Source organism: Anoplopoma fimbria, chromosome 4, assembly GCF_027596085.1.
Source record: "Anoplopoma fimbria isolate UVic2021 breed Golden Eagle Sablefish chromosome 4, Afim_UVic_2022, whole genome shotgun sequence".
Classification (NCBI taxonomy): domain Eukaryota; kingdom Metazoa; phylum Chordata; class Actinopteri; order Perciformes; family Anoplopomatidae; genus Anoplopoma; species Anoplopoma fimbria.
The window spans coordinates 4,952,829-5,081,988 of NC_072452.1; the positions used below are offsets into that span (position 1 = coordinate 4,952,829).

The 129,160-nt window shown below is 41.1% G+C and overlaps 5 protein-coding genes and 1 pseudogene across 6 annotated transcripts in view; 3 read left to right on the forward strand and 3 right to left on the reverse strand.

The window, feature by feature from the left end:
• Nucleotides 1–37,106: 37,106 nt before the first annotated feature.
• Nucleotides 37,107–55,851, reverse strand: LOC129090330 (N-alpha-acetyltransferase 15, NatA auxiliary subunit-like). 2 transcript variants are annotated; one of them, XM_054597946.1, is made up of 20 exons: nucleotides 55,766–55,851; nucleotides 55,120–55,204; nucleotides 53,822–53,926; nucleotides 53,440–53,597; nucleotides 53,079–53,213; nucleotides 51,360–51,513; nucleotides 49,313–49,432; nucleotides 48,158–48,253; nucleotides 47,552–47,658; nucleotides 47,343–47,415; nucleotides 47,019–47,188; nucleotides 46,745–46,897; nucleotides 44,867–44,995; nucleotides 44,331–44,544; nucleotides 43,480–43,673; nucleotides 42,622–42,730; nucleotides 42,373–42,471; nucleotides 41,969–42,112; nucleotides 41,002–41,099; nucleotides 37,107–37,396 (listed from the first exon to the last, which is right to left on the reverse strand). In XM_054597946.1, exons 1-20 carry the CDS (start codon nucleotides 55,817–55,819, stop codon nucleotides 37,187–37,189), a joined length of 2,607 nt encoding a protein of 868 aa, XP_054453921.1. In that variant the 5' UTR covers nucleotides 55,820–55,851; the 3' UTR covers nucleotides 37,107–37,186. The 2 variants fall into 2 exon arrangements, with proteins under 2 accessions (XP_054453921.1, XP_054453922.1); XM_054597947.1 differs by lacking the exons at nucleotides 37,107–37,396; nucleotides 41,002–41,099; nucleotides 41,969–42,112; ... (7 more) ...; nucleotides 47,343–47,415; nucleotides 47,552–47,658 and adding an exon at nucleotides 47,825–47,914.
• A 145-nt stretch (nucleotides 55,852–55,996) lies between these two features.
• ndufc1 (NADH:ubiquinone oxidoreductase subunit C1) lies at nucleotides 55,997–58,553 on the forward strand. Its single transcript, XM_054597948.1, has 5 exons — nucleotides 55,997–56,081; nucleotides 56,222–56,332; nucleotides 56,873–56,976; nucleotides 58,182–58,253; nucleotides 58,444–58,553. Exons 2-4 carry the CDS (start codon nucleotides 56,287–56,289, stop codon nucleotides 58,239–58,241), a joined length of 210 nt encoding a protein of 69 aa, XP_054453923.1. The 5' UTR covers nucleotides 55,997–56,081; nucleotides 56,222–56,286; the 3' UTR covers nucleotides 58,242–58,253; nucleotides 58,444–58,553.
• A 3,323-nt stretch (nucleotides 58,554–61,876) lies between these two features.
• Nucleotides 61,877–78,817, forward strand: mgarpa (mitochondria localized glutamic acid rich protein a). The gene is given in 8 exon segments (XM_054597951.1): nucleotides 61,877–62,114; nucleotides 66,407–66,507; nucleotides 66,744–66,849; nucleotides 68,424–68,441; nucleotides 72,758–73,042; nucleotides 75,454–76,079; nucleotides 76,082–76,534; nucleotides 77,022–78,817. Coding segments are annotated over 8 exon segments (1,668 nt in total). The 5' UTR covers nucleotides 61,877–62,038; the 3' UTR covers nucleotides 77,025–78,817.
• Nucleotides 78,818–90,076: 11,259 nt separating this feature from the next.
• On the forward strand, nucleotides 90,077–99,218 carry LOC129089922 (ETS-related transcription factor Elf-2-like; annotated as a pseudogene).
• Nucleotides 99,219–110,309: 11,091 nt separating this feature from the next.
• Nucleotides 110,310–121,649, reverse strand: ugl (ureidoglycolate lyase). Its single transcript, XM_054597968.1, is given in 16 exon segments — nucleotides 110,310–111,384; nucleotides 114,116–114,240; nucleotides 115,163–115,230; nucleotides 115,334–115,406; nucleotides 115,680–115,772; nucleotides 115,861–115,939; nucleotides 116,434–116,632; nucleotides 117,316–117,472; nucleotides 118,018–118,077; nucleotides 118,415–118,525; nucleotides 119,088–119,164; nucleotides 119,344–119,434; nucleotides 120,463–120,573; nucleotides 120,575–120,682; nucleotides 120,773–120,901; nucleotides 121,620–121,649. Coding segments are annotated over 16 exon segments (1,659 nt in total). The 5' UTR covers nucleotides 121,626–121,649; the 3' UTR covers nucleotides 110,310–111,212.
• A 3,588-nt stretch (nucleotides 121,650–125,237) lies between these two features.
• LOC129090522 (plastin-3) overlaps nucleotides 125,238–129,160 on the reverse strand; it is a 7,854-nt gene continuing 3,931 nt past the window's right edge. Inside the window, 7 exon segments of the mRNA XM_054598169.1 lie at nucleotides 125,238–125,370; nucleotides 126,621–126,745; nucleotides 127,751–127,874; nucleotides 128,459–128,592; nucleotides 128,715–128,755; nucleotides 128,758–128,834; nucleotides 128,949–129,026. Coding sequence (XP_054454144.1) covers nucleotides 125,238–125,370; nucleotides 126,621–126,745; nucleotides 127,751–127,874; nucleotides 128,459–128,592; nucleotides 128,715–128,755; nucleotides 128,758–128,834; nucleotides 128,949–129,026 — 712 coding nt within the window.

The following is a 129,160-nucleotide window of genomic DNA, read 5'->3' on the forward strand; positions in this document are numbered from 1 at the left end:
CTCTCTCTGAAATCCTAATTAAAATGACTTTATTGGCATGACGTAACACTGTACATATTGGCAAAGCATATATAAATAAGGAAAATATTCAAATTATAAAATAAAATGCATAAAGTCCTACGGCTCAATCATTGGTTCGACCTATACCAACAGGAAACAAAGCTAAACTAACAAACAACCAACAACAATTACAAGGTGCAGGCGACTGTCACTGTCACTAACTGTACCCAAAGTACTATTGAACATGATATGGTTATTATTTTTGTACATGTCCCATTTTTCAGCTGTCCTTCCTGCAGAACAGGTTGGAGTTATATAGTTTGAGAAAAGACTTCCTGTTTCATTCTGTGGTGCACCTCCGTGGTCTCAGTCTGAGGCTGGAGGTGCTCTGATGTGACTTCAGCGTGACGTGCAGGGTTTAAGAGGCATTGTCCAGAATACTGAGTAGCTTCCTCAGCATCCTCCTCTCTTAAACCTCCACCACAGACTCCAGTTCCACTCCCAGGACAGAACCAGCTTTCCTGACGAGCTTATTGAGTCTATTGGCATCAGCTGCCTTCACCCTGCTGCCCCAGCGCACTACAGCGCAGAAGATGACGCTGGTCACCTCCGAGTGATAAAAACAACTGAGTCTCCTTAGAACATACAGGCGGCTCTGACCGACTGTATGTTTCTCTGTACAGAGCCTCAGTGTTTTAGGCCAGTCCATCTTATTTAATGTTTATGTGGACCCCCAGGTATTTGTCATCCTCTGCCATGTTCATATCTGTTCCCTGAATCCTACAGGTCACTCGTTGGATGGAACAATACCAACAGGAAACAAAGCAGAACTAACAAACATCCAACTGTCCCTCAGTAGATGCCAGCTCACAGCAACCTCCTCCAGTAGCACTGGTAATTTGTGATAGCTGTAGAAAACCTTTGATCCTTAATACTTTTTTAAAATAAATTCCTCTAATCTTTTCAGGCTCACTAATGGTGCAGTGAGAGCACAGCCGTTTTCTCTACATGGAGCCGGTTCTCTCTAATTGTAGATCAGTACCCATGCACAAATAATCTGCTATGGAGTACTGTTGATTTAGAGCCAGATAGCATTTAATTTCTCTCTGAGCTTTTGTTTGCGTTAGCCAATAGGTGATGTACTTTTGTTTGAACTGTGTCTAAGTTTTTGAGTGTAATTGGTGGTGTGTTCAGCACTGCAGGGCTCGCTAATGATGTCCAAAACTTAATTGCTCTTTTTTGTATTTGTATTATTAGTCGATATTGACCTAATTCTGCCCCGCATGCATTAATTGTAGTTTTTCTCTGGGCATTGAGGATAATCTTACAGAACTCTGCTAGCAGGGTCTCATTGGGATGATTATCCAATTAAATGAAATCTTGTTGTGGAAGTGGACCCGACACCTTACTGCCATAGAGTACAATTAGTTCATTACTAAATCCAACATCCTTGCGGTTCCCCGGACAAAGCTGGCAACCATGGGAGATCGTGCCTTCTCTTCACTGGGGCCACGCCTGTGGAATGAGCTCCCGGAGAAGATCAGGGCCTTAGACTCCCTCACCGCTTTTAAATCAAGTCTTAAAACTCACCTGTTCATCTCTGCCTTCCCCTAGGGTCTTGATAATTTGGATTGCTTGTGTTTGGGTGGTTGTTCGGTTTTAATAGATATTCTTAGATTTCATTATGATTAAATTAATTAATTAATTTAAATTTTTATTTTATTTTTTTTGTTTGTTTTTAGTGTTTTATTATTATATTTGATTATTGTGATTGTTCTACCCTGTGCAGCACCTTGAGATTTCTTTGTATTTTAAAGTGTGCTATATAAATAAAATCCATTATTATTATTATTATTATTACTATCCCTATTTTCATGGCTATAATTCTACTGTAATAATTGCTGCTGTTATTATAAGTAGTCTTATTATATGAATCATTTATGTCATATACATTGAATGTGTTGTATCTCTGTTATGCTGCTCATTCTGTACACATGACATCTATTGCATTCTGTCCATCCTGGGAGAAGGATCCCTCCTCTGTCGTTCTCCCAGAGGTTTCTTCCTTTTTTCTCCCTGTTAAAGGGGTTTTTTAGGGGAGTTTTTCCTGTGCCGATGTGAGGGAAGGACAGAGGATGTCGCATGTGCACAGATTGTAAAGCCCTCTGAGGCAAATTTGTAATTTGTGATTCTGGGCTATACAAAATAAACTGAATTGAATTGAATTGAACTAACGCACTTAATAAGTTTTAGCCAAATTCTAATTGGTATGACATTTTTTCTTATGGCATAGAAAACTGTGCATACTTTTTCTCTCAGCTCATGAACTACCTCATTAAAATGTCCAGTTGAACTTATTTTTAAACGTAGCTTATTTTGGTTAAAAGATATCATCTGCGTTGAAATTTAAGCTTACGTTATGCCTGCAGATGACATGCAGGCATATAAAGATGACAAGGGGTTATGTGTAGATAGAAACCAAGAGTGGTCCAAGGACTGATCTCTGGGGTACCTCACTGGTCATCTTTGCAGAGTGAAACCAAGCTTTCCAAACAGCTAAACTAAAAAAAAGTTTTGTAAATAGGAATAAAACCCTATTTAGTGGGAATAACACTTTAAAACTGAACCAGAGATGGCAAAATACATCTTGCAATAACACCACAATTACTTATTTCAAAAATTAAAGAGTCAATAAGACAGATTTAGAATTGTTGGAAGGCCAACTAGTCCTTCAAATTAAACAACAAAATATGTCACATGTTCATTCCCTTTGGATCAACATGTAGAAGTGTTTTCTGGTCTGAAGCCTTATCCCTTAAGGTTATACAACGATAGTGGTCATGGTTAACAGACCCCATAGTTGACTCATGGTTAGAAACGGGGAGACTGTTCTCACTGTACGTAGCTATACCTATGAAAAGTACTATGAAATAACTTTATTTATATATAACCCATCTTAAGAATTTGAATGATTTCCACGTAATCATGAGCCAGGACAGTTGACATAGTATAAGTGTGCACAGAGGGAGGAGGTCCGTATATGGGTCAAACAAACACAGGACTTTGATCCAGGAGACTGGTCTTCTGTCCCGTGTGAAACCAGGGGTGAGCGTTGACTTCCATACTTAAGTACTGCCACAACCATGGTAATTTATGCTCAAACTGCGATATTTTCCTAAACAATATAGCCATGTAGTTTATCTGACTTCATCTTCTGCTCCTTTCATAATTATCACCGCCAGAAGAGGGAGCTGTCACAAACTATCTCTTTTCGGGGCACATGCTGAAACGACTGATAACATAATTTGTCTTGGGACGACAGTCTCCCACAAGACCATAAATGTTGCAGAGTTCTGGCCCCAAGTGGCTAAAACCAACTTGATTTGATCATTACCAAAAGTAGCATATACATTGTATTACACCTTTAAAAAAACAACAAAAAAAACAACGTACAAACCCTTTTGCAGGATTCCCTACATTACCAGCAAATGGACATGGACTGCTCCATTTCTGATGAACTAACAATGACAGGACTGAAAAAGACATTCAGGCCAGTGTGATAGTCCGGTCTTCCTATTCATCTCCATATTTTCATTCATCATGCCCCTCCATATTATTTCTGTCTCTCTGACTGTCAATTCCGCTCCTCTGTTTACTCCTGTGTGCTCTAAAGTACAGTGTGTCTGTATCATATCTGTACCTAGTCCTCCTTCATCCTTCCTTTCTTCTTTACCTCCTACTCTCTCCTTATAAGTAGTCTCTCTCTCTGTGTCTCCCTCCCTCCCACTCACTCTTCCTCTGTTTATGTGTTTTTGTCTTCTTTAACATTGTCAGTTTCCATCAGGTGAAGATAGCCAACATTTCACAGTGAGATGTTTTGTTAATGAAGTTTGGTTTTACTTGTTTTTATATCTCTTAAGTCTTTGTTTTGCCTGGTACGCCATTTTCTTCTCTGTCTCTCTTTCCAAGTGTTAGTGTGTGTTTGTGTGTGTGTTTAGAATGAAGATGTTTCATTAAGTGGCATAGAGAGTGAAGCCTCTCTCTCCCTTTTTTTCTTGTCTTGCTGATAGTCGGCAGACCACAGCAATCTGTGTGTGTGTGTGTGTGTGTGTGTGTGTGTGTGTGTGTGTGTGTGTGTGTGTGTGTGTGTGTGTGTGTGTGTGTGTGTGTGTGTGTGTGTGTGTGTGTGTGTGTGTGTTGTGGGACTGGCTGGATGAGGAGAAAAGCCTCTGATGGCTCCAGTCACTCTCCCTTGAGCCTGCCGGATTAACTGGGACACAAACACAAACACACACACACACACGGATGGCACAAACACACACAAAGAAACAAAACCACACAAACACACTTACAGTGTGTGTGCACATTGCAAAAACTGCCAACTGTATGTGCATACATTCGCATGCATACACCCACACGCTGACATAATATTGGATGGGACAACACAAACACAAGAGGAAGATTTGCATGCTGTATTTCAAAACGCAGATTATATCAGGGCATAGGCACATACACAGTGTAGGTGTACGTACCTGCATCCATGCACACCACAGTAAAATAAAGAAGAAGGTGAAACACACACACACAAAGACATATCCAGAAAGACAAATATACCCTGTCCATGCATGGACACAAATAGACTAAATAAACAAACACATACTCCATCGACATCGGTCATAGTGAGTTTGATTCCAGGAAGTGTTGCCTTGGCTGTTTTTAGTCCCGGACATTAAATATTTAAAGGGACCAATCACACAGGTTTAATTGAATCTGAGGCCCCTCCCTCCAGGGGCGACGGGCTCCGATCACAGCCAATTAGAGGCAGATGAGGCTGACAGTAATGGGTGCTATCTGTTAGTCCCTGGAGAGAGAGAGAGAGAGAGAGAGAGAGGTTGTGTGTGTGTGTGTGTGTGTGTGTGTGTGTGTGTGTGTGTGTGTGTGTGTGTGTGTGTGTGTGTGTGTGTGTGTGTGTGTGTGTGTGTGTGTGTGTGTTTCAGAGAGAGAGATAAGGTGCAGGGTAGCTTCTGTGATGCATCAACACACTTACCGACCACCCATTCACACACACACATGCAGGCACGCACACACACAAACACCGACTTGAATTGTCCCTCCTTTAGCAATAATCATATTTACAAAGTGTGTGTCTGTGTGTACTCTCTTTGGGTGGTGTGCGTGTTGGTGTGTGTTTATGTGTGTGTTCCCAGAGAGAGAGACAGAGAGAGAGAGATGGGGGACATGCAAATCTACGTTAACCTAATTATTCTGTTGGTCCCCTGTGTTTTCTCATTAGAACTCACTGCCAGCAGGGACCAGAGAGAGAGAGAGATTTAATAAGGCGGATTGAGCCACAAATGAATAGAAAGCAGAGGAAAAGATGGAGTGATGCAGAGAGATGAGTGTTACGTAGAGACAGAAGACAGCTTGTTGAAAAGTGTATGAGCCATAAATTCCCAGAGAGATGTGTGACTGAGTTTTCTCCCAAACTTAGTACACACACACACACACACACACACACACACACACACACACACACACACACACACACACACACACACACACACACATATTTGTCATATCCAAATTTGAAATTGCTTTGATGTCATGCCAATAAAGGTTTACAGTTTAAAATGTATTGATTTATTTTAGATTTAGTAATTTAGATTAAAACAATTAATGACTTGGCTACTCAGTTGAAAAAAAAACAATACTTGCAGTATATCTGTCTTATTCACATGTCATAGTGTCATATTCAGAATGAATGAAAGCAGATGGACGCAGTGTAAGTTCAACCTCAGCATGACCAAAAGCTTAATGCCCAACTAGTGATGTTCAGAGAGAAATACTTTTATTACAACCCACAATGAGACTTTGTTGGATATTACAATTAGCAGAAACATTTATTTAGCTATTCTTACGGCCTAATAGACAGGAGCAGATCCCAATTAACACACTAAAGAGCCTTGAATTAAAAATGAGGGCCCAGTTCACTTTCTTGCAGAGGGTTACTGGGTTCATGTATATGAAGCCAGAAGCACAAGTCTGTCTGGCTCTATCCAAAGGTAACAAACTCCTCCCAATAGCACCTCTGAGGCTTACTAATTACATGTCATATCTTGTTGGTTTAATCCTTCCAAAGTGTTAAATGACAAATAGCTAGAAGTCAGTCAATCTCAGCACAAAAGCAAATAAGCATATGTGAAAGATATGAACTTTTCCTCTCAAATTTTCACTAGCCGTTTTCTCATATGAACTCTGGATAAAATCCGGAGAATCAGGTCCAGACATTGTCCGAGGTTTCCCTTTCACACATGTAGTAGAGAAAAGGATATTGTCCATGTGGACTTGTTCTCACATACTTGCAAGGGCGTAGGTTTACATATAGAGGATAGGGACATGTCCCATCCAAAATTTTAGCTAAATCACACACAAACACAGAGAGAGAGAGTGAGAGAGAGAGCAGCTGAGGAGCAGAATCCCTTCTGGTGTGAACAGCTCTATATCCCAGCAGTTCGATCCCGGTCCGTTTCCTCTGCTGCCTGCACTGCAGCACACATCATTATGTGACCATTGTCTGAAGGGGAAGAAAACTTATGAGCTATTAAACTCCAGGGGTTTTATAAATGAATTCAAATTAATTAATGTTTCATTGAGGGGAATAAGTGCCAAGTGCATATTAAAAGAGGTTATTTCCCCAACAAAAGACGCAAATCAGGACACGTACAGTATGTTGACTTAGCAGGGATGACATTAAATGAGAAACGATGCTCCTCAGGAGAATAAATATTTAAGAGCAATACAGACTGACTTCTTTACCTGTTTCCACCATACATTGATGCAGATGCAATTCACCATAATGCAGGAAATGAAAGTGTTTGACACTCAAAATGTACAGAACCCGGCGCAATATGTGTCTACACCACTGTCACAACAAAACCTACTAGGACTTCGTACAATGGAGCTGGCAGGGTAAACTCTGTTTAATGTCCAGTCCAGCCAATTGGGACATTTGCACAAACAGTTCCTCTCAGTAATATCTAAAGTTAGGGCTTGCAGTTCATGTATGAAAGGGGGCTGTCGTTTAAATATTTTGGGGATTGTTGGAAAGAAACTATTTCACAAACATTTGGGTGCAATCAGACAGTGGAAAAAGTTAAGAAAAACCCCAAGTGACAATGCAGACAAAGAGGACTGCACCAGCAGAAAACTCACATTGACTTCCACCACTGCTTGATACAAGAACATCATCTTTAATACATCTGCAATATGCCACATAGCGGAGGAATCCAGGGGGGGAACAGGCTGTTCGTACATGGTTCCATTGTTTTGATTCTGTTTCTGAATAAACAGTGACGATGGATCGTTGTTGCGCTTTTCAACTCTGAGGGTTAACTTCATGTCATCCAAGTATCCTTTCTAATCCCTTGGCAATTTTAGGCCTGTCTATGGATTCTCTGTGTTTTAATAATTCTTGATTAATCCAAACATCCATTCATAGAGACAAATCACAGGCAGATCGCCATCTCACAGTGGGTGACAGTTGATAAGTTCATTATCATTGGATATGTGCTGTATGTTTTTATCAGCGCTGTGATATAAAAGAACAAAATTAGACTACACACCATAACTATGGCTGCATATCCGCTCTGCAGCCTGAGTGAGCGCTTACTAAATGTAAAATGAGGCCACTCATTAATTTCCGGAAGCTAAAGAAAAGGCCCAAGAGCCCCTACTTAACTGCAATGGTGGAGGAAGTATTCAGATCAGTAGAAGTACTAATACCACACTGTAAAGTATGTAAACTTAATCAGGAAACTATACTGAGAGTATTACAAATATAGGAAAATGTCCCTGTCCCACTGTAAGTGTTGGGGGTTACGTGTTACAAAAGGAGCGCTTTCAAATTTTATTTTTTGTTAAAGTGGCTCCCTTATCTTTTCCACTTTTTCCCTCTCCTTTAGTGTGTTATATATATATTTGTACATGTAAAAGGTACGTAGAGTATAAAACCTGAAGTCCACGCCTAAAAGGAGTTACCCTCTCCCTCAGACACACTGCTCCTGAGTAGCCTGAAATGGCTCGAATGAATTCTCTCCTTCACTTTCATAACATTATTAGGTCACAATGTTACGGAAGGAACTTGCATAAACCTCCGGCTAGTTTGCCCCACCCTTAAACAAAGCTATAGAGAGACTGAGCTGGAGCTCCGGAGGAAGAGTTTGTTTAGCTGCCGTTATGTTAAGAAGACGCTGTGTTCTGCTCCGAGAAAGGAAATGTTCTTTGTATGAACCCCCAAAGGAAGATGACTTGAAGAATAAGTGGCTAAACTTAATTTTTTAATGCATTTTACAGACAACTTTCCAAACTGGACACAGTTCACGGCTGGATTTTCGGGACGCTTACTGCTGAAAGATGATGGCGGTTCAGGATCACCACCTGTAAGTAGATTTATTATTTGTGGATGATTAATGTTTAACAAAACAAAGGTAGCTAACGATACTAGAACGGGTTCAAATGTTAACATAGTGCTCAGCTCTAGCCTCGGCTAACGTTGGCAGCTAACGTTATTGTGTTCTAATGGCTCTGATAATCAGCAGTAGCCAAACTGCTAACACTGTGTAGAATATGAGGACTGGATATGTCCATCGTGAATATTGTTCAAGTGAGGAGGTAGGTTTGTTATTACAAGCTATAATGTTTCTCCCACTATCCACTTTGGTTTGGCTAACTTTGTAGCTATTTTCATGAATGTTCATGACTGTTTCTGCTCTGAGCCACTGGGCTCCTTCCATTAAACTGCCAATAGGTCAACTAGACACATCCCAGCATAAAATGAACAATGTAAATTTTACTCATAGCTAGACAGCCGGGCTGTATTTATGTCATAAAATAATATTTTAAGTCTTTGTGCATGTGTTTACCTGCATATTTGTTGTTTACTGATTTTTCACGGGACATGACTGTTTAGCTTGATAGATGTAGACTGTTTTCATCTGATGCAAATTAGTTTTAATGAATAAATTTGTCTCTGTCTTTTAGAGTACATCACAGAATGACCCGGTACCGACAACAGACCGTCCACAAACAGTCTCAGAGGACACACAGACTTCTCAAAGGATGGTATCTGTTGGCACTCAGCTGTCCAGGGTACTCTGAGGGATACTCACATGAGACGCTAAGGTGTGTTATACATTTAATGTGCTTTTGTGTTTCATTTTTAGATAAGATAAGATAAGATAAGATAATCCTTTATTAGTCCCGCAGCGGGGAAATTTGCAGGATATATAGATATAGATATAGTACTTGCTAACATTGTAGACATGTGAAATACTCTCTACAGTTTCATGAAAACTCCAGAATTTCATATTTCGGGCTGACATTCTTGTAAACCTTTGACTTTGTTATGATGGTAGCATTTTTTTATTGTAGGTTGTGCCTTTCAATTTATTATTATGAAAATGAGGACCGTGAGCAAGCAACAACATCTGCAGGAACATCTGTCTATAAGGTCTTGTTCCCATAGTCAAATAAGGGTGAATGCATAGCAAAGCCAGTTAAAACAGACCCTACATACAGTAGGTTGTAAAATAATATTATAACAAACATAATACAATGAACATAAGATGTGAAATACCTTTAAAATACAAATAAGGAAGGAAGCATACTTAGTTTAAAACAATAAAATGAATTCAATGTTTGAATGCTATGTTTTTGAACTGATGAGGCTCATGTTTGTCATCCCAGTGTGAGAGACCCTCAAAGGAGAAAGTGTTGCCTGCCATACGTCCCTCTTCTGTCAAGGAGCAGCCTGAAGCCAACATTCTGACCAGCCGGATCAGGATACGCGTTTCTGAAATACAACACATGACGGGATTGCGAGCCTCATGTGTCGTCCCAAATATCACCAGCTGACAAAGCCACAGTAGTCGAGAGGCCGTTATCACCTGTATGGAGAGGATCACACATCATTACCATTGCAGCTCAAAACTTTCTATACAGTATTACAATATTAACAAATGTTTCTTTCTTTTTCTTTTTTTATATTTGAAAAGAAATAGTCGTTTGGAAGAAAGTTCTTATGATCTTGTGTTATAATGAAACAATTGTGTTCAGAGGTAGTTTACACAGATTTCATTATATGTAATAACAACTTATTCCTCTTCTATACTACGCCTCAAACGTCCATAGTCAGCTCTGTATATGTTGTGGATAATCTGAAGGTTGTATGGATTCAAACAGTTCGGATCGAGGTCAGGATGGTGAACCGTGCATGTAGGAGGGACTGGAACCTGGTTCATTTGTTTCAAAACCTGATGAGAGAGGATGAGGAAAATAAGACACTGATTTACAAGAAATACTGTGTTATAATAAAGCAAATAATGACTCAGGAGGCAACATCACTGCATAGGACAAATATTAATCCAGGAAGCAAAAATTTTACTTAAAATAAAATGGTGTGATCATATTATTGTTTACAAACATAATAACAGCCAGGAGGCGATTGTTAAATGCAGCTACATTTTAGCAGAAAGGTTACAGTTAAGATGATTTTTTATAGTACTGTTGTTGTTACTGTGTAGTACTAGTGTTTTTTACTCTATACGTCCTGCTCCAGTCCTGGTTGTGACCGTTGTTTGGGTCGGCTTCTTCCTCCTGACTTTAATAACTTACTCGCTTTCATACTGGTAGGGCAGCACAGATTCTATCGCTAATCAAAGCTACGGCAGTGTTTTGGGGCTCAGGGAGCTGAATTCTGTTGGCGGTGGCAAAGGGGCGTGACATTTCCGACAGATGTGGTGCGCGGTTGACCAATCGCAACAGAGCGGGCTAGCTGACCAATCAGGGCAGACTTGGCTGTCTGGGGGAGGAGTAGCGCTCTAACAGATCGTTTCACAGAGAGGGTGAGAAGAGGTGCTGCTTGACAGCCAGGATGAGAAAAACAAGGCGGATTTTGAGCATTAACACATGTAAACATGTTGTAACTGTAACTTGAGATAAAAATATGCCCCTGAAAAAGAGCCTAATAGGGCCTGTTTAATACTTTTAGCAGTAGAAAAGTAATACAACATGTTACTAATAGGATTTTGGTCATATTATTACATTTACAATGTTAAATAGTGCGTTACCACCCGAAATTAAGTGTTGATATTTTTCATTTTTCTCATTTATCAACCCCGCGCCACTCCCTCCAGTGCGCCATCAGAGAAAAAAACATTATAAGAGAGTGAATTTGATAGACAGTGGTAGGCTTACCATTGCATGTGAATGCATGAATCGGCCTGGAACATGGCTCAACATTAGCTCTTGGTTAAGGAGTTGATATTTACCTTATGGTTGTCTTAGATGGATCGTGTCTTGCACCACATCCTCTGGTGTCGGGCTTTCAAGTTCATCCATACGAAGTATGAGGGCAAGCCTCCTCCAGTTAACAATTAAACAATATCAAGACAGTAGCCAAAAACTATTACAAAAAGCAAAGGGGCGATATTATTCTATCACACAACAGCAGTTAGGGTGGGGATATGTTTCAAGATATTGTTGTCATAGAAACAGCGCTTGGATGAAGCGCTTGGATGAAGCGCTCATCAGCGGCCTGCCAATGCTTCACTGCCAGAGAAATACGCAATGTAGACTAAAGCCCCTTTACAATATTGACCACCACTGGAATGATGAACTGCAATGTTGACTTTTCCTGCTTCTGCTTCCCCACTGTGGTTAGAAAGCCCAGTGGAGACACTGTTGGTTTGATCTCCGGTGCCGGAGTCGATAACGTCGCTGGCTCAGGAGTTAATCTCCCTTCACTCCATTGTTTCAGCTGTACCTACAGCACACAGCCCCCTTCCCCCAACTTGTCCCTAACAAATAACCAGGTGAGAAAAGAACTGAGGAAGATAAAGGTGAGAAAGGCCACGGGTCCGGACGGCATCAGCTCAAGGCTCCTCAGATCCTGCGCAGACCAGCTGTGCGGGATAGTGGAGCACGTCTTCAATTTGAGCTTGAAGCTGGGGAGGGTACCACAGCTATGGAAGACGTCCTGTGTGGTACCAGTCCCAAAGACCCCGGGGGCCAAGGACTTCAGCAGCTTCAGGCCGGTGGCATTAACATCCCACCTGATGAAGACCCTGGAGAGGCTGGTCCTTGGGCACCTCCGCCCCCTGGTGAGCTCATCTTTGGACCCACTTCAGTTCGCTTATCAATCTGGCATCGGGGTGGATGACGCTGTCATCTACCTGCTACAAAGATGCCTTTCTCACCTGGAAAAGGCTGGAAGCACTGTGAGAGTCATGTTCTTCGACTTCTCCAGTGCCTTCAACACCATCCAGCCTTTGCTTCTGAGGGACAAGCTGGAGCAGACCGGGGTGGACCACCACCTCGCTGCATGGATCCTGGATTACCTAACCAACCGTCCACAGTATGTGAGGATAGGGGAGTGTGAGTCAGACCTGGTGTCCTGCAGCACGGGGGCCCCACAAGGAACCGTTCTGGCTCCATTCCTCTTCTCCATCTACACATCGGACTTCACATACAACTCTGCAAACTGCCACCTGCAAAGGTTCTCTGATGACTCTGCAATAGTCGGCCTCATCTCCGCCGATGACGACAGGGAATACAGAGAACTGAACCAGGACTTCATAGGATGGTGCCGGCGGAACCGCCTCCAGATCAACTCTGGTAAAACCAAAGAGCTGGTGGTGGACTTCCGCCGGGGAAAACACTGTCCTCCGGAACCAGTGAACATCCAGGAAATGGACATTGAGATTGTGAAATCTTACAAGTACCTGGGTGTTCACTTGAACAATAAACTGGACTGGACTGATCATTCAAATGCACTTTATAAAAAGGGTCAGAGCAGACTCTATCTGCAGAGGAGACTGAGGTCCTTTGGAGTGCAGGGAGCACTCCTGAAGACCTTCTTTGACTCTGTGGTGGCATCAGCCATTTTTTATGCAGTGGTCTGCTGGAGCAGCAGCATCTCGACAGCCGACAGGAAGAGAATAAACAAACTTGTCAAGAAAGCCAGCAGTGTGCTGGGGTGTCCACTGGATACGGTGGAGGTGGTGGGAGACAGGAGGATGATGGCCAAGCTGTCATCCCTGATGAACAACACCTCCCCCCCATGCAGGACACCCTGGCAGCTCTGTGCAGCTCCTTCAGCCACCGGCTGCTTCACCCCCGGTGTGTGAAGGAGAGGTACTGCAGGTCCTTCCTTCCTGCTGCTGTCAGGCTGCACAACCAACTCTGCTCCCAGCAGACCATATGACAATAATACACTAATACACTAATACATCAATACACTGTGCAATACAACATTTATAATAATTTCTGTCTGTATATATATTTTTACTGTGGATCTCTACTGTTCTTACTGTTTTTTACTGTTTTTATTGCTCATTTGCTTATTTATAATACTTATTTTGATCGTGTGTTTTTTATTTTTTATTTTATTTACCATGTCTCTTGTTTGCACTATCCTCTTTGCTGCTGTAATCCTGTAAATTTCCCCGCTGCGGGACTAATAAAGGATTATCTTATCTTATCTTATCTTTTCAAAGCCACCAAGACTCCTTTGATTAAAAAAAAGTCACGTTATCTCGAAGAACACATGTTTGATGTTTCATTGGGTTAGTTTAAATTCACCAAAGTCACACAATACCACAAAAAAGTGATAGACCAGCAACTCCTGTTTTCTGCCAGGTTTTTGTCTTTTGTCTTTGATGAAAGCATAGATGGAAATACGGTATTCAGGTCCCCATCAGAAATGGTTGTCTGATGGCGAATTAAAGCAATGAAAATATAGCATACACTTAAACTGATATTGGTTTGTTTAGTTGACTGCTGCCCCCGTCCACATCAGTACATTGCTTTGCTTCTGTGCTCCAATACTCCAATCTCTTTTCCCGAACTGGGGGCGTGACGACCGCCATCTACTGTAGTTAATAAACTGAATATGGTTAAGAACCTCATACAATCAAACCTCAAAAGAATCTGTAATATACCTTTAATATATTAAATGCGCATGCATGTATCTGCACATACTTATTTAGAGGCGGAGAACTGATCCTGAAGCCGACCTTGTGTGTACTGAAGTCAATCCAGCAGAAGGCTCAGTCAACAACAAATATCTCCTCCTGTTTGTAGCATGATCCTCCTTTGACTGGGCTTCACTGATTGCATGCAAGCTGTACCTCAGCTTGCTGGAAAAACCTGCACTTTCAGGCTTGCTGCATCTATTTGATAAAGAACCTGCACGTCTCTAGACGCAGAATACAACCTCTGAAAGTAGCACAAACATTTATGTTCTCGGCCAAGAAAAGCAATGATAGGTAGATTCTCTTTGAAATAAAAATTCTAAACATTGTTGGGGGTGTGGCTCCCTCAACAGAACACTTACAAGTTGGGGATTTATGTCATGTAGTCACATGTAAACTGCGAAGGTTAGACTGTTATAAAATATTTTGAAACTTCCTTTAAATCAGCTGTTATCTGGGAGGATATGGGGGATGCTTAATAAAAAATGTAATTAATAATTTATGAATTAGTGAAGAAATAAAAAAACAAAGACAAGCTGCTGACAGCCAAAATAAAGGGAGCGTCCCGACAGTAACACAGTCATGTAATGTTCCAAACAGTGCAGAATTGTGAGTAGAAAAAATAACACCAACTGGTTACAACCCCCATAATCCATTGGGATTACAATTAATATCCATATAGGCCTATTGCCATATAGTTGTCCTCTTAACTCTCACAGACAGTCAGCGTATGTCAGCTCTGCATCATGTCTTCTGGAATGTGAAGGAGCTTTTTATATTGGAACACTGCAGCGCCAGGACTCCATAAAGCCATCACATTAGCATATGGCCCATAATGCAATACATGTCAGACAGTATGCTGGCTCTAGTCTGCAAAGTCTGAAAAAAAAATTGGAATTTGCCAAGTATCATTGAAAAGAGGAAAATGTTTGGTGAAATGAAGTGACTGGAACAAACATAGACACGGGTTGTCTGTCTCGTGGAGAAGCAGGGACTGGAAACAGAGAAATTTGGCGTGAGAGAGGAGTTGAGATTCGAGGCTCACATTCTCAGCGTGTCGTCCTGCTGGCACCTCGATGCTAACCGCTAACTGCTGTGGTTTGTGGTTGGAAGGCTTCTTGCCACTGTGTCACTGTCCATTCACTCACATGCACACGCACACACACACACACACACCCCCACACGCTCACAAACACATTCTCACAGAGAAGCGATGCCTTACTTATTATAGACTCACACAGACAAAAGAGCTTCTGTAATCCCACCCTTGAAAGCTGAGATAGTGGGCTCTGTGCTAACACTTAAGCATGCACTGTGCTTTCTGATAGCAGGCTGAATTTAATGACATTCAACTCTTTGCTCCGGGGCAACATAGCTCAACAAGCACCGGCCAGTTTGCTATGCAATTGGGTACGGATAGTCATGGAATCCAGCGGATGAATTCTAAGGATTGTTGTATCTCATTCAACTTTCCTCTTCGGCACAACCATCAGATTAAAGTTCCTCAACAACCTTTTCATGCTATATTATCTTTAAAAAACTACAAGATCTCTATGACATTCTCTGTAAATATTCAGGTTCCTCAGAGGATGAATCCTTATGTCTCTGGCCATCACCCTGACCTTTCCTCCAGTGTCAAAATTATGCCAAATATATATATAAAAAAATATATATATACAGTATATAAAAAACACAATATTTAATCGTAATGGTCAGATTTATGTAAAATTTACAGAACACATTCATGCTCCCCATAGGATGAACTCTCTCCGTTTTGGAGAGCTTTCCCATAGCACCATCCTCATGCCAAATGTCTTGAAGAAGAAATTCATAAAAAATGTTTATTCCATGTTATAGATCAGGGGTCTCCCACCTTTTTTCCCCCTGAGAGCTAATTTGAGAAAATGAAAGTGGTCGAGAGCAACTCGTAGCACCAAGTTGTAAATCGCCAATAGCAGACATAATTTCTGTCTTGCTTTATGGCCCTTTAATAATGTTTCAGCCACTGCAGCCATCGCCTCTATTTCAATCCGGCCATAGGTGAAGGACTTTGTGTCTTTTGTTGGGATGTGCGACACTAAACAAAGCCTGCATTGCTGCGTTGGCCTTCTTCGACAGTTTGGTAAACACGACTTTTAAGCTTTGTTTTTAGCTCCTTTACCGTCTCTGTTCCTGAACGTTTACCAGCCAGCAAGTCCATCAAAAGTTGCTGTGGACATAGGCAAAGTATTGCTCGATGATGCAACTTTTACCATCTGACAAGCTCACACTGCAAATGAGCCACACACATTTGCCATTCACAAAACTGTTTCCCCTTTCCCTCGTAAAAATAGTATTTTTTGCCTTTATCTTTGACACTTTCTGCGGCCATCTTCAAATCGGGTGTGAGCTTGCTAGTCTGCTTGTTAGCCTTATACTGCAGCGTCGCTGAAAACTTGAAAGCAGCGTAACTCGTTTAATTTTGTATAGAAGTTGTATAGAAGTCTATGAGAAAATGACCCTACTTCTCACTTGATTTATTCCCTCAGTAAACATTGTAAAAATGAGTTTATGGTCTCAATCTCTAGTTTCAAGTCAAATTATGGTCCATTTAGAGTCAAATATACCATAAAGCAGGATATGCTTTAGGGCGGGCTTACTGTGATTGACATGTCTCTACCAGAGCCGTATACGGCGTCTCTACGTCAATCCTCCGCATTTGAAATATGGTAACTTCCCTTCATTGATTGCGAAACAAATAACAGAAATCCAAGATGGCGACGGCCAAATTGCAGAACTCGAGGCTTCAAAACGGCAGTCTCCAAACCAATGGGTGACATCATGATGAACACGTCCACTTCTTCTTATATACAGTCTATGATTTCAGTAAAAAGGCTGTTAATGTTTAACATCTTCTCTAAGTTAAATCCTTAAGATTATGTCATCTATAGAATGGCATTATCTATCTCTATAATTACACCTCATATCTTTAACACACTTGGCAAGTACATTATATTATAATGTGCGTGTGTGTGTGTGTGTGTGTGTGTGTGTGTGTGTGTGTGTGTGTGTGTGTGTGTGTGTGCGTGCGTGCGTGCATAATGCCTGCCCTGTGGGACGCATAGTATGATTAATAGGCCTTTAAGTTTGCTGAAGTGACTTTTTCCATTCACTCATATAGAAGGTGTCATAGTGTGTGTGTGTGTGTGTGTGTGTGTGTGTGTGTGTGTGTGTGTGTGTGTGTGTGTGTGTGTGTGTGTGTGTGTGTGTGCGTGTGTGCGTGTGTCTGTGTGTGTGTGCGACCTATGACCTCTGACTATGACTAAAAGATCATAACTCACTGACACACATGTATAATGGCTCACATTCTCAAACATAGATTGATACTCCAGTGCATGTTTCTGTGGCTCATTCTCTCTCTCCCCCCAAACAGACACACACATATACACAACTGCATACACACATACACACACACATATACACTGGGGGTGTCAGTGGTAGGTGTCGCTGGGCAGATAATGGTGAGGCGGCAGGTCGAGAGTTAAGAGGTTCAGTGGGGGGACACCACTCTGGCTGATTGGTTATGGTCCCATGGGATGGGGGAGGCACCGAGAAATGACATCATACTGTCCTGTGAGGGAAAAGAGCAGGGGGAGAAAGGGAAGGTTGAAGGTCAGAGGGTCATAAAAAGGAGAGTTGGATGGTGACAACAACGCCATCTGCATGAGGTCAACTGCTCATTATCAACAAGCATCCTGGTGAAACTACGGTTGACACTCCAACTCGGTTTAGTCTCAGAGTAACCTTTTCTCCAGGGTAGAAACAATACATTGAGAAGGTAATCAACGAATTTAGAGGGCTACACTCTAACTTTAGTAACGCTGAGTTTCATATTGTTCTAAGATTATCTGGATATAGTTAAAATGGAAGTAGATTTGGGAAATGTTGTTAAATTTCCTTGCATATGAAATGTGTTCTCAGACTGGAAGCCACAGTGACTAACTATCGCCTCTCCAGGTAAAAGAGGTATGACAAGACAGGTCGCTAGCTGTTTAGCATGCTCATATCAGTAGATATCTCTGCAACTCAATACATAGAGGTCCCTCTAACGTCAACACTGTTACCAATTCACATTGATACACATTGCACTTTAATCGTACACTACACAGGAGTTGAACTTGGTGGTTTATGAGGCTGGATCCCAATATGAAAAGTGCTCTACACTGCACAAATAGAGCCTGTATTATCTGCTTGTCACATATACCTGTGAACCAACGTCGGCAGTGGTATCTCAATCATCACATTCAACAATGACATACTTCCAGTTATACAATAAAATCATATCTCCAAATAATGAATGATTAAATTAATTACAAAAAATTAAGTTTGATGACCGCTGTGCAAGCTGATGTGTAGACTGCAATAATGTCAGACAAACCTAAACTAACAACCTAAACTAACAATGACGAGATTTACATGCACAATATATTTCAGTTTTTGCCCTTATACCAAAAAGACAATATCCCCACTAAGCTGTTAATTGAAAATGAATATTCCACTTATATTCCTGTTTACATGCAACCAAGCATACTCTGATTAATGTTAAACTCCCCAATGATTTACGTCCTATGGCTACAGTCTTTAAATAACTTAAATTTTCCCTCCTTTTCCATTTGCAGTCATGTTGCTCCCGTAGTGTCACTTGTTGTAACCGTTGTAACTTTGTTCCTCAGTCTTTTCATGACTATGAATGGGAACAGACTCCCAACATTGTAAACATCCATCCATCCATCCATCTCCTTCCGCTTATCCGGGGCCGGGTCGCGGGGGCAGCAAGCTAAGGAGGGTCCTCCAGACGTCCTTCTCCCCAGCAACACTTTCCAGCTCCTCCTGGGGAACCCCGAGGTGTTCCCAGGCCAGACGAGATATATAATCTCTCCAGCGTGTTCTGGGTCTACCCCGGGGCCTCTTACCAGTTGGACGTGCCTGGAAAACCTCTAAAGGGAGGCGTCCAGGAGGCATCCTGATCAGATGCCCGAGCCACCTCAGCTGGCCCCTTTCGACACGAAGGAGCAGCGGCTCTACTCCGAGCTCCCTCCGGATGTCTGAGCTCCTCACCCTATCTCTAAGGCTGAGCCCAGCCACCCTACGAAGGAAGCTCATTTCGGCCGCTTGTATTCGCGATCTCATTCTTTCGGTCACTACCCAAAGCTCATGACCATAGGTGAGGGTTGGAACGTAGATGGACTGGTAAATCGAGAGCTTTGCCTTTCGGCTCAGCTCCTTCTTCACCAAAACGGTCCGGTACAACGCCCGCATCACTGCTGACGCTGCACCGAACCGCCTGTCCATCTCCCGCTCCATTTTACCCTCACTCGTAAATAAGATCCCGAGATACTTGAACTCCCTCGCTTGGGGCAGTGACTCACTCCCAACCCAGAGGGTGCAATCCACCGTTTTCTGGAAGAGAACCATGGCCTCAGACTTGGAGGTACTGACTCTCATCCCGACCGCTTCACACTCGGCTGCTGTGAACCGCCCCAGTGCGTGCTGAAGGTCACGTTCTGAAGAAGCCAACAGAACCACATCATCTGCAAAAAGCAGGGATGCGATTCTGAGGTCCCAAACCGGAAACTCTCCTCCCCCGGCTGCACCTTGAAATCCTGTCCATGAAAATCACAAACAGGATTGGTGACAATGGGCAGCCCTGGCGGAGGCCAACACGCACTGGGAACAAGCTCGACTTTGTGCCGAGTATCCGGACACAGCTCTCACTTTGGTCATACAAGGACCGAATGGCTCGTAGTAACGAACCAGGTACCCCATATTCCCGCAGTACCCCCACAGGACTCCCCGAGGGACACGGTCGAAGGCCTTCTCCAAGTCCACAAAACACATGTAGACTGGATGAGCAAACTCCCATGCACCCTCCAACAGACCTGCAAGGGTAAAGAGTTGGTCCGCTGTTCCACGTCCAGGACGGAATCCGCATTGCTCCTCCTGAATCTGAGGTTCGACAATCGGATGGAGCCTCCTTTCCAGCACCCTGGAGTAAACTTTCCCGGGGAGGCTGAGCAGTGTGATACCCCTATAATTGGAGCACACTCTCCGGTCCCCCTTTTGAAAATGGGAACCACCACCCCGGTCTGCCACTCCACAGGCACTGTACCCGACTTCCACGCGACAGTGAAGAGACGTGTCAACCAAGACAGCCCAACAATGTCCAGAGCCTTTAGCATCTCCGGTCGAATCTCATCCACTCCTGGCGCTTTGCCGCTGAAGAGCTTTTTAACTACCTCAACGACCTCTGCCAGGCATATGGACGAGACTTCCCTGAGTCTTCAGACTCTGCCTCTTCCACAGAGGACGTGTTGGTCGGGTTCAGGAGTTCCTCAAAGTGTTCTTTCCACCGCTCGACAATATCCCCAGTCCGGGTCTGCAGTTCTCCCCCCCTGCTGAGCACAGCCTGAGAAAAGCCCTGTTTCCCCTTTCTGAGTCGTCTCACGGTTTGCCAGAACTTCCTTGAGGCCATTCGAAAGTCCTTCTCCATGGCCTCGCCGAACTCCTCCCACACCCGGGTTTTTGCCTCAGCAACCGCCGCAGCTGCAGCCCTTCTGGCCAACCGGTACCTGCCTGCTGATTCAGGAGACCCCTCGCCCAACCAAGCCTGAAAGGCCTCCTTCTTCAGCTTGACGGCCTCCTTCACCGCTGGTGTCCACCAGCGGGTTCTTGGATTGCCGCCACGACAGGCACCGATCGCCTTCCGACCACAACTCCTAGCAGCAGCTTCCACAATGGAGGATTTGAACATGGCCCACTCGGATTCCATGTCCCCAGCCTCCCCGGGATGCACGAGAAATTGTTCCGGAGGTGGGAGTTGAAGACCTTGCGGACAGGATCCTCAGCCAGACGTTCCCAGTTCACCCTCACTACACATTTGGGTTTACCGGGTCTGTCCGGCAGCCTCCCCCGCCACCTGATCCAACTCACCACCAGGTGGTGATCAGTTGACAGCTCTGCTCCTCTCTTCACCTGAGTGTCCAAGACATACGGCCGCAGGTCTGATGACACAACTACAAAGTCAATCATAGACCTTTGGCCTAGGGTGTTCTGGTACCAAGTACACTTATGAACCTCCCTATGCTCAAACATGGTGTTTGTTATGGACAGTCCATGACTAGCACAGAAGTCCAACAACAAAGCACCACTCGGGTTCAGATCGGGCAGGCCGTTCCTCCCAATCACACTCCTCCAGGTTTCTCCATCATTACCCACGTGAGCGTTGAAGTCTCCCAGAACAACTATGGAGTCCCCAGTCGGCGCCCTTTCCAGAACACCACCCAAGGACTCCAAGAAGGCCGTGTACTCCGAACTGCCGTTTGGTACATAGGCACAAACAACAGTCAGAGACTTTCCTCCTGCGATTCCCAGTCGCAGAGAGGCAACCCTCTCGTTCTCCGGGGAGAACTCCAGAACAGCGGCGCTCAGCCGGGGGCTTGTGACTATCCCCACACCCGCCCGGCGCCTCTCACCTGGGCAACTCCGGAAAAGGAAAAAGTCCAGCCCCTCTCCAGGAGTTTGGTTCCAGAACCGGTGCTATGCGTGGAGGTGAGCCCAACTATATCTAGCTGGTAGCGTTCCACCTCCCGCACCAGCTCCGGTTCCTTCCCCGCCAGAGAGGTGACATTCCACGTCCCTAGAGCTAGTCTGTGATGCCGGGGGTCAGCACACCCAGGTTTCCGCCCCAGCCTGCCGCCCAGCTCACATTGCACCCGACCCCAATGCCTATCCCTGCGGGTGGTGGACCCACAGGGTGGCGGCACGATGTAGCTTTTTCGGGCTGGGCCCGGCCGGGCCCCATGTGCCAAGGCCCGGCCACCAGACGCTCGCCGGCGAGCTCCCCTACCAGGTCTGGCTCCAGGAGGGTGCCCCGGTTTCCCTATTCCGGGCGAGGTGCCACAACCTTGTATTGTCCGATTCATTGAGGTTTGGTAAACAGACAAAATAAAACCACATTATAAATGGAGGATGAATTTAGGAGTCTCACAGCAAGAGAAAAGAAGCTGTTTTGAAGTCGGGTGGTTCGCAAGCTGATACTTCCGTAACTCTTTCCAGACACCATCAGGTGGTGGCTGGGTATTGTCTATTAATATCCTTTGAAGAGCTCTTTGCAGGCACCTCTTGTCACCAATATCACTGATGCTAGGTAGATGGGTACCAATGATGTTTTGGGCGCTTTTAATAACCCGCTGCACAACCCATGCCGGTTTGTATTATTATTTTTTTAATTACGTACGTACGTGAACATGAATGTGTGCGAGCAGCAACGTCACTGCAACGTCTTGGCGAACTGATTTTACGGAGACGTAAGTTAGCGGTTAGACCTCAAAAATGGCAGCCTATTATAAAAAGAGAAAGATTGATACAGAGTGTAGAGTTTTTAAGAAAATATGGACTTCTAAGTATTTCTTTGCTGAAATCAAAGGTCAAGCCGTGTGCTTAGTTTGTGGAGAACAGGTCGCAGTACTAAAGGATTACAATTTGAATCGCCATTACGCGACGAAACACGCAGAAAAATACAAAGACTTCACTGATTCAGAGCGGGCTCGGACATCGGAGGATTTGCTAGCTAAGCTGCAAAAGCAACAAGGCCTGTTTACCAAAGTTTGCACATCCAGGGATGGTGCAACCAAGACCAGCTTTGTGATATCCCACAAAATTGCAAAAAACAGTAAGCCATTCTCTGATGGGGAGTTTATAAAAGAGTGTTTGTTTGCACTACTATGCCCCGAGAAAAAAGAAGCATTCGCGAATGTGTCCCTCTCCAGGCGCACCGTAACGAGGAGGATCGAGGACATCGCGGGAAAGCAAAGTGCTTAAAAGAGTATGGGACCTGAGAGCTGAGATTCAAGAGTTTTGTGAGAAGAAAGGCAAGGACATCTCAGAGCTCTCTGATGTAAACTGGATGACAGATCTTGCATTTTCTGTTGATGACTGCACTCATGAATGGTCTAAATACCAAACCGCAAGGCAAGGGCCTATTTGCACATGGCCTGTACAGCATGGTGAAGGCTTTCATGAGAAAGTTGCAGTTTCTTTCAAGCCAGATGGAGGGTAACATTCTCATTGACCTGCAGTCTGATACAGTACTGGCAGAGCACTGTCAGCATCACTACTGGATTTGTATTCTTCTCTCAAAGAGGAGAACTTTCCACACATGAGGAGGCATGCTCAGAAGATGTTGGTTCTCTTTGGATCTACCTACATATGTGAACAAACATTCTCCGTGATGAAGTTCAACAAATCAAGATACAGATCCTCTCACACTGACGAACACCTGTCAGCTGTCCTTCGCATATCCACCTCTGACATTCAACCTGACTTCAGTGCACTCGTTCAAGCCCAACAAAGACTAGATTTCTCGCACTGAACTGAAAAACAGAAAATGAGGGAATTGGACTACAAACAATATTGATAAAAGCACTAATTTTACAGAAACATGATCCCTGTTAGTGTTTTATTATTGTATAAGAATATTACATATGTATATTTGTTTGGATCATTACTCCTGCTGCATATGTTTAAGATGGAGCTAATTGTAACCCCTGTATACACTGTTGTTCAGTTTGGATAGTTAGGAATGGTTTGAAAATTTGTAATGTGCAAAGTAACTACTAACTAAAGCTGCCGGACGAATGTAGTGGAGTAAAAAGTTCAATATTTCCCTCTGAGATGTAGTGGAGTATAAGTTCAATGTTGAATCAAATGTAAATACTTAAGTAAAGTACCTTGAATTTGTACTTAGGTACAGTACTTAAGCAAATATACTTAGTTACATTCCATAACATTTAATAACTGATCATAACATTTACTCTTACCACTCGCAGCTTATCACAACCATATAATGTACTGCTTTTTATAAAGAGGTGGAATAATATTGAGCAGAATTGAGTTCAGTCTTTTGGTCCTGCTCTCCACAACAGTCCCAGTTTCACATGCGGCCCCTTGGGAAAAATAATTGCCCACCGATGATTTAGAGTCAGGATGCTTTCTTATATGCTGTACACATGTCCAGAGAATGCTCCCAAAAACTAATGGTATCGGCATGTCCTGCGTCTTAATCAGAAAAATGCTACATTGGAAATAAGGCCTAATTCGGGTTATCCAAAAGGAATATGCTGTTTACGTAACCCATATCAAATTTGGAATATTGTCCTATTTTGGAATAAAAGTGGAATATTAGTGTGCATATTAATGTAGACAATGTTTTGTTCATTTTATTCTGTCTCTTAACTTAATTATCATCATTTATGTGTGGAAAAGTTCATAATTTCATAATTTTTTGTTCATCATTTTTTGTTCATCCTTTTTTGCCCATGTGTAGAATACATCTTGCTCCAGCTCTGAACCTAACGTGCAAGCATGAGATTGATATCAACATTTTTCGTCTCACTCTCAGAAATAAGAAGCAAAATATTTTTTCCCAAATGTAAAACTATACCTTACACCAAAAAAAAGATTTACATTACAAAACCTACTATCATGAACTATTCAAATAACAGCAATATGGAGGTTTAGAATGACAAAAAGGTGTGAAAAAACAATATATTGAAAGTTATTGTGTTACATCCAGTAATGTAATTGAATCTGTAATTCTCTGCTGTCCAAAAAGTACTTTACTCATATTTAAATTGCCGGAGGAGCACGTCTGATATTTTATTACCTTCATTATGCTGTAAATCTAATCTCGTCCAATGTTGCTGTGGAACATCTGAACATGAAGCACGTCAACTCTAACATACAGTAGGAATCATAAAAAATGAAGTGTTTGCCTCAGTTTTACTACAGCGTGTGGAGAGAGTGAAAAAAATCTCTGTGATTTATTGGGAAGTAAAAAAAGACGGTGTGGAGAGGAGGAAAGAAAGAGGCTGCTATCTCTGCTCATCACTACCCACTGCTTAATGGCTTTGATGGGGGATGGATTAATGAATGGGTAAAGGGAAGGAGGTTGTAGAGTAAAATAAGAGTGACTGGGGCATTCTGGTGGATTATCACAATGTCAATCCAGTTCACATTCCAAACTTGACTCACATATGGACGCTTGGTCAGGCTGTTCTCACACAGAGTTCATAGCTTTACCTACAAAAAATGAATGCACTGTAATTTGTAGACATCCCACAAAAGCAAATCGTATGTAATCAATTTAATAATTTAGTTGGAAATTAGAAGACCGCAAAAAGGCCAACAAGATGGGCAGAACTCCAATGTTTTCCCAATGAGACTGCTGTCTGTTACGCTGTGAAACATGACGTCAACGTTGATTTATTTGTAATGTTGCTTCCATAGTTATTTAAACCCAAACCACCATCTTTTCCTAAAACCTACCTAAGTAGTTTTGTTGCCATCACCATTGTCAACAAAACTACAAAAGTTTTTTTTCATTCGTAGGAAAAAGCACAAAGAATGAGGAATGACTTTGTGTAAGATGTCATACAAACTCGTGTATCTTTAAGTATTTTTGTTGCCTAAACCTGACATTGTTGTTTCGGTTTTGGTTTAGTTAGTTTCCTGTTTTATTTTAAATTTCCCCGACTCTTGTGTCCTGTGTTTGTTTGACTTCCGATCTTTGTGGTCTCCTCCTTCTTTCTGTGCGGCATCTGTGTTTGTCATGTCTCCTCCTGTTCCCAAGTTAAGTTTCTTTATTTTTTTCATGCGAGTGTTCCCTGTTATATTTTGTTACTCACTTCTCCTCTCGTTTCAGATAACTTCACTTCCTGCCTTTGTGTGTTTTCCCGCCACTGTGATTATCTGCCCTGCCCCTGATTGAATCCACCTGTGTATTTTAACCCTGTGATCTACCTGATCCTATTTCGTGTCGTTTTGCCCGTTCTGGTTTCTTGAATTTTCAGCTACTACTTTGCTTCTCACATGTTTAAGTTTTGTTTAGGACATTTCTTTCTTAAAATCAACTTTTATTATCCTTCTGCTCCCCGTGTCTATCTGTATTTGGGTCCATCCCCAGTTGTCTTTTTGACCAACTGTGACACCTGGGGTAAATCCCAAGTCTCCTAATTGCATCCCTGTTTCTCTCACTTGCGTCTTTTAAAAGGAAACCATGCGAGGAGAGAGGAAATGAGGAAATGTGTTTTAAAGTGGCCCTATTATGCTTTCCCTCTCCTTTAGTGTGTTATACAGCTCTGGAAAAAATTAAGAGACCACTTCAAAAGTTTCTCTGGTTTTACTATTTATTGGTGACAATATTTTTATTTGAACTTCGGGAGAAATGTTGTCAGTAGTTTATAGAATAAAACAACATTTTTCATTTTACTCAAACACATACCAATAAATAGTAAAACCAGAGAAACTGATCATTTTGAAGAGGTCTCTTAATTTTTTCCAGAACTGTAAATATTTTTTTACATGTAAAAGGTCCGTAGAGTGTAAAACCTGAAGTCCAAAGGAGTAACCTACATCAGCAGTTCCATGACATGAACATCACATGTCTTATGCATATCTTGATATGCAAATCTTGGTAATATACATATAATATTTTAAATATATTTTTGTATGCATTTTATTACTTAAACATATATCTCCACAGTTTGTCCATACATTTATTTGATTAATAAAAAGACGTTATATGTAGGTATTTAAACAAATTGATCATGGTACAAAAATATAATGTTACAACAATAAAAACAAGTGAAAATATGATATCTGTTGGCCTACAGATCAAATTTGATAATGAGAAGGAATATCAAAGGCAAGTCCATAATGTATGACTGCATTTATTTAGCTCCAACAATGCAGTCACATCAACTGTCACATTGAAGTACAGTGTGTCAAATCAACATGAAATAATAATAACTGAAAATGTATTATTCAAATTTGTTTCTTTATCTTTGGGTAAATCAACATTGGAGAGAAAGCGTGAGTGTTATATTTAATATTTTTACATTTTGCAGTCATTTCGGCCTGAAAATATGCAGACCTTCAGTACTTTTTTAGGCATTTGTATTTGGATAGCTAGCTACTATTTTAATCTCTGCCCCGTCAATATAAATTACATTTATATTTAGTTTAGGCGGAACAAACGGGGTTAAGAAGTGTTTATCATTTGTAAATAATGATAGTAATCCACTATTAAAATCCAGTACTCAATTCATAGTTTCCTGCAAATATTTCAGAATAAAAGACTTGCTTGTATTCTGTCCTCAGAAAGACGCAAGGGGGCTTTTATTTTTGAAAAATAAACATTGGCTGAGTTAAAAATAAATAAAAATAAACTTTTTATGTGTGTGTGTTAATATACTGTCAAAAGATCTTTACCACTATCTATTTTTGCTTTGTAACGAGCTCAGAATGAAAAGATAGGCAACACCTCAAAAAGAAACGCAACTGATGCAAAGCCTAGTCGCACCTGATCTACACTGTTCTAACCTGTTAACATAAGCGGCAAAATAAAAAGCAAGAGGTCGCGGGACTCGTATGCTGCTCATCCAGGCAGTGTACCAGCCTATTTATGTCAACAAGTGGCGTAGTATATCAAGCAACAATTATTGCAAGTTGCCCAGAATAATGAGTATAACTTGTGAGAAAGTCCACTTATGGCATGGGGGTGGTAGGGGGAGTCAAACAAATGAAGGACTTCCACATGTGTTTCAATTGTGTGTGTCTAATTTGAAATGTGAAGCGGTAAAATACCAAAAGTCAACAGCAACTTTTCACGGGAAGTTCCGACAGGTAGTAGACTAGGAACAGAGAAGGTAAAGGAGCAGAAAACAAAGCTTAAAAGACAACAGTCTCTGTTTACCAAACTGACAAAGATGACCAACGCAGCAACAGGCTTCCTTTAGTGGCGCACATCCTAACAAAACACAAAATACCTTTCCCCTATGCCAGTATTGTAATCAAGGTGATGACTGGTGCTATGACTTTCATTTTGTCAAATGAGCTCTCAGAGGAGAACAGGTTGGTGACTCCTGATTTAGACTGTTCTTCCTGCCTCTTGTCGTGTTGATAATCCAGATATAGTCTCTTCTTTTACTTTAGTTTAGGTGGCTTTTGTTTTCAATGAACTATGAAATCCTCTTATTTAAGAAAGTGAAATATTGTAAATCATTTGTAACTTATTGTTAAATTAGTGACTGATGTGTAAATCCAAACTAACAGCTGTGAAGCATTCCCAATAACACTGATGATATTCAGTTACATGTTTTTAAACGCTGTCATATTCGTTTCACCCTATTACTTTCTGTTTGTGACCATGAATACCAGTACTGATTGTGGCTGTGCCCTTATCAAATTGAGACAGCAGGGACTCTGTAATATACTGTAGACTTCTATCTAAAACCCGACAGATTGGTTCCCAAAATCCAATCAATTCAGTCTGAATTCTTCAATGATTTTCCTCTTGGATCGGCGACGGAATGGATTTCCTGCATTGTGCTGCATGTCGATAAAGCTTAAAGGAAGAGGACAGAAAGAGCAGCAGGGAAATTAGAAGGCTGGCACTAGTACTTACAGGATTCAAATAACTGATTCAACTCTAAGTCACTCTTTATGCTCAGCATTTAACACAGATGCAGTTATTTTCCGGACTTTATATAGTATTATGTTTTGACATGTGGCCTTGTGTTCATTTTGAATTCACTGTGACTATAATTTGTCACTCTGGGTTTCGCAAAATGTTGTTTCACTCATATTCTTCGCAAGTCTTTTGACCAAATAGCCAAATCCTGACAGAGTGGCATCCCTCTCAAGTACACTGGGACAGTCATGCTGCTTGTGATTTCCAGTGAGAAAAAAAACAAACTAGCTCTGACATCAGTGAAGCAGCCCCAGGCCATGACACAATACTGAGCAGTGGGAGCCTCACATGCAGAACGCAGAAGTCATTCAGACAACAAATGGGTCGCCAAAGGATAACCTGAAGAAGCTGTTAAATGAACAAACAGATTCAACAAAATTTTGATAAAACAAAGACTATATGTAAGTTAGACACCTCTAACTTTTCATTTAGCTTAGACACATAGACATCTTTTGACCTGCTAATCACCAAAACCCGAAAGTGTGTTACCAGCTGCTCTAGCAATAAACTTCAACTTCAAATTGAAGCCGGCCCGAAGTGGTCAACGTATCCTCATACAGCGGTTCCTATGATATCTTACCAAAAGTTACTCCTCATTTGGGCTTTTTCCTACATAAGTACAGCAACGTGTTGATTTACGCTCGTTTCATGTATATAGTCTTTTCAAAATAAAAACTTCCGTATTCACAGGAAACAACTTAGTTGGGTTAAGGCAACAAAACGTATTAGTTAGGTTTAAGAAAAGGTTGTAGTTTGTGTTAAAATGAAGTACACAGTTTAAGTGACAAATAAATCAACGCTGACTTCTTGTTTCACATGGGGAACGAACAGCCGTCTCATGGCTGAGAGATCTCTGGTTGTTGGAGCCCCTGATGTGTACTTTTGCAGTGTTAATACTACCTAGCTCATGATAACCAGCCTGAGGTGCTTTTTTTACAACAAAAAAATGTAAAAATTAATTTCAAACTAGTTCAAACAAAAGTCCACAACAAGTACGTGGTCTATATTGGCCCTATAAACATGATTTTGAGAAATACAGTTTCTCCCTTCAAGTGTAATCTGCATGGCTTAATGACAAAGACATGAAGCTGAGAAGTTTCTGTGTAAGTGGAGTAACACAATGATTGGGGCTGAGATGGCTGCCATGCCCAGGGCACCAGATCAGATCAGATCAGATGGTAAGGCCCGCTCTGAACAAAATAGGAAATCTCTCTCTGTTCTCTGTTCTCTGGTCCTGATCCGTGCTTTAACCGTCAGTGAAGCTGTGGTCAATTCAGCTACAGCTCTGCAGTAAACGTTGTGTTGTCAGGGAGCTCACCTGTTACATGCAGCGTTAAGCTACTGTCGGACTGCAGGATGGTGCCCTGTGACAGCCCTCTCTTCTATTTATGTAGTTAATTCAGTTCTTTACTTGACAGAAAAGGCATTTGTGACAAAGGTTCTGAAATTCAGACTGGATTTATTTCTCTAGGGGATTCTAACATCACCTGCACTAGCCATTTAAAGCACGTGGGTGGGTGATTTTTCATCCAGACCCCAGTTATAATCACCGCTGCAATTACCTTCTGTTTTTCTGTGAACTTGCATCCTGCTGTAATTTGAATCCAGAGCTGCTTGGCTTTACTTTTCTTTTTCTTTTAACAGCTCAGTGTTAAATTTTGACTTTTGTGTGAAAAGGTGTTAATCTTGAAGCACCAACCACATGGTAACGCCAACATTCAGGGCTGTTTGGGAACCCATATGTCAGCATTACAGCCATCAGTAGAGCACGTAAAATGTACAGTTATAAGTCAGCTACAGGTACTGCTACTCTCTTTTGAGCATATTTGTTAACATATTGCCAGATTGGTTGCATGAAAAGTATGCTGATCAGCTCCTCTTTACCAATGTAAAGAGGAGCTGATCAGCATACTTATCTGTACATACCCATGTATGTACAGATACCTATAACTGGAAAACTTTGATACCGAATATCAATCAGGTGTTCTCGGGAAGTTACATTGATTTTCATGTTCAGATTTAACTGAAGGAGTATGCTTCCATTGTTATTATTTCATTTATTTATTTTTTTCTTTATTGGTGATCCAATTGATGAAAATATATTGGAGAAGTAAAGTACATCATTTGCTCGGATAACAGAGATAGCTGTCTTGATGATGATGATATAATAGAGATATAGATTTGAACCCGGTTAGTTTTTTGCTTGCTTTTTAGTTTCTCTCCTACAATCAAGATTGTGTTGTCTAATTGTGGAGCAGGCGTTAGTTAAAGTAATTGTCTTCTGTAAATCCTCTGACTGCCAAATAAAAAATAAATATAAACATAAAATAACAGAGTTCTGTGTATTTGTGTCATACATGTTTTCCTTTTTTATTACCATGGAATATCTGCATGTTTGTGTCTGAGTGTGTGTGTGTGTCACAGCTTGTATCATTACTTGTAGGGTGTGTGTGTGTGTGTGTGTGTGTGTGTGTGTGTGTGTGTGTGTGTGTGTGTGTGTGTGTGTGAATTCTGACCCAGCTGCTGCTGAGCTGCCCTCCCCCCATTCTCCAAGGACGTTTGGCCATCAGAGTCAACCCCTTTGGCTCAATGTCTCTCTACCTCTCTCACTTTGAACATGTTGTCAGATGTCCTCTCTCTGTCCCTGTGCCTTAAATGTCTTTGTCCCTTTGTGTCTCCGTCTCCAGATCTCTGTCTCTCCTCCTCTGTCTGTCTCTCTCCTACTTTCTCTCCATGTCTCTTTCTCTTTTTTCTTCTTCCACAACTGCCTCCTTCGTTGTTATCTCTCCATCCCTTCTCTGTCATGCCTCACTTTCTTTGTTTCTTTTCTCTCTCTCTCTCTCTCTCTCTCTCCTCAATAACAAGCTTAGAGCATCTGGGAGTCTTAAAATAGAGCGCTATTTCATCACTTCCGCTCATTTCCGAGGCTAGCCTGCCACCTTGTGTCAGTAGAGACAGTATCACTGGATATTGCAAAAAATGTTTCAAATTACACCATTTTTTTTGTGAGTTAATGCCTCAAATATTCACAGCTTGTATCAGTACAATATTATGTCCAGGGTAAATTAAATATATGAATAAAAGCATCTTGAATGGCAGTTACAGCAGAGTTACATTACCCAGCTAGGGAGAAGAACAACCCAGAAAAACCCAACTAAAAATAGCTGTACAGAACAAATACACAATTTTTATCAAGGGGCAGTGTGTTGACAACCAGAGGAGTCGCCCCCTGATGGACAGGAGAGAAAATGCAAGTTTTAAGCAACTTCTGCATTGGCTTCCCTAAATGTCTTTAGGGGCTTCAATCACATATAAGACTTCATAGTGTGAAGCAGTGATGGACAGTAAAGCACCGAGGATATATTAATATATTGGTGTTCAGATTGTACATAATACAGAACTGAGATTTTTCCAATACTTTTTTGGCTACTTTAATCTTTTAAGTTTTTGGGTGACAGGTGATCCCGGACATGTACACTTAAAGAAAATGCTGCACATGTAAAGCAATCTTGCCACATTCATTTTTTTTTATTTATACATTTTATGCAGGAGTGTGCCAAAGTGGGTTAGGACACGCCACTGCTTCCCATGTCTCTGCCTTATCTCTTGCTAATTTGGCCTGCTTGTTAAATGGTTGATTAGCCAGAACTCCATCATTGCTCTGTAACGGAAGACACATACTACTCTGGGTTTATTGGTGTTTTTGCATTTTATTTGATTACAGTTCATATAACATCAACATTTCTGGTTAAAGTAAAACAAAGACAGTTATTATTATGTTTAATTATTGTTTACTGGTTCAGTTCTGCATTCCTTAAGTTTATCATTTTTTTTTGCTTTGTTACTTACCAGACCCTCAAAAGGAGGAGGTGCCCAACCGATTCTAAATCAAATGGACTGAATGGGAATTCAAAGACAAACTTAAACATCCATTTCAACTAAGGTGGCCTACAGCTAATCTCACATTCTGCTGCAGCAAATGGGATCAAATTCTGGTTGCCCTGTTGCAGCTGCAGGCTCATGGGCCTCTTGTGGTTGTGGTAAGTCACACCTTCTCGAAGCAACATTTATTTACTGTTTTAGACAACTTGGTGAGTTTCATTTTGTTTTTGGGGAAGATTGTATGACTCCCTGCACACAACGCCGTTTGTTTGACTTTAAACAAAGTGTTTGAATTTACGACGAATTACAGCCCTGTTGGTGTCTAGACGGGAGGGTTGGCCACTGACGAGTTGTATTCATTCAATCACAAAATACAGCAGTGGTAGTTGCAGTTGCTCAACCTGGTTTTTAGGGTGTATACAATGGAGAAAAACTGTGATACACAATTTTGTATGAACAACCAGTTCATAATACTGCATAATGCATAAATATTGCAGTACTTTCATCAGTGGGCCGTAGGCTCAATCACCCGTCGAGTGAAAACCTTAAGAGAATGCCACTTAAGCAGTAGAAACCTGGTTGAAAGGCCTAGAGCAGGATTCCCAGATTTTCCCAGCAGTGTTACCCATTTATCTGATACAATTCTGATTGACAGTGGCCTATGGACCGCCCCTTGTAGACTAAAGTTAATGAGGGGAGAAAGTATAACAGGCACAAAAAGAAGAAAAATGTGTTCTCCAACATAAAAAAAAAAGAACATCCCAGCCAGTCGGACCCTCACCAGTTTGCATACATAACCGACAGATCCATAGAGGATGCCCCCTCCACTGCTCTCTACTCAACCTTCACTCATATAAAAATTAACAACACCTACATCAGGATGCTTTTCGTTGATTTCAGCTCATTTTTTTGTATATATACAAATACATGTATATATCCATCCATCCATTCATCCATTTTCCATAACCTGCTTATCCAGTTAAGGGTCGCAGGGGTGCTGGAGCCGATCTCAGCTGTCAATGGGTGAAGGCAGGGTTCACCTGGACAGGTCTCCAGTCTGTCACAGGACTGACATATAGAGACAGACAACCATTCACGCTCACATTCACACCTACGGGCAATTTCAGAGTCTTCAATTAACCTAAGCTGCATGTCTTTGGACTGTGGGAGGAAGCCGGAGAACCCGGAGAGAACCCACGCTGACACGGGGAGAACATGCAAACTCCACACAGAAGGTTGTCCAGCCCGGGAATTGAACCCCGGCCCCTCTTGCTGTGAGGCGAGACTACACCACCGTGCAGCATACAACATGTATATATGTCTTGTATTATTACAATTTTTTAATTTCTTCCTTAAGGGCTACTTTTATATAGATTGCTCTATTTTATTTACAATTTATTCTAATTTAAATATTTTGAATATCTGTTAATACGTGTGTGTAGCATGGAGGGGGCTATAATTACTTTTCATTTCATGTGCAATCATTTATTGCATAATGACAATAATATAGCCTTGGATACTTGAATTAAGTCATAGTAAATCTCATGTTTAGTATCTTATTATTTATGAGTCAGAATTCTGAGGTAGTATGATAAAACTGAGATTGAATTAAATTAGTGAAACAAGTTCTGCTGAAACAATTTTGGCTTTTGGCTCAGGATCTCATTAGTTTGTCTTTGCATGTTAAGAATTGATAACTTGTATCACTCATTGCATTGTTTTACTGTTAAAAATAAGTTTTATGGAGTTGTTCTGGGGACTCTTGTTTCTGGCTCATATTCTCCTCTGGGCTCAGCAGAGGTTACACACAGCAGCAGACATGTTCCTGGAGGTGGATCTAAAGAGAAATTTCCCAGAGTCCAGAACTTGAATCAGGACTACACTCGAATACTGGATAGGTGGAGGCTCTGGACACAACCCAGGCTGTCAGGGTCCAGCTGGAGGACTACATCCTGTTCTCTACTCAAAACTTTCTATAGATGACGACACGCAGCAGTTAACCTCACTGAGTAAAAGACAGTCTCTGATTTAGAATGAATTAAACAGGCCCTATTCTGTTATTCTCGAGGTGCATATTTTTATCTCCAGTTACAGTTACAACATGTTTACATGCGCTAATGCTCATAATCCTCCTTGTTTTTCTCATCCTGGCTGTCCTGCAGCACCTCTTCTCACCCTCTCTCTGAAATGCTCCGTTGTAGCGCTTGCTCCTCCCTCCAGAAAGCAAAGTCTGCCCTGATTGGTCAGCTAGCCCACTCTGTTGTGATTGGTCACAACAGAGTGGTTTCGCATGCGTCGGAAATGTCCCGCCCCATACAAAGAGAATTCAGCCCCGTCTTCCAGAGCGCTTCAAAACACTGTTGAAGCCGTCCTCAGTGAAATGCAGCGAACACAACATTACGTTTTCGTTGTACTGCTCTGGGAAAGTGTTGAAAATGAAATGTTTTTAACATAACTTCACTTCATCTGCTTTCGGAAGTCCAAATAAAAGGACATTTCCCCTCGCAGAGCAGAGCACAGCGTCTTATCGAAATGACGGCCGCAAAAAAAAAAATCTTCCTCCGGAGCTTCAACTCCGTCCCTCTCTTTTGTTGTTCGAAGGCGGGCTAAACTAGCCGGAAGGAGTTTTACGTCACTTACGTAACATTATGACCTCATAAAGTTACGGAAGTGAAGGAGAGAATTCAATGGAGCCGTTTCAGGCAGCTCAGGAGCTGAGGGGGAGGGTAACTCCTTTTAGGCGTGGACTCCAGGTTTTACACTCTACGGACCTTTTACATGTACAAAAATATATATAACACACTAAAGAAGAGGGAAAAAGTGGAAAAGCATAATAAGGCCACTTTAACAGTGATGTATGTCAGTTAGTGGTGCAACGGATCATAAAACTGACAGTTCGGATGATATCATGGATCAGTCCAGTCACAGCAGGACCAGCACAAAAGAAAAAAGGAAGCATATATAACTTGTAGAGATCCCCTATCAAGTTTTTTTGCCGCTGATACTAATAGCCGATCATACATGATCCATATTGTCAGATACAGATCCCTTTGTTGTCTGATTATAGCAGCTGGTCTACAAGGTTCCAGACCATTTTTTTGCCGCCTTCCAAAAATCCTTTCCCCTGCTCTGAGGTAAGAAAACCATCAAAAATTCTAAATTTGATCTTTTAACTTGGTTATATTAATTTACATTTGTTATTCTTCCTAAAAACACACATTTCAAATAAGGAAATAAAATATAGTATTTTAATCAATTTAAACAAATCTTGTCATTAGTAGTTTTAATGATGTATTATATTCTGCTTAGTACTAGTGTAAACAGCTCATAATTATTCTCTAATATCTATCTATGTTGTTGTGAAAACATCTGGTTCAAACAGATGGATTTATTCAAGTTTCTCACAAACACTAGATTTTACAATATTACTTGTGAACACATCATGATAACATTAGAATTTACCTTTGCCCAATTCTTATTTTCCCTGAACAGCCTGAACGCATCATATTGTAACTAAAAGGAATCTTCATTCGTTAGCCGTTAGCGGCTGCTAACGTTACTAGCTCTCCTGTTGATTTAAACTAGGATTAGTTGTTTACAGTGGAACATTATCAGAGATTGGTGACTAGAAAAGCATGGATGCCAATGTCTTTTTGCATATTTTACTGAATATTGGAGGATAACGACCGTCAGTAAAACTGTATTTCACACCGTTATAGTTAACGTTAAACTGTGTGATTAATACACTGTTCACATGCATGCAGAACCACCAAGGGGGGGATCAGTACGGATCCCAGATGGACAATTGTCCGTTTCAGTACTAATGTCAGTGCAATCAATCAAAACAACCCCCCTTCTGAAAACTAAATGGTTGATAAATCGGAGCAGGTCGACGGTGTGATGAATTCAGCCAGACTTAAACATTGGAAACAAGTAGTTTTCATTGGATACCTCGCAGCTTTTTCCCATCAAAGTAAAAAGATGCAGAAAAGTGAAAGGATCAGTAGGGTGACTTGTATATTTGTGAGTCACACAAAGCACATTCAGTCCTCCTCTTCAACTGCATGTTGGGAGAAGACAGCACCCCTGTGTGCCCGAGCAGAGAACTGCAAGTTGCAACAACATCCATGGAACATCAGCCGTCCACCCTTTTTTCCTGTCATGCTTGGTTTTTTGCAGCTCACATACTGAACAACACTCCAACAACACCACCACAATCACAATGATACCTTTTGATTTTGCAAACATTGTTTTATTAATCCACTTTGTCAGTCTGTAATATATAAATTACTTTTTAAAAACGTGAGAAGCAGATGCACCTACAAGAAGGACATGGCATTAAAACACGGGAGTCAGAAAACTTAGACTGTGTTTAAAAGGAGCCATCCATGTCCGCATTTCCCAGAATCCTCTATTGCGTCTCCGTAGCATATTTATCTTTTTTCCCCCAGTTACAGAACAACTGTGGACAGGGCCATTTTTTTTAATTTTTAAAGTTCTATGGGCGTCACCTTCCTCCATGTGCCAGCTACCTTTCCTGTCTCTCCTGTGGTGCTCAGTCCATCCAGATCAGTGCAATGCGGGGGCTACTCACAGCAGCCGTAGCCCAGGTGGGTGGGGTGGGGTGGGGTGGGGTGGGGGTGGGTGGGGTGTTGGCAGACTAGGGTGTCTGGCGGCGTGTTCGCACCTCCTCCTCGTCCCAAGCTCACATCTCGTTTGCCAAGTCGTCGTGCTCTCCTGACGACAGGTCGCCGTTGGCACTGATTGTGGCGTTGTTGTCCTGGTAACCGGGAGGCATGAAGGCCAGGCTGTAGGGGTAGATCTTATGGCAGGCGATTCGGTAGGCCTCAGCGGCCTTCTGTTGGTCCTCGCCCAGCTGGCCGTCACGCAGAGCATCCAGCACCTCAGTACAGATCTGCAGCAAGCAAACAGAAACCAGCAGAGTTAGTCTGTATGTTTTAAACCCAAGACAACTGATAACAGAACTCAAGGTTCGGTTCAGATCACAGATCAGATCAGCAACTTGGAAGAGTTTTTATGTTGCCGTTGATACTAATTGCAGATCATTGATTATCAATATTGGCAGAAACACCATCCTTTCTTGTTTGACTGTAGCATATCTTAAGTCAGTGTAAACCATAAAAAATTAAAAATGTTATCCTTTTACTTTGTTTTGATTTTAATGTTTTTTCACCTTCATGAAAACACTATAAATGACAAGGCAATATAAGTATGTATTTTTATGGATTAAAACAAATCTTGTCAGTAGTTTTAATGATGTATTATAAATCATCTTAGAGCTAGTGTTAGGAAGTTAAACAGCTCATAATTCATCGCAAATATGTATTTATGTTGTTGTGAAAATATCTCTTTCAAACTAAGAAGAGGGGTTATACAAAATAACCTAATAAAAGTTAAGGCAACCAATGCAACAGTGCAACAAAACAGGACAGTTAAATGTGGACTCTTAAATATCAGATCTCTGTCATCTAAGGGTGTACTTGTAAATGATTTAATATCAGATAATCATATTGATTTATTTTGTCTCACTGAAACCTGGCTGTGTCATGAAGAGTACGTTAGCCTAAATGAATCAACTCCTCCAAGTTATATTAATACTCATATTCCTCGTGGCACAGGCCGAGGAGGTGGAGTAGCAGCCATCTTTGACTCAAGCCTATTAATAAACCCTAAACCTAACTTAAATTATAACTTGCCTTGTTCTTAGTCTTTCAAACCCGAGCGTGAAAGCATTAAAGTCAATTTTATTTGTTATAGTGTATCGTGCACCAGGTGCATATTCTGAATTCCTATCTGAATTTTCAAAGCTCTTATCAAGTTTAGTCCTCAAAACAGATAAAGTTATTATTGTAGGGGGTTTTAATATTCATGTGGATGTGTATAATGATAGCCTTAGTACTGCGTTTGGTTCATTATTAGATTCTATTGGCTTCTGTCAGTGTGTACATAAACCAACTCACTGTTTTAACTACACTACAACATCGCGAAAACTTGAAAGGATATGGCGTTCCACCAATGTGGAAGAAGTCTGGCGAGACAGTCTTAAAATATATAAGAAGGCACTCCGTAATGCTAGAGCAGCCTATTATTCAGCATTAATAGAGAAAAATAAGAACAACCCTAGGGTTCTCTTCAGCACTGTAGCCAGGCTGACAGAGAGTCACAGCTCTGTTGAGCCGTGTATTCCTATAAACCTCAGTAGTAGTGACTTCATGAACTTCTTTAATGATAAGATTCTAACTATTAGAGAAGAATTTATAATCTACTGCCCTCAACCAGTACCGATCGATCCACAGCTGTAGAACCTGAAATATATTTAGATGGCTTTTCACCCATCGACCTTCAACAATTGACTTTAACTATTTCTAAGTCTAAACCTTCCACCTGTCTCTTAGACCCGATTCCGACTAGGCTGCTTAAGGAAGTTTCACCTTTAATTAGCAATTCTTTATTAGAAATTATCAATCTGTCTTTACTAACGGGCCATGTACCACAGGCCTTCAAACTAGCTGTAATTAAACCTCTTCTTAAGAAACCTACTCTAGATCCAGAGGTGTTGGCTAACTATAGACCTATATCTAACCTTCCGTTCCTCTCTAAGATCCTTGAGAAAGCAGTAGCAAATCAGCTCTGTGACTTTATGCATAACAATAGTTTATTTGAGGATTTTCAGTCAGGATTTAGAGTGAATCATAGCACAGAGACGGCACTGGTGAAAATTACCAATGACCTTCTAATAGCTTCAGACAAAGGACTTGTCTCTGTACTTGTATTGCTAGACCTTAGTGCTGCATTTGATACCATTTACCATCAGATCCTATTACAGAGATTGGAGCATTTTATAGGCATTAAAGGAACCGCACTTAGCTGGTTTAAGTCGTATTTATCAGACCAATCTCAGTTTGTATATGTAAACAATGAAACCTCGATGAAAACCAGGGTTAGTCACGGAGTTCCACAGGGGTCTGTTCTTGGACCTATTTTATTTACCTTATATATGCTTCCTTTAGGGAATATTATCAGAAAACACTCAATAAACTTTCATTGTTATGCAGATGATACCCAGTTATATCTATCAATTAAGCCAGACGAAACTAACCAGTTCTCTAAACTTCAAGCATGTCTTAAGGACATAAAAACCTGGATGACCTGCAACTTTTTAATGTTAAACTCTGAAAAAACAGAAGTTATCCTACTAGGCCCAGATCACCTTCGAAATCAATTATCTAACGATATAGTTTCTCTAGATGGCATTGCTCTAGCATCCAGCACTACCGTTAAGAACCTCGGAGTTATCTTTGATCAGGATCTGTCTTTTAACTCTTATATAAAACAGATCTCAAGGACAGCCTTTTTTCATTTACGTAACATTTCGAAAATCAGGCAAATCCTGTCTCAAAGCGATGCAGAAAAACCGTCTTATCTTAAGGAACTTATAGTTCCATATTAACCAACTAGAGAGCTGCACTCAATCAATGCAGGGTTACTTGTGGTTCCTAGAGTATATAAAAGTAGGATGGGAGCCAGAGCCTTCAGTTATCAGGCTCCTCTTCTGTGGAACCAGGTTCCAGTTTCAGTCCGGGGGGCAGACACACTCACCACTTTCAAGAGCAGGCTTAAGACCTTCCTTTTTGATAGCGCTTATAGTTAGGGCTGGTTCAGGTTCGCCTTGGTCCAGCCCCTAGATATGCTGCTATATGCCTAGACAGCCTGTACTATTACGCTTACTGACTTTGCTTCTACCCTGGAGTCTTTGTGCTTTCTCGCTTCGCAGGTTTCCATGAATCGTTGTCGTACCTGGACCGTGGTCGTGCCTCCCACCCGGCTGACACCCACAGCTATTTCGATTATTATTATTAGTCACATTACTATTACTATTCCCTATTTCATAATTATAATTCTACTATAATAATTGCTGCTGTTATTATAAGTAGTCTTATTATATGAATCATTTATGTCATATACATTGAATGTGTTGTATCTCTGTTATGCTGTTCATTCTGTACACATGACATCTATTGCATTCTGTCCATCCTGGGAGAAGGATCCCTCCTCTGTCGTTCTCCCAGAGGTTTCTTCCTTTTTTCTCCCTGTTAAAGGGGTTTGTCGCATGTGTACAGATTGTAAAGCCCTCTGAGGCAAATTTGTGATTCTGGGCTATACAAAATAAACTGAATTGAATTGAATTGAAACTACTGAATTTATTAAAGTTTCTCACCAAAAAAGACATTAACGTTACTAGCTCTCCTCCTGTCGATTTAAACACAGATTGGTTGCTGACAATGTAACATTATCAGATATTGGAGTTTAGAAAAGCATAAACGCTGTCGTCTGATCGCATATTTTATAAAAAAATTGGCACAACGATAGTCATTAAAAATGAATTTCACTAATTGTCATTAATCAGCTGAACCGAGAGGGGGAATGCGTACGGATCATGGACCGACAGCAGTCCGTTACACTACTTTGCATTGCAGTTGTTTGTAAATGACTACATACCTGGATGTTTCTTCCGGACAGTGACTCATCCAGGGCCGTCGCTATCTCACAGGCCATCTTATCAGAGAGAGGCTCCAGGTAGACCATCATCTTAGCAGCTGGGAATACAAGACAGAGACACTCTGACTGATTACATGATGCTTTACAACAATAGCCCCTTTGGGCACACAACTTGTCATGCAAATCTTACATGTTGGTCTCACATTTAGAAAAAAAAAAAAAACTTTTACATAAAAGGTTGCAATGGCAATCATACTAGATACAACCCAACGCAGGTCTGAATAGAATACTTTAATGTTAACAAAGAGGCTGCAGCAATACAAGGTTAAAGGCCCAATGCAAGTGTTGTTCTGCGTTCATTTAAAAACATAATGTCGTGTCAATCTTGTGCACGACTAGATTTAATAAAAATCTAATTATTTTATAAATAGGGATGGGTTACGAAACACTGTACTAACGAGCACCAGAGTTCAGCTTTGAAAGACCGGAGTGTTGATAAGCTCTGACGTTACTGGTGTTTTTTTTAGTGTTTTGGTGTTTATTTATTATCACTCTGCAGCATCTCCTCTGCTCTCTCTTTCGGGGCTGAGCTCTGCCAAATACACACACACACACACACACACACACATAAATATACACAAATAAACACAAGCACACACACAAAGCAAAGACAGTGAGGTGAACCAGGTGAAGTTAAGATTAAAACCACAACTACGCTAAGTGGGAAACGTTTGAGCAGAAACGTGAAAACTCCGCACACACATACAAACACAAAGACACACACACACACCATTCTGAGCAGTTAAGTGAACGACATCCGAGTAACACAACAATAAACCAACATACATGTTTTGAGTGGATGGGAACTGTTACAGATGTCTTAGTCTTGAGGAGTGAAAGTGTGTGAGTGTGAGCGTGTGCGTGTGTGTGTGTGTGTGTGTGTGTGTGTGTGTGTGTGTATTCTTACCGGCCAGTCGGTGTGGGATGGAGCTGGAGTGTTGACTCAGGTAGTTCTTGTTGAAGCTCTGAGGGTTGCTCTCCCCAAACAGCCTGGAGATCTCCTGCTTCAACACGTTCCTCACTGCCTCCGCCAGGTCTGCACTCTCTCGCACTACAGACACACACACACACACACACACACACGCGATAAAAGGACCCGTATGAAGCTTTGAAACTCTTAGCTCAAACTGGTGCATGTCCATCTATTGAGAAATTCCTACAGTCTTATTAGTAAATCATGGACAGTTTCTTGTTGCAGTGTTATTGACCCTAAATGCTTCCACCGTCCAGACTCAAAGCGTTTTTTTACACTTTGATCACACAATGTCTCATTCCCTTCATGTAACTTTGAAGTTATCTGAGCATCTCTACCTCCTTTGAAGAAGCGCACTAGGCACTGGTGCAGCCATGGGTTGGAGGGCTCTATGGTTACAGCCCGCTTTATCGACTGAAGCATCAACAGGTACTTCTCTGAGGAAAGAAAAAAAGAAAAAAGAAAGTAAGTTCAATAAGCAATGATGCAGCTACCCTCGAGATTCAAAATAATTTTGAAAATGAGACAGAATAAAAAAAGGAGTGTGTGAAACATGGTAAAACGCAGGCTGGTGGGATCGGTCGGACCTTTCCTGAAGTAGATCTCAAAGGCCAGGAGGTGAGTCTCGATCTTGTTGCGCACAAGGTTCTTCAGAGGAATCAGGAACTTCACAGCCTCCTCCAGAGGATTCTCTGCCTGGAAAAAGAAGTTCAAAACACTGTACACATCACACACACTGGAGAAAAATATTATTTTCTATTACATTTCAACGGAAAAAAGGATTCTGACTCTCTGAAAACACTCAAGGAAGATATAAAAGGAGGAAGAGTCATTACGTCGTTGTGACAGAATTAAAAAAAAATTCTGCTGAACTTTATAATATGGCCTGTCACAGTTAGGTTAATATAGGACTAGACCATATACTACAATGCCTTTTGTTTGCTTCTGTGATTTACATTCATGCAAGTCATCCAGCATTTATAATAAGCTAGAATACTAATAAGTCAAAACAGTGATTAAACCAGAGAGGTTGTATCATTTGGTATCACTCACCAACACTGCAGCTCCCTGTCCGTTTCTTTTACATACTTATTTCTTACCAGTATTTTATCCTCAAATAAATGAAGGACATCTAAGCTAAAAATTTGCTAAACAAAGTCCAAAAGCAAATTTAGTTCATTGACGAGGAAAGTAACAATACCGGTACAAAAGGTCCAGATTCAGAGAGGCGCAAGGTAAAAAAAAAAATGGGAAACAGATAAGCGTGATCATTTTGGTCATTATAATTGTGACTTTAAACTTTGAGAAGAGCGACCCTCATCCATAACACAGCAACCCTCATCCATAACACACACCCATCACTTTTATGACATGACGCTGTATTCCCACAGCTCTGCTACTAAAACCTTTAATTATGCCAGAATAACGGAGAAATATGAGCCCACCTTGGCCAGTTTGTCTGGTATTAGCTCCTCCTTCGGTCCTCCTATCTCCTCATCGTCGTCCTCTTTCTTCTTCTTCTGGTTCTTTAGCTGTTTCTCCTTCTCTGCGTTCTTTTTCTCCTCCTCTAACTGGGCCTTCTTCTGGGCTCTTCTCTGTTTGTTGCGCAGTTTCTTCAGCTCCTTGTCTGTCAGATTCTCTACAGAGAGAAAAACAGGAAATGGTACGTTTTACTTTTTTCCCCCCCAATAATTAACAGTGACACTTTTTAAGACACACAGGCATGAAACTGGTATTGTTCCTATTGGACCAAATTTTTCATGAAAATACGGCACCAAAGGCACTAAAGTAGGAACTAAAAACTATAGAACAGAGATGATGTACATTTGGTTGATGAAACATTAAAAAACCATTACGAGGGTCTGGGGACTTTTGATGCATAACATTTTCCCCCACCTTTTCAATCGTCTCTCTATATAACCTAATCTAATAAGAGCATAAACACATTCTTAAAAAGATGGGCGGTGTTTGAGACACAATTTTCATAAATATGGAAACAGAACGGAATCATCATGCTTTTCATTTTATTTGCTGTCACTTACTGTTCTTATTGTACAACACACCTGTCTAACAAAACATAAATCCCCTTGGCAATCAGTTTAACAGTGCACCACTGTTTAACTGATCCCGTTTGTGCCAGAGTGCGCTCAATGACTCAAGAGTGAGTATTTACAGACACACACCGATGACACGAACTCAGCGATTTAACCTACGTCAACAGTGCCGTGGTTGGTTTCGGTTTGGACAGGAAACATGAGGCCTGGGTCGCATGCTAACACGCATACATGACACTGACCGTTGTCTGCCTGGCTCTCCTTGTTGTCGTCGGTCAGAGGTTTGTCGTGCAGCATCAGGTAGATCTGGATGGCAGTTCGAGCAGCTTTGTAATAGAAAGGGTGCTGCCGCAGCACGTCCTCCAGCTTCAGCAGGTCCACATAGGAGCGCAACGTCATCTTCCTCATGCAGTAGGTGTGGAAGTCAAACTGGTCATCTGTGATCTCCACAAAATGCTGATGGCAGTGGGGGGGGAGAGAGGGGAATGCCTGTGTTTAGATCTGCTGGTGTTAGAAGATAAATGTCAACACCATCTGCTAAGAGTGATGAAAGTGGGGAACACATCTAAAAACTATATCATAATAATCTGACGTATTTATTTTATAAGATAGTCTTATATCGTTAGAGGTTGATCACCGAATAGTCACATTCATTTATCGGTACACTCCTAGAAATGGCCGATGTAAACGGATCTTATATTACCAAGTCTTAATGTAGTGAAGGTGGGAGGGGATGAGGGGGGGGTTTATGGTGGTGAGCATGGCTGTAGAAGCTTACCCTCTCAATCTCGTGGCACTTCTTCAGTGCCTCTCCAAACTTGTTCATGTCCTTGTAGGCCAAGGCACACTCGGTCTGGAACCACATGCACTGCATCTCATTCAGGTTCTCTACTGCAGCCGCCCCCTCCTGAAAAAGAACACCCCGTTGGCAATTCAACTTGCTACCTCAGGCTGCGTCTGACAATAAGCATGGCCTCTCTTTTGTTTGTGAAAATATTGATAGTGATTTGGAAACAATTGCATGGCTCGATAGCCAACTAGTCTTGTTGTCATACATGCTGTCAAATTATATTTACTGTTTGTCTACCGTACGCAAGCGTAACATTAGCTTTATGCAATTTTATATTTTGTGCAAATATTGATTTGGAAACAATTACATAGTTGGTTGGATAGTCAGCCTGTCTTTTGTAGTCAAAATACTATACCTATACACACACACACACACGCACACACACACACACACACACACACACACACACACACACACACAAACAAGCGGGTAAAATAAGTATTGAACACGTCACCATTTTTCTCAGTAAATATATTTCTAAAGGTGCTATTGACATGAAATTTTCACCAGATGTCGGTAACAACCCAAGTAATCCATCCATACAAAAAAATAAAACAAATAAGTTCAGAAATTAAGTTATGTGTAATAAAATGGAATGACACAGGGAAAAAGTATTGAACACGCTTACTGAAATGTATTTAAAACTTCGTACAAAAGCCTTTGTTGGTAATGACAGCTTCAAGACGCCTCCTGTATGGAGAAACTAGTGGCATGCATTGCTCAGGTGTGATTTTGGCCCATTCTTCCACACAAACAGTCTTCAGATCTTGAAGGTTCCGTGGGCCTCTTCTATGAACTCTGATCTTTAGTTCTTTCCATAGATTTGCTATTGGATTCAAGTCAGGTGATTGGCTGGGCCATTCTAGCAGCTTTATTTTCTTTCTCTGGCTCCCTTGGCTCTTAGACAACTCTTCTGATAATTCTTTTCACTCCTCTGGTTTATGGTGAAATGATGTTCTTTCCACTTCCGGATTATGGCCCCAACAGAGCTCACTGGAACATTCAGAAGTTTAGAAATCCTTCTGTAACCAATGCCATCAGTATGTTTTGCAACAATAAGGTTGCGAAGGTCTTGAGAGAGCTTCTTTGCTTTTACCCATCATGAGATGTTTCTTGTGTGACACCTTGGTAATGAGACACCTTTTTATAGGCCATCAGTTGGGACTGAACCAGCTGATATTAATTTGCACTGACAAGGGCAGGATTGCTTTCTAATTACTGATAGATTTCAGCTGGTGTCTTGGCTTTCCATGCCTTTTTGCACCTCCATTTCTTCATGAGCTCAATACTTTTTCCCTGTGTCATTCCATTTTATTACACATAACTTAATTTCTGAACTCATTTGTTTTATTTTCTTTGTATGTTTGGATTACTTGGGTTGTTACCGACATCTGGTGAAAATTTCATGTCAATAGCACCTTTTTGAAATATATTTACTGAGAAAAATGGTGACGTGTTCAATACTTATTTTACCCACTGTATATAGATATAGATAGAGAGAGAGAGATAGAGATAGAGAAAGAGAGAGAGTACTGTCAACAATACCTAATCCAGCTATCTGAGTCAGTTTGGATGAAATAGCTGTATCGGTGCATCCCTAAATATAAAAAAAACTTTAAAAATTAAAATTGATGGTTAAAAAATTTTAACCATCAAACTAGAATGCTTTTTTCATCGAGCACTGACACAGCACCAAAACTACTCATCTGTCTGACTCAAGATTTATTAAGCAAATGAAAACTATCTGACAACAATAACTTGAGCCACATCCTCTTTGGACTCACACTAGCACTCTCTGTCTCTTACCCGTGTGAACTTTGAGCACATCTCCTCTGCTTCCTTGATGAGGCCAGCCTTCAGCATGTACTTGGCACACTTGGAGTTGATGAAGCGGTCAGCAGTGTCCAGGGCCTGAGCTTCATCCATCCACCGAGCTGCTTCCTTTATGTTGCCTGTGTGCTAAAGTGAATTAAAAAAAAAAAAAAAAAAAAGTTAATTCTCCTGATGCAAAACAAATAATATCATTCAAGTTCTATCAAAGTCAGTAACCCTATGTACATGTGTAGAGTTTTTACTCAACCTTGTATATCTTGGCCTTGATGAGGAAGAGCTCGATGAGCGTTGGCGTGCTGTCGATGGCGGTGTTGATGTACTCCAGAGCGAGGCCGGGCCGGTCTATGAAGTCAAAGTGCTGTGCTAGGAAATACTGAACCCACAACAGGGTGGTGGGGGGCTCCTCCTTCCCATCATCTGCACACACATTTTACACAAGTCACATTGGGCAATTCAGCCTCTATGTATATGATTGATCAGCTCGATTCAGAAATTAAAATCTAAATAAACAAAATACATTTAGGCTGGTGTCAAAGAAAAATAAGTAAATTCAAATTAAGGCAACACTCACCATTTTCACTAAACATTCGACAGGTTTTTAAACAGGTTTCATAGCCAACTACTAATTCTTCAATGATTGTAACCTGCATAACAAGAAAAAAAGTTCAATTGTTGTTTAATTTCAAACATGGAACGTCAAGAAGTCATATACATACATTTATATACATACACACATACATACATACATTTATTTAACATATTAAATGTCACCATGCTTACCTTTTCTTTGTCGGTGTAGAGGGATTTGAGGGTAGTGAAGACGGGTGGGCAGCCTTTACTGAAGTTCATCCTAAGGTAGCTGTCCAGACATTCACAAAACTTCTCCCCTGCCCAGCACAACACACAGTAACGGTACAGTAAAGTGAGATTTGTATTGAGAAAGATGACAATAATGTAAAAGGTTTGATCCTATAAACTGTAAAATGAAGACAAAAAAAATGTAACGTCTCATCCCTTCTCATTTTGAGCCTTCATCAGCTGTTAGTGGTTACCCAGTGAATGTTTATCACAAGCCAGAATCTGTGTGTATGCGTCAATGACTGTTCACATCCTCAAAATAGTCCGTTTTTCCCCCCTTATTTCCTGAAAAGACGATATTCATACTATGGCAATTAGGTCCATCTGTGGGTCCACAGTACTACAGGACAAGCCTATTCTTTTCGGGCATCAACCCTATTTTTCTAGGTTTAAACACCAAAACCTACTTCATTTGTAAATACTAGAACAGGAGCAGTCCAGCACATTGATAAGAGTTTTGATGGAACAAAAAGATCACTGCTGCCACATCGGATTGAACGGTGTTGCTGCAGGCTGTACTGTGTTTACCTGTGAGGAAATTGAGAGGCAGTCTTCGGAGAACCAGGCCTTTAGGAAACTTCACCCAGGAGTCCTCATAAATCTTCTGACGTTCCTCTACACTTCCTGGAAACACACACACACACACACACACTGTAAGGAGCAATACTTATCGACAGAGAATACATCATCACCCACTAAGACCCTTTGTCCACCCATACCACACTGAAGAACGAAACTGTGGTCTGTGGAGAAACGATGTGGATCCAGCCGGTTGGACCGTTTTACTGAGCTCCTACTCTTCTCTTTTAGGCGTTTCTGTTGCCCCATATGGTTTATGAAAAAAGATGTAATCAAATTTCTGGAAGCACAGCTGATTTACTTCAACGGACATGAGTTCCAAAGGCTCTTCGGATACATATTAGGGCTTCCCACCAACAGTCAATGCTTTAAATCATAAGCCCATTTTATATAGGGAAATCACTAAAAAAATGTTGTACATCTTTGGATGATGTTCAACTTGTACAGAGAAAAGGGTACACATTACCACAGAATATCAATCACAATTTTGTTTTTAAGCGGCTACCTGTGCTTCTACATAAAAGTAGTGCTATTTATCGATCTAGATTGCTTTGGTGAGAGTTGCCAAGTGTTGGGAGAAATTAGCAGACGAAACATCTGCCTAATAATGAAACTCTAACTCCTCAGGACCAAAAATTATACATTTGAAAAACTCAACAGCAACGTCTCTTTCAAAAAAAACATAAAGTTACACAAAATAATCCACAGCCCTTGTTGCAGGCAGTTTTATGTAGGAACTATTGTCTTTCTACCGAACTACACCCGCCAACCGCATCGCCGTGCAGAAGGCAGTGTGTGTGTCTACTCATGGACGAGATGCTCGTAATAGTAACGGCGTAAGATGTTAACATTGATGGTATCCTCCTGGGATGAGCTGCACCGTTAGCTAGCTCAGTGGTGGTAGGTGAGCTAGCAGTTTTTAAGTAGAGATGCACTCTTCTATCTGTGCGGTGAGAGTGTGTGGGTAGTAACGGATGCACCCTAAACTGGTACCTCAGAGAGAAATATGGCTCTGGTACAGCCCTAATGAATAACTACAGTAGAACTAATCAATCCACCGTATCGTGTAGACTTCACAAGTGTGGTCCTGAGGATAGTGTTCACCTGGCTTTAAGGCCTTTTCCAGGCCCTGGTAGTAGGCCCAGTTCTCAGGATTCCTCTCCTGTAGACTCCTGTAGACCTCACAAGCTTCATCGGGCCTCTCCAGCTTCAGCAGCAACTCTCCTACACACACAAACACACACACACACACACACACACACAGCCCTAATGAATAACTACACACACACACACACACACACACACACACACACACACACACACACACACACACACACACACACACACACACACACACACACACACACACACACACACAGGTTATACTATAAGTTTGTCAGCCTAAATAATGAAGCAATACTTACAATGCCTATAAAAAGTATTCACCCCTCTTGGATGTTTTCCCCTTTGGTTGCTTTTATACATGAAATCATGGTCAATATAATTTGGCTTTTTTGACAAGAATTTGCAAAAAAAAAAAGCTTCTTTCATGTCAAAGTGAAAACAGATTTTTACAAACTAATGTCAATTAATTAAAAAATATATAGTGTCAAATAAGTGTTTGCATAAATATTAACCCCCTTTAAAGTGACTGACCTAATTCAACAGAGGTCCAGCTGGTTGATGCCAGCAGTGTCACAATTAGTGAAATGGAGATCACCTGAGTGCAGTTGATGTGTGTCAAGTGATTGCAGTATAAAAACACCTGTGTCTGGGAGGTCCAGTCTCTGGTTCATCAGTATTCCTGCTACAATTGCAACATGAAGACAAAATAACACTCCAAGCGACTCAGAGAAAAGATCATTGAAAAGTATAAGTCAGGAGATGGCTACAGAAAGATTTCCAACTCACTGGACATCCCACAGAGTTCAGTTAAGTCCATCATTAAGAAATGGAAGTAGTATGGCACTTGATTAAATCTGCCTAGAGCTGGCCGTCCTCACAAACTGAGTGACCGGGCCAGAAGCAGACTGGTGAGGGAGGCCACCAAGACACCTACACCACTCTGAAGGAGTTAAAGCTTCAGTGGCTCAGATGGGAGAGACTGTACATAGAACAACTGTTGCCCGGGTTCTTCACCAGTCGAAGCTGTATGGGAGAGTGGCAAAGAGAAAGCCACTGTTGAAAAAAGCTCAAAATCTCGCCTGGAATTAGCCCAAAGGCATGTGGGAGACTGCAAGGTCAATTGGAAGAAGGTTCTTTGGTCTGATGAGACAAAAAGTGAGTTTTTTGGCCATCAGACTAGACACTATGTTTGGCGAACACCAAACACTGCACATCAGCACAAACACACCATCTCCACCGTGAAGCATGGTGGTGGCAGCATCATGCTCTGGAGGCTTCTCAGCAGCCCTGGAAGGCTTGTAAAGGTAGAGGGGAACATGAATGCAGAAAAATATCGCCAAATCCTGGAGGATAATCTGACTCAGTCTGCAAGAGAACTATGACTTGGGAGAAGATTTATTTTCCAGCTAAAATACATACGGCAAAAGCTACACAGAAATGGTTCAAAGACAACAAGGTGAATGTTCTGGAGTGGCCAAGTCAAAGCCCAGATCTCAATCTAATCCAGAATTTGTGGCTGGACCTGAAAAGAGCTGTTCACGCCCGATCCCCGAGCAACCTGACAGAGCTTGAGCTGTTTTGCAAGGAAGAATGGAGAAAAATTGTAGTGTCCAGATGTGGCAGCCTGATTGAGACATATGCATCCAAAGGTGTATCTACTAAATACTGACCTGAAGGGGCTGAATATTTATGCAACCATTTACTTTTCCTTATATATTTTTAATTAATTGACAATATTTTGTAAAAATCTGTTTTCACTTTGATATTAAAGAGTTATTTTTTGCAAATTCTTGTCAAAAAAGCCAAATTATGTTGACCATGATTTCATGTATAAAAGCAACAAAAGGGGAAAACATCCAAGGGGGTGAATACTTTTTATAGGCATTGTAAATATAAAAGAGTGCTCCTTAGCCAACTTAATTTCTCTTGTTAGCTCTGTCTAGAGAAAGCTGGAGAACCGACAGAACTTTTCAAGTTCCTCTGTATGAACACACAAACAGAGTGAACACCGTCAGCTTCAACCCACCTCTCGTTTCCTCCACGGCCAGTTTGTCGCAGATCTGTTTCTCGTAGTTGTTGAGGTGCTCCAGGGCCTCCTTGTGCAGGCCGGCCTCCCTCAGAACCTGGTTCTGATACAGCAGCAGTTCACTGTACTCGTAGTCCACCTTGTCTGGGGACGTCTGGAGAGAGACAGACACACACACTTTTTGTGTTACATTGTTGAAATTCTTTTTGAGGGCACTACAGAGAGGAAAATGTCTACACTCGTGAATTTAGACACCAGGACTCGGGCCTTGTCATAAAAGTGTCAACAAAGTCTACGTCAATGAAACACCAAATACCAGAGAAGAACATTGTTAGCATGTGTAATAATGAGCTTGTTTTCCTTTGGCGCTAGCAGCTTAAGAACAAAAAAACAATAGCAGCTCATTATTAATTCATAGTTATTTATTTAACTATAGGACTGCACGATATTGTGAAGAACTGACATTGCAATATGATTTTTCCCTCACAAAATGACACTGGTACTTCCAGACCAAGAGAGGGGAGGGGAGCGCTGGCACTCGGTGTGCTCCAGCCACAAATGCTTGACAGACTTTCAATTAAGTTTCTCTATGTAGACTATATCAGAGATCATTTTTCCAGAGAGCAGTTCTCAATTCTATAAAAAAAAACTACAAAATGAATCCAACAGTGGATTTTATTTTTTATATTATTTATTAAATTAAATCCCACACTTTAGGATCCTCCTCACCCCCAGAATATGCACAAACATCAACAACGCTTTGCAAGAGTGGCATTTGACAATATAACGGGATGCACAATAGAGGTAATCCTGGGCCAGTCTTAAGCCGCAGCAGAGCACATTGCAAATAATTAGAAGATATTCCAACTCTGTAATCCATCAAATCACACATCAGGATGTTCTCTAAATAATTATGAATAACCAACCAAAAAGCTTGATATCCATATTGCAAGATATTGAAGGAAATTACATCACTTTGCTGTAATGCAGCCTTTAAAAAAGGCAGGAAAAGGCCACACTAAGGCCCATATTACTAAATCCAAAATCCAGCACGATATGTAGCCTCTATATACATTGCATTATTCATAGAAAATGAAATAATAACTGACTGTTTTCCTTCTGTATCAAGTATATTTCAACTGAATTTAGAGAAAATTCTGCTAAAGAAAACCACTAAAAAATCCACTACCATAATGGGATTATTGGAGTTGGTTCATAGAAATAACTAAACAGTAGGTGGCACCAATTCTCCAATCAGAAAACTATGAAAGGAAGAAGATAATTTTGCTTTAATGGATACATTACCTTTTTCCACCTCAGCCAGCATCATTTTTGTTGCCATATTTCCATATTCCTTCCTTATATATATATATATATGTTTTGTTGGGTGGTCAGATTTGACTGAAGGACTATGATTTTAGACTCAAATAGATCACACAGTATCTTTGCCTAACGTCTCTCCCCTTGCGCCTCCCCTGCAACACTCCCCACCTTTGGAAGGCTTTTGGCTTGGTCCTTTGGAATGTCAATTACATACCATATCCTGGAACTTTCTATAACAATGAGTTCAATTAGTGAGGAGCACAGTGAATATCTCCAACCCCTATAATGTAAATGTATTCTTCTTAGAGTGGGTCTCATATTTACCTTTAAATCTGTTTAAAGTATTGGCACAGAAATCTCTACAGCTCTGTTGAATCGTCTATAGCTTTGTCCTACCTGTTGCGTTTTGCGGAACTCCTCAACGATCTTGGCGGCCATCTCAAAGTCCTCCAACAGGTGATATGCTACAGCATATCCGATCCACGAGGCCCGCTGGGCTGGACGGAGCTGCAGCAGCTGGTACCGGGTCTCCTGGGTAGGGAGAAGAGCGTCATAGAACAGCAAACTGAAGGTAATAAAATTGACCTGAAGTGCTCAGTCAATCTGTCCTCGGTCTAATTTTCCACCTCATGAAGGACCATGGGTGACAGACTGACACTGCACAATCTATCGCCCTCAACCCCCTTCATCCATTCTCATCCTGCGTCCCTCCATTCAGGTCTTTTATCTCGACGGTCAGGTTCTCTCCAACACTCACCCTGTATCCCTCCAGGTCTCTCATCTGAATCTGCAGCAGGGAGAGGTCTCTCAGGATCTGCAGATTGTCCTTGTCCCACTTCAGAGCGTTGCGGTAACATTTGATGGCCTCGTCGTACTTTTTATCTGAGCGCTGCAGCAGGCCGTACACATGCCAGCCTGGAGGATGAGCGAATTCAGGAAATAAAAACAAACAGACGCACTATCCAGGTTCTTACACACACAAATTAGATTAAATGACAGGAACACCTAAAGATTCCAATCATTTAAATATATTAGGTTAAAGAGAAAGTTCAAGGTCTTTCAGGGTGAAAGCAGCTGCTGTAGTGTTTAACTGAATTTGAATGTCAAATTGATGAAATCTGGGGCTGATGTAAGGATACAGACGTGGCTCTTGAGGTCGTTGCGAAGGCCTCGTCTTACCAGCTCGTAGGCATCCTCCTTCTTGCCCAGACAGTTTAGGGTTAAACCCTTCATGGCCTGCGTCTCTGGAGCACAAAGAAAGGGGTGGGGAGGAGAGGAGTGAGACATTCAGGGTGACACTAGTCGTGTTTCCCATTAAATTAAAAAAGTAGAATTATTAAAGTGAATTCTTTTGGCAAACTTCATTTTCAGGAATTTATTTCTATTGGGCAAGTTCACATTTTTCTCTCCTGTCAGCTAGTATCGGCCATGTTTCATGTCTGGGTACGAAGACGAGCATTAACGCGTCACAGGAATATCCGAACGCAAACAGCAGAAACAGTCTCTAGAGTTAAATGTTCACTCCATCAGAATTTATTGGAGCCTCCATAATCCCTTTAATCCATCCAGTCTCTTTCCACAAATAGAAAAAAAAACACCTCAAGCTTTAGTACAAACGTTTTATCTATTTTTTGCTGTTTCAATGTCAGTTTTAAAATGTGATTCATCAAAAATGTGTATAAAAGTATGTGAATGGGAACACAGCTAATGACTGATTACACAGAGGTTTATTTACAGGTTTATTAACATCCCAGTTCACTTCACAGTATTTAAAACAGTTAGTTTGCCAGCTAAATGGAAGAGGCGTGAGTAATAACCGCAATTGAGAAGAAAATACAACAGTATAACAGGTACACCTCGGAAAAATCCTGATACTAAACCTGCTAAAAACTCGCAATGGCTTATATTATAACGCGAGGCAGGCCAATGAATTGGCCGATCACAGTTTATCACAGATGCATCTGTATGGCTGAATGCATCAGCTGATAAGCAACAACACATTGCAGTGGACAAATATTTAGAATTACATGGTTTATCCATTAGAGGCCTGAAAATGTTTCCACTTAGCACTTAGTAATTAAAATAAGCTAATTTAAGTGATGTCAGTTTGTCATTGCACAGAAATATAAATATGTACAATCTACGTCACAGCACTCTGAACATAAACACACATTCATATACTGATGGCATCTGCTCAGCAGGATGTAAACACTCACACATTGACTGCACAGCTCCTTTGACATGCAGTCTGAAGGAGCCTGGAATCTAAACCAACATTTAGATTAGAGGACTCCTCTCTCTTCCTATGACCCACAGCCACCGCACTCACACATGTACTTTTTTTTCTTATTTTAAGTTGCTAGGTCCCTCATGAAACCTCTTGGTTTTTTTTTTTTTTTTTTTATGGCTGGCTGTTTTCAAGCAGCTTGTGTCTCACCTCCATGCTCAGCAAACTTTGGGTTGCCCAGGATCTGCTTGCAGAACTTCAGGCCGTTTCTGTACTGCTTGTGTTCGTAGCACCTCTGTGACAACAGACAGAGCAAACGTGACATCAGGGGCTGTGCGGGACAGGCTGCGGTGCTCTGCGGGTTAGGGTGCAACATGAATGACAGTAGTGGAAGAAGTGCTGAATGCAAAAACACCAGCAGAAATAGTCCAGTCAGCAAGACTTTGGAGCTAAACAAACTGCACTATTTTGGCCGCATTGGCAAGAACAATATTGATAAAACTTTATTGACAGTGCAGGAATAAACGTGACCCTCAACTATCTCCCCTCACGTTAAGCTGTGTGTGGCTGTCACGTGTCGAGCAGCTTAGTTACTGGTATACTTTGCCTGTGTTTTAAGGACAATTAGGACACTACAATACTGGTTGCTAGCCAACTAATTGCTGTTCCCTTTGTTGCATTGCTACGACCACGTGTTGATAATAGGATGATCACATGCTAATCACAATGCGTCTCGTTGCACTGAACAGTTCGGTAGAGTCAGTAGCGACTTCCTAGCTCCTTGCTTTGACTGGTACAACTGACGGCGAACTAGCATTAGCCAGCAAGCTAACACTGTCTCCGGCGTCTCGCCTACCAATATCCTCTTGAAGAGAGCGTTCTCCTTCGGCGGCAGAGTGATTGTGGGCATGTTTGCTGGCTTCCTACGTCTCTGTCGGTTCACACATGAATAATATCCTCTATGGAGTCAGGTATCCTGGTCTGTGTCGGTCTCCTCGGTCTCCTCGGTCTCACGTGTTGAAAGCCGAGGCCCCCTTCCGAGCAAAATGGCCGCTGCGCTTCTCCTCCGGGTCAGGCTCCTCTGAGTCTGCGTGTTAACCGTGCGTGACTGTGTGTGTGGATGGATGGACGATCAGAACATGTTTTCACACCAACACCGGATAACGTGAATGGTGATACACTCGCTTCAAACTAGTCAAATGCAGACATTTGTTGAGTTTAAAATGACATATTGTATTAGTTTGGTTGGTTTCGCCCATGCGTGCTCTAGCGACTTTATCGGTGATCTGTGATCAGCTACTCTCGTCTTCAGGACGTGTAATCGATCGCGGAGCGGCAGGATCGCACATCGGATGAAGGAGCCTCTCTGAAGCCAACATGACTTTCCACAGGTTATTCTCTGGAGCTGCTCTGGTCAGCAAAGGTACCAGTGGGACAGCCTCGTTACTAGTTCATGGATGTGACTTTTAACAGACTGTTTTTTTGTCTCTCTGTTTCCAACGTGAACGCTGTGAGGTGTCTTTATGATGAAGCCTGACCTTAGCTTAGCTTCATGTAGCACTGCTGTCACACACTGTTATGTATCATATGCCAGTGTTGTTTCACTTAACATAAGTGCTTTCCAAATACAATTGTTTACCGAGCTGTTGGGAATATAGTAGTATTATGTCTGATCTAGTTCACAGTAAGTATTGTAATTCATTATTTTTCCCAAGTTACACCTTCATCTCATTTATGAAGAGTTGTTCTGGCCAAACTTCTGTCAGGATTTATTTCTGCCCAGAAAGACTTCATTTAAATGAAATTACAATATTGTCAAGTCATTTCTTCTAGGTTTGCAAGGGTCCATTCTTCTAACCCTGATTTTGCTACTACCCTTCATGACTGCCAAAGCCAAGAAAATGTTATTTTTAAACAGCGTGGTTCTTAATGACATTTATGTTTATTTTTTATTTTTTTGCAGTTGGATCCAGGTCTGTATTCACAAGCTCTAAGCCTGACACCGCTAACCCCAACTGGTTGAGAGTGGGCCTTGCTTTTGGAACATCCGCTCTCCTTTGGGGCCTGGTAAATGACCACGTAGTATTTCACTCAGAAAATAACATGATCTATGAAACTGATTATTTGTTGTCAGATTTCTGTGTTAATGACACAAAGGGGGTTTCCTTTAGCCCATCAAGTTTATGGCTATCTGTTTGTATGGAGAGCATGGAGTCATTTATGTCATTGGCTAACCTATCCAGAAATGTATTCCTACATGTCTATCAGCAAGATGAAGTACTTTTATTTCCGAATCATGCAGCAGGTTGTATCAGGTAAAGTTTGAGCACTGAGCAACCCTGGTCAACCATTCATGCAATGGGTGATATCCAACTCCATCTTTCCTTAAAACCCAGTGATGGTTTCAGGTTATCTAGGCTGCTGGACTGTCTCAAGGCTATAAGGGACTGGACGGCAGAAAATATTTTACAACTCAATGTTTGTAACCACGTTTGGCTCAGGTCAAACATGTTAACTTTTCTTTCTGTCCCGTGCGCCAAGACCCATGTTGAGCTTTTTAGGCAGTAGCACCAAAGTATGGAATGCTCTGCCTGCACAAGTACGGTTGGCTAATCCTGTTTAGACAGGCTTTTGGGTGAAATTCATGCTTTTAATCTACAATTTTATTGTGTATTTTGCCTTTCTTAATACATTTCATGTTTTAAAAACTGGCCTTGTAATGTGATGTGATGGCCCTTGTATGGCCAACTTGTGTTGATTATGTTTTCTTCTTGTCTGAAATAATGCTCCTGTTAAGCACTTTCTGACTGATCTCTGAAAAGCGCCAAATTAATTAATTTTACTAACCTACTTACTTACTTACCTCAAAGTGTCTGGCAAACATTTTTCCAGGAGAGGGCAGCAATGTTTTATTTTTAAAAAATAAATAAATGTATTTCACATTTTTCATGATTGATTCTCATTGAAGTATAGTAGACGAGGACAAATAACTGTTTGCTTCATTTTTAAGCAGAACAATGAAATATGTCCTCATTTATCTTATAACAATAGTCTTTGTGAGGCCAAGTCATGCGAAAAGGCCAGATGTTTCTAATAACATTTGGTGTGATATTCTCACCGTAAACCGCATTCCTTGATTTGATCAGTTAAAATGTTATTTTATTTAATTCCAGATGGCATTAGATTCTGAAATGTAGTCGAATGTGAAGAGTGATCTCGTTTAACTACTTGGTGCATTTAAATGACCTGTGGTATCCGTCTATCATCCGCAGCTCTTCAAGCAGCACAGTACAGATGTACATGAGTACAAAGTGAGGAACGACCTGGAATAACCCATCACGCTGGTATGTCTGTGTTCTTTGTTAAGACTATACTATAATCAACTGGACATCATTCTGTTGTGCCTTGGAGCCTATAAATGATATGGTGCCATACAGCATTAGTAAGATTTTTCCATCTGGTGTAAAGATTTATATTCTATGAATAGATGAACAAATTAAACATGATATGCTTGTCATTTCTTGTCCTGTTTAGGAGGTCATCATGTCCTGTCTATGGGATGCACCCGTTTGTCTGCTTCTTTCAATTTCCACTGCTCCCGATTCCTCGCTCTAAATTCAGTGTAAAATAAAAAAATGTAATGTGTGAAATATACATGAGTCATGATCATTTTGTTCACATAAATTCACAGTTGCTGTGGTGGTTTTATTGATAAATATATTTGATTTATACTTCTTTAATCAATGAACCAAATGTGTGAGATAGAAAGTGCCTATTTGCTGTTCCAAACAGCTTTCCAAATTATCCAAATATAAACTAGGGTTATAGATCACATGTGTATGCCTTTGACGTTGAAATATCAGTGTATAGACATCAAATAATGTCTTCTGGTACTGGTTAAATTGTATAAACTTTACTGGCAATTTAACAATACCCAACATTAGTAATTATTGCACATAATATGTTTTGTAAATCTTGCACCGGACCTCATTCTTTATACATAGATAACCCAGTAATCCAGATTAGAATGTTGATGATTTGACTGAAGTCTGAATTTTTTTCTGTTCTTCAAACCTGTTTTTAAGACAGTCTGGAACTGTTGTCAGAGCAACCTGCAGACGTGCAGAACCTAAACAACTATTTAATGGCTCTGGTTATAACTCGCTGGACTAATTTAGGTAATTGATTAATATAGTAACTGCTATAAGGGCCATTAAGGCCCAGATTTATAGACATATCACATTTGATGATTAGAGCCACCTACTGACAATAGCAGGAAACATTATCGACGTAGCTGGCTACTGTTGTCCCTCCTGAATATTATCAAACACCATTAACAGGTTGATAATTGGCTAGCTATTGATAACAAAGATGCTCAATTTCAAACAAATACATACTAATGGCTTGGCACCAGGTGAGTTATGTGACATTGAAAAATAGTGCAACGGTTGTGCCAAACGTGACCGCTTGCCACTCACACAGGCTGGGCTGCCTCGCTTTTAGTCTATCCACAGTAACTGCAGCCACCGTGTGTCTGTCTGTCGGGGGCAGCTGCTCTTGGTGGAATATCCCGCGGACGTCATTACATTTACATTACATTACAATCATTTAGAGGCTTTTATCCAAAGCGACTTACAATCAGTAGTATATATTACATATCATTCACCCATTCACACACTGATGACAGGCTACCATCAAGCTGCCACCATCAGACTCTAACTAACATTCATGCAACATCCAGTCCACACCGATGGCAAGCCTTCGGGAGCAACTTGGGGTTAAGTGTCTTGCCCAAGGACACATCGACTGCCGAGGCCGGGTATCGAACCACCGACCCTCTGATTGGAGAACTACCTTGCTCTCCACTACGTCACTGCTTAAGGCGAGGGAAGGCGAGCAGCACAATAGGTGGGCCTAACAGAGGACCTGGCAGTAGAAGCTCATTCAGATTGTGGCCTTGATAAGGAAGGAGTAGTTATTCAAGGATTCAAGGATAATTTATTGTCATTATGCAACACAGGGATAAACAATGAAATGCAGTTGTAGCCCATTTGAAGCAGAAGAAAAAGAAGACAATCAAAACCGAAGAAATACAGTAGTATATTCCTGTAGGGCATCCATCCATCCATCCGTTTTCTTCTGCTTATCCGGGTCCGGGTCGCGGGGGCAGCAGACTAAGGAGGGTCCTCCAGACGACCCTCTCCCCAGCAACGCTTTCCAGTTCCTCCTGGGGAACCCTGAGGAGTTCCCAGGCCCGACGAGATATATAATCCCTCCAGCGTGTTCTGGGTCTACCCCGGGCCTCTTATCAGTCGGACATGCCCAGAAAACCTCAAAAAGGAGGCGTCCAGGAGGCATCCTGATCAGATGCCTGAACCACTTAGCTGTCCCCTTTCGACAAGGAGCAGCGGCTCTACTCCGAGCTCCCTCCGGATGTCTGAGCTCCTCACCCTCTCTCTAAGGCTGACAATTAATAAAGAAAATATTTTAAATTGCTTTTTTATGTCTTGATAGCACATTTTGTATTTCTTGTAAATATTATCCTAAAAACCTTTATTGAACGCCTTATTTTGAAAACTGGACCTAGTCACACGTATATCCTTCCGCTAACTTTGTTGCTGGCTGTTAGCTCCATAGATTGTCATAGGCACATAAAGACTTTGTATATACATTTTATAATACATTTATTTTATAAAGACTTATTTATAGTCCAAGGTCAGGTCAATCTGGACAGATTGAATGCATTCACCATGAGTGTCAGTATGTGAGTGCAGTACAACTTTAGTGTCAGCTGGTATCACCGTGGAGATGTGAGTGACGGCTCCAGAGTCCAGTCATGTCTACATCACATGCTGGCACTGAAGCTACCCCTGATCTCTGATACACACAAGTAACAAGAGGAAGCACAGCCGTTCTTGTCTTAAACAGGTACAGGTACATTTGTAAACCAGCTTTAAGGTCTCCAAAAAAAACGAAGACACCTCCATCCTCATCTGGCTAACTCACGTAGGCCTACGAAGATCGAGGCCCTGAACTCATGGTCCACTCTTCCCCGGTGTTAACACAAATCTGTCAACACCAAAGGCACATTTAGAGTCTTCCCTTCTCCTGATGTAACCCTATACCTGCATGAGAAGAACATAAAAGCCCTAGAATTTAAAAGTTGCAATAGTACAACATGTATTGAAAACCTATGAGAGAGAGAGAGAAAACACTACTGCCTAGTATCTCCAAACTGTTCTCTTTGTAAATGATATGTGCATTATAGTTTGTAGAATTATAAAGGGTCATACAGTAGCTAACATGGAGGACATCGGTTATCTGAGTAAGTAACATGTCAAAAAATCAACATCGACATTATTTTGTGCCTGAAAACAGAGCCTGTAAAAGCAGAATTGAAAACCTCGACCTGCTGTGCTTCTCTTTATGTGACCTATCCAGTTTAAAGGGGTGGAGCTGATGAGAGTCACCATGAAGTATGGAGGGTGTTGTAAAGGTTGGTATAGAAAGAGTCAAACCTTTCTACATCTCTTATGGTATTTCCTATTCTTTTTTTTAAAAAAAACATATATTAATTTTCATTTTATACATTTAACACAATTAACATATATAAATTACCCTTCCCCAACCATATGGCAGTATATAAAATAACAATAGATAATACAAATATCACTTGAAAATAAATAAATGGCTAAATTATAAGTTAAAAACTCAATTCAAGAAGGACAAAGATCTACAATGAAAATACTAATTTAGTTGAAATAAATAAGTAAATGAAAATAATGCAAATAAAATACAGTCACAAACATGGAGCAGAGTACAGCACACATTCCTCACAGCAGATTAGTAACTTCACATTTCCAGTATTTCCTATTCTAATTTTAACCTCCTTCTCCTTCGGGGTTGCGAATGACTCCTCATACAGCTAACCTTTCTCTGTGGCATTAAGCACCCGTCATACAACGCATTGCGCAACAGAAAGCCGGCCCCCGCCTCCTCCTCCTCCTCGCACACGTTGTTTTTCGTGACCAGACCGGACCAGACCAGACCTTCATTCAACCAGCACTTGCTGAGACTGCATCACTTCTTCCCCCCCGACGTTATACACCGTTAGCCCCGGAGAGCAGCGATGTTTTCCTGCAGAGCCGCCTGGCTAAAGTGTGGGCCTCTGGCGCGGAGAGCAGCCTACAGGTTGCCCCGGGATGGTGAGTTTTCATCACTGGGAGAATTTGCAAAACACACATTTGAATTTCTCGTATTATTATCAATGCTCTTTAACGCAACACCTGCGCTTTTAAACACGACGTGGTGTTCTTGCCGTCCGTCGCCTCCCGACCGAGGACAGGGGAGGAGTACACGCTGTCCTCCGCAGAGCTGGGGAATGGAAATGGCTGCCCAGTGGATGTGAAGGTCAACCCTGAAGCTGGGTTTTGAGATGTTTGTGGATTACTGTTACGTAAAGCCACGTGTAGGCCATGGGTCGTATGGGTACACTCTGAGCCCTGGTTGGAGTGTTTCATAATGACGCTGATACCTCTCTTCTCCCCGAGGCCCGGCTGTTAAACAGAGCAGCAGACTCACGGGTCTGACCGTGTGTCCGCGGCCTGAGACTTTGTCTCCGTTGACCTTTCTCCAGTAACGCGTTAAACCAGGGCGAATGAACGAGGGCGCTCTCTCTCTCTCTCTCTGTCTGTCTGTCTCTGTCTGTCTCTCTGACTGACTGTCTGTCTCTCTCTGTCTGTCTGTGTCTCTGTCTGTGTCTGTCTCTCTCTGTCTGTCTCTCTGACTCTGTCTGTCTCTCTCTGTCTGTCTGTCTCTGTCTGTCTCTCTCTGTGTCTGTCTCTCTCTCTGTGTCTCTCTCTCTGTGTGTCTCTCTCTGTCTGTCTCTGTGTCTCTCTGTCTGTCTCTCTCTGTCTCTGTCTCTCTCTGTCTGTCTGTCTCTCTCTGTGTCTCTCTCTCTGTCTGTCTGTCTCTCTCTCTGTCTGTCTGTCTCTCTGTCTCGCTCTCTGTCTGTCTGTCTCTCTCTGTCTGTCTGTGTCTCTCTCTCGCTCTCTGTCTGTGTCTCTCTCTCTCTCTGTCTGTCTGTCTCTCTCTGTCTCTGTGTCTGTGTCTCTCTCTCTGTCTGTCTGTCTGTCTCTCTCTCACTCTCTCGCTCTCTGTCTGTGAATATATGTTCCTGTGTGACCTTCACGCGGAAACATGGTTGCAGCCGTCGGGTCACGTGGTGTGCTCGTGTGCCGGCGGTCTGATGTAAAGCGTGCGTATGAACGCTGCCATGTGAAGAGTCTAGCTGACGTCAGAGGCCGCAGCGTCTTTCTCTATCTGATAATAACCTTACATAACATGGGTGACGAGTGGCAACACTGGAAACTGAGCATGCTAGGCTGCATGCCGGAGCATACAGAGCAGATCTTAAGTTAAGCTAATTAAGGTTAATAAAGTGAAGATGTAGACCTAACTATAGAACACTAGCACTATGGGATGTTCAATCCTTGCTAGTCCATGTGTCCTTGGGCAAAGACACTTAACCCAAAATGACTCCTACAGGCTGCACCTGCAGTATATGAATGAATATGAATGGTTATGCCTAAAACAAATATGGTAGCATGACATGCCCTCTCTCAAGGTCTTGCCTGTTGTCCTGCTGCCAGGCATGACAGGTGACCTCTAGAGAGATTACATAGAAGTGATGACCACTTTCTACCCAGATTCCAAATGTGCAGCCGTTCTCCACTGCATTGGTCCCACTTAACGAGAGGATGGTATCATAGTGTAATCCTTCTGACATCTTGACCCACAGCCCCTCCACTGGTCATGACTTTGCTCAACCTTATCCCCCCCCCACCCAACCTCATACCTGGCTTAGACTTTAACCGATTAGCCAGTATAAATACCATGACCATGGAGGCTATGGATAAGTTTGAACCCACTTCAAAATATCCCAGAGCGATTTGGACTAGCATGGATTAGTTCCTGAGAACGTGAAGAGTTTAATACCCTCAACACTGGACATGACCATGTCATCATACAGTGGCTATGGATAAGCACTACATAAGAACCCACTTCAAAATATCCCTTTAACTTCTACAACTAGTTAGTAACGTTGACTCATTTTATGTAATCTAGGGTTAATGATATGGCGGTGTTCTCCTCATAGGGGACATTAAAGGTTCTCTAATCTCTATTCAGAGCATTAATACAGCAGCCAGCAACTGCTATCCATCAGCGTTTTTGGATAAAGACACGCCCCAACAGAAGGTGCTGTTGTACAGAAGAAGTTATAGGCTTTTCTCTATTTCAGACACAATATTGGCAAACTCAACTTTGTCTATTCAGAATTTGTTTGCAATTTTTCATAATATTCTGAAGGAAATCTCTTCTCTAAAACATATTGGAGTTTTTTTTATGTGTGTAATTTGGTCTCTGTGCCTTATGCTGCTTGCCCTTTTCCGCTTGGTGGGGCACGGCAGAACTAGCCCTACTTAACTTGTAGTTCCAGACCGATAAACCACATCTGCATGTGAGCGCGTGTTTAACCTGAACTTTCAGATCTTGAGTGGGGCCTGATGTCCAGGGGCCCTAGAAGCATCCCACTGGTTGATTTTTAATGGTGCAAGGGTGGACACGTAATATTGTTCTTGTGTTGACGTTCCAACCATAGTGAAGACTGGTGTGGATTATTTAACTACAGCACGATTTAGCACTTTACCCCTGCAGCAAAAACTGGATATAAAACGTTTAGAACCACATCGACCAGATGACTTAATGATATTACAAGACGGAAAAGATAAAAAAAAAATAATAATAATTCAACCACGAGCGGTTCAAAAGGAAAACTTGGCTAACTGCTAGCATTTATTTTTAAAAAAGCCCTGTTTTGCTATCCATGTCGTCTTTTCAGAGAGGAAACTGTCTGGACAGCAAAGGGATTTAAAGACTTGAAACAACTTTCAGAAAGGCTGGTAAACACCAGAGTTGTGCATCGTATGTGGACAATGCCATTACATCAGGCTTTCTGGGAACAACGAACGTTGCTGCTCAGCTTGACGGTGCAAACAGACTTTGCATTGAACAATACAACTGTCCGACTGAAGAAAACTGGTACGTTCTTGGCAGAATTATAACCGGTGTAACACTTTGTAGAAAGTGTGAAATGGTCTTTTGTGGTCTGCCGGCTCGTTAAACCCTGGCTTTTTTTGTTGCATTTTTGAGATTATGTTTGAGGGAGACTAAAGGCTAAGGAACCATTACGATGTTCAACACTATTTAAAGGGCACTTCTTCCATTATTCAAAACAAACATTTTGAATTGCATGTAAAATGTTTACAAGAGGGCTGCACGGTGGTGTAGTGGTTAGCACTGTCGCCTCACAGCAAGAGGGGCCCGGGTTCAATTCCCGGGCTGGACAACCTTCTGTGTGGAGTTTGCATGTTCTCCCCGTGTCAGCGTGGGTTCTCTCCGGGTTCTCCGGCTTCCTCCCACAGTCCAAAGACATGCAGCTTAGGTTAATTGATGACTCTGAAATTGCCCGTAGGTGTGAATGTGAGCGTGAGTGATTGTCTGTCTATATATGTCAGCCCTGTGATAGGCTGGAGACCTGTACCCTGCCTTCACCCATTGACAGCTGGGATCGGCTCCAGCACCCCCGCTACCCTTAACTGGATAAGCGGTTACGGAAGATGGATGGATGGATGTTTACAAGAACGAGGTTGCTTAACCGATGACAAATGCACCTTTCCTCGCTGGTTGTGAGTCGGCTATTTGATGTTGAGAGATCTTTAACATTGTCCTTTGCTGGTCCTATGTGTTGGTATGGTAAGATACCTCTTTCTGTAGTACAAAGAGGTAGTCCACACAGGGCTGGTTGGACAGGAGGTTGAAGGGTCCAACAGACACAGGCCTTTTGTCCAGGAGACCGCTGTATGTGTCCAATCCAACTAACTTCCTGTGAAGACGGAAGATGCTACGGTGGAAACCGACACGCCTGTACACAAGTACAAGTCCATTTACCATTACCTCGTCATCTGTGGCTGTCAAATGGGCATTTTGAATATTTATTCTAAATTAACACATAGATTTGTGTCTTAGCTAGCTGGGAGCTCCTGTTTTGAGTCGATAGAGGTTACGTGGTTTGTTTACATTAGGCAACTTAACGCTTGCCGTTGGTTCACAGTGTCTCTGCCAACATGACTGTTGTTGTTGAATTATCCCTTGCCGAGCTTAACCCTTTGGTTATTTGACCAATCAAATATATATTTGTTGACAGCACTGATGGAAAGGCAGACAACAATTGGCTGAAGGAACCCTAGTTCCTCGAGAAATAGTCCCTGGGATTAAGATTACCAGGAACTTCTTGGTAAACGCAATTTAATACATGTGGAGGTCAAAGTGAGAAAACATAATGAAGGCTCCATTCAGGGAAAGGTCTAACAAGTTATCAAATTATTGATGACTGTTTTGAGAAAGCTCTAACCTGTGACATTTTAATCCTTTTCAGTTGTGCAGCGGAGACAGATGTCATCAGTTCCCGGTGGGTCTGGGGAGAACATACTCTACGCCCTGCTGTGTGGTGGAGCCATGGTTGCCTCTGTGTCATATGTAAGTTGTACTTTTTTTTTTTTTTAATCAGTTCATCATTTGATCATTATGACGATACTAACCTGCACTTAACAAGGTTGACAACGTTGATTTTGTATCCTCAACAAAAGGTCAAACTGCTCAGGTCCAACAAATAAGCCAATCTTATAAAATTATATTACTTGGAATTCTAAATATTTAAGTAAGCAGGAATTATAAATTATCAGATTCTGACTTTTTTTTTTCTCCTTCCGCAGGCATACAGCACCGTGAGCTCAGACAGCGCCAGGTTCAACGATCGCATTACAGAAATCAATGCCAGACCCAAGACTGAGTGGGTACCTAAACCATGGCCACCTAAGAGTAAGTATTCCTGACCCGCCACTTTTTTTCTCTGATGCGATGCGTATTTAACATGGCTTTAAGCTTTGTTTATACTCCCGTTGGAACCGTAGCGCTAGCCTCCGCAGACGGAGTGAGAACTCTGAGCAAGAATGGAGGCGTTGATACTCTCTGAGCTGTTCGCTGTATTATTCTCTGAAACGCCAGAGGGTTTACAAACAAAATGAAGTGTGAAGAATAAAAAAAAAAACAAGTGTAACTCATAGATACAGTGGGTACGGAAAGTATTCAGACCCCTTTAAATTTTTCACTCTTTGTTTCATTGCAGCCATTTGCTAAAATCGAAAAAGTTCATTTTTTTTCGCATTAATGTACACTCAGCAACCCATCTTGACAGAAAAAAACCAGAAATGTAGAAATTTTTGCAAATTTATTAAAAAAGAAAAACTGAAATATCACATGGTCATAAGTATTCAGACCCTTTGCTGTGACACTCATATTTAATGTCACGCCTGATGTCACGTATGTTAACCATCAGGCGGTTACTGGAGTTACCGGTTTACCGCTTTAAGGTCGAGGTGTCTTTGGTACTGTAGACCGTAAAATCTGGACATGGTCTCTGTGACGTTGCTCGTAGGTTTCGAGGAGCCGATGAGAAGCTTAAAAGTGGTCGGCTCTGATAAGGAAACACAGCAGAGAGACACACCCCCCCCCCCCCCAACATAAACTAACTTGCTCTCAAAACAAACATTCTCTGGTCCAGTACGCACGACTGTGTGTATTTTGTTTGGATATCATATCAGTGTTTGTGATCCCTGACAGTCTGCTTTTTATTTGTTCTGGCTGGCAGACTGCCCATGTTTTATTGTGGATGGATGAGATAAGTTTACTTGATCTGATCCCTTTGACAAGTATGAATGTAGCAAATATACCAATTGACAGTGTACTGATACCATCAGCACAACAATCACTGTGTGCAGACACTGATGCGTAGAAGATAAATCCACTATGTGAACTACTTTGTTTATGCAATGTCTGTTCATTACAAACCATAAGAAACTATCACATCTAGGGCTAAGTAATGAAACATCTAGTTAACTCCACAGAACTAAAGTTCTAGGATTGTAGAAACTGCATTTTTCTTTTATCCACCGTCAAACCATATTTTTCCATTTTTATGCAAAAAATGTAACCTACTGACATTTTTTCATGTGTTCATGCTCCACAAAGGACAAATACTGTGTGATAAATACCAATAATGTTGGATTTTCAAATTAAATCTCCATTCCACTGTTATTTATATTTGAGAAAAAGCATACCTGAGAATACAAATGGCATGCGTGTTAAATAGAACCCAATTGATTGGAATGTATATCAAAAAAACGTTGTTTTTAAGCTGTTTAAAGAATTGAAACTGTTACATGTTCAAGATTCTTTCTGTTTGACCGTGACGGAGTGAGAAACGTTCACGTTAACATCCTGCAGAAAGAAACGAAGCCACCTTTGCATTTCTTCGCTGCTCATCAACCGAGCCGGCTACTGTCGCTGTGTCGATTCTGTTTGAAACTTGCTCTGTTGTTTCTGTTTGCTTGCAGGCCGGGACGAAGAAGAGGGTAAGTCGCGTCGTCACAGACCTTCAGCTTTCTATTCATTAACACTGCCTGGCAACTTTCTGAATGCTCACTGAAATGCTGTCCTGATTTTAAGGGAATTGGCGGGATGGGCTTCTCTTCTCTGGGATACTTTTACTATCCTGATTCCAACATTGGTTGGAATTAGATCACACCCATCACTGTGTATTTTTCACACTCATGGTTCCAAGATTAGGGGGGACTTGAACTTCAAATCATCAACTGAGGTTCTTTGCTTTGTTGAAAAAGGCAAGATAAAGACATATACCGCGATCATTTAGATTATCCTGAGTAGCTAAGCTTTGTCGCTAACAATTTTGCAATTCATCCTTAACATGTCCTTTTCTTCATCGAGCTTGGCTATACTCGGCCAGTCCAGTTTTGACTAATCCATCCTCCTATGTGTCCTCAGTCTCACCTCTCCTGAATTTTTATCCTGCTGGCCAAAAGGCTTAGGCCAAATCCCAATCTCCACACTCAAGGACTTTGAGGCACGTTCCTGTAAACTGTAAGGGTTTAGGCTGTCCCACTGTCAAATCACAGTGTTTGACGACTCCTGCAAACATTACGAGCCCTTTACGAACCCTGTCTCCAAGTCCGCATTTCTCCAGACTTTGCCTAAGACAATTACCCACAATACATAGCAATGTGACGTTAAACACGAGGTTACCAATGTGGCCTGATGCGTAAGAATAAAGGTAAACAAAGAGGACAGAACATGGGTGTTAAATCTCGCAAATTGCATTTACTCAGAAACATTGAGGATTAAAGATGGAACATAAAAACACATGAAAGCAGAGGAATGCAAGCGGAGACTTTATCACACAGCTTTATTCATTAACTAAATCTTTTCATTTGTTTTTGAAGCTGTTTTGACAAAAACGAGTAAATAGATTATTTAAAATAAATACCCAGAAGTGTAAATCTTTTTTGGGGTCATGGTAATGATGGTAACGTGAGATGTTGCCGCAAAGTGCTATCCCATTTTTATTTACACTATTTCAAGCCCTTACAGTCTCACAAACTTAACCATTTACGAAGTGACGTCCATGAGGGTTCAGGGTTTAAGTCTTTAGGGGGGGACATTGGGATTGGACCTTAGTCTCCATCGGTCTCTTCCTTCGATACCACTTAACACCTCATATCTCTCTCTTCATTGTCTTTCCTCATACCACTCTGTGTTTCAAAGAGGCTTCAGATATAAACAATCTTTCATCCAAACTTGCTTTATTTCAAATGTATCTCTGCTCCAAGTGAGACAAACTGGTGACTTTTGTCATTTTGCCGACGACTAAAGCTTGTTCTCACTAGAATGCTCGCCATCAAACTCACCAGTGTATCTAGGCAACAGCTCATACCCTTTTTTTTTGCTAATTCACACGCAGCTTCTGTGTTTGAATGACCTTTGTTTAAATTGAACTGGTCTTTATTTAGAGAGCAATATTCCTTCCTCCGCTTTCTCTAATTCTTTGTGTCTTTGCTCTTTTCAGTGTAAAGGTAGAGCTAAGGTCCTTTGTGGTCCTAGAACTGGATTCTTTGGATCCCTCTCTCCTCCCTCCCTCTCCCTCCTGTACTGATAAGAAAGAACGAGTGCTCTACGCAACCTAAAACCTCGGGACAAGTCTGTGATGGATATTGATCCCGTGCACCTTTCTTCATTCTTTTTTTTCCACTCCCTCTTGCTGCTAAATGTTAATGTGCAACACTAAAGAGGATAAATGGACTTGACAGAAGTTTCTGAACCATTATTAACAGATTTTTCTTTAGACAATGGACTTCATCGCTGTTCAACACCTCTGGGTTTGAAGGAGTAAAAAAAAAAAAACATGTACTGTAGATTTATCGGCAGTCAGCGGTTATTCATCCAATGTACTTGCAGCCTTAAAGGCCACTTCAAAAATCATTCAAATAAATCATTATTCATTGAGACTTGAACCTTGCAGTTGTGTTTTCAGAATGAAAATAGCATTTTTTTATTATTTTATTTTTAAATGACAACATTGATAACAGATTAAATGGTTTAAAGTCAGCTCCTTTGATCTTGATTCCTGATTGAGCTCTGCTAGGGGTTAATTTTCCATAGTTTTCTAATAGGAGGAAGAATACTGGAAATATTAACCCAGTATAGTGGTGTGTCCCGACCTCTACTGTTGTAAAGTCTGACTGAATGAAACAAACCAACATTGTTTTACTGCAATTGTGAATCCCTGCAACCATAGTCATACATTTACCCAAAATATATTATATATGTTGTAAAAAAAAACCAATATATATTATAACTGAATGCATGATCCCCTCCAGGCTTGTGCCAGGTACAGATGATCATTTTGTTATTGTATTTTTATGAACATTGCTACTTAACATTAACCTTAAGTTGGTATTGTTACATTAACCAGGAGACGCCTGCACTTTTATGTTGATCTTTTGGAGGCAAGTGTTCAAATAAATGACATTGCGGACAAATCCGGAGTATGTATGCTCAAGTCTTGGGCATTTCCCTCTATCGTGACATGCTAACGTACCGGCAGGCTATTGTCAAGCCTCTGCAGCGTTGATCGATACAAAGTGGTTCCCTGGGCCAGTCTTCCACAACTTATTTTGCTGATGGTTATGGTGGAGGATCTCTCAGTTTAAAGATTAAAGCTGCACAACCTCCTGCGGTGGTCTCGCTGTCAGACTCGCTGTCGGAGCTCCAGATAGCACGTAGTTTGTTATTTTGGATGGTAAGAACCAAGATTCAACTTCACCCCCTTCTACCCTGCACCTTGACCCACACTCCCCTTCCCCTTAACCCCTCTCCTCTGGCATGCTCCTCCCTGTCTTTGAGTTTGCATGCGGTTTAATGTGGTGAATGTGTCGCCTCTTGTTTTGTTCTTTCAGAAGTGGTAAGTACAGTTGAATTGGCTTGTCTAGAAGAAGTACTTCTGGATCAGCCTGCTAGTAGCTGTGTTTCCATCCAACTCTTGTGATCAGATGGCAAGAACGGCTTTGTCCCCGCATGTGTGACGCTTCAAAGCAACTTCAATCGATTGTGTTCGGTTATATTTTTGGCTCAAAGGAGCAGCTATAAAAACGACAGATTTCATTCCTTTAAATTCTTCACAATTAAAGTCCCCCATTATTATTTTGTTGCTGCCTACTCTTCCTCCCTTTAGTATCAGTTGACTTGTTTTGAGTAATGACTGCCAACAGTACTAATTTTCCTATTTTTTCACAATAAAAGTCCCCAGTTTTGTTATTTAAAAGCTTTTATTTGGAAGCGGAGAAATCCTGATTGTTGTTTTTTTTCATCATCAGTAACTAAACAGGACTCAGAGAGCATTTAATTATAGTCTGGATTGTGTCCACAACTCACTTAGACCTGACCTAGATGAGAGCCAGGCCACCTCGGAATGCGGTCTGGCTGATTCCTATCTCAATCTCGGAGGGTAAACAGACTTGTCAGTTAAAGCGTCCCATCATGATCGGATGACAAAAGATTGCACTGAAAAGATGCTAGTAACCCCCCCCGGCCCCCGGCCATAAACTCTGACTGCAGCAGCTAAGGGCAGTGAGAGTTCAGGAGAGTGGCACATCTGCTGATGTTTTTAACATTAAAAACCAACTCTCACTATCTGAAAGCACCTGACTATCTAACAACCCTTTTATCTTTGACAGAGATATTCAGATATATGTCTTTGTGTCATCTACATTGTAGAGCTGTCACTTCCAATAAATCGGTACAAACGTCCACTCGTACTCAAGGTTCACCTTGATGAGAATCTGGCGGTCAAAGGTCCCTGTGATATCACAAAACACTAACTCAATGTGCTAGCTATGTTAATTTTACACAAATTATATTTTGGACAGATTTGTTGGCGGGGACATAAAACTAATTGTTTTCCACAGTAAGATTGTTACTGGTCGAATATTTATATTTTATCCAACTTTGTAATAGTGGTTTTGAATTTGGAATAAGGAGTGACAGCCCTACTACATTTGAATGTGCATAAAAGTAGTTAAACTCACCTTGGATGGAAACCCAGCTACAGATAAAATAATAATAATGTAATAATAATAAAGCATCTCTTCAAATGTTACCCAAAACAATTCATATTTCAAAAATAGGGATGTTTTGCTCGGTTAATCGTCTTACATGCAGCGTTTGTGTCTGTAGAAAGCACACAGCGGCTGCACCAGTGATTTAATATCGTTGAGGGAGGGGGGGCTTCTCACTGTAGTGGATAGAAGAACGTGTTAGCCCTGGGAATTAAACCAGTGCTCTGGCTGATGCACTCCCTCTGCTTCTTGTGTTCCAGCTGGAGAGCAGGAGGAAGTGGCAGCCGAGGAGGCCGGTGGAGAGGCAGAGGTTGGCGAAGAGGAGGCGGCCGCTGATGGCGAGGGAGAGACTGTGGCCGAGGCGGTCGCCGAAGCCGTCGAGGTCGCCGCCGAGGTGGTGGAGGAGGTTGCCGAGGAGGTTGCCGAGGCCGCGCACGAAGTGGAGACTGTCGCCGAAGAAGTGGCTCACATAGCCGAAGCGGTCCGGGAGACCGCCCAGGCTGCTTCAGAACCAGCCGCCGCCGCCGAGGAGCCCGAAAGCAACGGTACGACTACTTCACCTGAAGTGGTGGAGGAGGAGTAGGCAGCTGCCTCTGAGGGCTTAAGTTCCACACCATCATTACAGGGACACACACACACACACACACACACACACACACACACACACACACACACACACACACACACACACACACACACACACACACACTTGACAATCTCTAAACCACTTTAAATGAACAGCCACTGGGAACTGTAACACTGGTAACTCACCGTCTAGAACCACTAGAGGGTAGCTGCTTCTCCTCGGGTGCCGGGGTTCACCTCATTGTCGTCAACCTCTTTTGTCTTCCTTCCACTGTATATCATTTTCTCTCATATTTATTGGAGTGGTTATAGAGGGCCCTGTGTAAATGAAGCGTTTCTCTCGTGAGGATTACCTTTTTGTGGTGTGCAGCGTACGTAACCGTGTGCGATGTGTATATTTGCTCAGATTTAAAACGGAGCCCTCTTCTCAGGCAGGTTCCTCTCATTTTACAGCTGCGCACCACAATGACACTTTTCCACAGTGGCAAAGAGGTCTTTAAGTGACACTCATTTGCAGTTATGGGTGAAATAAATGTGATCACTGTGAACACAAAACATTGGTACCGATTGGCCCTTATGACCCATAATTAACATGACTAAATAGCAGCCAATTTTCCTGTGAGAATACCAAAAGCTTTATATATGTTAAAACTGACCACACAGGTAAATGGACGGGGAGAACCGAGAGCGACACCCCTAAAATACTCTTGTATCACTGGCGTCTTTTTGGTTATGTTAAGGCCCTAATGCTATTTCGCAAGGTTGATCAAACACTGTATTTCATTGAAACCTCTGTAATGTTGTAATGGGATGGCTCCGTACGAACTCTGTAACTGCTGCGTGTGCTCTTTTTTTATCTTAAGTGTAATGTGCAACCCATAAGAACCCATTAGTCACAGAGTGATTCAACCAATATATGTGATCATATTTTTATTTGACTTATAACTGTTTAATGAGCACTATGAAAGATTTTAGGGTAATAATAAAACCTGTATCAAAGCGGGAAGGTTTACTGCCGTCTTTTGTCTGAATTGGTCTTTTTAATCTTAATTTGTATTGGAGCTTTTAAGTAAGGATATTTTCTAGCTATCCATTCCAGTTTCAAACCTCTCCTATTGAATGCAAGTCTACATGGAAATTTCATTTATTAAGTGAGCATTTCAGCTTGATTTAAAATGTTCTCTTACTAAATTAATTTCATATGCATTGCATTTACTTCTCTATGCTTTCTGCACCCAACTCTACTCTAATGCACTGTGTCAGTAATGCACTGCGACTTTCAAGAGGCAGCAATTGCTTTTTGCACGGGTTTGACATGTGCACGATGACCTAATGTATGTTGCTTTTGTAGAGTTGGAAATGACCAGTCTTTTCACAGAATACTGTATATTCTGAGCGGCTGTGGCTCAGTGGAGAGCAGGGTCGTCCTCCAATCAGAGGATCGGCGGTTCGATCCCTGGCTCCGGCAGTCCATGTCGATGTGTCCTTGGGCAAGACACTTAACCCCAAAATTGCTCCCGCAGGCTGTTCCTGCGGTGTATGTATGTGTATGAATGTTAGTTAGGGTCCTGATGGTCAGGTGGCACCTTGCATGGTGGCTCCTGTCATCAGTGTATGAATGGGTGTGAATGGGTGAATGATTGGTAATGTCAAAGCGCTTTGAGTGGTCGGAAGACTAGAAAAGCGCTATACAAGTACAATCAATTATTATTATTATTATTATTATTATCAGCACTGCTGTGTATTTGGAGGAATAGTAAAGAAATCACGGTGCTGAAATGCATAGTTTGTCCACCACAGACAACTGACAAGTCCTTTTTTTAATATGACGTTGAAAGCTCTGTGTGCTCTGATATTTTTCCTCAGATTTTTTTTTTTTTTAAGACTCAAATATTTATATGCATCAAACTCATCAAAGAAAACAAAACTCATCAAATTCAGTATTGTACACGCCATGTATCGCCTAAGATTTACTAATGACTTGCAAAAGAATATCCACGAGTTTAAAGAGGTGTATATTCAAACCCCCACCACAAATGTCATTTATCAAAACGTGTGCGGTTTTGTTTTAGGCACTGTAGAATTTCTGTGGGAAGCTGGGTATTTTCCTATTATTATATCTAAGATCTTTATTGGTTTATGGCACTACATCAATGACCTTAGTGACTAACACTGCTTTTCCGTTGCACCTTTGGTTTCTCTCCTTCTACTGCTTGGCGTTAACATTGCACCTGCATGTTTACACAATCCAACAAATAGATTTTCTCTCACTTAAATTTGGTAAACCACCACAAGTTGAGCTACCTAAATGTGGGAAAACAATATAACTTCAGCATCAGTGATGTTTGGATGGCTGGATTTTGTGTTTCAGTTCCGCTGGCAGCTGCGTCTGCCCTAGAGGTACCAAAGATCACTGAAGTAAAGGAAGAGTTGGCAACCGCTGTTGAAGACATCGATGAGTCCCTGGCTTCTAAGCAAGCAGAAGAGGCCCTTGCACCAGTAGAACCTGCACCCACAGAAGTGGTCCCTGCACCTGCTGAAGAAGCACCTGCACCAGCAGAAGACTCTGCTGCACCAATGGAGGCTGCACCAGTTGTCGAAGAGGCCCCAGCACCGGTAGAGGTTGCACCAGCAGAAGAGGCCCCTGCACCGGTGGAGGAGGCCATTGCACCACTAGAAGAAGCACCTGCACCAGTGGAGGCTACACCAGCAGAAGAGGCCCCAGCACCAATGGAGGCTGCACCAGTTGTCGAAGAGGCCCCAGCACCAGTAGATGTTGCACCAGTTGTGGAAGAGGCACCAGTAGATGTTGCACCAGTTGTGGAAGAGGCACCAGTAGATGTTGCACCAGTTGTGGAAGAGGCACCAGTAGATGTTGCACCAGTTGTGGAAGAGGCACCAGTAGATGTTGCACCAGTTGTGGAAGAGGCACCAGTAGATGTTGCACCAGTTGTGGAAGAGGCACCAGTAGATGTTGCACCAGTTGTGGAAGAGGCCCCAGCCCAGTAGATGTTGCACCAGTGGTGGAAGAAGCCCCAGCACCAGTAGATGTTGCACCAGTGGTGGAAGAAGCCCCAGCACCAGTAGATGTTGCACCAGTTGTTGAAGAAGCCCCTGCACCAGTAGACGTTGCACCAGTTGTTGAAGAAGCCCCAGCACCAGTAGAGGCTGCGCCAGTGGTCGAGGAAGCTTTGGCGGCGCCAGTAGAACCTGATGCTACCACAGCTCTTGCTGAAGAACCAGTCACCACCGCAGTTGCAGAAGAAGTTGCGGCAACCCCTGCTGCAGAAGCAGCTGCTGAGACCCTGGCAGAAGATCCAAAGAGAGAGTACATTGTAGTAGTTCTGGAAGGAACACCTAAAGCTGATAAACGGCCCAAGGTGCTTGGAGTGGGCTCCATGACTGGTAGAGTCATCCCAGCTCCAGACGACAACGACACCCCTGCTTCTGAGGTACCAGATAACTTAATTTTTTGACTGATATCAGATAGATTAATCCATGTATGGATGCTGATAAGTAATTTTTCTCATGCCCCGGACTTGGTTTCAGAGTGTAGCAGTGTTTTTGAGAAAGGGTTGAAGAGATAGATATAGATAACATATATAGATACATTAGTAAAAAGAATCTCTAACCTGGGTTTTAAACTCTGCTACTCAGGGTAGGCGACGCCTTCTTAGGATGCAAATGCAGTAGTTCCAAATAAGGTACTGAGCCTTTGATTTATTTCTACCATGGTAGTTAGAGCATGCTGTGGACATGACATACTTGTTATTAAAATTGAACATTTTTGCCCCCTTCATGTCCACTTTCCTATGCTTCAGGTTCGAATACACTCTAGGGATGTAGAATTGATTGTATATGTATTAATATTGGAATGTGTTGATATGGACACAGACACTGTACACTCCTATTGACTTGTCATTCTGTCCTCTATTACAGTAAACTGCTCCCGAATGAAGACTTTCTATCCTGCAGAAGATGGATGTGCCTTTCTCCAACACTTTCCACTTACTCCCTTTTACCAATTAAAAAAACGCAAGGGACTAATACGTAGTTTCAGTGTACGAATACACACATACTGCACAGGGTTAATTGACTGCTTTGTGGAGCCATCAAACCGATATACGAGCCCATTACTGTGACACTCCACACTGACTTCACTCTACAGTCCCAGATGAGCCCAGTCGGTAGTTGATCAGATCTCTGGTATGTCTTTAATAGCTTCAATAACAGTTTTTTTCTTACCGTCAGTGTTTACAGCCTCCGAAAACACTTTATTGGAATACCTTGATACTCGTCCCAACATGTTCTCACCTTGTTCCCCCAGTCTCTGTAATGTGAAAATCTTTAAAGAAGCAAGGGGGCGCTGTTTTTCCTTCATCAGTATTCTTTACAATACCTAACCTCAGGTTGTTTTTTCTGCCGCTTCTCTTGGTGTTAAAAAAAATCAACACCTGGAAAACGCCTGCTGCGCTATTGTTATTAAGAAACACACTGGCTCAGCGGCCCATTGTACAGAAGCTACCTCACCGTTCCTTGGGTTTTCAGTCCTTAAAAATGAAACTACAGACCTATTCTTGACGCAGTCACACAGATGTTACAGTACCTAAGCCAACAACACAGTTGCATAGGCACCGACTTAAATAAGCACATCGTTATTTTTTTCAAAAGCTGTCGTTTGATCGACCAAACTCATCTTGTAGGACTAAATAATACAGGCATTTGTAATACTTTTCTTCCCTTTTTTTAAAGGGTAATTCAGCACTGCAATCAGTTGAAGCATGCCCATTGTTTTAAATGGCCGACCATGCTCCAAAAGCATTGGTCAAACTGCTTCGACGCCTTTACTCACCTTGTCTCTATTTCGGAGCGTCAAATAAGGACCCAGCAAACAAAACTTTTTTTTTTTCTTAACAACTGATGCACCGTTTTCAGTGCGTGTGGGCCCAGAAACATGGAGGGGAAACTGCTGCTGCTCTTCTCTTATTGGGTTAAAACTCTTTTTGGGCACACCAAAGTTGGTGATGTCACAATGGGTGTTTTTCCCCGTGATAGCTGTTGGAAACACCAGTTGTGACCTCATTGACTGGGGTTGCTGCCAGATATGAAACAAACTTTTAAGTTTTGACCCATAGAAAGCAGCAGAGTTCCTTTAGGTGAGTTTACTCCTCAATTTTCTAGACAATCTGAGGATTATATAGTGAACGTATGTAATTTTATGGACATCTTCCTGATATTTAGCTGCATTGTCTTTTAAACTTCTTGTAGCCTTTTTAACCACATCTCCTCAGTCATTGATCTAGATTCAATAGGTAAAATGTTTTTTTGTTTTTTTTACCTAGGCTGTGGTCCAGGAGATGCATTAGCATCATCATGTTTTTCAACTCTTTGCTTTTCTTGTCTTTGTTCCAGCGGTCAGACCTGTGTGGACGTGTGATTTAAAGGCTTTGCAGCAAGTATGAACAGTAATGTATTCTGATTATGTGGGTGCTACATGAAATGTGTGCGGTTATGGAAGTGTTGCGTAATGTCTGAAGTAAAGTCTCCCGTGTGAAATGCTTTGACAGCTCTTGTTGTGTTCCTCTCGTCTCTGACTTCCTCTTTCAGTTTGTCTCACCTCTACTATTGAAGTTCTGACTGTATTAGCTTGGTGTACAGTACTTGAACTGTGATCACTTAGGGAAGAATTGAACTGGACCGACTAAGTGTGTATTTCTTTTTTTTTTTTTTTTTTTTTTTTAAATAGAAAAGAGATTCAGAAAATTACATCCTTGTCGGTCTTTGTTGCTTGCAGGCAGGTTTTCGTAGTAGGACGTGAGCAGATGCCTTTGACTTAGCAAAGAACTGAAACTGTGACTGTTTAACATAATACTGTTTTTACAAAATAAAAAGGGATTAAACCTGATCTTTGTGGTGTCATTTTTTTTTTTGCCAATTTTTCCCAAGAATAATTTACCCTCTTGACATAAGTGTGTGTGCGCGTGTGCGTGTTGTAAAGTCACATAAAATACTTGCAAGTTCTCAATGACTTTTTGTTAGCTGGGTGGTGTGATCCTAGTTGGCAGTCTCTTGTAGCCAGATCTTTCTCCAAACGTTTAGCCATGTGGCAGCGCTTGAGAAAGAAAGAGTTCTGATTGGTATCACAGGACTTTAAATCTATTCAATAATATCGAGTGTTACTTTGTTGCTATCATTTGTCTCATCAACTCAATACTATTCCTTCTTGGGCCAACAGAAAAAGTAAAGCAGGTAAACATTTATTTGTGCAAGTTTGTTTTAACATGCTTTTCCAAAAATTTTCATGAGCAGAATGTCAAATAAAAAAATAAAATAGAGACCATAAGAAAACAAAATAAAAAACAAATGCAATTCAATGACTAGTCATGTTAGTGCATTTATATTACGACGTTTTTCAGACTAATAGTTTTTTTTCCAGATTTAAATATTTTATTTATTAGATGCATGAATTAACATTTTCAGGGCTGATATTTTTTTCCAAAAGGCTGACAGTAAGATTTAAAAATGTCACATGTTTTGTGACTTGGTGTCTGGAAGAAGGTTAAGTTCTTCTATTTGCATGACTTCTTTATTACTTGTTAAAAGGGGACTCACTTTAACAAGAGCAAATTGCTCAATTAAAACATCACATTTGCATCCCAGGTGTACACAGTTGAATCACAAGAACAGCTGCCTGTGCATCAAACATCATGCCTCTCCCCTCAAATTAGTGTGGTTAATATACATTTTCTGAAGAGAAAATGTAATATTAACCACCTCCGTGGCCTAGAGGAAAACATCGCCAAAGACAAAAGTATTCTTCACCAATATGTTATATGAATAAATATCTAAAAGTCTATTTATATTTTGCTTTTCTATTTGTCCCGAACTCAACAGTCAGTTAATTGACCCAAAAAAAGCTGTGCGTAAAAGCGCGTATCCAGCGCCTCTTTGTCCCGAAGAAAGAGATGTAAATAACATGATGTGCATTACAGTGTTGAGTTTCTACGTGCATTATAAACAAAAACGGCCCAGGCGGACCAAATATAGGAAAATGGCTAAAAAAAAACATCTTATCTTGAACCTTTAAATGTGTTGCACTCACAATTGCTGATTTTTCATGCGAGTAAAATCCAAAGAATGGCAGTTGCTGTCGTGTTGTTCAAACTAAGTGCTGCATCTCTCAGCTCAGCAGAGTCCAGATTCTGTAAAGAGTGCACACGCCAACACTTGTCAAATAGCTGCATCTGTGACAAAAACAAACCATCACCTCTAAAGTGTTAAAGCCACCACAGTAAACATTAAAACGGGATTCACCTCGCGCTGTTGTGGATTCTGTTCTTCATTGGCAGCTGAATGAAAGAGACAATATGTTTGATCTCAATTAACAATCCTTTCCTTTTAAAGCAATGCTGTAGTTCTTCATCATACTAACACACAGTAATGCAGAATATATACAAGCAATCAACCAAAAATAAGAGATCCAGTAGCTCTCATGAAGTACCTGTCTGAAGTTTCCTGACTTTAACAGCCAGACCGATGATGACATTAACAAGGAGAACAGTCAGACCGGTCAGGATCCCAGAAGACAGCTTTGCGATTCCATCAAACTCTTCTACAAACATTTAACCTCTAAGTGTTTGAGATCTGATTAATATTAATGGCCAAAAATGCGACAGAATTATTTATATGAAGAAGGAAGAATTTAAAATTGAAACTATCTGATAATGATCAAGTCTAAAACGTAGAGATCCAGCCTGAAACAGACAGCAGAGACAATGACAGATTTCAAAAGGACTCAATCTATCAAAGGGAACATGAACATTTCCTTTAAATTAACTTTCAAATTGGTCCAGCCCCTAGATATGCTGCTATATGCCTAGACAGCCGGGGGACTACCTAGGATACACTGAGCTCCTCTCTCCTCTTCTCTCACTCCCTCTTTATGTATTAATCTCCTATTTATGCACATTACTGATTTTGCTTCTTCCCCGGAGTTCTTGTGCTTTCTCGCCTGGCAGGTTCCCAGGAATCTGGGTTATATTTGGACTCTCATCGTGCCACCTGCTGATGCCCTGCTGACACCCACTACTACTACCACTATCATTATTAGTCACATTACTATTATTATTGCCTGTACTATTACGCTTATTGACTTGCTTCTACCCTGGAGTCTTTGTGCTTTCTCGCTTCGCAGGCTTCTATAAATTGTGGCTGTACCTGGACCGTAGTCGTGCATCCTGCTACGGCCCTGCTGACACCGACTGCTACCACCATTATTATTACATTACTATTACTATTACCTGTACCATTAAGCATTTTAGCTTTACTTCCACCCTGAAGCCCTTTTTGCTTTCTCGCTCTGCAGGTTTCCATGAATCGTTGTGGTACCTGGACGGTAGTGGTGCCTCCTGCTGTGAGCCGACTGACACCCACTGCTACTTCCATTATTATTATTAATCACATTACTATCCCTAATTTCATAATTATAATTCTACTGTAATAATTGCTGCTGTTATTATAAGTAGTCTTATTATATGAATCATTTATGTCATATACATTGAATGTGTTGTATCTCTGTTATGCTGTTCATTCTGTACACATGACATCTATTGCATTCTGTCCATCCTGGGAGAAGGATCCCTCCTCTGTCGTTCTCCCAGAGGTTCCTTCCTTTTTTCTCCCTGTTAAAGGGGTTTTTTAGGGGAGTTTTTCCTGTGCTGATGTGAGGGAAGGACAGAGGATGTCGCATGTGCACAGATTGTAAAGCCCTCTGAGGCAAATTTGTAATTTGTGATTCTGGGCTATACAAAATAAACTGAATTGAATTGAAATTAATTCAAATAGTTTTACATTTATTTAAATAGTTTCAATTCTGGTGGGTTAAAGAAACTAACACAATTATACTTATTTATTTTCAACCTCTAACACACACTATAAACCCTCCGTCATCATTGTCCTTATAGCTCCTCCTCCATCAAACACAACAAACTTTGGCAGAAAGAGACAATGTACTGTAATCATCGAAAATGTTGCCAATTTTGCATGAACAGACGATATTTATGATCTGCTGGCAGTATAAATAACGTGTGTACACTGTGTGACTACTTACAGGAAGAGCATAGTTAGAATCAACACTGCATGATAACAGTATTTTTAATTTTCCATTCAGTTTGGCTCTCTGTGTTCAATAGACCTGTCCTATTATAAAACACATGAATCCATGTAAAAACTGCATGTTTGTTGTCGTTTTTTGTAAAGTTGCAGAAACAGATGTTTACAACTCAGCTGTATTGAATGGAAAGAAATCACTGAAAAATAAAATAGATTAATTCATATAAAATGTATTTGACAAATATGAGAAAATATTTAACATTTCTCTCTTTATGTCTTGCTCAATAACACGCACGTACGTGCGTCAGTAAACGCCATGGAAACAGAACGATGACCCGACCGAGGTCACCTATGAGCCTGCAGACCATTCTGATCACTCATTTTGCACTTGGACTTGAACACGAGCTGAAAACCTCTTGTAAATCCCAACTGTGGAGAGCGAACTCTTTGAGTTTTTAACTGCTGGAGAAAATATACTGCATACGAATCTTGTTGGAGAACAAAACTACTGGATCACTACTATCGTGGTCAACAGAAGAGCCTGAAAAAGGCCTTGAGTCGTCTGACTATCGTGGAGAAGCACCTGCTGAAGGAAGTGGGCCCTGAGTTAGACGATAACCGTGCAGGTAAGACAACTTTATGATTTAATTTAGCATTTTTCGTTTTGATTCATCCTCTAAAATCCTTAAATAGTGTTCTCAGGTTAGAAATCAGTGTAACTTTTTGAGTTTAAAGGTTAACAGATCACATCATGTTATTAGGCCTGCTGGAAAAACACATATTTGGGGCAAAGAGACAGTCATTCGACGTTTTCTCCGTGGAAAATGATTATTTGAGGGACATAATGTCTTAAATATGGTGGGACATCTGGGGAATGTAATAACAATTAGTGTAAAAGTTTGAAAACACTGTTATTTTGGTCTGAAGGCATCAATACTTTAATTTAACATTGAAATTTGTGAAAAAAGATGGCGCCTGGGCCAAATTTCATAAAATGCTAAATATAAGCTTAAATTGTGCACCATGGAAACCATATGGAACGATTAGGGGCGAACGTCATGACGTACAGGTGGTTTGTTTTGATTGTTGAAAGTTGGCTTATTGTTCAAACATCTGCTCCTTTTATTTTATAATATTACATGAACTATTTCTTCAACATTTAACATTGAAATGCACTTTGCTCGTTGTTGTGATATTTTGTTTTTGAGGGACAAGAGCGCGAACTGTTAAGTAACTGTACGGGACTGAATTTGCGCATGCTGCGTGCAGCATGACACCATCTCCTCCAAGCGCTGTGATATGCAACTCATAAACTGGGATAATAATGAGTTAAAAACTAAAGGGGTTACTGTGGTCATGTTGGATTAATGTAGTCATGTTTCACAATGCTTATTAAATACGGTCACGCTGTTTTTTGCAAACCATTGATCGTTTTGTTCACACAAACACTGAAGTTCTTACAATTGCTTGGTCCAGAATAAATGTCTTTAAACAGAGCTCACGATAACCTTCACAGTATGTTCACTGACCCCCAATAAAGCCATGCGTAAATGCGCAATAATAAATGCAACAATAATGAAGCGCTCTTCATGTTCAATTTAGGATAAAAGGCTTTTTATTATTAACCCTACACTGTTTTTAATTGTAGTTATACTGATAACATTATCAATTAAGAGATTAATAATAATAATTATAAGCATTGTAATAATTCTATATCGCCAAATTAACCAAATGTAATAACAATAATGTTGATCATTAATCGTCACATGAAGGCAGCATTAATGGATTATCATTCCCTCATCTGTTCAAACTAACAGGCTGAAATGCATTATGTTCGATATTATTGTTTAAATGTTAAAAGACACAGCCTGTGTGTTGGTGACTTTGTGACACGTAAATGGTAAATGGACTGTACTTGTATAGCGCTTTTCTAGTCTTCCGACCACTCAAAGCGCTTTTACATTACATCACTGATGACAGGAGCTACCATGCAAGGTGCCACCTGCACATCAGGACCCTAACTAACATCCATACACATACATTAACGCAGGAACAGCCTGAATTTGGGGTTAAGTGTCTTGCCCAAGGACACATCGACATGGACTGCCGGAGCCGGGGATCAAACTGCTGATCCTCTGATTGGCGGACGACCCTGCTCTCCACTGAGCCACAGTCGCCCACGTGTAGTGCAGTCATTGCTAGTTTATCGATAAACTGTCGTTATTTCTAAATTAAACTTTAATTTAATCCAGAAATATTTAATGTCTTGAGAAATCCTTACAGTTTTAATTTCTCCCCTCAGCTGGTGTGAACTACATCATGGAACGTCCTGCACAAGATGGCCTCCCTGAATTCATCAGGATCCTCAACATCCATGAAGGTAATCTCCCGATCTACATCTCTTCTGATGAAGAAGAGGAAGGTGAGGTTGAGATTGATGATGTTGTGGGTGAAGGTCAGGTCAGGCTTGGCGTTGTGGGTGGAGGTGCAGGTGAGTTGATTCCACCGCTCTTCTCTGACGAGGAGGCGGACCTGTTGGATGACGATGAAGACGTTGAAGAGGTGTTTTCCGACTGGGAGAGCAAAGATTCCGGGTGCGAATCCATGTTCTACGATGAAGAGGTGGAAGAGGAGGAAGAGGATGAAGAGGAGGAAGAAGAAGAGGTGCTGACTCCTCCCTTTCCCGCTGGCCATCCTCTCCCCCTCCCTTTTGGTGTGGAACGTCCTGAAGAAGCTCCGCCCCCTGTTCATCCAAGGTCAGAAGAGTCTGCACCCTCAACCTCCGACTTCAGCTCCTCCACCAAGAAGAGCATGGAAGAGGACTGCACAGTGCAGGTAGGTCTGAAGAGGCAGAGGAACTGTGAGGACCACCAAGAGGACGCAGTGCCCTCCACTTCAGGCCTCGGATCCTCCACGAAGAGGACCAGAGAAGAGGACTACATGGAGTCAGCGCCCTGCACTTCAGGCCTCGATCCACCACAAAGAGGACCAGAGAAGAGGACTACATGGAGTTAGCGCCCTCCACTTCATGCCTCGGATCCTCCACAAAGAAGAGCCGGGTAGAGGACTACAGATGGTCACCACCCTCCACTTCAGGCCCTGGCTTCCCCACATTCAGAAGATACTGCCAGTGGAATGAAGACCGACAGCCTGTTTGCTGCAGGATTGTAAAACCTTTACGTCTGGCAGGACTGATAAAGCCACAGACAGCCTCCCTCGCATCTGGCGAGGTTGGCGATAGGTAGCATCTTGAAGCAGAGCTTTTAAATACCTCTTTTTTATGGATTATCCTTTTGAATAATAGTTGATGATGCTAGTTGCAGATATCAGAGGTAAGTTAACGATGAATGGTTGTTGTTCTGTTGTGTATTTGTCTTTATAAATTCTAGATATCTACACCAGACAAAGGTAAGTCAACACTTAATGACAGCATTAACATAAGTCTCCTGAAAGTCTCACTAAACAGTAATTCAAAGATTGTTCATTTTACTCACTCTCTATCTTTTTTCATAGTTAGGTGTGGGTGGCTTTACCAGACAGAGGTGAAGTATTAATTACTAACATTAAGAAAAGTCTCCAAGTCTCTTTAATTTAGGTATCGATGGCTGTAACAGACCTTCAAGATTATACACACTGCACCAACCTCCTCACAAGAAGCAACATGGAAGACTCAACATCCAGGATCTCCTTAAAAACAAAGTAAAAGGTGTTTACTCCAGACCAGATGAGAAGGATGGAGGACTACAGGACCAGATGAGAGGGATGGAGGACTACAGGACCAGATGGAGACGCCTTTCTTTCAAGGACTACAGAAGTATCAGTAATAACATTCCATCATTAAAGGCCGGATTCAACAACAATGTAAAGGTTGTATAGTTGAGTTCAAAGTATTCATCTCTTGTGTTTGTGTCTCACAGGGCAGGACTCCTCTGTGCTTTGGTCTCAGTCCTGGGGCAGCTGAGAGGGGACATCAACCAACCCGTCATCCCAGGAAGACCCAAACCCACAGAAGATCACTGAACCATCTCAGCACCCCAGAGAATCCGACACCCAGTGAGGACGGTAACGTACTCCGTGCCTCTCCACCCTGACCCCCGACACCACCTGCCCAACCCACCAGCCGAGAGGACGAGGAGCATCCCGTCCCCACCAGCACAGAGGACGTTGTTTGTCTCCATCTGCTTCTTCTGTGCTGGTGGCTTTGGGAAGCTCCTCACTCACACAGGAAGCTGTCAGCAGCTCTTTACATCTGCTCAGAAATCAAGAAGGAGACAGACTGTTCAGGCTGAATGAGAAATAATAATTCTAAAAGCTTTGGAGTGTTTAATTTGTCACATAGAACACAGTATGTAAACGTAAAATGTATGTGAAGTATTTATAGTGTTTATCTTCTGAAGAGTTCAATGAAATAAATGAACATCCAAATTCTAAATATTTCTTTGCATTATAATTTGTTTATATTGGGTTGAAAAACAAACCTAAAAGGGTGGTTACTTTTATCTGGAATAATGTTATTTTTCATATTTCTGTTGGGTTATTGACCCCTACTAATTATGGTTATTTAGACCTTGTAAAATTATCTTTTTTTTTCTGCTGATTTTTTTTCCAGTGCTCCTATTTTTCATCTTTATGATGGGTAATCAAACAATCAAAAAAATATGTATTCTTGTTAAACTTTTTTAGTGTTCTGTTTTTAAAAACAAGCCCAAGTTTTACCTTAAAATTGCCACAAAATCCAAAATGGCAAAAAGAAATCGTGTCATGTCAGTTGGCAGCAATCAGTAACAAATACTAAAAAATATGTCTTCACTCTAACAGTGCAAAACAAGCAATGCATCAATGCATTATATTCATATCTATAATATTCTCAATTACAAAAATCGAAAAGAGGGCGCCATCCGACAGACCGACCAAGGCAGCAAATTAAATGAGTTTATGAATGTGCTTTCAACACCAAACTCGTAACTTGAAGGAGAACATTGTAACATAAAAAATAAAAAATGAACAAACAAACATCAAGGAGGACATCTACAGAATATTTCAACCTCAAACAGCAGGATTTGGATTAATGGATGTCTTCAGGAATCTGATGACAAAAGACTATGAGCCCAGCATCTCGTACACCACACCTGCAAGAAATCCCAGACCGTAGAACACTGCTGGGGTATTTTATGTCAAAGACATATAAACTCTTGAAGCATGCATCAACTACTGCGAGCAGAGACCGGTGCTCCACTTAAAGTCTGGGAGTCCTCCTCGTCTCCCAGCAGGAGGACGAAGGGCTCAGCCTTCTGGACTCTTTGTAGATAATGTGGCATGTTTGTTCCAACCTGTAGAATTAATCAAATATTGACTTTAATAGTCCTTTTCAAATTGATTCCACAGTAAACAACTCATAGGAATCTTGTTATCATCTTACATTTCAGGACTGAAGACATTAAGATTGATTTGCTAACTTACAGGTTGAACATGAACAAAGATAGCGCTGGCCTATGTTGTGTTGGACAAACCGTCTTCCTTCACACTCAATAGAGGGGTGTCGCAAGCAAAACTGTGAGGACCTGCAATGTGATGCTATTGATTGCTTTGTAAAAATAATAACTGTGGATAATGACAGTGAGAGGACATGAGCTTCTTGAAGTGTTTACTAAATGAGATGAAGATGGAGATGGAAAATGGGGAGTATTCTATACATCTGTGTGTATCAGAGTTTTGTATGTTGTATAAATTTCTAGATGCCTTAACTTCAATCTGGATAAATAAAGTATCCATCTATCCATCTAGGGATAGGGATGAGGACTCCCTTGTTCCCACTGACTGTATAAACACCAGGCCACTAGCAACCCTCTTTACAATCAAACACAAAATAAATTAATGTCATCAGAACTTTGAGTTGCATTAATTTCAAGTTGACACAAGTTGCACATATTCAAGCCAAACTTGATCTATAAATAAATACTGGATACTTGCACTGATAAGTTACCTTTATTTCATTTAATTACGAGATCTTAGAGGAGAGAAGTGGATGACACTTTTTTGATTATGTAGTTGTTTGTTTTTTAGTCTTTGGCAGTGACACACCCAGATGTGGGCTGGGCAATATGGAGAAAATACCTTGATTTCAATAATGCAACAATGTTGTCGCGTTAACTTTTGGTGCTTTGCCAAAATATTGCCATAATAAAAATGTTGATAAATAATACTGTTGATACAATGACTAAGTGGCTAAAGGCAAATAATAGAAAAGCCAGAACAGGCTGGTAAGTTCATAAAATAACATCACTTTACCTTAATGCAGCGTTTAAAACCAGGAAAAGACAACACTAATGCTACATAACAATACCCAAAATCTGAGACTGTATCTAAAAAAAATGATGGCAACAAAGTGACACGCAAAATATAATTGATTCGATTTTAAGTATTGAATTAATTAATTAAATCTAAACAAAAAAATCATGTGAATGATAATAAATACAACAATAAAAATGAGTTGCATTCAGAAACAGCACGCCAAATGATGAGTTATATAGACCAAAAATATTTAGTAAATCCAAATTAATTTCAAAAGGAAAACTGACTTATGTTTATGACAAATTCGATCAAAAGTAATTTATGTTTACTAAATAACTGGTGGAAATTGATTTGCATTTACTGAAATCTGGGTGGAATTGATTTATATTCATTGAATATTTGGGTGAAATTGACTTATATTCAATGAATATCTTGTTGAAATTGATTTATATCAATTAATTATCTGTGTTAAATGGAATTTGATAAACTAAATGAAATAAATTCTATCAATGCAAATTTGAACACATAGTTGCTTAATTCAACACATCCCCATGGCTATTCTGGACTTAAACTAGTTGTTTAAATCTAAGTTCTGATTGGTATCACAGGACTTTAAATCTATTCAATAATATTGAGTGTTACTTTGTTGCCATCATTTTTCTTTGTCTCATCAACTCAATACTATTCCTTCTTGGTGCCACAGTAAACTTACTTGGGCCAACAGATCACCATGCATCAGAAGTAAAGCAGGAAAACATTTATTTGTGCAAGTTCTTTTAAACATGCTTTTCCAACATTTTCCATGAGCAGAATGTCAAATAAAAAAATAAAATAGAGACCATAAGAAAACAAGATTAAAAAAAAAAATGCAATTCAATGATTAGTCATGTTAGTGCATTTATATTAAGACTTTTTTCAGACTGATTTTATTTATTAAAAATTTCAGGGCTGATATTCTTTTCCAAAAGGCTGACAGTAAGATTTAAAAATGTCACGTTTATCACTGTTACCTCGCAAAACACGTTTTTGTGTCAAACAAGTTACAATAGAGGAGAAATGGCAGAGCGTACATATCTTTAAGTTACAATTTATAATAAATCTGGAAAGTAAATTACAGTTCTTGAGGTTGTCTGCCGCCAGGTCTGCCAATTATAACAATTTCACACACATTTTAAGCGTTTTTTAGAAATAATATTTACTACCTAGACTTAGATTAACTTTCGTATGTATTGTGGAATGGAACAAAGACTGATTCTTGTCCCTTATCTCTTAAATCAGGAGTACGTTAGAAAGGCCTCTGTGAGTAGGAGGAATGATCATTTGGGCACCTGACTATTGTTTTCTGACAGACTTGAAAAATGGTAAACCTATCCTTTAACAATCACAGTGGACTAATCAAAGCTTTAGTGTGCCTGTACGATCATTTGAGTGACCATTGTACTTGTTTATTTACTGACATATCATATCTTTCAGAGTAAACTGCAGGTTGTTGTTGTTCCCCCGTAGGACTTACGAGCTCTCGCCTTAATGGACATGCGAGGTCGCGTCCATTGTTGTTGGTGTTTCGTCGCGGTGACGTCACGGCGGCCCGGTGCTGTGACCCGCCTGGCTCCGCTGCAGCGACGCGCCGGAAAGCTGGTGGAGGCTAGCGAGAGACAACGAGCTGCACCAAAACAACTGACGCGGGCCCCCTCTTCACACCTCGGCGCAGGGACACGATAGGCTGTCTGCAAAGTGATTGTGAGGGACGTAGGACGTGCACACGCGTGTTTTTATGCGAGCAAAGTAAGCGTTTTGGCCTCGATAACTTGGCTAACGCGAGGCCCGGGGAGCGGTAGCCGCGGAGCTTTCGTTTTGGCTAGCAAAAGCAAAACAAGGTAAGAGGAAGGAAACGCTTTGTAATGGCGTATCAGCGAGCTGCTCCAGAGCACAAGCCCCGGTGCAGACGCCTTCGTGTTGCCTCTTTGGTCGGTCATTGACGGTCTACTCCACCAACTAGCGTCACGTTAAGTGTCAGTGTTTGCTAGCCGTCTGCTAACGTCAGCTGAACTTCATGCTAGCTAGCCACGGCTGTGTTATTTGTGTGTGGGTGATCCCTCTTTTGAAGGAGAATGCAGTGTTTATTTTTTATGTATGGCCAGGAATGTGCACAATGCGAGCAGGAGTAACGTGAGAGTAACGTGAGGGTAACGTGAGGGTAACGTGAGCTAAACGGAGTCTTGTTTGCTAAAGTGAGTAGCAGCAGCGCTGAGTTAGCCGAGGCGTGCCAACCCGCTCAGGAAGTAAACACTCGCCTGTGTGGTGGGAAGGCTCAGCTTCAACACTGCTGTAAAGTTAGTCGTTCTGGCATTTAGCCAACAGTACAGTTTTCCTTTTTTTTATCCTGAATTGCATGTTTTGCAGACTAAGTCATGAGAAGAGCCATGGGGCTTTTCACGTGACCACATACACAAACACAAACAAACAAGCTCGCATCTTCTCCATCCTGACCCCCATGCACCTTTTTGCTTTGATAGGAATGAGTGATGACCTCTGTGGTAGTGTCAGATGGTGGAGGGAACATAGTGGAGTATGTCACCGTGGTGGAGGAGTCCCAGCAGGTAAGCCTTCTTTTATTCACACACCTGAGAGAATCAGAAAAGGTTTTATTGTAGTATATTACACTGTGCAATAATAGTTAATATAGGTTTTTTTTCTGTCTGTAAATATTATATTTCAGTTATTTTATTGCTTATTTATAATACTTGTTTTTTATTTTATTTTTATTTTTTATTTTCATTTTTATTTTTTATCTTTATCTCTTTTTATCTTTACTATGTCTCTTGTGTGCACTTTACCCTATGCTGCTGTAAGCCTGCAAATTTCCCCGCTGCGGGACTAATAAAGGATTATCTTATCTTATCTTATCTTACAAGGAATTTGGCTAGGTGATTGATGCATAACGATAAACCCAGTGCAATATTATACAACATAATTTAAAATAGAAAATATGAAAATTTACAATAGAATATGGTAAACACACGAACAAATAAAAGTATGTTAAGAGAAGTTATTAAAGTGTCAAGTGTATATAAATAGAAAAGAGTTGTGTATATATAGCCTGTTGTATAGGTTATATGCCATCAATAATAGGTTATTCTCAATGGAATAGCCTATTAATACAGTTTGGTACTTTTCATAAAATGTAATTGATTTAAGTGGAAATGGAGTTGTTTGCTTTAGCGTATCATTATGAAATCATTCAATTCTATAATAGTTCTACTCTGCCTTTATCATAGCACGGAGATTGGGGTTTTGTAGTTCAAATTGGGAATCTTACGGTTGTTTATTACTTTTGGACAGTAGCCAGGCAGCTAGCAGTAGCCTTTTTGCTAACCTGGCCAGAAAAAGGAACCAGGATCTACAAGAAAGTGTTTCGTTTCTGAAACAAAAGAAACACCACATCCAATTGTTTCTGGCTGCTAGCACAGCAAGCTAACAATAGCAGCCAGTAACAAACATCTATGATTCGTTGTCTATTTAATAATCTACAAGAAACACGTTTTCTTGCAGAGGCTCTTCTGTAATTAACGACACCAACAATCATTTTTGATGTTAGTATAAACGTGTTTAATGGCAAGACGGTAAGCATGGTACTGGAAAGTTATCAAGGATCCACTCATTAGAATTATAAATGCAAGAATAAAGATTACCCTTATACCAAAGGCACAAAACATATTTATTTTAAGAAAATATGCAATATTCATTCCGTATATAATCAAATCAGTACAGTATCGGTGTGATAAAGTCGATATCAGGTGCGTGCTGCTGATGAAAATGTTATATCATTATTCTGTTTAGATGTTCTGATTTAGGCCTTGTTCCGAACGGAGCATTTTCCGATCAAAACATGTGGGATACTCAACATTAATCAGCTTTTATGGGCATTCTTTAGACATGTATAGAGCGCATTCTGAATATGTGCATCAATTGGGCGTTTTACAGCAGTTTGCAATACACAGCCTCTTGCATGTTTACGGCCAGCTCTGTGCGTTGTACACAAGCCAACTAGCTAACACTTTGCAGAGATGCATGCCTAAAATAAAAACTAAATTTCTGGTTGGAAGGAGAAACATACCTACTTTTAAAAATGATGAAGGACTCGGATATCAACAAGCTTTTGGGTAACTGGAAATATCTCAACGGCGATCTTTTCAATAAGGTTGGTTGAAATAATGAATAAAGGGATGCTGTAAACAGAGTATGTGAGGGTACATGTAAACAGGAAAACAATATTTTCTTTAGCCATGTAAACGGCTTTGTAGGAATATTGTCTATTTCGTCACGTGGGCAAAAAAAAAAGTAGTTGTTGTTTTAGTCCCTACACTCACAACACAACACAGGGTAAGTCCAGGACCGAAAAGATCCATTATTAAAATTCAGAAAGCAACTTCAAATCAAGATTCTAAATGTACTTAATCCACCTAAACACAAAAATAGAATTTAAAACCAATGGGGTAACATTTGTAATGGTAAGTGCCCATGAATGTTTGGTCTGAGACTATCTACTGCTAGACACAGAAGGTGACACACATGTTAATGTTAGAAACTGCCTCAAGTTCGGATTATGCCGGGCATTTTTTTTAAATGTAGGTGACATGACCTCACTAAATATATAACTTTTCTCACATCTTTCCAAACTGTACAGTGTGAGCAGCAGCACACTGAGGAGGAGGAAGAGGAGGAGGAGGAGGTGGTTCAGCAGGAAATAGAGGCAGTGATCGTGGGAAGCGGCGAGGAGCTGGAGGAAGATGTGGAGGAGGAGGAGGAGGGTGTGTTGCTGCAGGAAGAGGGCTGTCCAGCGGTGATCGTGGAGGAGGTGCCCAGTGCCCAGGTGGAGGAGTGCTACTCGGCACAGGTCCTGGTCTACGATGATGAAACCTACCTGATGCAGGACGTCGCCGAGGAGCAGGAGGTGGTTACAGAGGTGTCCGAGACCGGTAAGGAGCTCTCTGAATGTGAAATCTGACTTATAATAAATATATTAATAGAGAACTGTGGTGGACATAGAGGTGTAACGGTCCACTGTCGATCCTTGATACGTACAGATCAGCCCTCGCGGTTCGGTAGGCATGCAAACCGTGGATTAATTACACAGTTTAACGTTAACCATCTCAGAGTGAAATGAAGTTTTACTGATGGTCGTTATCCTCCAATATTCAGTAAAATATGCGATCAGGACATCATTTATGCTTTTCTAGTCACCAGTCACTGAAAATGTTACATTGTAAACAACCAATCATTGTTTAAATCAAAAGGAAGAGAGCTGGTAACGTTAGCAGCAACGCTAATGACTAATGAACATTATTTTTTATTGTATTTACATCATGATGTGTTCAGTCTCTGTTAAGTGAAAATGAGTATTGGCATTGGTAAATGATGTTATCTGGATGTGTTCACATATAATCATGTAAATGTTGTGAGAAACTAGATAGTAGAGGTGAATTATGAGCTGTTTACACTAGCTCTAAGCAGGTTATAATACATAATTAAGACTACTAATGACAAGATTTATTTTAATCAATAAAAAAACAACTATATTTTATTCCCTTATTTGCTCCCTTTTTTCTTTTTGCTGATCCGATTTGAACATTGCGTTTAATGATCCGTTGCACCACTAGGTGGACATGATGTCGACAGGGAGTTAGAGTATCATTCAACCTACCTTTTTTTTTAAATTATTTTTTTTACAGAGCACAAGGTGAGGTTAACATAGCAAAACAGTGGCTGTTCAGTAACTCCACATCCGTTTGGAGCACACTTTCATTTTCCCTCCCTCCCCAGTTATTAGTTACATCCCTACCTGCCATGGAGGTACCGCATGAAGACGGCAAGAACTGTCAGTGCCCGCTTGTGTTTTCTCCCACAGCTTTCTGATGCTGGTAGAGATCGTCCAGCTTAAATACAAATTTAAAGAAGACTCAATCAACCTCTCCTTTTTAGTAACGCTTATCTCCACTGCAATCCACTCCAATAATTTTTTATTTTTTTATTTTATTATGACTACACATAATGCTGAAAAAGCATATGTGTACAAAAAGTAGTTGAATTATTATTTTATTATTTACACATCTCACAGTCTCCATCTAAACATTTACTGACGTTTGCCCTGTTCAGTCATAGTCTGTAAATCAAAAGGGGCAGACTCACAAACTTTGTGTCATTCATATTCATCTACATTTTCTTCAGCAGTTGATGGCACCTATTCACTATAGAGAGCTACTGTTGATGTGTATGTCTGCAGCAGACTTCCCTCTGCTGGCAGCAACGACGTATTCCTATTTACACCAGAATACTGGGAACGTGAAGGGAAGACCAAACATACCCCTAAGTCAACATTTGAAAATGGTTGAGGTTGCAGCGCTGTTCTGTTGTGAATGTACCCAGAAACCGGATCTTTGAGGTGGCTCGTTGACTCTCCTCAGTTAGCATGTGTTTGCATCCGCCTGTTCACCTACATCCCTCTCTCTGCTCCTCTTCTCAGTGGAGATGTCCAGTCATGACATAGTGTGTTTCGATAAAACCTTCGAAGCAGCCGAAGCTCTTCTCCACATGGAGTCTCCCGGAGGACTGCACAATGAACGCAACACAGGTAAACGCACGTCAGCGCTTCATCCTCTGTTTTGCCGGTGCTAGGAGCAGTCGTTGTCTGTTTTTTATTCAGAGAATGAGGATTAGACGGATAAACCCGATCCAGGCTCTGTTGTTTAACCTCTTGTAAATGGGTGAATGACATGTAGTGTTAAAGCGCTTTGAGTGGCCGGAAGACTAGAAAAGTGCTTCACAAGTACATCATGTGTGCAATATAAACACAAGTGTGTGTGTTGTCTCTTCCTGTGAGGAGCCGGTTTGAGCCAAGAGGCTTTAGCTGAAATTGAATGTGAGAATCTGATTTTCATGGGTCAGACACACACACACACACACACACCCATCCATCTTCCGTAACCGCTTATCCAGTTAAGGGTCGCGGGGGTGCTGGAGCCGATCCCAGCTGTCAATGGGTGAAGGCAGGGTTCACCTGGACAGGTCGCCAGTCTGTCGCAGGGCTGACATATATAGACAGACAACCACTCACGCTCACATTCACACCTACGGGCAATTTAGAGTCTTCAATGCACCTAAGCTGCATGTCTTTGGACTGTGGGAGGAAGCCGGAGAACCCGGAGAGAACCCACGCTGACACGGGGAGAACATGCAAACTCCACACAGAAGGTTGTCTGGCCCGGGAATTGAACCCGGGCCCCTCTTGCTGTGAGGCGACAGTGCTAACCACTACACCACCGTGCAGCCCCTACACCTGCATCAGTATTTAATAATAACTCTTCCTCACTCCACGATCCAGCAGGGAGAGAACAGTGTGAATGTGTGTTGTGTTTGACCCCCCAGCAGAGGATGTGATGATGGAGACGGTGGTGGAGGTCTCTACAGAGTGTGGACCCATAGAGGAGGAGTCCTTCCCCATCCCTCCTGACTGTGAACCCGCTGTCAAGAGGAAGAGAGGAGGTCAGTGTTACTGCAACACATCTGATTTTACAGGAAACTCTCAGAGGCTTAATGTAGGCTACAAATCAGTCATTACCTGTAAGATGTGGCTACAAGCATACACACTTTTATGATTGGAAATGAGATGAGGGTATGGTGTGTAAAGACTCACATTGATCCACTCACATGGAATTCCACATTTGTGTGATTGATGAGTGCAGGTGGACGCAAGCCCAAGACCAACCAGCCCGCTTCAAACGGCTCCTTTGACCTGGGGATCAAGAAGAGACCGAGGGAGGGCAAAGGTTTGTCCAGCTCTGAAGTCAGTGATATTATCAGATAAAATAAGTTAGGGAGAAAAAAAAACAACACCCTTTTTAATCACATTGGCTGTACTCAAAGTTACTGATAGGAACTTTTTAACTGATTCTGAAACCGTCTCAGTTTAATCCTGATGCCTATATATGACCTCCATCAGTAAAGGAGACCATCAGAGAGAAGATTGGCTACTGCTATATAATTAATGTTAATGCTTGTCATTGGTGCCACCAGCCGGTTCTGGTGAATTCAGATGAAATCGGTCCAACCCTACCACATTCACACTTATCGCTATTCACTTGATGCTTTTGGCTTGTGTTCAATATTACTTTGGTGTTATATTTTGGAGGGTTTTATGAAACGTTTTCAAACTATGGGTTTCTGTGGGAGATCTCCGATTGTATTGATTTGATCAGCCACTGACCATCAGGATAGTGATACATCATTGTGAAGGTAACTATATGATACAGAGCTTCTGGATTTCATGTTGTTGTGCTTTGTTTCCCCCAAGGCAACACCACCTATCTGTGGGAGTTTCTGCTAGAGCTGCTGCAGGATAAAAACACCTGTCCCAGGTACATCAAGTGGATGCAGAGGGAGAAGGGCATCTTTAAACTGGTCGACTCCAAGGCCGTGTCCAAACTGTGGGGGAAACACAAGAACAAGCCCGACATGAACTACGAGACCATGGGTCGAGCCCTGAGGTCAGCCTGTCCTCTCCACAAACACCCAATCCTTTTCTAGTCCTGAGCAGTGTCTGTATCTGTCATATCAGACATCATAGCTGTGATATTGTGTGTTTCTGTGTCTGTGTGTCTGTGTCTGTGTAGGTATTACTACCAGCGCGGTATCCTGGCCAAAGTGGAGGGACAGCGGCTGGCCTACCAGTTCAAAGAAATGCCCAAGAACATCCGGGTCATTGATGATGATGAAGAGGACGGAGAGGAGGTGGAGGACAGTGAGGGCGTGGCGTCTGGCCAGCTACTTGCTCACCAGCACGGCCCTGCCAGCCTGGGCACCAACACACCCGCTGCCACCCAGCCTCAACAGACCTACGTCACTGTCATCCCCAGCAACGCTGCCACCAGGTCTCTGTTTCCTGTTTGTCACTATCTATATATATGTATATGTATATATATGTGTGTGTGTGTGTGTGTGTGTGTATATATATATATATATATATACATATATATATATATATCCATCACACACACACATATATATATATATATATCCAGTATATATATCTTATGTATAGTTGTGTGTGCTGGTGATATATATACACCCTGGACAGGTCTCCATCTATCACAGGGCAGACATATATATGTATTTATGTCATATTATGCATGTCTTTGACTGTGTATATATATATGTGTATGTGACACAGGGATATATGCAAACTATATATATGTGTGTATATATATATGTACAGTGCTAATATACATATGTGTATATATATATATATATATATATATATATATATATATATATATATATATATATATATATATATGTGTATGTGTATATATATATATATATATATATATATATATATATATATATATATATATATATATATATATATATATATATATATATATATTATATATATGTGGGGCTGCACGGTGGTGTAGTGGTTAGCACTGTCGCCTCACAGCAAGAGGGGCCCGGGTTCAGTTCCCGGGCCAGACAACCTTCTAAATCACATTGCAGCTGTAGTGGAGTTATAAAGCTCTGGAGAGCGGGTTTGTAATCAATATTCCTCCCTTTGCTTTCCTCTGCAGGTCCATCCGAGCCATGCCAGTGGTCATGACCAACTCACTGGGTCAGGTGACGTTAAACTCCTCCTCCATCCTCACCACCGCCTCGGGGTCCCGGTAACGATGGCCAACGCCTCCTCCAGCGGCCCCCCAAACTGGTCATCCAGGCTCTGCCCAACATGCTGCCCGCTGGCTCCAAAGCGGGAGATAAGATCACCATCATCACCATCCCGGCCAGCCAGCTCGCCACGCTGATGCAGGCCAACCAGTCGGGCCAGATCGCGCAGCTCTTCCAAACCAAAACCGTTGCGACGCAGCTGGCGCACGGCGCCTCAACGATCCAGCTGACAGCGGGCCGGCCGACGCCGCACCTCATCCTGGCTAAGCCGGCGGTGGTGGCCCAGCCGATGCCGCAGCTCTCTGTACGGGTCAACCAGCCTCACCCCGTCACACCCAAAACCCCCACCCAGCCCTCAAAGCCACCCAGCAGTCAGCCCGAAGCAGCACAATCGGAGGCTCCACCAGCAGCATCAGCAGAAACCACCTCTTCCTGAGTGCTCCGAGGACCTCTGGTGGGATACAGGAAGTGACTGTTGACACTGCTGAGGAAGTGCAGGACACATCCCCCCCACCCTAATATTGATTGGCTCAGACAGTAGCCTGACATTGGTCTCCAGGGAGACGCCTACTCTTACTGTGGAGCTGCTGAAGCCCCACTAAGGATTAAAGGGACATAGACGTGTGCACACACAGATCCTTTGGAGCTCAGGAGACATGGGCAGCCTTAGATTGTAAATGAAAAAATCGCATTTTTGTAATCAAACGTAATATAAATGCCTGAGGAGACTTGTAAACAGAAATGTAAAAAGCTTTTTTTTGATACTCAGCGGGTATGCATCAGTACAGATGTTTGAATTAATGTCTTTGTTTCCTCTTCTGTTTCATTCTAGTGGTTGTCTGCAGAACACTGTTTTTTACAGTTCATAAAAAGGGAGTGAAAGGATGTCTGTCGAGATTAAAGAACTAAAGGATGTGCTCCACATCTGAAGGATAATATACTATTTTTTTCCTTTTACTATCATTGTATTGAAGTAGATTTTACTGAAATCTGTATTATAAAAAAAAATGTGAATGAACACAGACTGAGGTTGTCTTTTTCAGCCATCTGAAAAATTAAATGCTAAGCTTTAAAGTGCTTAGAGTAAATAGTGCCGGTCAATGCCATAGAGAGGCGCTGTGCTGCTGCTAATAGCTCTGTATGGTTCGCACACAAGCAGACCTCCGGTATTAATTGTTGGTCAGCTGATATTACTGCCCACTTCTTTCTTCATATTTTTCAGGTCTGGAAATGAAGAAACTGAATAGATAAACAGTTATTTGATAGATTGAGATTGAAGGCCTTGTTCAGACGGCCAGCTCAACTCTGTTTTTTGGCATATCCAGATGAATTTCAAAAAGTCCTGAGAGCAAAAACAACACATTTTTGCTAATCGGATCCAAACCAAGTTTTAGAGTTTTGTTAAGTATTTATACAGGTGCGTCCCAGTCCAGCCGCTCAAATCGTATGTCAGTGTGGAAATGCTGAGCAGAATCCTCGCTGCTACCAGCAGCCTTCTTCTCAGAAAGCTTCTTCGCCAGCTTAAGCATCGTAGCTACTGTACCAACGGCGTTACGACAGCAACCCATGCTGATAGGTTGGTGATGTCTAGACACAAATCAAAACGGATTGCTTGCTAATAAAAGTGCGGACAGTCCGTCTTAGGATCTGATCTGAGGAACCACTCAGATATGACTGCAGTCTGAGTAGCCAAAGTTGTTCCAAGATCACGCTAGCATCACTTAAATGGCCATTGTGTAGCGTTTCAGAGCATCAGAATGGTATATAATATGAATAACTATGTTTTCGTTCAATTATAATCACCGTTTCTGTTCCTACAGCAGCCCAGAATGGACAAACCAAACATTGGCTTTAATGAGGAAGGACTTCTGCGTTCTTAGGTTACAAGAAGGACACTGTAGTTCTCAGACACGCCTATGAAACCCTGTTACCACGACAATGTCTGTGACTTTTTATTATAATAATAATTAAGCCTTTATTAGTCTGCATTTAACCCATCCCGGAGGAGCAGTGGGCTGCAATGAAGCGCCCGGGGAGCAACTTGGGGTTCTTGACATTTTAAAGACTTTTCTGAATTTTTTGACATAAAATATTACTTTTCATGAAATACCACACTGACTTTTTTAGAAAATGTATTTTATGACTTTTTATGACATTATATACTCTGACTATTAATAAAGGCCACTGTAGTTCTCAGACACGCCTATGAAACCCTGTTACCACGTCATACTGTGACTTTTTTCTAGCTTTTTTGACATATTTTTTTTAAAACTTTTTTATGAATTACTATATTTTGATGTGATTTAAAAATATATATATTTAACATACTATATTATGATTGTTTTTATGACTTTTATTTGACACTATACTATGACTATGATTTTAAAAAAAAGATTATGATTTTTTTTTTTACTTATTATACTATGACTTTTTCATGAGACATGCTATAGTATGTCATACTATAGCATGAGACATGCTATAGTATGTCTGCATATAGCATATATTAGGTATGTATACCATAAGTAAGCTAATGGACAGAACGACTAACCAATGCCTACTACACCATGACTTTTAAAGACACACTATACTATGACCTTTTTTTCGACACACTTAACTATGACTTTTTTCGACATACTTTTTTAATGACCCACTGATTTTTATTTTAATATTGAATGGTGAGAGAGACAGGATTTTTGACATTACTATGCAAGGACTATTTTCAACATACGATACCATAACCTTTTTTGCACACTTTACTAACACTTATTTCTGACTTTTTTCAACATTCCATACTATGACTTTTGTAGGATCTTTTGGCATAATATATCATGACATTTTTATTAATTGTTTCTGTTTTTTTCTGGACATACTATACTCGACTTTTTCCTTAAGTACTTTTACTATCAGGAAAAGTTTTGAAGTTATGATTAAATGACAAGTCAACTTTCCTGATCAGATAACGTGGCAAATATACACCAGGTCAATATTCCCAGATGTATCTCTCAACTGTGCACACAAAATATTACTTGAATAAGTAAAGAATTGTTTTAAATTACATTCTTTGCTTGCTGTCTCCTATATTATAATTTGGCAAATACATCAGCAAATCGTGTGCTTAAGTCTTTAAATTTTGATCATTCCACTATAGATGTCCTAAGTCTGTGTTCCCATCACAGATGGACACAGATCACATCCAGGTCACTCCAATCACATGAAGAGGACAAATCAGTCTCTTTTTTTTCTGAAAATGTCTCATTTGGAATAATTAGGAGATAATGTTTCTTTATTAATTACCTATCGAATACAGGTGTTTCCTTCTTCACTTTGACCTGAGGAAAACCAACTTTGCTTGATACATTACATCAGTTATGTCCACGTGAAATAATAGCAGTGCGTGGGTTTTATAATTTGGTCTCCAGTTTCTGTCTTACTGTGTCTCTTCATCATTCTACACAAAGCATGACTAGTTTAATCCACACAGTTTAAATATTTACATTAGGACAGAAAGCAGGAGTAGTAGTAGTTTTGAAGTATCATATACTGTGTGTATATGCTACAGACATTATTCCTGTCGGCACTGTTTACTTATGTACTGACTTCAGACCAGTGTTCACAACCAGAGCCTGTTGCACTTTGTGCTGAGCGAGAGCTGCCCTCTGCACAGTACAGCACCTGACAAAACACACTGGCAAGAGAGCTCTCTGCTTCCTGCTCAGTCCTTTAATTTACCTGGGTGTTGATATGAGTTCAGTCACCATGAAGCTCTCTCCAGCCAGTCTTGAATCGTAAACTCTTTGAGGGTGGTGAAGGTGACTGCTATGTTCAAACCATGTCTCCAAGCCATGTGATGGTCTTTGGGGGACTCCTCTACCTGAGAAAAATCCAGAGGTGTTGTTTTGGCCCCCTTCGACTGAAAAAAGCAAAACGCCTACTATTCCTCCTTTACTGCAGTCAGACCTGGCATACTGGAAAAAAAGTACCTATGTTCTATTGTCAGAGTTTCCCTCTAAGGGAGGGATGTCACAAATATCAGTGTATAAGGACGCGTCCCTCTGGGGATGAGGTGATAGTCTTCCTATTACTACATGTTATTCACCCATTCACATCCATTCATACACTGATGGGAGGAGCTACCATGCAAGATGCCACCTGCACATTATTCAAACCCATTCACACACCTCAGGCAGCCGTCAGGAGCAATTTGGGGTTAAGTGTCTTGTGTCAAGGACACACTGACATTGACTGGAGGAGCCGGGTATCAAACCCCCGATCCTCTTATTGAAGGACGACCCTCTCTACCTTTTCAGCCACAGTCTTCCCCACCATCATCACCTCCACATTAGCTGCCCAGAGCTGTCCACGGTGCCTAATGTGCTGAAACTAGTCAACAAGAGGTCAGACCACATTACCGCTGCAATCTACGCAGTAATTATCATAATATCATAATAGCATAATCACATCTCAACACAACTTGGTTTGTTCCCCACCAGTATCACCACTAGCTGCAGAACTCTTGGTGGCATTTATGGATGATAATCTTGATTTTAATCAGTATGTTTTAATTTTTCCAGTCTTGTTTTACCCAGTAAGGCAGAATCTCCTAGATCTTTTCTGTCTTCGAAGAACCTGGAAATTGTTATTTATGCATTCATCACATTCCCTCGGGATTTATAGAACTCACTCTACTCATGCTAAAGCAGATACAACCTTTCCAGACTTCAGTTAAATCAATATGCACGATTTCTAACAGAAGAGCACAAATAATCCCAATGTGAACTTCATTCCTGGCTACCTGTGCCTTTTAGAATCGAATTTGAGATATTAATAAGCACTTTTAAGGCCCGGATGGGACTGGCCATTATATCAATGAATCTTTAATTCCCACATGAGCCTTAATGTAGCCTGAGGTCCTCCGGTGAGTCCCCTTTAGAGAGTTCAAGATCGAGACTGAAAACCCGGTGATATCGGGCCTTTGCTGGAGACAATCTCCAGCAAAGGCTGTCCGGTGGTCACGTAGACAGTGGGTCACTCCCAGGTGCCGTGACCCCACTAATCTCATCTATCCCACTCTCTCAGCCCATGGTGAGCAAGTGGTGTCGGGAGGGCTTTGGAACTGCCAGTCGGCAGTGCCGAAAGCTGAGTTCATCTCAGGCTACGCATCCTTGCTCTCCCTCAACTTTCTTGCTCTAACTGAGACCTGGATCACACCAGAAAACACCACCACACCCGCAGCTCTCTCAGATGTGTACTCCTTCTCTCACACTCCCAGAGCTGCGAGGCGAGGTGGTGGCACTGGCCTGCTAATTTCCCCAAAATGGAAATACTCTCTTGTCTCTGTTCCACAGTTCTCCCCTTCCTCTTTTGAATTTCATGCTGTTACTGTCACTTATCCAGTCAAGCTCACCATTGCTGTTGTGTATCGCCCACCAGGCCCTCTTGGTGAGTTCCTGGAGGAGCTTGACACACTAGTCTCGCACTTCCATGACGATGGCTCCGCACTCATCATGCTCGGCGACTTCAACATCCAGACTGATAAGTTAGAGCCTCTGCTTTCCTTCCTCTCCTCCTTTGACCTCTATCGCTCTTCCTCTCCTCCTACCCACAAGGCCGGCAACCAGCTGGATCTTATCTTCACTAGACACTGTTCTACTGCTAACCTCTCTGTCACTCCCCTCCAGCTCTCGGACCACTACTTCATGTCCTACTCCCTCTCCCTCTCCTGTCCCCCCTTACTTCCTCCACCTACCCACATGGTTTCTACCCGTAGTCACCTCCGCTCCCTCTCCCCGCTGATCTTTCCTCTTCCGTTACCTCTGCCCTCCCTGACCCTGAATCCTTCTCTCTCCTATCCCCCGATACTGCTACTGATCTTCTCCTCTCCACCCTTTCCTCCTCTTTGGACAACCTCTGTCCCTTCACCTCCAGGCCTGCACGGCCAACTCCTCCTGCCCCATGGCTGTCGGACTCAGTGCGTACTGATAGACGGAGCCTAAGAGCGGCTGAGCGCAAATGGAGAACAGGCAAACTCCCGGAGGACCTTCTTAACTTCCAATCTCTCCTTTCCACTTTTTCCTCCTCTCTAGCTACTGCTAAAGCGGCTTTTTTCCGCTCTAAAATCCTAACCTCTGCTTCCAATCCTAAAAAACTCTTTGAAACTTTCTCTTCACTCCTCCAACCCCCACCCCCTCCTCCTACTTCCTCCCTTCTCCCTGATGATTTCGCCAACTTCTTTGACAAGAAGGTAAACGATATCAGATCCTCCTTCTCTCAGCCCCCCTCTCCCTGTCCACCCTCTCCCTCTCTACCCTCTACAGCTCTTCCCCCTCAGCTCCCCCTTCCCTCTCCACACCCCATCTTACCCTATTTTGCTCCCCTCTCCCCTAACGAGGTCCTCGACCTTGTTACATCTAACCGCCCCACCACGTGCTCCCTTGACCCGATCCCCTCCCCTCTTCTTCAGTCTATTGCCACTGAACTCCTTCCTTTCCTCACCCACCTCATCGACACATCTCTCGTCTCGGGATGCTTTCCCTCGGCTTTCAAGACTGCCAGAGTCACCCCCCTTCTGAAAAAACCATCACTTGACCCCTCTGATGTCAAGAACTTCAGACCGGTTTCTCTTCTACCCTTTCTATCCAAAACACTTGAATGCGCTGTCTCTAAACAACTGTCTCCATTTTAAAGGGATAGTTCGGATGTTTTGAATTGTGGTTGTATGAGGTTCTTCTCCGTAGTCTGTGTAACCTACAGTGCATGGAGATGGGGGAAACATAAAGGATAATAAGTATTTTAATAGGACAATAAATGAGGACAGCCATACCTCCTCAATGGAACAAAGTGCAGGCCATCTCTCCTGGACTTCTGATAGCATAGGCTGCCCCTCGACTACTTCTCTCCGTCTAAGGGAAAATGTCAGCTCCATCTTTTGCAGGATCAATGTCATGTTCTTCTTTTTCTTCTTCATTTCATCGACCAGAGCAACTTTTTCCTCCTCAAGAGTAGAATCATCATGATGTTGTGGATAATCTGGGACATGATTGACCTCTCCACGTTTGGGCCTTTCAGGGTGAACGGACTGTCATCTTCATCTCCCCCTTTTCTTTTTCTCTTGACATCTACCTCAATGCAGCCCGCCGGACACAGCTTTGACCATCCCACCCTTGTTGAGTCAAACAATTGTCAAACTGCTGCTCAAGCCTCACCACGTCAACATTTAGAAATGTCTCTTCTGCCTGTTACAGACTGTGAGGAGGAGGAGTCCATGCCCTCCATCTCCTCCCATCCACCCACTAAACGCTGCAAGAGAGGTGAGGGCATGTTGGCCTTCCTCAAAAGGCAGGCTGAGAAGGAGGAAGCCCGGGATGCCTCCCTTTTCAGGCAAAACGAGAGACTTCTATGGATTTTTGCTGAATTGGTCCACCAGTTTAAATACATAACCATAACTTTTGTGATGTTTTTTTACCCTCTTTTAATTCATAGAAGTAATGATGCATTATTGTTCTGTAAGGCAAGCTCATGAGAGAAGTTTGCCTTCTTGACTGAACACAAGAAGATTTCTGGCAGAAAACCCTGAAGGCTAACTTCAACCATGTTGAATAAAATTAGACATGCAGGAACTATTTCAGAAATGCTTTGATGGCATGCTCAATTTAAGCTCTCTGATTAATGTTTAAAACCCATATCAGCATTATCTTACAATGCCATGAGCCCACGCAGTCTTGCCCTCCTCCTGTGAATGTGTCTACAATTTCGCTTCAAGGTGAGCCATGCAGCAGCAAGTTCCACATCTCCCATTTTGCTCAGTAGTAGCTTTGTATGCCTAACAAGTTATGCAAATATTGAACTAAGTATTATTCATTCTATTATTTTAATACAATCATACTAATTTTGATTAATTTCGATAAATATTAGCGGACAGGATGTGAGCATGAGTAACCATTCTCAATGTGACATTTGTCATTTTTGGACTTTTAACCGCAGCCCCAGTCTGAAACAGGACCTTCCTAAAGCAATGAAGCCAGAAAGGAAATGGAAGATGAGGCAAAATAGTAGCAGTATAGAATATCAGAATCAGCATCAGCTTTATTATATATCATGAGTAGCAGTCAATGCAATGGACAAAGTGAGGCCTTTCCTAGTGATTTTAGTGACCCCTCATCATTAACACCTATATTTCCACATTGTTTCTGAGAGATTGTTGTGAAATTAGGTTCCATTCCAAATTATGGAACCATTGTCCATAATAATCCTACTGGCTGAAAGGACATCTTGTACACATGAAATAACCTGTGGCCAAAAACATCAGTGCCTTTTATCACACTTTATTACAGCATTGTTACACAGCAGAATCACACATTCACCATATTCATGCTTTTGCATCACATTTCCACTCCCAACTTGTTAGATACTCGTCAGTGGGCCTACACGTCAAACTATCTACTTCGCTCCAGGTTCCCCTCTAGTGTCAGTTTTGGACACGTCAGGGACAGCTTTTCAGTTTCCACCTGAATAGTGTCTTTTAAAATATAATTATTTCACGCTCGTCATATGCATCCATTCACTTTTCAATTAAACTTCCACCGCAGTTTTAGTTTTACCTAGTTTTTAGGTTTACCTTTAAAGATCGTGGTTTGGGGTTAAATTAAGTATTTTTGTTACGTAAAATTTGTATGTTATTTATGTTACTGGCATTAACTAAGTAAGTTTTGTCACAAAAATAAAGTGGTCTTCTGGGAGAAAGTCCTGTTTGTTTGACTCATCCAACCTCCCTTCCTCTCCGTCCTATGTGGACATTCATTCTCTTTATACTAAGTCCGTTAGTCTGAGCGTCCAATGATGTCTGTATCAAAAGCCTAGGAGCACTGACAAAGCAGCAGTATTTGATGAGTTGGAGTGAGCACAAGTTGGCTTTCTACTCTCTGTTGGAAAAAAAAAAGGCAATTTACCATAATCAGGTCTCCTAACCCTAACCCTAACCCATTTTTTACACTTTGAGCAACATAAATGAAACCCCATTCACCTTCAATGTTTTGAGATTACAGATTTGCAAACCCAAAAAAGTGTCAGCACACCTGGATAGAAAAGAAAACATGCTTTTGTCATTTGAACTGATGGAAGTTTAATCTTTTTTTTACCATGTAAGGATGTAAGTGAAAATGTATGCACATAAAGAGAAAATATATAAGCAGTTCTTAAGGTAACTTGTACTCAACTTTAAGAAACATATCATCAACATCATCTCTACCTCTTTACTGTTCCAATGTCACAGACACCTTCACTTGTAACAGTTTCAAAGGGGCTGAATCGTCAGTACAAATGTATGGAAACAGCTTGTCAGTGAAAGTGTGTGTGAAGGTGTGTATGTGTGTGTCAGTATCAGGATCAGAGAATGTCACCTTTCCTCCGTCCCAGTCCAAATGCACTCTGATCTTTTCGGGTTTTTTGCTCAGTTGAATACCAGGAACTTCATCTGATGGGGAGTATGCCCTGTATTTATCATTAAACAACTCTACTCCCCATAATCTAGAGCTGATGTACTCCTTTGTGTGGGCAGGTGCCTCAAACACAGCCACTTCCCAGCTTACGTTCTGTCCAACTTCAACGTCCCAGCTGTGAGTCCCTGAGTTGAAGCCGTCCCGGCTCACGATGGAGCAGTGGTCTACAAACCTCTCTGGATTTGCAGGAAGCTGCTGTTCCTCCTCACATCTCACACTGGTCAGATCTTCAGACAAGATGAGGTATGAACCAGCAGTGTTTGGGTCCAGGATCACAGGTGTGTAGGAGACCATGTCCTTCATCTTGCTCCAGATGTTAAAGGTCAGGTTGCCCAGGTGTTTGGCCTCGTCTATCAGAGCTCCTGGGAGCAGCTGTGGATCCTCCAGCAGGGAGCACTGCTGGACTCTTTCCACTGCAGCCTTGTAGTTGAGCAGGAATGTGACGTCTGCAGCTCTCAGCTCGTCCTCTGTGGCTCTGACTGTGTCTGAAAGAGCTGCTATCTCTCTGCACAGAGCCTCCATCTTCTCCTTCATCACCTGACTCTTCTGCTCCTCTTCCTCCCTCAGTGCAGCCATCCTGGCCTCCTCTTCCTCCTCTAGAAACTGGTGGAGCTTCTTAAATTGATCCTTAATCTGCCTCTCTGTGCGTCGGGCCTGGGCATTAGTGTGTGTTGGTGGTTGATTCCGGAGTTGTTTGAATTTCCTAAAGAGAGCAAGCTTTTTGGCGATTGGCTGCAGGGATTTCTGGAGTTCCTCCCCGAGATCCTGTGCAGCTTCATCGATGGGTCTGAATCTGTGGCTGCTGTGTTGACCAGAATCTCTGCAGACGAGACACGCCAGCTGCTGATGATCCAGACAGAAGAGCTTGAGTTCTTCAGAATGCAGACTGCAGAGAGCCGTGGAGCCTGATGCCGTTTTTTGATCTCCCGCCAGTAACAAGGCCTCACACAATTTCCTTATTGCCAAATTACAAGTTGGCTCAATGTTTGAAGATATTCTCTTACAGAATGGACACTCACAGGTTTTTTTCTCCGCCCACCAGCACTGCAGACAGGCTTTACAGAAGCTGTGGCCACATGACAAGATGACAGGATATTTGAAGATCTGAAGGCAGACAGGGCAGCAAAGATCCTCCACAGAACAAGAAGCCATTTTCCTTTGGGATTGAAGCAAAACACGAGAGCTGGGCAGCTCAAACAGTTCTTCCAGTCTTGTAGTTACCTTGTTTTCTAATTGTCCATGCAGTGTCTGCAGTCACTAACTGGTTGAAGAGGCAGTAGCCTATCCTGCTGTCCTCCCTCAGTGGAAGTTGTTTGCTTTTGTCTAAAAGTGTCTGCTATTGTGAACGTTGCAGTGTGAGTGTGCGCTCAGGAGGAAAGACAGGTATAGGGTGGAGCTTTGTTAGACCTACAGTAAAACACCTTCAGGTCACTAGCCAGTTGTTGCTACTCCACATTGTGGGGGGAGGGTTTCCTCTAGTCTTGTCCTACAGGCGTTACTATACTGACACAACGTCTCAAACCTGTTTTTCAACATTTCGGTGAAGTTTCTGATCTCTTCTGTCACCATGTTTCTTTTCCTGGTCGTACAAGGCTTTGTCCACACTTCTGCTGAACATAGCTTGCTGTAAGGTTTGGAAGGGTTACTTTAAATGTGTAATCTGATTAATTTACTATTCACCTGTTAATGTAATCGGGGACCTAATCCAAGTGTCACAAATATAAATTCAAATATAAAACGACTGTCATCCGATTACTTTTGGATTACCCCACTACCAACTATGCAGATAAAGATGGGAGAAAATAAATATTATTTTGTATGTAAAGCAGATAAAAGGGATCAACACCACAGTACAGGTTCTAATTCCTGGCTGTGAAAATGCTGTCATCATCCAAGGACTAAATGCACCTACATGTACCAAATGTCATTTTATTGTACATTTGAAGCTTCTTTTAAGGGTTCTCCGTTGAAGCTTCGGATATCTGTTCTTTTGAGGTAATCTTCCTGAAAAATATTTAAAATATAATTTTGTGTTATATAAATGTAATTTATGGTGCTGAAAGATTGCTGCTAGACCTCCCTTTGTGTTTTTTGACCGCAGTGGAAATGTAGTTTTTGAAAAACTACATACTAACAAATATGGATTGAAGCAGAATATTTTGGTAGATTAAACATGTTGTGAATGTTGATTTTTGTTACATCTGTCTTGTTTTTAATGAAGACATACATGTATTTTTTCATCAAGCCTATCACTTAAAGGCTAAAATGTGGCCCAACCAGATCATTGAAAAATGTGTTCATTTGCACTATTTAATGTTAGATTCTTGTATTATTAACTTTTAATTAAATGAATGCATTAATTACCTGGTGTTTTTTGTTTTTTTACAAGTGGACTTGTTTGTCTGGAGAGTGAGCATTTCAGAGATGTTGGTAGCTGCAGGCAATCAGGAGACAAGTAAAAGTGCCTGTGAATATTTGGGTTAAGTCAGGTTTATTCCAGCATCTTTAAGCGCTGGAGGCCGCCTCCCCGTGGAACCACCACAGCTTGCCGAGCACATAGGCCAAAAAAGTTCTCCCAATTTCTGTTTTCCTTTCTCATAATGTGGCCCAAAGCTTTTGCTCAATAATGTATAACAATGACCATGACTGCAGTTTGTCATGTCCTGTCAACAGTTTTGCAACCTTGGCATGCATTTCATTGTTCAAATATAAAGCCAGGTAAGCATATTCATTTAAATGTTTATATATATTTAACAGAAAATAGAAAACATATTACATGGTTTGTGTTTTAAACCATGAGTGTCCTCTGGCTGGCTAATGTTGCATTTTTTAGGGGGGCAGCAGCTCAGTCCGCGGGGACTAAATGGTCATCGGTTCAAGTTATCGCATGGACCAGTTACGGAGCGGGAACTGGTAGTTTGAGAGATGCCAGTTTGCCTCCTGGGCACTAACACTGTATAAGACACTGGACCCCCACACTGCTCCCCGGATGCTGTACAGTAGCAGCTGCCCACTGCTCCTAATAGGATGGTTTAATGCAGAGGCTTAATTTCACTTTGTGTGCTGTGTACACATGTGACTATAAAAAACAAAACAAAGTTGATTTGTATATCATTACTGACTCAAATGAACTCAATTTTTGTTTGGATTTCCTTGTTCCTCCAGAGAAGTACCTGCTGATGCTGCAGTCAATACAGAAAGCCATCAAATCCATGGCTGCTTCAGTATCTAGTCTACTTCTTTAAAGTAGGTGAGTTTAACCCGCACTGAGCCACAGTTTCATACATGGCTGCAATTAAGAATTATTCTCTATATATATATCGTTATTCTTAATGCTTGTCATCGGTGCCACCAGGTAGGATTCTGGTGATTTCAGATGAAATCAGCAGGTTCAGGTAAACTCTCTCTGCTCAGATCTTAAAAAAAAGAATGAAAAATGTCCATTGCAATCACTAAAAGTCACACGTGATGTCCTCAAAGTGTGTTGAGGACAGGAAGTAGTCCTCCAGCTGGACGCTCACAGTTTGGGTTGGAGCAAGTCTGTGTTCAGAGCCTCCACCTGTTCAGAGTTCTGGGAGCTGAGAAAGGTGTGATCCTGAATTAAGTAGGTGGTGATGAACTCTGGGAAATCTCTCTTTAGGACCACTTCCAGGAACATGTCTGCTGCTGTGTGTAACCTCTGTTTAGTCCTGAAGAAAGAAAGAGAGACATAAGACCTGAACACCTGAGCCACAGTGCAGATAGAACAGAACATTCTACAGTGATGCAAATAACTACAGAAACCCATTTCCAACAAGAAAAGACAAAGAGTTAAAGACAAAAATAAAAATATATTAATGGTAAGTCAAAGTGTTGTCTTTTTCATTATCTCAGAATTTAAAACTACCTTTTTTTTTAAAAATCTGAGTAATGTTGACCTGTTTTTTGTAATTCCTAACATTCAAGCCATTCTTTTCTTGTCCTGTCGGCAAGTCAACACAGAAATGGAAGATGAGGCAAAACCTGTAGCTTTTAAATAATGGACAGACAGCATTTTGTTAGCAATGGTATTGAAGAATTAGGACCACGCAATCTAAACTGACCAATGTTAGATAAAGGACAGAGGGAGACATAGCTAGAAAACTGACACTGTTAATGGTTCAAAGTCTGTGACTCTTTTTGTGTTGTGTGGCTGATTTACAACGTCTAAGTAAAGTTATGAGACAACTGAGATGGTTACTCTGCAAATAAACCAATTCAGATCTCCTGACCATTCCAATGGGCTTAACTTTTCTAAAATATATGGATCTTAAATCAGTGTCATCTGACCCCACCTATATACACAACCTTTTTGATTGGATATCTATAAGCCAATCCCAGTGTTACACATCATCTAAACTGGACTGCAGGTAGAGCCCCACCCCTTTTTCAGCAAACATGGCTGGCCGTGGGGTCAGGAGTCACATGTTTAAAGTACATAATTTGAATTGTAAAATTGAAACGTTATATGATTTGATTGATGTATTCCTGTATTTTAGTTGTATGCTTTTCCTTTTCAAATTTAATAAACCTACAATCAAACCCAAAAGAAACCAAAAACACGAACATGGTATCCATAATACAACATCGTGTGTACCCTGTGTGTACACAATCATATCATATCAAGGTGGGCAGACAGATATTAACGAAACAAAGTAAACCTATTTTACATAAAAACGGAGATTGCCTTTTATTCCAGTCTTTAGAAATTAAGCTTGCAATCCTAAATACTTCAACCCTAAACAACCATTCCAACTGCTGGCCATCATCTACCCAGAATAGCCCAGGGTTTTGATATCTTATTTCATCAAACAAGGGCATCCTCATAAAATGTGCAATATATTATGACACTAAATTAATTTCAACATCTTTTAGAACTGATGATCTAGGTCTGACCATATGTCATCTGACCGTTTCTCTCTAAAAATGCTGTTTCACCACATCAACATCACAGCGAAGCCTGTTATATATATGTATATATCTATACTGTATATATAGATATATATAAGAGTTCCTTGGTCAGGGATGACTGTGCGTCTTATCTTAGTTGAAAACCTTTTTTGTAATCTCTGGAAAATGAATCAGGTGGTTCCACAGTCTCTCTGTTTTGTTTGAGATCTACCTGTTTGGCATCCTTGTAACCAAACACTCCAAACGCTGCATTGCCAAGAGTTGGACACAAATGATTCATAGAGCTGCGCGTATGTGTAGCATTTAATTTAGCTGATTATCGACCCTGTGTGGCCCGCTGAGTCTGCCGCTATCCCAATCCCTATTTCATTAGACATGAATTTATCCAAAGTACAATATGAATATGAATAGGAATCAGTATATTCCAGAGGCAAGGCTCCCACTAAAAAACTTTACATTAAAAAAAGCTTTAGGCTGATTGTTCATGCTGTGCTTGTGTAAACATAGTGACGGTGGCCAACTGAATTAGATTTCACTTTTTCTGACATGTCCATGCTTATTTCACAGATATATTGATAAAGTATTCTGTCTATGTGTGTGTAGCCTGTTAATAAATGACACCAAAACATCAAAAAGTACTATAAAAAATTAAGCGCGGGGGCCCGTATAACACGGGGTTTCACAATGCATCGCTCACTTCAGATAACGTTAAAAGTCGATGCATAGAGCCAGTGTCTGTTCTGGGCTGCTTTAGAAACATGGTGGAGCAAGATGGCGGACTTTGGGAACACAACCAGCTCCCTATGTAGATATAAATGGCTTTTTCTAAGTTAAGAAAAACATAACAATTCTTAGTTTCAGGTGATTATACACTGATTAAACCATGGTTATGAATAATATATTCCATTGCTGCCAATTAATCCCCCTAAATGTTACACACTGTTCCTTAAAATCATTGCTGTATTTACTGATATGAGTTATTAATTCACAAGAAAAGGAATAAACTTAAAAAAGGTCTCTTAAGACTATTTATTGTCATATGTAATAGCTGTTTTTTCTTGTCCATTGGAATTGACAGTAAAAAAAAAAAAAAAGTATTTAAATATTTTTTTTTCCTTGCCAATGATTTATGTTAATCAGAGTACAAATCCAACATTATTAGATTTGTTTTATGTGTGTTAAGAACATAACTGGTGTCTGAACGGATTTGAGATAGCTTTAACCTATAGCTAAAGAAAAGCAGTAGTCTGACTGGTATCTGCACAGATAAGGTTGTGTCAAGAATACAAAAATACAAATATATACTTTTTCTTTTTTTTAAAGAAAGCACAGGGCATATAATGTACAGAGCAGATCAACTGTATATGCTTTCATTGGGGGGGAATGGAAAACAATTTCATGTCATCAGAGTCGTTAATCTACCATGGACACATTGTCCTCTTCGCTCAAACGACTTGCCCCAAAAGGTGACCTAAAGGAGTGTCTGCTTACCTAACAGAGTGACAGAGAGCCCTGAGCTCCATCATGAGCTCTTTGATGAGGTCAGTCACCAGCCGCCTGCTCACCACCCGGCTGTCGTCCTCCAGCTGAGTCTGATGACGGATCCACTGCCACACCTGACACGTGAAACATGTCAGGTGATTCATACTTCAGGTCAACGTGGCCGGTTAACAATAAAAAAATCGTACATGTGAAAAAGGCATGTTTCCACTTAATTCTTCATTTAAAGATAACAGTTTTGTATTTCAATTGAAAAGCAGGGATGTACAGCACAATCACTATTAAAACTCCTGAAAACCTGATATCTTAACCAGCGTCTGTGAACAACAATGTCCTATATGAGCATACTCTTTTCTGCCAGAGTTAGAGTTTTGATTATTTCACATCCTCTGTCGGTGCTCTTCCTGCTGCTTTGATCAAGGTTCAGTGAGAAAGAACATGACTTGCTGATCCGGGACGTCTCAATATTTTGATGGAACTATTGCCACTACTTGGACAATTTATAATGCGCTTAAATGCTTGGCTCATGACTCATGACCTGTGTAAGCCAATTTTAAGCCACGTTAGCAGCAATGTTGGTGTCTCCATCAGTCAGCTCACCACTGTGGTCAAGACGGAAACATCTCAAAAGCTGTTAGATGGATTCTCGTGAATCATCAGGTCAACTTTTTAATATGTCCAATACTGCAAAACTAATGACATTTGCATCAACCTCAGCTACACTCAAGTACTAATATGCTCATGTTAGTTTGCAAATATACTAAAAGATTTCCTGCTAAACATCAGCATGTGAGCTTTGTTGATGGTGATGTAAGATAGCATTTTGCAAGTTGTGTGCAGCACATAAGCGTCAGATTTGGACTTCTCAATAAGCGTTCCTGTCAGCAGCAGCTCTGAGGGTTCTGGAAGGACAGCGACTTCACCGGGCTGTTGTACAAAGCCCTTATATTTGCTGGCAGGTTTTTGTCTTTGCAGTAAGTTATGGCCCACGGGGATGGGTACTGAAGTGGGATCGTGTAATCCTAATCCTAAACCCACCTGTGATCTGGAAATCTCTGCTGTGGCTGAATCTTCGACCTGGCCTCTGTAGAAAAAGTGGCCTCTACCTAAGAAACAGAGCATGACATTTAACAAGTCCACACAATAAGAATCACTTCATCCTGTCTGCTCCTAACCATGAGGAGAACAAGAATATATGAATGTACATACCTGATAGCCAAGCATTAACAAAGAGGACACCAACTGCAATGTTGTACTTCAATCCGTAAAGGGTGACTCCTCCCTGGAGAAAAAGAAAATACATCTGAATATACTTTATTATTAGAGACTTACACTGCATATCCAGTTTTATTACATAAAAGTACCAAGGTCAGTATTATTATTTTCATCATATCATGCTCTGTCTCATCTGTGAAAATGCTTAATTTATCAACAAAACTGAACACCCAAGGGAGATTTTGGAGCAGCATGTTGAACAGCGCTCTCCACTTGAAGGGAAATATGTTAAAATGTTAACTTTTTTGCTGTTGTATTCTGGAATAACTGAGCGACTGACCAAAGGCATGGACAGTAGGTCATCAGGAGTCACAGTGACATCATGGCGTAGCTGATGGAGCTGGTTATGGCCTTCAGTGTGGAGCTTGAAGAGCTGGAAGAGGTGAAGAATGACCATGAACAGAAAATAAAAACCATTGTATTTATAAAAAGCTTAGTATAGCACATGATCCAGTGCTCACTTTCTGCATGGGCTCAATCAAGCTCAGATCATACACCATGAAACCGTCCACACCAGCCTGAATCTCCAGCAACTTCAGTCTGACAGGAGGAAGGAAACAGCGTCAGAGCGGCCAATATGTTCCAATATTAAAATGCAGCAGCTGTGAAGATAACATCTGTCAACTCGGCAAAGAATAAAGACATCGCCAGGGCAAATGTGCACGAATGAGACTGTATAGTACGTGGTTCTTTAACATGACGTGGCAATCACTTAGTCATATTTCTTGACAAACACTGTCTGGTCGGTGAAATGGTGGAGGGAGTTTTCAAACTGGACCCTATTTCCACATGATTTTATGTCTCAGTGACTATGAGGACAACAATTTTTGAAATTGATCCTCATCAATGTATCGTTATGTCCATTGAAAGTGCTTGTTTTAGCCATTGACTGGCTCAGTGTCTGACAACATTATGAAAAGGACATACAGAGAAATAAAAGCTTTTTCTTTACCTTTAGCTTGAACTGGTTTGTCTGTTATTGTATCCAAGCCTCATTCAGTCTCATGAAGATGTGTGAACAGCAATGTTCCTACCTGGTGACAGTAGCCAACACTCTGCTGTGGGAGTCACGGAGCGGGTCCTGAGGCAGCAGCAGGGCTGCCATGCCTCCTGTGGCCAGCGCTCCCCTCCGGTGACACGTCTGAACCAACAGGTCCATGTAGCTGCGCAGGAAACGCTTCTCCATATTGACATATTTACTGCGGTCGGGTAGCAGGAAGGCCTGTCGGTGACCTGGAGGAGAAACGCATGACCTCTTGACTTCAATGAGAAAAGGATTGCCTTTTTACAGCATGACTTTGGTTTACAATTTGCCGATTGTATTAAGTTATTAATAATGCAAAATGATAAATATCTATTCTATGAACCCTAATTGTAATAATACATTTGGCCTTGGACCCACAGGTGAATTATGAGACAATGGGACTCTTGGCACAGACGTGTGAAAGGCCCCACCACCTCCTTCGACAGAGAGACTTTATAGGTTTGATTAAATGGTAAATGGCCTTGTATCACGCTTTTCTAGTCTGCTGATCACTCAAAGTGCTTTAACACTACATATTGTGAAAATTCACCCATTCACACACATTCATACACTGAGGGGCTATTAAGGTGCTACCTGCCCATCAGGACACTAATTAACATTTATACACATACATACACTGCAGGAACAGCAGTGTCTCTGTCTAGTCTTTTAATAGCTGGGTGGTACATATCTTGCAGTGATATTGTTAAGGTGAAGGCCAGAGGGGGCCCTGACACTTCGGGACCCTGGACCCTGGGCCCAGTAGGCCCATTCAGTAGTCCATCCATGCCTGGACCTTCCCTGAAACAATGATTGGGTTCAGAGGCTCGTTGTAAAGCATCAGGTTTATTGGGAGGTCAGGAGCAGCTAAAAGCCAGAAGGTTTTGCTCACCAAACTTATTGACAAAGGACGCTGAATAATCCCAGATGCCACAGTTGAGTCCTGCTGAATGGTCTCGCAGCTCGTAGAGAATCTCCTCCATCTCAAATGCTGCTAATATATTTTCAATTAGCACCGTCGCCTTAATGCTGCCCAGTGGAAGGCCCAACTAGACGCACACACAGACACACAAATTTAGTAGATACGATTACATATGAGGGACTATTTCACACTGATTATTTTAAAACACTACTCACAATAACCAAGGCATTCAGAATTAATAATAAGAAAAAAAACTGAAAAAGAAGAATTACAAATGCCAAATCGATGTAAAAGAATGGAAAGTAAAACTGCTCCTATAAACTTGCATTAAAAAAAAGCAAATGAAACTTGAAATAAAAACATCTATTCTCGAACAGAAATAACAGTCTCTCTTTTCCATCTACCATTCATCACTTAGCTTCTACAGATGTGTAGACTTAAGCGTGTTAGCTGGCCTTGAAATAATTTGGGGTGCAAAAGCACCTTATAAACACCAGGGGAGTCCATGTGTATACTGTGACTAAGTTCTGGTAAAAAAGGATCGGAGATTTTGAGAGTAAATTTAAAAACAAATCATCATATTTGAGAATACAACTGCATATTGGAGAACAAAGACTTTGCAGGAGAACATAGATATGTGATGTGTGCATAAACACTGAAACGCATGCAGACCTTCTGTTGTGTCCAGACAAATATCTTGTTCCATAGTCTGGCCTCCATGAAGCTCTCCACCTAGAAAACAAGGAGAAACAGTAGAGCTTCATGTTGATTGTATTCATGTTAGAAGAATCATCTGTGTGCTTGAATGAAGTGTGTGTGTGTGTGTGTGTGTGTGTGTGTGTGTGTGTGTGTGTGTGTGTGTGTGTGTGTGTGTGTGTGTGTGTGTGTGTGTGTGTGTGTGTGTGTGTGTGTGTGTGTGTGTGTGTGTGCGTGTGTGTGTGTGTGTGTGTGTGTGTGTGTGTGTGTGTGTGTGTGTGCGTGCGTGTGTGTGTGTGTGTGTGTGCGCGTGCATGTGTGTGTGTGTGTGTGTGTGTGTGTGTGTGTGTGTGTGTGTGTGTTTGTGTTTTACTTTTGAGAGGTAGAAAAAGGGTCCACTCTTGTTTTCAAAAAGTGTCTCTCCACAGTGGAACATGAGGAGTCCAAAGTCAAAGAGAGGACCGGGAGCCTCCTTCCCTGCCACCTGGCAAACAGACAGGGTCCTCTTTATGTATGGATTATTTTCTTTGGATTAATCATATACTTGTATGGCCCATAACACATGACATATCTCCATCCCATGTAACCAAAGCACTACATAGATTTAAGAAATCTGCTTATTTTATCTGATGATATTCAATTACATTCATATGAATGTATATATACATATATAAAAAAAGTTTTGTGTTTGGAGAGAAAAAAGGTTAGGCAAAAGTAAATGTATCCATTCCCACAAGTTATACCAATTGTTTATTTGACCAGTAAATAAGTGTAAATATTTGGTTAAAATCTCAAGACTTTAGAAATACAGAGACCCTGAGGTGCCCCAACAATCTTTTAACTTATTATGTATTTTATACATACTCTTCTTATTCAGGTAATAGCTAAATGAGATGCTCTGTTAAATAAATGTTCAACATAAAAGTCTGAATGCTATTTCAAAGCTTTCTCACCACTGCCAGGAAAAAGAATGTTATAGAAAAAAGCTGAACCCATCTGCACTGGCTCAATAACCTGAGTGAAGTGATGTACACAGGTCACACTACCATCATGTTGTGCTCCACCATGTTCCAGGCACGAGGGCGAAGCATCAGCACTGGAGCCTGAGATATGTGTGGAACATCTAGGAACACAAGGAGGTAGGTGGATGAACGGTGTGGTACATGAGAGAATGTGTAGTCTTACTGGGACTCTTTCTGTTCCACATCTGGAAAACTCACACGTGCAACCACACAGATATTCATCTATGTACAGTAATGTATCTGTGCCAACATGAGTATGGACATAAAGTAAGCCACTTACTGGGGAACTGGTTGTGAACCGCCTTAACAACGTTGTGAATGCCTTTGACCTGGTTGTAATATGTAGGGCAGTTCCCATCATCAAAGTCAACCTGAAACCAAACAGAGAGTGTACAGAGTCTACAGCGGCACAACAGAAAACCTTCATGAGGAGTCTGCAGAGATGCTACTGGCTCTGTGAGGCTGTGCTTACAGGGACCATGTTCTGCTGTCCCCAAGTGACAAAAACAAAATTATATATCAAATGAAATAGATTTTCTATCTTCTTCATGTTACGGCTGTCATCACATGAGACACATTTTGTCCTGCTGAATCCTATGGCTAAATCACTTGCCAAGGTGTTAGCATCACTTCTAACAGTTGACAGTTACAGCTTGTGTACTGAAGCCTTCTGTATGTATGGAAACCTGGAAGGAGGTATTATTCAAACTAAGATTTTTATAACTAAAGGGATGAGGCTGGTGTTCTTCTATATTTTCCTCATTGCCAACTAATCCCATAAAAATGCCAAAACCAATAATGTGTTAGCCTGCCTTATGCTTTTTAACATCCCTATATTGTATATTTACATTTTATGTCTATAGTTTTATTTTTCATGTTTATGTTTGACTTTGAGTATAATGTGTAGGTTTTTTTTTGTTGGTATTATTTTTTGGCAGCTGAAACTGAATTTAAAACAAGAGTTAGTATTTTCCTAGCTTGCCATTGTGGTTCTTTGCTAATGTTATTCAAACAGGAGGACATAGAACATTTGTGGGGGACTATTTGCTGCTCTAGTGACTATTTCTGACTGCAGAGTGGTGTAAGGGGGATTAAGTCCAAATCAAAACTGCAGTGTTATTGTTATTTTGTGTTTTGTGGTTTGGGGTTAGGATAATCATGCTATGTAATTCTCACATTGACACATCTTACCTGAATCAAAGGATAGCATAGAGTCACATGAACAGAGTTCACTGTAATATGACATACTGAAGTTACTTAATGCATATAAGCGTACTCATGTGAATGATTTCCACATAAGCAATTAAATAAAGGCCTTTTATGACCCAACAGTACAGCATACAATGTCACATTATTGTGTTGGTTTCGTATGGTCGCAGGTCAATGATAGAGGTGGTACCTGTATGCCTTGTGCTGGTGACTGCAGAGCTTTAATGAAGCGCTGGGTGTCGCAGGGAGCCAGGTCCCCGATATCCACATGTCTTCTCTGGAGCCTCGGGGGGGACGGGGAGCACCCTCCAGGCTGGGTCTTTCCTGATATGTGTGGTACTCTCCAGAAAGCTTGGCAAGTCAGCTGAAAGGTCCAAATGGGCCTTTCTGGACACGCGTAACCGCAGGACCTGAGTAGAGTATAAAGACGACTTATTATTAACAATTCTTCCATGCAATGAAAAAAATAAATAAAAAAGAAGCCTTTTCAGCTGTCTTACTTGATCCACCTCTTCATCAAATGTGGAGATCAGCTCATGCAGGAAAGGGAGGGAGCCTTTGGTGAAAAGTGTCTCACATTCTGCTTCTAGACCTGAGGGTGGTGGGGACAGCTCCATGCTGACTGGACCCTGAGGACGATAGGAGGTAGCATATCATATTAGTGGGTTTATCGAGGTCAATCTCCATATTTGCAGAAAGGGCCTAATTTAAAAATCAGCAGCCTTAAAAGTTTCAAAAGGTTTATCACGAATAAAACTTAAACACACATTCTAGTGATGGATACCAACACTCAAAGAATCACAGTAGGATATGGAGGAGTTGAAAAAGTTAGAACTTTATGCAAACATACTCTGACTCACAGTAGCACTCCTTTCTGATTCCCCAAGGAAACAGTAACACAGCTCTACTCCACACTACATAAACCTACACTGATGGTCTTTTTTGGCCACTCTTGGGGCAGTGGAACCAGCTATAAACAACATATTTATTTGACATATTATCACCTCATAAAGTTGTTATGGCAAACAGCTTCCTTACTATGAATTATATACGTATAGATTGTAATGAGAAATATTTAACATACAATATAGAATATAAAAAGTCCTTTCGGAATAGGTTTCAGGAGCCCTCCGGTAGCCCACTAGTTACAGCACATTCCACCTAACTTTGATTCAGGGACCAAAACAGTTTGTAGTTCAATGTTGGTTTTTTTACCACTTTCATTCACAAAAAAAAATCCTAAGCCTTGGTAAAGCAAAGATGGGTCTGAAACAGAACACTAACACTAATAAAAACTGTCCATTATGTCTTTTTAGCTGCAAAATAAAGTAAAGCAATGATACTCACAGACATGAGGACAGGTCTCTGTTCACGCAGTAGAAGTGGACTTTGGTAATGGACTTACTTTGGACAGTGCTTAAACAGGAAGATGTTTGTTTTCGTGCAGAGTTTAAAGTCCTGTGTGAAGATTCATTGACCTTTGAGGCTATTTAAACTCTGTATATTCCCTATATTAGCTATTTGGTCAAATTACTAATGCTGTATGTATATGTGACATGAGAAATGTTTGTGATTTTATTTTATTGAACAATAATGATTTATAATTGTATTCTTAATCTGAGCAAAGCACTGTTTTAATCTCTTAGCAAAGATAACCTAGAGACTACACAAGCCTTCACTAAGTTTTCTCAGTGCTGTTCAAATGTATGTTGGCTCTCCTTCTGTCCTTTTCAATATTTGAATATCTGTTTCTGTACTGTAGATGTCTTAAGTAAGTAATCAAGATCCCTAAAGGTACTTTATATTAATGTTTTGGCAGTTTCTTTGTTTGAGAGTTTTTTGTTCCTGAAAATAACAAGGACATTAGCCTCCTGTGTCTTAGAGCACTGGTTCCTTTCTGGCTTGTACCTTCTTATTGTGACCGAGTGTGGTCATGGGTTGAGAGAAGCAATTCTTAACGTCTCCGATTTGTCTGTTTTATTGCTAATGATAACTACAACTATCAAGGTAAACTTTCAGGAAAAAAAAAATCTAATCAAAGTCCCCATTATGGAGGGGAATATTTATATCATCATACATAATGTTATGTACACTAGTACTATGTCATCAGCATTTAAATGTTGTATATGGTTGAGTTACAGTTTATTATAGGTCTCCGTTATTTACTGCGTTTTTTATTTTTTAGGCTCATCGAAGGCGTTTAATGTTAAACATTAACCTGGAAAATACCTTACTATAGCTCAAATAAACATGGGATAAAAAGTATAATATTTGCCTCGTGTCATTTTTGTTCAGTCTTTTGGGTTTCTTGTTTTATTTCCACCTATGTCTCACCACCCCTTGGTCTACATTGTTTCATTTACTCGGAGAAAAGAATACCTACAATACTACATTTTTAAATTAAAATTGAATTGAAATATTCAAATACTTGTAATATTTCAAATAATTGGATCAGATTAAAAACAGTCAATTTCAATAAACCCCCCTTATGACAGTATGCACCGCTCTGTGCTTGGTTAGGAGGTCAATGCATTTGGCCAGTCCAGTCTTTGTGCTCAAACTGCATTTCATTTCAGCTGGATTGTTTATTGTTGAAATGACAAATAAAGTTGAACTTGACATAACTGACAACAGCAATCAGCTAGCTAAGGAGGTCCAAAGCTATGCTGTGGAATCAACGATGATACAAATGTTAACGTATATATTTAAATTGTAAGGCTGGCTTTTTATCCCAACATGTCAGATAACAAAAAGGAGACACAACAATGAACTGATCCCAATACTCGTACACCAGATGTGTAATAAGCAACTGTCTGACACTTCCCACAAGCCACACGCTCTTTTTTAGCTTTCGGGCAACAGGATATTTTAGATCATACCTTTTTCTTTATGATTTGAATGTTTTGCTAATCCAACCAGCTTTAGAGTAAGGTTAGGTGGTGTTTTTTTCCAACTCTAAATCATTAATAAAAATATCTATTTATTTCTGTGTTCTAGCCTTTACCTATTTATGAATCCATAGGTCATCTACATGCTGTTTCTAATAAGCTCTCTGCTAATGAAGGTGCCCTCTGTTGATGAAAGAAGATACTTAAAAGCATTCAGCACGTCCATTCCCTCGTCTTGAAGTCAGAGTTTTTGAAAAGGGTTTTTGGATAGATGCCTGAAAGAAGGTCTGTGCTTAACACAAGCTTAATAGATTTGATTAATATTGATGAATGGTATGACCGGTGCACAAAAACTTTTTATAGGTACAAACTATGTTTACTCACTAAATCTTTAACTAATCCACATGGGGCTGATAAAAAGAACAAAGACAAACAGAAAACAATCAAACAACTCATGGAAAATGTTTTTATTGAACATTATTTGAACATCACATCTGATCGTACAGAGTTTTGGAAGTATTGCTTCATGTCAAGCAATCATTTTGCCCACAGTGAAATTCCAGAGGTCCGATAAAGTTCAACATTTGGGATAAAAGAAAAAAACTGAACAGTAGTGGAATGTTAACATCAGCAGCAATAGACCTGGGAAATGTTTAAACATATCCACATATTCAGCTGCAGCATTAAGACAAAAAAAAATTATATTTTAGACTAAGGCAGTAATAGAAAACAGTCTTAGAATGTGTTTTACAACTAAAGTCACATTTCGATCATGGCTGTTTATTCATTTCAGATGTCAACAATTTAGAAAAGAATCTGTTGCATAGATTAACTTTTATTTCTCTAAAATGGAAGCTTCAAAGTGTTTTAATAATGAGGTTTGATAAGAGTTAGGGGTCAGAACTATTTTAAGGTGCAAATCAATTTTAAGGAATTCTTATACAGCATTCAGGTCTTTTAATACCCCCAGATTTAATAGAATATATAATGGACACATTAATGGGTTGTAATATATTGTTTTTTTCTGGATAAATTTAATATGGGTCAACTCATTGATACATGTATTGTATATCAACTGAGTTTAATGGATTATCTGCAAATTCTCTAATAGCCCAATAGCATAACTGTCACAATTATTGTAGAATTAAGACCCTTGTTAAGATTTCTATTAAGATATGACATTCATGCATTCATTTGGTCAGTGTTTGGTTTAACCCCTTAAAAGTCCTTAAAGATGATCCATTAATACCTAAATTTGTGCCTTGTTGAAATATATTACATCCATTTATCTATCGACTAATCATCCCCTTACAATACCATTAAACAGCCTTAATTACATCTGTATTCAGGGTTAGTAAATGGACTTAAATGTTTTACAGTTTTTAGTGACATAAACGGCCTATAGTATACCACAGCTTTGGTCATATATTTTTTTTAAAAGGCCGAAAGGTGTAAAGGTGAAAATTGTATTATGGCTTAAGTACAATAAATGCTCAAACTTTGAATTGGCTGGCACATTGGAGGATACAGCAGAACTGAGTGGCCATATCATGAGGCAGTGACACATGGGAAACCTTGAGGCAATGCAGCAAGCAAGACCAGGAGACTGCAGTAAAAAGGTTTTTTGTTTTTTTTAAAAACAACCTGAAATGCTGAGGAAGAACCATCACCTTGATTTATTTGCTTTCAGTAGCGCTGATAGATGTTAAGTAGTCATTGACTTTAAATGTTCCCATGTATCACAGCCTTTACATTTAAAGAAACAAACCCTTTTACTCACTTATTTTCTCAATGGGCAGGAGTCTATCCCAGCACGCACTGGGCAGATCTAGACAAACTCATTCACACTTTCATTCATATCTATGGCCAACATGGGAAGTTGAGTGTTTCTTACTGTGACAACGACACTCAAAGAAAAACAGATTCAGAAAAACAAAACTAAAGAAGAAAGGCTGCTTAAAGGAACAAGAAAATAGAGGTGTGTTCACTCTCTTCATATATCATCCAATCACACAGGCAACGACAGTGTGTGTGTGTGTGTGTGTGTGTGTGTGTGTGTGTGTGTGTGTGTGTGTGTTTACGCCCTATTCATGCCTCTCCCCATCAGGCAGGCGAAGATGGTCATCACCATTTTGGGGTTGATCTCCACCAGGTCCTCAGGCAGCGCGTAGACTTTGGCCCCAATCTTTCTCGCCATGGAAACGGCATATCTGGCACAGGAAAGGGTCATAGTAAGTATCACTATGGCAACGAATTAGATCTGTGACACTCAATGTATTTTTGAAATTCATTTATTTATGTTTGACATTTTCTTAGATCCTCACTGGGTTTTTTTTTTTATCAGCCAAATTTGGAGTTATACTTGTGTCAAAGTGCTGAGTTTGTAAATATTTTGGCAAGCACAAAAATTATATTCTGTGGAGGAATTGTTGCTTTTATCCACAAAACTTCTAAAAACTTCCACGAAATGTGTCTGTTTGAGTTCATGGAGGAAGATTTTAGAGGAAGTTCTTAAGTATAAAGCACGACAAGTATCAAGAGTAGTGTAATCGTATTATCTGTAACCAAGCACCCAATGTACTTCCTGTTTACACCAGCACGCGCATGCCCAGTGTACGTGAATAGTCACGTGATATTCGTTTTCAGGGGAGCAAGTCTGGACGCACATAATTTCGAAAACGATGCTGAAACGCGTAATGTGAAAACGGGTTAACGTGGACATGGCCTTATTCGCATTGCACTAGTATTACCCGGGGACCTCTAGTAATTAGTCATAATTACGGTAGTAGTCTGTGATCTTAATTCCAGGAGAAACTGCCCTGTCTGTAATTAAAAAATTCCAACCCAAATTACCTACCATAATTAGCCAAACACAGAGGTCATGTGATTATGTAGTCCCATGCAAATGTGCACCTCTGATATTTGGGGTCGTTTCAGATTTTTTTTGCCTTAAATTATGGAGGCTGCATTGGCAAATATGAATCATTTTGGGTGCAAATTCAGGATGTTCATCTCGGCACGAAGCACAGAGACCAATTTGCATCGGACCAAGAGGTGTTTGTGTGTATTACATTGACGTAAATAGGCCTAAATCTAAATCCCATGAGATTCCCTGAGAATACAAGTCCTGTACGAATAGGGCTGCAGTGCATAATATCCAGCTATCATTCTCCTAATGCTTCTCTATTGACCAAATCGGATTGAGACAAACAGCCAATCAGATATTGACCTACATTAATTATCTGATTGGCTGGAATAGTGGTACACTGTAACATTGTAAAAGTTGCTAGAATAAATATAGCTTTTGATTGATAATAATTAATCTACAAAATATAAATCCTGTACGTTCAACATCTCTTTCTGTCTCATTGCACGCTCTGAATTTCAGTCACAAATATAGCGCCATGTTTAAAACCCAGCAGCTACAGATGAACAAAGAGAAAAGCAGGCAGGTGATTACTTGGCATTGTTCAGTTTGTCTTCGTCTGACAGACTTCCTTGCTGAACCAGCTCAAAGTTCACACTCTGGGGCTGAATGGCATCGATCAGGTCCAGAACTGGTATACTGGTACCGATTGCCTTGTCCTGAACAGAGGGAGACACAAACACACACGTATACACAACATAATATGAAACATACAGTAAAAATTACTTGTTTAACAGACCACTGTCGGTTCATGACCCGTACGGATCCCACCTCATGCTTTGGCATGCACGTGAACCGTGGATTAATTACACAGTTTAACGTTAACAATCACATTGTGAAAAAAGTTTTACTGAAGAACGTTATCTGCCAATATTTATATCTAACGTATCTATATATTTTTTTATCATTTATACTTCCCTGGTCGCAGATCTCTGATAATGTTACATTGTAAACAACCAATCTGCATTTAAACTGACACGGAGGAGAACAAAGGTTCCAGTTCAGTTACATAATGAGGCATTCAGGCTCTGTTCAGTGGAAATGAGTATTCAGTGAAGCTGTCATTATCTCAAAAACTGTAGTGTTGTTGAGAAACTTGAATAAATCCAGTTGTTTGAAGGAGATGTTTTCACAACAACAAAAACAGATATAAGAGATGAATTATGAGCTGTTTACACTAGCTCTAAGCAGATTATAATACATCATTAAAACGACTAATGACAGGATTTGTTTTAATCAAATTACTATAACAAAGTAAAAGTATAACATATAGATTTTTGATGGTTTAATGACTTCAGAGCAGTTCAAATTATTTTTTGGGATGGTGGCAAAAAAATAAAAGATTGTCTTGAGCCTTGGATACCAGCTGCTATAATCAAACAACAAAGGGATGTGTATCTGCCAATATGGATCTTCAATGTTTGGCAATTAGTATTGGCAGCAAAAAAATGTGATCAGGGATCTCTAAAAGTTATATTTGCTCCCTTTTTTCTTTTGTGCTGATCCAATCAATGAGTTTTATGATCCATTGCACCACTAGTAAAAACCAAGTTCAGAACTTACCTCATTTTCCAGTGCTTTTCTCTTACAACAATGATACAGGCCTGTTGTGTTGTGAAACTATGTATACTATTAAAGTAAAACACAACTAAAGTAAAACCCACCTTAAAGCTTTTGATAGAGGAACTCTTGCCGGCCCCAGCCAAAGTCTTGTTGACCCATGAAACTATTAAATCGTCTCCTGCCACTTCTCCATGTCCAAGGTCTTCAAGAACATTTAACGTGTACCTGTGTACAGATCATATGACAACATGTCACAATGCCAACATTCAAATCAAATTCTATATACTGTGCAGATCTTGGGGTACAATCTGTGAGTTTAATATTTAGAGTATTTTGGGGTGCGACATGCTACATAAATGCATTTCACTGTAAATTTGATTGCAATACCTTTGCTGTAATTATTGTAAATAATGGGAGATGAGTGGTAGACTCCCAATGATGCAAATTCTAATGTTCTCCCAAATAAATGGTAATATTTAGCTAAATCAATTCTATATTTCCCATGAACCCCCATTGTTTTCAGTCACAAAGAGCGGCCATTTTTCTAACCTGGTGTATTTATTAGTGTTGTTTTCTCTATGGCCTCACTAAAAGGAATAAGCACGTTTGAAGTGCACGTTAGATCTGCCTTTCACTCATTCAACTATGAAACATCGACAGGAACTGTGCACTGACAGAGCAGCGCCCTCTGCCTGTTTCAGGCTATATGGCAACTTCTCAGTGGTGTTTTTGCTAGTTTATGTTCATTTTCCTACACTGTCAGAATTACCAGGTAATACAGTTAGGTTTGGCTTTAAAGTGTCAATCACCTCCTCATCAGCTGCCACACCAGTGCCAGAGTTAGTGTCTGATTGCCATCGTAGAGGTCCTGTCCGCCGATTCCCACCAGGGAGAAACCAGCTTTTGTCTTTCCCAGCTCCACAGCGTAGGTACAGTTTTCCATCTGTCTCACACACACACACAGAGTTAAAATATAAAATATATATATTTATTTATTTTTATTTATTTTTTCTTTACCTCCAACCCTTTAATGTAGCAGTTTGGGAAAGTAGTATGTGAATGTACCTTTTTTAAATGTCCTCCTCCTACTCCCTTGAATGGAGGTGGTTGACTCTGCTGTCCCAGTCCACTGGTACCTTGATCCTTTCATAGAGCTGGAGAATTACCATGGCGCTCTGCAGATCACTGCATCCACACAAGTATACACACATGGGCGTTTTTAGTCAGTGTGGAAATAAACAGTCAACATAGCAAGTTATTTCAGACATAGCAAGTTATTTCAGACAGAGGGATGCTGACCCGTAGATATGGTGAACATGCGGATTGACTCCCAGAGAGTTCATCCAGTTCCTGAACGTCCTCTCCTCTCTGGTCCGCCTTTAAGGAAAGAGGTAAGCCTCACAGCCAGGACTAGGAGGTTAGCTTACATGATGACAGTATATGTGAGAGAGGGATGATTCTACGACACTTACTCTCCAGAATCCAGTCTTGGTTCTCCGGTTTGGTGAGCG

Excerpts from the sequence above, each read along its gene's own strand:
- ndufc1 (XM_054597948.1), top strand. The coding sequence starts at position 56,287 with ATGACTTTCCACAGGTTATTCTCTGGAGCTGCTCTGGTCAGCAAAG. Across the intron at positions 56,333-56,872 it reads AGCTGCTCTGGTCAGCAAAG|TTGGATCCAGGTCTGTATTC; the intron begins GTACCAGTGGGA and ends ATTTTTTTGCAG. Across the intron at positions 56,977-58,181 it reads CCGCTCTCCTTTGGGGCCTG|CTCTTCAAGCAGCACAGTAC; the intron begins GTAAATGACCAC and ends TATCATCCGCAG.
- LOC129090330 (XM_054597946.1), bottom strand. The coding sequence starts at position 55,819 with ATGCCCACAATCACTCTGCCGCCGAAGGAGAACGCTCTCTTCAAGAGG. Across the intron at positions 53,214-53,439 it reads GAGACCTGGAGGGATACAGG|GAGACCCGGTACCAGCTGCT; the intron begins GTGAGTGTTGGA and ends CTCCCTACCCAG. Across the intron at positions 42,731-43,479 it reads TACCAGACAAACTGGCCAAG|GCAGAGAATCCTCTGGAGGA; the intron begins GTGGGCTCATAT and ends TTCTTTTTCCAG.